Genomic DNA, 144,179 nt, shown 5'->3' with positions numbered 1-144,179 from the left:
TTCAGTTAAAATTGATAAGCGTAAGTTGCTGCAACTCTGGAAGGAAACCCAAGGAAGTGAAATTGAAAAAGTTCGAAAAATGAGTCAAGAAGTGTATAAAGCGTACAACATTGACGAGTCCGATTTAAATAGAGATGATGTGGAGAAGGCTCTGTTACCGATTGGCAAATATTTTAAAAAGCTTTATCGCAAGTTCCACCGATCCGAGACAAAAATGATCAAATGCAATATCCGCTACTTCGAAAAACCCTTCAATCTTCCCACTCTCTTGCTCTCTGAACTTCCTTCCACAAGCCGAGGTAGAACAACGATACCTTTCCGAGATAGTTCTGATGCTGTAAAACCGAAAGACTGCGTATCTAAGACGGGGTCATTCCGTTAGCAACTTGACTTACGCTACTCAAATGAAGTTGCGTGAAGGTGGATCCGTAGATGCGGCAAAAGTAGTGAAGGAAGCAACAATGACAACCCCTACCCGAGCATCAAAGATACTTGTTTCGTGGAGAAATTCTCAGGAGAAGCAGCCCTTACAATATTCTGACCTGGAAGCACCAGCAATGATCATAGATGCCAACTTGACCAAGTCACAATACCTCAAAATCCAAGGAGAAGCAAAACTGAGAAACGTGAATATTTACCCGTCGTACAACAAAATTGTCAATGCCAAGAAACAGTGCTATCCGGAAGATAAATTTATTATGGTTGATGAAAAAAATGCCGAAGTAAATCTTCAAAAGCTTTTGAACCATACCTCAAGTAGGATTGTTTTGGCAAACAAGGAGCATCTTGAAGATTTTTTAGATGACGAGCTCAAGCAGGTTGTACCTTTTTTATTTTCATTATAGAGACTTTGAACCAATAATTTATTTTCCTCAGGTTGTACTTTTGGTAAAATGGGGATTCGATGGCAGCAGCGGACATGCGGAATACAAACAAAAATTTGAGAATGACGACGGAGAATCTAGTGATTCAAATATGTTTATTACTTCCTTAGTTCCTATTAAGGCAGATGTAAACGGAAAAGTTTTGTTCCAAAATCCCCGACCATCATCAACCCGATTCTGTAGACCTGTGAGGATTCAGCTCGTGAGTGAAACTACGGAAGTATCAATCAACGAGAAGAAACATATAGAGAATCAGATTGACCAGCTTGTTCCAACAGTAATTACGGTAGAAGGCCGTACCATTATTGTGCGCTATGAGATGGTTTTGACAATGGTAGACGGAAAGGTCTGCAATGCTGTTACGGGCAACAAATCGTCACAAACTTGCTATATTTGTAATGCAACCCCGAAATTGATGAACAATCTTGATTCAGTAACTGAACGCGTGGAGAACAGCGATGCTTTCCAGTTTGGGCTTTCAACTTTGCATGCCTGGATCCGGTGAGATTTATTAAAATTAAGTGTTTAGTATTATGGTTTGATACAATATCAATATTTTATAGCTTTATGGAATACTTTCTTCACTTGTCTTACCGACTTGAAATTAAAAAATGGCAGGTAAGAGGACAGAATGTTCAAGCCATGAAGATTAGAAAGAATCAAATCCAAAAACGGTTCAAAGTGGAAACTGGCCTGATTGTTGACAAGCCTAAGCCTGGAGGATCTGGAACGTCCAACGACGGCAATACTGCCCGACGTTTCTTTTCCGATCCCAAGAAAACAGCTGCAATAACTGGACTGGATGTGACAGCACTGGAACGATGTGGTACCATATTACAGGTAATAAAATGGAATACTGAAAAACCAGATGCACATACAAACAATACAATATTCTTAGGTATTAGCGTCAGGGCACAAAATCAACACGGAACGGTTTTCTAGTTATTGCATTGAAACAGCAAAGTATCTAGTGGACCTATACCCCTGGTACTACATGCCAGCTTCAGTGCATAAAATCCTGATTCATGGTGCCCAGGTCATCAATCATTTCACGGTTCCTATCGGACAGCTTTCCGAAGAAGCACAGGAATCGAGGAATAAAGACCTCAAACGATACCGCCGAGACCACACTAGAAAATGTTCCAGAACGATCTTGAATCTTGATTTGATTCGCCGTTTGCTAGTGTCTTCAGATCCACTAATCTCAAGCATGCGGAAAAGCCCCAAAAAGGAGACAAAAAATTTGTCTCAAGACGCAAAGTTCTTGTTGAGCTTAGATGATGGAGAAGAAATGGATTCGGAGGATGAACATGATGTTTCAGATGATTTTGAAGTTTAATTTGTTTATCAGAAATTTTTAATTGTTACTTTGGTTTTATGTTTGGATTAGTTTAACATGTTATTTTACTTTTAAGTTACTTTAGAATAATAAAAAACAAACTAGAAATTAAACAAAAAAAAATCGAGACCATTGTTAGATAGCAAAATATCGTTTTTACTTGAATAGCCCCATACAAAAATCTTAAATCTTTGTTTACTAAAATCCACCACAGTTTCCAGGATACTAACGGATACTAATGATCTCCACAACATTTCAAGTACAAATTCTGAGCTTTCAAATGAAACTTGTTGCAAGTGCGGCAATTTGCGGCCAGCTTAGTTATAGCTTTTTGAAAAAGGGTGATTTTTTGCTTAAAAATCACTGTATCTCCCGCCAATCAAATCATAGCACTTTAGTGTCTTGAGAAAAGTTGTGTGTTTAAATATTATCTAAAACTTTGCAGAAAACACCAAAGAGATACAACGTGAATAAGACATAGAAAAACTCAAACAACTGATTTTAAGGTGCAACTGGCAAATAATCTCTTATATCTTCATACAATGAAGTCATGGCAACTTGATGTCTTGAGCAAAGTTTCTGGAAATTGAAAGCCCTACAAGTTTGTACAAGACATCATCTCGATATCTGTTAATATAAAAAAGTTAGTTTTTTGAAGTGCAGTTGCACCTTAAGAAAAATTAAGGTGACCATTCCAAAAGGTGCGGAATCCAGAACTATGAAAATCTTCTGAAGACACCTTAATGCTAAAACGTACGTACATCTCAGAAAACAATTAAGTTCACGAATTTGCACTTTTAAACCACTGTGGAGTGGTGGAAAAAAGGAGACTTCAACTCCTCCTGGATTCCGCAGAACTGACTATACCCAGGATTTTCCACCTCTTCCGGGGACATCCAAAACCCCTGATGCCCCAATTTTAAGAACAGAACCCCTTCTTCATCTGGACTGTTCTCATTTGATGACATTGTGGACGGTATTCTCAAATACCTCAACATTTCTGATCCTCTGAAAACCATTGTCCTCACATTGCTTCCGACTGTGAAATACTTCTTGAAGCAATTGACTTCAAAATGTCCCCTTCTTGCAGCTATCATCTCCTTCGATGGATAATTTTCCAAACGAGGTCGGGGATTTGATCACTGTTCTACAGTGGAATTGTCGAAGTCTTATTCCGAAATTAAATTCGTTCAAGTATTTAGTCCATAACAATAATTGTGATGCATTTGCCCTCTGTGAAACATGGCTCTCTTCAGAAATTGATCTCCCTTTTTATGATTTTAACATCATTAGATTGGATCGTGAGGATTCACGTGGAGGAGGGGTACTTTTGGGGATCAAAAAGTGCCATTCCTTCTATAGAGTGAATCTTCCCGAATCCCCCGGTATTGAAGTTGTCGCATGTCAGGCTACCATTAAAGGTAAGAGCCTTTGTATTGCTTCTGTATATATTGCTCCTAGAGTCTCTGTTAATCGCAAACAACTTTTCGACATATGTGCGGTACTTCCCACTCCATGGTTGATCATGGGAGATTTTAACTTCCACGGTACAGGCTGGGGGGAGCTGTACGATGATAACCGTTCTACTTTGATTTATGATCTCTGCGACAACTTCAACATGACAATACTTAACAATGGAGAAGTAACACGTTTGGCTGGTCCATCCTCGAATGGTAGCAGATTAGACCTCACCTTTTGCTCCAATTCACTATCGTTGGATTGCACTTGGCATTTAATCCAGGATCCGCACGGTAGTGATCATTTGCCGATCAAAATTTCGATTGCCAGTGGGTTCAACTCGTCAGAATCCGTTAACGTCGCGTATGATCTAACCCGTAACATCGATTGGACTAAGTTCCAATCCGCGATAGACGATACAGTATCGTCAGTGGAAGAGCTTCCGCCGTTGGAGGAATATAATTTCCTCTCTAATCTCATCGTCGACAGCGCACTTCAAGCTCAAACACGACCGGTGCCGCGATCGTCAATCCGTAAGAAAACACCATCGCTCTGGTGGGATCAACAATGCACGGAGGTTTACCGTAAAAAGTCCGACGCGTTTAAACTTTTTCGGAAACGCGGAACACGCGAGCATTTCGACGCATACACATCTCTTGAACGCGAACTCAAGAGCCTCATCAAGGCCAAAAAACGGGGTTACTGGCGGCAGTTTGTAGACGGATTGTCGCGCGAAACGTCTATGAATACGCTTTGGAGTACGGCGCGAAGAATGCGTAACCGGTCTACTAACAACGAAAGCGAGGAATGCTCGGATCAATGGATTCTTAAATTCGCGCGAAAAGTGTGTCCGGAATCCTTGCCGTCGCAGTTGATTCCTCGAGAAACCGCGAATTCGGTAGACGAAATCAGTCAGCCTTTTTCAATGGTCGAACTTTCACTCGCTCTCCTTTCGTGTGGCAATTCTGCCCCGGAATCAAGTTCAACTTGCTGAAAAACCTCCCAGACGTCGCTAAGAGGCGCATGTTGAACTTGTACAATCAGTTCTTGGAGCTCAATATTGTTCCCGACGATTGGAGACGAGTAAGGGTGATAGCCATTAAAAAGCCTGATAAACCCGCGTCGGATCACAATTCGTATCGGCCCATCGCGATGCTGTCGTGTATTCGGAAATTGATGGAGAAAATGATCCTTTTTCGCCTCGACAAATGGGTTGAGACGAACCACCTTCTTTCAGATACTCAATTTGGTTTCCGTAGGGGTAAGGGAACGAACGACTGTCTCGCGTTGCTTTCCTCGGAAATTCAGTTAGCTTTTGCTAAGAAAGAGCAAATGGCTTCTGTGTTCTTGGATATCAAGGGGGCTTTTGATTCAGTATCCGTTGAAGTTCTTTCAGAGAAACTCCACGCTTGTGGATTGTCTCCATTAATGAATAATTTTTTGTACAATTTGCTGTCAGAAAAACATATGAGCTTTTCTCATGGAAACTCTACAGCTTTTCGATTTAGCTACATGGGTCTCCCCCAAGGCTCATGTTTAAGCCCCCTTTTGTACAATTTCTACGTTAGAGAAATTGACAATTGTCTTAGTGACAATTGCACGTTGAGACAACTTGCAGATGATGGCGTAGTGTCTATCACAGGGCCAAAAGAGGTTGACCTGCAAGGACCCTTACAGGATACCTTAGACAATTTGTCTACTTGGGCTATCCAGCTAGGTATCGAATTCTCCACGGAGAAAACTGAGTTGGTCGTTTTTTCTAGGAAGCATAGCCCAGCACAACCGAAGCTTCAACTTTTGGGTAAACCGATCACTCATTCCATGTCTTTTAAATATCTCGGGGTCTGGTTCGATTCCAAATGCACCTGGAGATCCCACATTGAGTATCTGAGACGAAAATGCCAACTAAGGATCAATTTTCTTCGATCAATTACCGGAACGTGGTGGGGAGCCCATCCACAAGATCTTCTGACGTTGTACCGGACAACGATTTTATCGGTTCTAGAATATGGTAGTTTTTGTTTCCAGTCGGCAGCTAAAACGCACATCATCAAGCTGGAACGGATCCAGTATCGTTGTCTTCGTATCGCGTTAGGATGCATGCACTCGACTCATACAATGAGTCTCAAAGTGCTGGCGGGCATGTTGCCACTATCCGTCCGTTTTTCAGAGTTATCTCTGAGGCTCCTCACCCGTTGCGAAGTAATGAACCCACTGGTGATCGAAAACTTTGAGAAGCTTCTGGAGCTAAATCCTCAAACATTTTTTTTTTTTTTTTTTTTAACTCTTTATTTGTTCCAAATTCAAAATAAATTACATTTCATTTTTAACCTAGGTGCTCCAGTTACTACAGTAACTTACCAGCCTTAATTGTTATGATATATATCTAAGTGTTTTTACATTGTTCCTGTCTTGGCAATTCAGTATTTTAAACAGGTTTTTTAAACCTGCATGACAGTATAACAATTGATAGCTTAAAACTAAATAACTAAAACTAAATCTTATCTAAGTATAAAGGGAATTAATCGTTGCAATTGAGGATTGTAACGATTTTTGCCGGAAATTATTAATTATTTTGTTGGACATTTGTGCTAAAGTCTCAACATTCGAAATTCTATGTACTTCGGTAGTACTGTACCAGGGAGGCAACTTCAAAATCATCTTCAGAATTTTGTTCTGAATCCTTTGAAGTGCTTTTTTCATGGTAGTGCAACAACAAGACCATATTGGCACAGCGTAAAGCATGGCCGGTCTAAAAACTTGTTTAAATATTAGAAGTTTATTCGTCAGGCAAAGTTTGGATTTCCTGTTTATAAGAGGATACAAACATTTTATATATTTGTTACATTTGGCTTGAATGCCCTCAATGTGATCTTTAAAAGTTAATTTTTGGTCAAGTATTAATCCAAGATATTTCACTTGGTTTGACCAGGAAATTGGAACTCCGTTCATAGTGACTATGTGACTACTACTAGGTTTCAAAAAGGAAGCTCTGGGCTTATGTGGAAATAGTATAAGTTGAGTTTTGGAAGCGTTGGGAGAAATCTTCCATTTTTGTAAATAAGAAGAGAAAATATCTAAACTTTTCTGAAGTCTGCTGCAAATAACACGAAGACTTCTTCCTTTAGCGGAAATGCCTGTGTCATCAGCGAACAAAGATTTGTGGCAACCCTGAGGCAAATCAGGGAGGTCCGAAGTGAAAATGTTATACAATATAGGCCCAAGAATGCTACCCTGAGGAACTCCTGCTCTAACAGGTAGTCGATTAGATTTGGAATTTTGATAATTTACCTGCAGAGTTCTGTCAGTTAAATAATTTTGAACTAATTTCATAATGTAAAGTGGAAAATTAAACTTTTTCAATTTAGCAATCAAACCTTCATGCCAAACACTGTCGAATGCTTTTTCTATGTCTAGAAGAGCAACTCCAGTTGAGTGGCCTTCCGATTTGTTTGAACGAATTAAATTGGTAACTCTTAAGAGTTGATGAGTAGTTGAATGCCCATGGCGAAATCCAAACTGCTCATCTGCAAAAATTGAGTTCGTATTGATGTGAAGCATCATTCTATTCAAAATTATTTTTTCAAAAAGTTTACTTATTGAAGAAAGCAAACTTATTGGACGGTAGCTAGAAGCTTCAGCTGGATTTTTATCCGGCTTCAAAATTGGAACAACTTTTGCATTTTTCCATTTATCAGGAAAGTATGCCAAATGGAAACATCTGTTAAATAATTTTACCAGGAAAGACAAGGTACTCTCTGGGAGTTTTTTGATGAGGATATAGAAAATTCCATCATCACCTGGAACTTTTTAGTTATAGACCTTACTTCGTCCAAATCATTCCCCCAGGAATCATCAAAAATATTTTCCCGTGAGAAAATATTCAGAAAATCCCCAGCAACCTGATTCTCAATAGGACTAGTAAGACCCAAGCTGAAATTATGGGAACTCTCGAATTGCTTAGCAAGTTTCTGAGCTTTTTCAAAATTTTTGTGAGTTTCCAAAAGGGTTTGGAACTCGGGTCTAATTTAGAAATATTATTTTCAAAAGCTTTGTTCCTCAGGGCAGAGAATCGCTTTTTAATTTGTTTTTGCAAATCCCGCCAGATAACTTTCATGGCAGGATCGCGTGTTCTTTGATATTGTCTCCTACGGACATTTTTAAGACGGATCAAGAGCTGAAGATCGTCGTCTATTATAATTGAATCGAATTTAACCTCGCATTTTGGTACTGAGGCAGCTCTTGCTTCAACTATAGAAGTAGTCAGAGATTCAAGAGCATAATTAATTTCATCTTTGGTTTGCAAAGGAATGTTTGGATCGAAGTTATATTCCATAAATGTTCGATATTGCTCCCAATCAGCCCTATGGTAATTGAAAGTAAAGCTGTTGGGATTAGAAATTATTTCTTGGGATATTTCAAAAGTTACTGGAAGGTGATCAGAACCGAAGTCAGCATGGGTAACCAATTGGCTACAAAGTTGACATGAATCAGTTAAGACCAAATCAATAGTGGAGGGATTTCTTGCAGAAGAAAAGCATGTTGGGCTGTTTGGATATTGAATAGTGTAATAACCTGCAGAACAATCATCAAACAGAATATTACCATTGGAATTGCTTTGAGCATTATTCCATGAGCGGTGTTTTGCATTAAAATCACCAATAATGAAGAATTTAGACCTATGACGGGTAAGCTTCTGAAGGTCACCCTTGAGAAAATTCTTTTGCTGGCCTACGCATTGGAATGGCAAATAGGCAGCTATAAACGTAAGTTGTCCAAATTTTGTTTCAACAGAAACTCCCAAAGTTTCAAAAACTTTGGTTTCAAATGAAGAAAGTATTTTGTGTTTGATTCGTCTATGAATAATGATGGCAACGCCACCACAGGGTCCATCAAGACGATCATTTCTATAAATTAAATAATTTGAGTCCTTCTTAACCTTATGGCCAGGTTTAAGGAACGTTTCAGTTATAACGGCAATATGCACGTTATGAACTCTCAAAAAATTAAATAGCTCGTCTTCATTATCTTTAAGAGATCGAGCATTCCAATTTAAAATGTTTAATGCTTTAAAATCCATTACTGAATTTTAAAGTCATGACAATATTATTAGCAAATTTTACTCCAGTTTGAATAGCATCAAACATGGAGTTAGATTTAAGCATATCAGAAATCATGTCAATTAATGAATTCTGTAAAAATTCCATTTTAGGAGCAGTAATGCTTCCTAAGTCAAAATTGTCAAAATTTCCGTTAGAACGTTGGTTAGTATTTTGATTTCTACCCGCTGCAATAGCAGCATAGGTAGCTCCATTAACTCGCTGAACATTGTTAGCAGCGAGGGGAGTAGGTACAGATGAAACATTTGAAGCAGGGGTGATATTTGTACCTACGGGTACGAATGTAGAATTTGTTCCTCGCTGACCGTTGTTAACAGCAGAGGAATTTGTACCTGGTCGGAAACGTGGAGCGTTTCTTACCTGTCGGTTAGAACGAGATTGTAGGATCGCTTTGCGAGTCTTACATTCCCAAAAATTGGATTTGTGGTTTTCACCACAATTTGAACATTTAAATTTCTTAGGATCTTCCTTCACAGGACAGTCGTCCTTTGCGTGAGAGGAATCACCACAATTCATGCATTTAGCTGGCATGTAGCAATTTTTAGTTCCGTGACCCCATCCCTGGCACTTACGGCACTGAGTGAGGTTTTGGAAATTTCCTCCAGTCTTCCTGAAGTGTTCCCACTTCACTCGGACATGGAGCATAAGGCTAGCTTTGTCTAAGGCCTTAAGGTTGTTTAGTTCACTAGACTTGAAGTGAACTAAATAAAAATCATTAGAAATCCCGTTGCGCGAATCGCCAGGACGGGATTTCATTTTCATTTTGATTACTTGGAGTGGCACAACTCCAAGTAATTTTGCCAGTTCATCTTTGATCTGATCCAGGGATTCACCACTGGGCAGTCCTTTCATGACAACCTTGAACACACGTTCAGTTTTGGTGTCGTAAGTAAAAAATTTGTGCTTCTTCTCAGTAAGATACTTGAGAAGACATTTAAATCCGTCCAAGGTTTCAGCCAATACACGGCATTCACCCCGACGTCCAATTTGTAGTGAAAACTTAACTTTCACGAAATTCAAAAGTTCCATGCGAAGAGCATGGAAATCGGTAGTGGTTATCACAATAGGGGGAATCTTTTCCTTCTTGGCATTAAGCCGGGAAAGTTTACTAGAATTTTTCTTGTATGATGGATCATTCTCATCATCCGTGAGCAAATCAAATTGATTACTCAAATTAATTTCATCAGAAGGGGGGTCAAGAGTTTGCCCCTTTCTTTTGCGTTTAGGCGCCATGGCGGCAGTAAATTTTTATCCAAATCGACTTCCAAGCAGATTACTATAAGAATCTGAAGGATCGAAGAGGAATTTTCCAAATCGATATCCAAGAAGGATTACCTCGGGTAGGGTCCAAACAAGGATCAAAGAGGACTAAGAGGAGTTGAACAAGGTAGAAAATGTTTACAGGTTGAGCACTGAAAAGTGCTGTTTAAATTTGTTGTAGCTTTAGGTAGTAGTAACACTTCCTTAAGCAAAAAGCAAATAGATCCGCACGGCAAGAGAGCACGATGCGGACTGAAATCCTCAAACATGTTTTATGACTTTGTACTACCTATATTTAACACAGGATGTCAGCCCTTCAAGAAATATTCCCAATCGTGTAATCTTCTCCGATTTCGGCAATTCAGTGAATTTTGATTTATCTATGACGCAGGAAATCCGTGGAATTCCAGAGCATCATCGTCCTATGATTGCTCCGTCATTATACGCTGCAAAGTTTGGCCATGTTGATTCTGCAAGAACGTTTTTCACAGATGGATCTCTAATAGAGGAGTCCGCTGGTTTTGGTGTATTTAATGAATTTCATAGCGCCTCTCGAAAACTTGAAGCTCCTTGTTCTGTGTATGTGGCTGAACTGGCAGCAATTCACTACACTTTGGAAACTATTACTTCACTTCTTCCAGACCACTACTTTATTTTTACGGATAGTCTCAGTTCTGTCGAGGCTATCCGTTCCATTAGGCCGGTAAAGCACTTCTCGTATTTTCTCTTGAAAATACGAGAACTGCTTAGTACTTTATCCGTGCGCTCTTTCATCATCACCTTCGCGTGGGTCCCTTCGCATTGCTCAATTTTGGGCAATGAGAAGGCGGATCACTTGCGAAGGTGGGCGCTATGGAAGGCGACATTTATGATCGACAGATCGCCTATAGTGAATTTTTCTCTATTTATCGTCACCAGTCGCTCGTTAGCTGGCAACATCAATGGAGTGAAGGGAGCTTGGGACGATGGCTACATTCAATTATCCCTAAGGTGTCGAAGTTTGCATGGTTCAAAGGGTTGGACTTGAGTCGAGACTTCATACGCGTGATGTCTCGTCTCATGTCCAATCACTATTGTCTAAACGCTCACTTGTTCCGTGTGGGGTTGGGAGACAGCAATCTCTGTGAATGTGGACAAGGTAACCAGGACGCTGATCACATCCTTTGGTCTTGTGCGGAGTATCGTGGAGTCAGATCACATTTTTATGATTCCCTTCGGGCTCGAGGTAGACAACCTAATGTTCCAGTTCGGGATATTTTGGCTAGACGCGATCTGGAGTTTATGAAACTCATATATGTTTACTTTAAGGATATTAACCTTAGATTGTAAGTTTGATTAACCTTGTGTTTAGTTTGTATTTTGTACGTGTGGGTTTTTTTTTTCAATTTTTGTTTTCAAGATGAATAGAAATAATTTCATGCTTTAGGATTAATTAAATAGTTGTATCGTAAACCACATTTCAAACCTCCTTCTTCCCTTTTCCCATCCAAAAAATTGTAAATCTCCACTAACCTCGAGACAACCGCGAGTACTCGGTCCAGTTCCTTTAACTTTTAATTTAAGACAGTAATAATGTATAACGCAAAGGATAACTCGGCTCTGTAAAGTTTATTCGATTGAGCCTGTACAAATAAAGTAATTATATAAAAAAAAATTAATATTTTTCTTATTTTCCTGACTTTTCAACTACTGTTGGCGTTAATAACATTTCGCTTCATGATATTTGGAATGGCTTACGAGATTTGGACGCCACTAAAGGTTCAGGACCAGATGGAATCTCACCTTTTTTATGAAAAACTTAGCAACTGAACTCACAACCCCTTTATTCTGGCTGTTTAAGATGTCGCTTGAATCCGGTATATTCCCGAAGGAATGGAAAAAATCTTACTTAATACCCATATAGGTAAAAAATCCGATATTCGAAATTTTCGTGGGATTGCTATCATTTCGTTCATTCCAAAACTCTTCGAATCAATTAAAAAAAAACATTTTTGGCCAAATAAAACAAAGAATAACTAGTGCACAACACGGTTTTTTTAAAGGCCGTTCAACCACCACAAACCTTTTGGAATTTGTGGACTTTGTATTTAATGCAATGGACAGAGGTAACCAAGTAGAAGCTCTATATACAGACTTCAGCAAAGCGTTTGACAAAATTGATATCTCAATGCTGATTTTTAAATTAGAAAAAAAAGGGAATTGAGATGGAGCTCCTCACCTGGATTAAATCGTATTTAGTTGATCGCCAGCAAATTGTAAGATTCAACGAGAAAACATCTAAGCCAATTCATGTCACGTCAGGGGTTCCCCAGGGCTCGCATTTAGGTCCCCTTCTTTTTATTTTGTACATTAATGACGTCTCTCTTATTTTAAAAAAATATCAGGGTGCTTATATACGCTGATGACATGAAGCTATTTTTAGGAATAGGAAGCGATAACGATATGAATGTGTTTCAGAATGAAATACATGTTTTTTACAGATGGTGTAGTAAAAGTTTATTGAAACTAAATATCAATCTTTGTATTACATTAGGTAATGAAAATGTTCAAAAATGTGAAAATGTAAGAGATTTAGGTGTTATTCTAGATTCTAAATTGACATTTGTGGACCATTATAACACAATAATACATAGAGCAGGCAATATGCTTAATTTTATAAAACGTTTCGGTCTCCACTTTAAAGATCCTTATACAATTAAATCACTTTACGTTGCTTATGTGTGGTCAATTTTAGAATATTGTAGCGTTGTTTGGTCACCCTATATGAAAAAGCATGAAGAACGAATAGAGTCAATCCAAAAGCAATTTTTATTATATGCACTACGTAAGGTAGGTTGGACGGCTTTTCCTCTCCCGTCATATGAAGCACGTTGTTTGCTGATCAGCATTCAAACATTGAAAGAACGTCGGTATTACGCAAAGATTTCTTTATTAAACAATATCATTTAGCAACGCATTGACTCAGCTGAGCTATTGTCAAGGTTAAATTTGTATGCACCTTCCCGACAATTACGCAATCGACAGTTGTTCGCAGTAGATCGCCATCGGACCAATTACGCTAAATTTGGACCGGTAAATCAGATGATGACTGTTTATAATCATCATTGTGAAATGATTGACCTAAATATGCCCTCAACAGAATTAAAAATATATTTCAGAACCCTGCGAAGTCATAGAACATAAGTCCTAATGTTAATATGTAGTCTACGATTTGATTGATTGACGAATAAATAGATAAATAAATAAATAAATAGAGCTACTATGCTGACTGTATTCACCTTTATTCAGCAATATTGTAAAGCAATGCAATGAATTCGTTTAAATCTTATAAAGGAGCTATAGAACATTTATTAGACGTCTAATAAAGCATGTTATTAAATCAATTGAAAACAGTCGAATTAAAGTGTCAATGTATGTACAAATTACACTTATTCAGTTTGTTATTAGATCGAACTTCTGGCGTTGAATTGGAAAGATATTTAACACTTTTGCAGCTTTTAATAATTAAATTAATCAGATCCGAGCAAACAGTGGAATAAATGTGCATCTATCGATCTCAATGAGCTTTTTCAGCACATAATTCGACAACTCTTTTTATTCAGCATTATACACTGTTATACAGCATTTATTCAATATATATGCTTATTTGTGACTTTGAATTGTTTGTTGGGTAGTATAAGAGCTATTTTGCTGAGTGAATTCATCTTTATACAGCAATATTGTATGAAATCTAATAATGGAGCTAGAAAACATTTATAAGACGTTTAATAAAGCATTTTATCCAATCAATTGAAAACAGTCGAATAAAAGCAACAATGTTTGTGCAAATTATTCATTTTGTTATTAGATCAAACTTCTGGTTCTGAATAAGAAAGACAGTCAACGTTTATAAAGCTTTCAATAAGGAAATTAATCATATCAGAGCAAATGGCGGAATAAAGGCGCATCTTTCGATCTCAATGAGCTTTTTTCAGCACATAATTCGACATCCTGTTTTATTCAGCATTGTACACTGTTATACAGCATTTATTCAATGCGTATGCTTATTTGTGACTTTGAATTGTTTGTTGGGGAATGCAAATAAAAAAAAACTGTTTTGGTCCTCAAATTGGCTAGAATACACTTAAGTATAATGTTTTTTTTTTTTTTTTTATATAAAATCGGGCTTAACTTTTCCGAGGAATGCAATTCCGTGACCAGAATTTATATATAAAACGTTTTAAAAAGTTTAGTATAAGCATTTAAGTGAAAATAAGAGGTACGTTAAAAATGAATGACAGATTCGTAAAGCACGCATTTGGTACGTCACATTTCCGTAGAAATCTGGTCGATCGACTCGGTCATTGCTGAAATCGTATGTCTATCCAGCGGGACACGGGTTTTCCGGGAAGCTTTGAGGTACGTTCAAAATCCTTGAAGGTACGCTATGGTACGCTATTGGTACATTCCGAAACACGTATCAACTTTGAAATTCGTTAAGTTTGTCCCGCTGAATAGATTGACGTCGATGCACCTACTACCCAAGCAACACCATTTGTTTCTCAGCGAATAACAACAACCTTTGTGTGACTAAAAGACGGTCTAAATTATGGACTACGCACCGCATATAAAACTTCATTGTACCTAGGCCCTTATTGTTAAGATCAATCAAGCGCTTTGGAATTACGAGTACTGCATATAAATGGTTTGAAAGCTATTTGTCTGACAGAACTCAACGGACTGTTTTTAATGATTCTGTTTCCAGTCCCGTGGGGAATAACCTTGGAGTGCCCCAGGGAAGTGTATTAGGGCCCCTGTTATTTATTATGTATATTAATGACTTGCGACGTGTTTTACGATTTTGCGACATTAATCTTTTTGCAGATGATACTGTGTTATTCATTGCAGCTAAGGATTTAGATGATGCCGTTTTACACTTGAATGAAGATTTGCGTTCTCTAAGTAGATGGTTGAAGTATAAGCAGTTAAAATTGAATACAAGTAAAACTAAATTTATGGTAATTTCGCGAAATCGAGTAAATGAGAACGTCTCTGTTGTAATTGATGATGAGACTATTGATCGCGTTCGGGAGATTAAATATCTTGGCGTGATTATTGATGACACACTTAAGTTCAACTCTCACATTGACAATGTCATCAAGAAAATTGCCAAGAAGTATGGAATTCTATGTCGACTGAAAAACGATTTAACTATTGCCAGTAAAATACAGCTATACAAATCAATCATCTCTCCTCATCTTGACTTTTGCCCTTCCATTTTATTTCTGGCCAATGCAACACAAATATCGAGATTACAGCGCTTGCAGAATAAAATAATGCGTTTGATTTTGAGATGTAATAGATTCACTTCCTCAACTTTGATGTTAGACGCCTTACAATGGTTGTCGGTGAAGCAAAGAATTGTATATTTGACTATGGTGTTCATTTTTAAAGTAGTTAACGGTTTGCTGCCTCGATATTTGTGTGATCGAATTGAAAGAGGAAGTGACTTTCATAGATATAATACTAGAAACGCGGTTGAAATAAGAACACCACATTTCTTGACTTGTGCTTCACAAAATTCATTATATTATAAAGGAATAAATGTTTTCAATTCGATGCCTAGACATATCAAACGTTTAGCAACACTTACAGAATTTAAAAGACACTGCATTTCACACGTTAAAACTGTCTTTTGAACAGTTATCCAGTGATTTTTTTATGAATTGACAAATTATGTATCTTGACGAAGTTATCTCTAACGGATTATTTTATATGGATAGCTGTCATAACGACTTTTTAATAATTATTGTAGCACTGCAAAAACTATTTCTGTTCGCCACGAGGGTGATGATGGATTTTTAATATATGATTTTATAGTAGATTAATTTAAAAAAAAAAGTAGTCTACAAAGGTTTGAGCCTCGCGCGCGTATTACGGATATAGAGGACTGAATTTAACATTTGATAAAAAAAATGCAATTTTGAAGCTTATTTGGAAGATACTTTGAGTTAGTAGTAAGTTTTCTGGCAAATGTTGGGGGTTCGTGAGCATTCCTGACATTGCTGAAAATTATGATAGCATCAAATTGCGGGGTTACTAGTGTAATAGGATGCTTTGTTGATTGTTCATTAACTCTTGATTGCTTGTAATACTTATGAATATTTTAGGTGGACAAAAAGGCGAACTAAGAGGTGGACGCCTGAGCTTTTCCACATTTATATCGCTGTGAAGCAACTGTAAACTTTAGAGGGAATCTATATCTGTAACTGAAACCAGTTCGATTTTGTTTGCCAACCTGGTTAAAATGTCATATTCAATTATCTTAAAGATAAATCGTCCAGCTCAAACCTTTGTAGGGGTAAGAGGTGGGACCATCATCATCATCATCATCATCATCATCACCTTAAAAAGCGCAGAAGGTGGAGTCTCTTTGCAACTTATGTTTGTGGCATAAGGTGTTGCAAATAAGGTGCATGTAACATGATATTTGAATGACACAAGTTGTAAATGAGTTTTTAACTGACTTAACTGCAATGTTTCACTGAAATTTTTAAAACAGTACTGTGCTGTTTTCGAATACATGTAAATGACATTCAAGTTAACCACGTAAATGTATTGGATTTTTTTGTGAGGTGATGCGGAAAAAGCATAAACTGCTGTTTTTATATAGACTGCAAAATCAGAGATTGTCATCGTAGAAAAAGTCATAAAATAAATTGAAAAATAAGTTTATTATGTTTATTTCTGGTGGATCACATATGGCTGCCAGTCTTACCAACAGCATTCTAATTGTGTACATTGCGGGTCAACATGTTCAGTACAACCATATTTACTTGTATGTGCGGTTGTGTTTGCGAATGTGATTATTTTTTGGTTTCATTCTAACCGAATTAAATTAGCATGATGATGAGTTCTTAAAACTCAAAATTATGTTTAAAAAGTAATAATCAATGGGATGGTCAGTGGCAAGGCAGCGCTCTGTAGGGAGCCAATTATCGACAAGATATTCTGACAAGCTGGTAGATTCCACACTCCGTCACATCAGTGGGCAACTAAAACACACCTACCCGACCCCTATTTCATGAAGTGTCCAACCCGTAGCCGCAAACCTAAATTCTAATCAGCATAGTTGATTTAAAATAAATACTTTACAAATTACAATCAATCAAGTCCTAATAAGTGATCAGCTTTTTTAAACCAAATAAGCGTTTTTGATGCAGTACCGATAGATCCTATTAATTTTAATTTTTTAGCTGACAGAAAGTTTATTGAACGCCAAAATGCTTAAAAACTAATTTGAGGAAGTATTTTATGCATATATTTAAACTTAAACATATTTTTCAAATAAAATAAATGGTATAAATTTTTATCAATTTCAAAAATCAATCAATCAATAAGTAAATAAACAAGTGAAATAAAAACAAATTTAAATAGCCGCAAACCCCCACTGTCTATTACTAAAAAAATGATAAAACTTTCGTAAATTTCGTAATTTTTGAACAGAATATTTGTATCTATCCATTGCAATAGAACTGCAAACTTCTCAAGTTTTGATGAGCATTGCAGTATTCAAAAAAATCTTTTGATTCTGAAAATATTATGAACTGAAATAGTGTAAATTTTTGATAGTGGGGGTTTGAAATCGATTTCTTTTTCGGTGCGATTTGATTTTTCTAATAGGAAGCCATCCACAAATTATGTTAGGGTTTTTGAATGATTATTAAATCACCCTCCCGTCCTTGTAAAATTCTGGGGCTTATTACGGATGCCACTTCACGGTGAAAAGTTGTCACTTGTCGTCACCGTGAAGTGATTCCCATTTGATTTGTACGGTAATCACGTAATAATTGCTTATCACCGTGTAGTGACACCCGTAATAAGGCCCTCTGTAAAATTTGCAGTTCGCAACCCTTCTCCCGAAAGTCTTTCTATGATTTTAAAATGTTCAGAAGATCGTTAGATATCGATTTAGGTAAATTTTTACATGCATTTGCGGATTTAATGTATTTGGAGGTGTTTTGGCATTAAATCGCTTGAGATAAAAGTATGTGTTTTCACCTACTAAATTTTATGAAAGAAAATGTCAACCCCCTCTCCCCCCATTCCGTTACTAAATGTGTGAATGATTCCAAATGTTGTAAAAGATATAAATAATCCAGAAAAAAACATCATTTTTTCCAAAGATTTCATAGAAAATTAGCATGTAACAATACGCTTTCAATCTCATCGAAGAAAGTTGGACTCCCAACAAAACCGAAAGGTTGATTTTCTGCGGCTTGAGTCCATCTTTGTGCGATGATGTCTGAAAAAAAATGTATTTACCCGTTAATATTCTCTAAAAAAAAAATGAGCGGTTACGGATTCCGAAGACGGTCGTTGGAGATCAGTTGTGGGACTCGTATGGCACCCGGAAACAAGAAACAAAAATTCAACTTCAAATAAATATACCAGTATCATCAATTTCTGGTCAATACATAAATCCTTGCTTTTTGACCCCTTGGTCGATCATAATATTACTATCCAATAATTAGTTTATAGGATCGATAATTCAACGCTTAGGGTTCATACATCAAACCCTAAGGATTCAAACTCCCAGTTTATTGGGCGAGAATTAAAGCGATTTCACTACGTCGATTACGCAAACCGTTAGACTTCTTTTCAAAATCATTTAGTCATCATTCACTGATCTTTTAAAAAATAGCTTATAATTATAAAGCAAAAATTTCTGTCGAAATATGGACAAGATACAAATCAAAGCCTTCACCTGAACAACATTGCACCATAAGAAAATAGAGTCAACCAAAACGAAGAACTTAATATAGTTCTTTAATGTCCTGCACCGATAACACATCAAAACGTCTCATAGACATCAACAAGTGTAAAATTCTGAATTGATTTAATTTTTTAATGTTTGGAATATTTGTGAACATTCTCCATTATAGCAACGTAATTTCGGCTGGTAGTGTACGGTTCATCCATATATAATCCAGCTCACTGAGCTGTTGCAAACATGTTAAATAGTACGTTACAATAATGCAGCTATTTTTCAAGACATCATGAAAAGTTTACAACAAGTATTTTTTACGTTGCAGATGAGTGGATATTAAAATTAATGATTCATATTGAACTGCAACTACACCGCAGCGATTTGTCAACATAACTGCACCATTACGTATTATCGATGGTATCCATGTTCCAGTTATGTCGAAAATAAGTAGCAAATGCGTAGTTTGAACAATCATAGAATTGGTTGAGTATGTGCGTGCTTTAAACGTCACTTGTCAGTAGCAATGTGACATCGAGTGGTAGCTACATCGGTGCAGCTCCTCCGCCAGCAGTAATCAGGTTTCGGCATTATAAGACACTAGTTCTGGCAATCCACCCGCTATTTGGTGCCGTTTCCAGTTCGCCAGCAGCTCCGGCAAATACGAGGTCCGTCTCTAAAGGATCCTCAACGGCCACATCTCCGTTCGGCGGTATCATCATATTTGCTACCCGCAGTTCATGCAACAACCAATCCATCGTTACCTCAGGCTTATCACCGTTCTATTTAGCCCGTTGGAACACCCGGTTGGTTGAGAGACAACGGCCACGCCAGCCGCTGTTGGCATCATCTTTAGTCACCATCGTTCCCCGCCATCCGTAATCCTATCGTCCTCGTCGTGGTCTTCCATTTCTTATGCAGATGTTAGCACATGCATTACGATGCATGCCAATGTTGTCCAAAAATATTTTACAACATTAAAGTGACAAGACATATTTGAGCCATGGTAGATACTATATGGTTACAACAAACCTTTACAGTGATAACTTGATTCAGTTGGTTGCAAAACGAAGTTTGAAAACTTATAGATTCATACGCTTAATTGGAACAATATTGCAAATAGGTTCTTCAACACATCTTGGTTCGTCAACTTTTTAGTAACGTTTCGAAACAGTTACTCAATAGGTACAAAAACATATAGTTCACACTCTGTTGCACCAAAGTATTAAGAAACTTAATGTTTTATGGAACTCTCATTCAACAAACACAACACAAGTTAGATTTGTTGCTCAAGTGTTTCATAAAATATCACGTAGCATATAACTTCATACCAATTTGAGTGTAACATGTTTGCTCTTCCCATTTGAGGCATGATTTGACAGGTCATCCAAGCAGTACATTGAAACAGTTGAGTTTCATTATTGTGACCTAAAGTAAATGAAGCAACAAAGATGCAACTTTGTCGTATCTAGATGTATTTCCAGTACCATTGAAGGGATTCTGGGCAACTTAAATAAAAAATAAAAGAATTGATATGTTTTTTTTTGCGTGCGTCAAACATCACTAATCTTTATAATTAATCAAAATATTATCATATAGATTAATCAAAATATTATCATATAGATTTATGGTTCAAAGCCGGCGCTGGTGGTGTAGTGGTAAGCGTGACTGCTTTCTAACACCCCAATGGGTCTGGGTTCAATCGGCTGGGATTTTTCTGAGGCATAAAAATCTCTGGTCACGTCTTCCTTCGGAAGGGAAGTAAACCCGTTGGTCCCGGCCCATGTATGTTGTGAATGGGTGCGATATCCTACGCAGGTGTGGAAGCCTGTGGCAATCGATTTCCGTCGGTGATTGGCACTAGATTGCGGAACAGATACCGACGTTAAATAAAGGAATAAATAGATTTATGGTTCGTTTTTGAATACATCCCGTTTCGTTGAACTAAGTTTTCTGCGCTTTTCTATAGTGTTGCTACTAAAGATAATGTTCCCACAAATACCTTCGACAATTTGTATGTTTTCACGTTGAAAAAAAAATAATGATTGACCATTTTCGTTTTTTTGCTGAATATTCTGGGAAAGTTCCGAGATTTTAACAGAGAAAACTATGGAAAGCCGAGGAAAACCATGAATTTCGTAATGAAAATTCACTGTCCACCCTAACGGCCAATTTAGTAAACTGCCTGTAACGCAGTTTCCACTAAAACTTTCCACCGTAAAATTCCGCTGCATCATCATAACTCATCATATCCTTCGGGTTTACCAAACATTTGCCGTCAGCGAAAGCAAGATCAAATTGTGTACACATACCTACCTACTTCCCGCCGAGTGGTTCCACAGTATGTTTATTTCCTAAAAGCAGCCATGCCTGGTTGTGTCGCGATTTCTTTGATGGCACTAATCGCGCATTTACGATCGCGCAATAACAATAATAATTATTTCGAATTACTATTGCGGTCGCATTTTATTAGCACAGGCTGTTGAGTCGAGAATTCCTTCAACCAACTTGCAAATAGTAAATAGATACCTAGGACGGATACCACTTTCGATGTGAGTGGCTTCAATGGCCGTCATTAAGCGCACGGCTGCTTTTATGAACCCTTAAAAAATCCGGTGCTCGATACTTCCCGATACATTAGTGATTAAATTATGAAATATTAGCTTTTTCAGATCTAAGCTACAAACATTAATGGGGTTATGTACCTATGTATGTCAGTGTACTTGCATGACGTGCATCAATATCAAGAAAATGTATTTATCTGCATCGTGTACAATTTTGCGTTATCACAGGCTCGTGGAGGGCGGCTCGTCGTTTAATGGCTTATCTAGTCTTTGATGACAAATATACCTTCGTTTCTTCTTTTTTGGTACAACCGTTCTACCACTGACTGTAGATGTGATGCCGGATTGACACCTAAATATATAACGATTTTTTGGTGCAAAGAAACAATTCTATTGGCAATGCTTTGACACGTATGCCGCACTTGGCGGTATATTGTCTGAGGTGGAAGTTTAGCACCCTTCGGTGCCTGTTTGTAGTTCGTACGTAGCCATGCGTCTAGTCGATGATCGTAAAAGTCGTCATTGACAAGATAACGGTTTCCTGCAAAAATGTTGGAATTGCGAATAATAAAATAGAAGACTCCTGTCAAGGTATGCCATCTCAAGACATGCGTCAACCATGGTAATAAACAGGTTTACAGTTTACGAGTAGGGCCACTAGAGGATAATTTTCAATATTCGTTTTTTTCCCATTATGATTTTCGGTTGGGCCATAAAATTGGACAATGATGAACATAATTGATGCTTACGCAGTTTCTCGTAGGTATGTATTTAAGAGATTTTAGAAGAATAGAAATGCGTTTGTAACTAACGTGACTTTGGTCGCCGGTAAGCTTGATATGGGTAATTTGAAAACAAATTCAAGATCAAAAATGGCCGAAATACGAAATTTTAGATTAGGCTATTAAATGATAATGCACAGATTAGGCGAAATGTGTATTATTAGATTAGAATTAAGGAGGTGCACGCTTGATTATCTGATATTTTTTTTTTCAGAACAATTTCCAATAATGCGATCCAAAACCGAAAAATTACCGAAATAAATTAAATCAATTCTATAGGATTGAAGTTTGAGGTCCAACAGACGCTTGTTGGCCTATCTTTAAGTGGGCTACGTTTTAGTTGGGTTCCCGTTAGCTGGGTTGTAGTCCACCTAAAACAAAGGCAAACATCATTTCTGAAAGTGCTGCTTCCTTTTCGAGGGGCTCATATTTAGATGAACAATTTGGATAGTTGCTAAACGATTGTGATGATAATAAATAATCCTTCAACCATTTTTCAGCTTTGACAGCTCAGCACAACAAACGAAAGCCTTTCCCTAAGGCTGTGAACCATTTGCTGAGTTAAATTTAACTCGTGGTTAAAACTGACATTTCGAAAGTTACTTTCTATGTCCGAAAATCCTCGTGCTGTCGATCGACCAGTTTTCGAGCCACGGTTGTCAAAATTTAACTTCTTGTCTGTCATAAATAACAATGCTCGGATAGCAGAGTTAATCGATAACTTCCCATCTGTCAAATTTGAACCAAAAGTTTAAAAAATCACCACGATAGGTGAAGTTAAGGATGCTATCCGACAGCTTAAGAAGAACAAAGCAGCTGGGAAAGATGGTATCGGAACGGAACTTATCAAAATGGGCCCGGATAAGTTGGTCACTTGTCTGCACCGACTGATAGTCAGGATCTGGGATACAGAACAGCTACCGGAGGAGTGGAAAGAGGGAGTAATATGCCCAGTATATAAAAAAGGCGACAAACTAGAATGTGGGAACTACCGAGCGATCACTATTCTTAACGCGGCCTATAAAGTGCTTTCCCAGATCATCTCTCGCCGTTTATCGCCGCTAGCAATCAGATTTGTGGGAAGTTATCAAGCCGGTTTTGTGGACGGGCGATCGACAACGGATCAAATCTTTACGTTGCGGCAGATCCTCCAAAAGTGTCGTGAATATCAAGTCCCTACGCACCACCTATTCATCGATTCCAAGGCCACTTATGATACTATTGACCGTGAAGAGCTATGGAAGATTATGGACGAGAACGGTTTTCCCGGGAAGCTGACCAGACTGAAGATATATGCGTGAAGATATCGGGTGCGTTATCGGACTCGTTTGAAACTCGCAAAGGACTTCGACAAGGCGATGGTGTTTCCTGCCTCCTTTTTTTTATATCTTTATTAAGGAGACTTTCAGCCGTTGGCTGGCTCGTCTCCGTTCCTGCCTCCTGTTCAACATTGCGATAGAAGGTGTTATGAATCGTGCTGGCTTTAACATGCGGGGCACGATCTTCAATAAGTCCAGCCAGTTCATCTGCTTCGCTAACGACGTGGACATTGTCGGAATAACGTTTCAGGCCGTGGCGGAGCAGTACACCAGGCTGGAACGTGACGCAGAGAAGGTTGGATTAAAGGTGAATACGTCGAAGACAAAGTATCTATTAGCTGGAGGAACCGAGCGAGATAGGGCTCGCATAGGCAGAAGCGTGACAATCGACGGAGATGAGTTCGAGGTGGTGGATGAATTTGTGTACCTCGGATCGTTGGTGACGACGGATTACAACTGCAGCAGAGAAATTCGTCAATGTATTATTGCCGGAAGTCGTGCTTTTTTTTTTCTCTGTTCGGGACGTAACACCACTGCGACCAGTAATTTGATCTATTGTAGTGCTTACTGCGGACTCCACAAGACCCTGTGGTCGGGTAAACTTCACCTCCGATGCTCAAGGAGGACCTGCAAGCACTGGGTGTTTTCGAACGACGAGTGATTAGGACCATCTTTGGCGGGGTATGTGAGAACGGTGTATGGAGGCGAAGGACGAACCACAAGCTGGCGCAACTCTATGGCGAACCCTGTATCCAGAAAGTTGCGAAAGCTGGACGGGTACGATGGGCGGGACACGTTTTAAGAATGCCGAACAACAATCCCGCAAAAATGGTGTTTGCCTCGCATCCGTTCGGTACAAGACGAAGAGGAGCACAGCGAGCAAGGTGGTTAGACCAAGTGGAGCAGGATCTTGGAAGTGTGGGACGGTCAAGAATTTGGAGACAAGCAGCCACGGACCGAGTGAATTGGCGTAACATTGTGATGCAGGTGCAATCCTGAGGGATATCGGACCAGGATAAGTAAGTAAGTTAAAAAATCGCCAAATTGTTCAGAGCCTAAGTTGTGGGTTTAGCCCAACTAACGAAAGTTGAGTTTGCTTTTATCACAGACAAACCGACGTATCTCTTTCTACCAAAACTTCCAATACGAATATCATTAGTTTCGCGAACCAGTTTGACGATTGCTTACATTCTATTGCAACATTGTTTGAGACTTTGGCAAGCAAGCTTATTTCCGCGAATAGCTCGCGAGATGTCGGTAGCGAGCTCCGTGACCATATTTTAAAGAAAAATGTATTTGAAGGATTACGTCTGTTTGTCAGTGCTGTCGAAAAAACTAAAATTTCATACAACAAAATTGATAAATGCTCAATAAAAGAGGACTTTGCCGGAGGAAGACATTGGTTGCTAACTGGACCAAGATACAGTATCCCCCGCTAATCCGGCTCTCGTTAATCCGACGACTCGATAATCCGACATCACGGTCTCTTATGCAGCGTGTTTTGTAAACAATTCAGGTTGGTAATATTGATTTGTATGCTTTTAAGGGGAAGTTTACCGGCCCGAAAATAAAAATTTAGTTCTGGCACGTTTTTATTTTTGTAAAAATATTAGACAAATTTTCAAAAATACAAGAAAATCTTTCTTCCTAAGATTCTAGACAAAAATTACATGTAAACATATTTTTTTCAATCTCGTCACGAAAAAAATGGACTCTCAGCAAAACCGAAACGTCGATGTTTTGTGGTTTTTTGAGTCCATGATGATTTACAAAATCATTTTTTGCACGTGAATTTTCTTTAGAAAATTAGAAAAAATGTGATATTTTTAGATTTCTGATATCTTTTTTCGAATATTTTTAGAAAAATCGAAACGTAATTATTTTTTTCGGAGCGGTAATCTTCCTCTACGTACGAGTACATGATGCTGGAGATTAGCCCTTCTTCATTCAATTCCTCTCGTGTTTGCCTCCAAGACTTTTATAGTTCCTCTATATATTTTGATCTGACCATGTTGCAAGAAATCCGTGGAATACCAGATCACCATCGGTCGATGGTTGTTCCCTTATTTTTTGCAAACAAGTAACACCATGTCAGTAACAATAAGAGTTTTTTCACAGATGAGTCAACTATAAACGCTTCCACTGGATTTGGAGTATTCAACGAATTTCATAGCGCCTCATATCAACTGCAAAAACCCTGTTCCGTATACGTTGCGGAACTAGCAGCCATATTCTACGCAGTAGAGCAAATTGCTTCACTACCATATGATCACTATTTTATTTTTACAGATAGCCTTAGCTCGTTGGAGGCTATTCGATCAATGAGGCCGATGAAGCACTCCTCGTATTTCCTGACCGAAATCCGAGCTAAATTGAGTACTTTATCTAACTGCTCCTATACTATCACCTTAGTTTGGGTCCCATCTCATTGCTCAATTCCGGGTAATGAGAAAGCGGACTCGCTAGCTAAGGTGGGCGCTGTGGAAGGCGATATTTTTGATCGACAAATCGCCTTTGCGGAATTTTTTTCAATTACCCGTCACCACGTACTCACCAACTGGTAACAAAAATGGAATGAGAGTGATCTGGGAAGATGGTTACATTCTATTCTCCCACAGGTATCGAACAAGCCATGGTTCAAAAGATTGGACATAAGCCGTGACTTTATACGTGTCGTGTCAAGGCTCATGTCTAATCACTACTCGTTAGACTCGCATTTCTTCCGAATCGGGCTCGCAGGCAGCAATTTGTGCGCTTGTGGTAGTGGCTATCACGATATCAAACACGTGCTTTGGTCATGCCCTGTGTTGCTAGATCCGAGTTATCCGCATCCCTCAGGGCCCGAGGAAAACAACCTATGCGGCCCGTTAGAGGCATCTTGGCGAGCCGAGATCTCGAATATTTTAATTTAATTTATGTGTTTTTAAAACGGACCGATCTGAGGATCTAGTAGTTAGTGTCATCTTGTGTTCTCTCAAGTTGGTTCTCTCAAGCAAGTCGATGTACCCCCATGTTTGTCTTTTTTTTTCCAGTATGTCGCTTAGTTCTTGATCAAGAGCACATTGCATTAAAAAACCTTGTGTTCTCAATCCCTACCCTGCCACCCTTTTGTTACAATTTGTTACCCCTAACCTTGAGATAGCCGCGAGTAATCGGCCCCCGCTTTACTAACATTAGTTTTAAGTAATTTTGTAACCCAAACGATGAATATCGGCTCCGCAAAGCTACGGAAAATGAGCCTGGAAAAATAAAAGCATTAAAAAAAAATTAAAATTTTGATAAATATATATGGGACATCCTTGTATGTATGTGTGTGCGTGTTTAACGAAATCTACAACAACTGAACCGAATTGTACGCAACAACCGACAACTGTTTTCGGAGATATGGCTGGAACATGTTCCGGTGAGTATGGGTTACGAGAGTGCAAATCCATGATGCGACACGTCAAATCATATGAGAATTTTAAAACAAGTTTCACCAAACCTAGAGCCCAGGGCCATATCACATCCGGAAATATTTCGGGAACCACCGGGAAGTAGCCACTTCCTGACTAAAATAAAAATTCATCATGCGGCACATCAAATTACATCAGAATTGAAAAACAAGATAAATTACAGCGAAATCGAGTGGCCTGGACCACATTGGTTACATTCGGGAATGTTCCGTGTACCTCCAAGGAAGTCGCCAGATCCTGAATAGCACCAAAACCCATCATGCGACTCAATAAATCACACCATAATTTAAAAACATGATCAATGACTGCCAAATCGAGTGCCCAGGACTACATTGACCTCATCCGCCCATGCTCTGGGTATCCCTGAGGAAGTAATTAGCTTTTGGATACACCGTTTGTAAAAAAATCATGTAAAATTCCGCGATATCTAGCGCATCAAGCGGTAACCAAGCGTTAGATATATTTCAAGGTGGGAACGGTAAAAGCGAAATATGAGTTCGACGAAATTAAAATCACTCGAGTCAGACTGAAGAAAAAACTCGCTATATCTACTTGTATGATTTTTTTTTTTTTTTTTTTTCGGGTCATAAAACTACTGCGACCAGTAATTTGATCTTTTGTAGTATATCCCGTGTCCTTAGTTTAGTGCATGTCGTATTACTTCATCACTATTGAAAAATGATGAAGTATTCGGTTTTGATACAGTTGTCATTCTTGCCTTCATCGTAAGGAATCGATTTTAATTGAAAGGTTCCGCTATTTATACCCTTCGGAGTGTTGGAAAACCCTCCAAAGGCGCGCTCCTTTGTCAGTCAAAATTGGATTCCTTAGCAACAAAATTAAGGAATGACACCGATAGTGACCATGCATCAGAACCCTAGTCTTAACCACTTCAAACTAGGGAACAACGAATAGAAGATTAGGAATCACATAGATGAAGACTAACTAACTCATTTTTCCTTGTTTCAAGATCATCCTCGGTCCAGGCAACCCGAGGACTTATCACTATCAACAAGGCATAAAAAGTAACAAGGACTAAGATGTGTTCCTTTGATTAATGAAAAATCCTGTTCCCCTAGTTTGAAGTAGTCAAGACTAGGAATCGGTGGTAGATCTTACATCCCGTAACGTACCACGAAAAGGTGATCCACCTACGTTACGGGGCTACTTGTATGATTGATTTCTTGGAACATATGATTGAGAAGGATATCTAGCGTTCAGAATCATTAGGGCCTAACTGCAATGATCGATTTTCTTCATCGATCAGCCGAGTTATGCTGGATTAACATTTCTCTGTGCGTTTTATGTTGCATTTGCAAGCTAATACCACAAACGAAGTGACAGACGACTAACTGGCGAAGAAATCAATTAAAATAATGCGGTTCGCTGTACTAGAATTTTCTTAGAAGCTTGTGCCATCAGCCACCAGATGGGCTAGTATTTTTGTTTTGATTTGAAAAAAGTTGATTTTGTGTGCAATGATCTTTGACAGTGCACAGTGGTCCAGAATGCTGATTTAGGTGGAATGATTTGTTTTGAACCTAAAATTGAAACTTTAGACTAAAAGTCTCTTCTGCAAAGTTGTTCCTTATAGTTAGGCCCTTATTTTTATGACAATGAATTCTAGGGTGGTTCTTATTACCATTAAAATCGAAAATCTATCTTTTTTGTTTGAATAAATTAAGGTATACATTTTTCGGCAAAGTTATAGTTGTGCTAATTTCAAGCAACTCTGTTGAAAACAACTTTTTTGTATCACTTACCAATTTAGAGCTACTTTCTGGGATTGAGTTAGGGTGGCTCTAAAAAAAAGTTATTTTGTTGTAGTTTTCTTATTTAAAATTTCTCAGCAAAAGCGTCTTCAAATAACTTTTAGATCTTTAGAAGGTGCAAATTTTTGCTTGTCAATATCTTTCGCCGATCAAGAGTTATTGACGTTTTTATACTAAAAATATGCACTTTACAAATTTGAATACATTCATATTTCTTACTATATTTGGTTATATCTTTTTTATTAGAAGAGATATAGGCAACAAATTTCGCTTGAAATATTTGTCTTAAAGAGTTTTAAAAGTCTCTACTAGATAACTTTCATGAGAAATTTCATATAAAAAAGTTATTGGCAAAAGATGGATTTCATAGGACCACTCTAACGACAAATTTAAATAAAATGTACTGGTACATTTGTTTCAATATTTGGACATTTAGTGTCTAGGAAGAAGTTTTTGTTCTTAAAAATTCCCTTCTTTTGATGATTGCAAACGTCAGGGTGGTCCTCAAATTAGGGAATTTTAAAAAACTAACTTTTTTGTTTTACACAATAAAAACATGTGTTGTTTGAAAAAGTTGTAGCTAAGTTGGTTGCAAGCAACTTCGTCGAAGAAATTTTTTTTTCTATTTCTTAACGTTCTCATTTTATAGTAATTTTTCGGAGTTGACTTAGGGTGTTCCTGGAAAAAAATAATTTTTTAGCACTAACTTTTTTATTTCAAAATTTCTCATGAAAGTCATCCTCTAGAAACTTTTAAAACTCTTTAAGGCGAATGTTTTATAGTGAAATTTGTGTCTGTATCTCTTGTAATAAAAAAGATATATGAACAAATATAGTTAAAAATATGAATAAATTCAAATTGATTTTATACGAGTTTAAAAAATAACGTACCTCCAATTTTTTCATATTATTCAGAATAACATACATCCTTTCAAATGCCGTAAAAGAACTTTTTTTTTTGTTTGCCCCAACCAGAGATATTAACATTTGAAAAGTGCATATTTTTAGTATAAAAACGTCAATAACTCTTGATCGGCGAAAGATATTTACAAGCTTTGCGCCTTCTAAAGATCTAAAAGTTATTTGAAGACACCTTTGCTGAGAAATTTGAAATAAGAAAACTAGAGCAAACAACTGTTTTTTTTAGAGCCACCCTAGCTCAATTCAAGAAAATAGCTTTAAATCGGCCAATTTAAGAGATACAAAAAAGTTGTTTCCAACAAAGTTGCTTGAAATTAGCTCAGCTATAACTTTGCCGATGAATATATATCTTAATTTATTCAAACAAAAAAGTTAGATTTTTGATTTTAATGATAATATGAACCACCCTAGAATTCATTGTCATAAAAATGAGGGCTTAACTATAAGGAACAACTTTGTACATGAAACTTTTAGTCTAAAGTTTCAATTTCAGGATCAAAACATATCATTCCCCCTTCATCTGCATTCTGGACTACTGTGCACACCACAGAGTGTATCATTTTGTCATTTTTTCATGTATTTCTGTTTTGTGGAGAGTGAAAGAGATAGAACCAAAACATTCTAGTACATTTGGTGAAAATCCTAGTACAATCAACCGGTGGAAACTAACGATCTTAAATTGGCTCACTACTTGACTAGCCTCTTGGTCCCAAGTAAATCATTTAACCCCATTCTAGTCGAAATTCTAGTATTACTCTATTTTTGTTTTGATTCGCTATGAAAGGTTGACCGATAAAATGAGGGGTTCGTGGATTTTCCTATGTTTCGAGGGGGGCATCGATTAGCTTGGGACCGAAGATAGTACCAGAGCTGAGCCAAAAAATTGAGCACGTTTCTTCGAGACCTTCTGTTCTTAGAGTTACCTCTATGGTACAATCCAGTAACAGTGTTGCCATGTGGTACACTGAAAAAGTTTTCACACCAAAGTTATCGTTTGTGCTAATACAACCTTTCACTACACTCTGTATTGCAATAGTTTCGGAACAGTTTTTCACTGAACTGTGATTATGCGGTGAGAAAATCGATGAAGAGAATCGATCATCGCGGCCCTTATGATTCTGAACGGTAGATATGATTTATGTTTCTGAGCAGGGGCCTCCCTCCAGATTGAGTGCCCTGGCTTTAGCCCACCATCGCCCTACCATTAATAGGGCACTGTTTGAAAACGATGTTCGCGCGTAAAACCAATCTTTAAATATTTGAAACCCATCGAATTTAGATCTGAAAACACTGCCATTCAGTGCAAAACGCGTGACCCAAAAGAAAATGTATCGTAGTGTATTCATTTATTATTCATACTGCAAAACCTAACAAAATAATAGGTGATGTAATTTTCTTATACAAATAAAGAATTTCACTGAAAATAACAGCCTACTCAAAGCATGCATTCTTACCTGCGGTGGGACGTTGCGGTAGCCGCGAATGGGAAAATTGTCAGAAGATCTGCAATAGCTTATATGCAATTGTATGCTTCTGCAGCCAGCGTTTCCGGCTCTAAACTTAATATTCTAGATATACTTCCACGCTATTAATTTAGAACTTTCCATGCCAACCAATGCATGCATTTGTATATTGTGTATAAAATAGTCGATCAATTTCCAACCCAACGGCAACCGGTTTGGATTCAACCGTGCCTTTACCGACTAATCTATCTATCTGAGACCCCTTGTACTAATACGAATGGAATTAAAACAAAAATACTAATGCTTCAAATTTAACGCCACATTTGCAGAGATCTTAGTTAAAAAAAATCTAAAACTGTAGGTAATAAGGCAACGACAAATAAATGCCACGATGATGTGCGTCGTATGCACTTTATATTTGAAAACGGACCCTCTTACCCTACATCTATGTAGATACCTCGGCAACCTGGACCGAGAATATTTTCCACAGTGCAAACCCGGCACGTAACAACATTATTTCAGTTGATCCCATTTAAGGATCACACCATTCTACGCTTCATTATCCCAGGCAAAACGTTGTTAATCTACCCCGCCCACCGACAGTCGACAGGTCGGCAAAGTTCCGAAACCAAATTGCTCGGTAATAAAATTTTAATTGACAGACAATGCATTAGGAGCTAAAATTCACTTTTGTTTTGCTTACCCGTTTCGTCGGAACAAAAGAATTGTCACAGGCAGAAAAAAACCCCAAACCCAAGAAACTTCGGGGACTTCAATGCTGTGGAACCTTTTCTCCCGTAACATGGGCGTGGTTTTACGAAACGTCCTCAGCTCACAGTATTTGCAAACTTGGATGATCTTATTTGTTTTTCTGTGTAATTGCACCCCTCCGTGGAGGAGGATTTTGCCAAGGATCAATGTTTGTTAGCTACCTGCTGGAACTGATGAATATTCTGCTGCAATAAGTGTAACTAATCGGATCGTAGCGATGACGAACGGATTTTCGGAACATTGCTACAGCCTGATCGTCTTTCATCGTAACACTCCTCCGCTAACAGCACTGCAGATGAAGGTGTTTTAAAAATTAGAGTACAAACATGCAAACACTATAAAAAGGCATTTTATGGTTTTAGAGCTTGCGCTGTGTACATATTTGCTCGCAATCAAAGCGTGGAAAGTTCAACTTTTCCACCGGGTCGGATCGCGTGTGGGTTTTCGTTCTAGTGGTCTGACTCTTGGCATTCGGTTCTGCTGGCTTATCAAATTTGACTTTCTGGAACGCTAGAAAGTAAAACAAAAAATGCCACGTAGCATAGCATAGCTTTGCTTTTGCATTAAATGCGCATTATGGCATAGTCAATGTGCCTGCTTATGGCCGAGATAAAGTAAAGCAAATAAAAAACAATCAAAACCTCGAATCATGTGGCGTTGGGTGTGTGCTATGGCTAGATCCTTACAATGCAAATATTGAAACAGTCATAAATAAAAAAGGCACACGAAAAGATTTCAACATCGCAGTTTGGGTAGGGTTTAGTGACCCAATAGTTGAAGAACTGACTTGTTTTGATTTTATTAAATCAAATAAGCATTCCTCCTAGCATACCAGCAGTCCAACTAGTTAAATACTTCTGTTCTCTAGTTTACGGGAAAAATGTTCATTTTGCAATAGAACTTACCATTTCACATATAAATGCTACTGATACAGCTTTGTCACTATATAGGCGAGGAGACACATTAAAACACCTATATGTAGTCACCTTGCGTGATCCAATTGATACTTCTTGTTCCTATAGTTGCGGTACCGACTGTTTAATGTCAGACCGCGGAAATGAACCTTTCAAAATTAAACATTGTACTTGAAAGATGGCAGCACAACTGTTAACTGCGCCAAATGCGCTCTATATTTTGGCCACAGACAGATATCGCAACTATAGGTACACAGCCACAACTACACACTTAGAAATAATTAATTTGACATGTGACGGAATCCATCTTTCATATAAAGGATGAGACGTAAACAAACATGTCATGTCATGCTCTGAGACTGAAAAGTTCATTACAGGCGTAACATTTGATAACGGCACAAAAGCATTTGTAAACAAACTTTCTAAGGCCCTTTATACGATAACCAAAGTACGCCCACGCAAACCAATACCACTTTCGGAAAGGTGAGCGTTGCCCCTATCCGATGATGTTGTTGGTTTGCGTGAGTGTACTTCGCTTCGCGTGTAAAGGGCCTTAAAAAGTTTGTTTACAAAAGCTTTTGTGCTGTTATCAAATGTTACGCCTGATTAGTACGTTTAATTGAGCTGAAGTTTGCGTCTATTATGACTCAATTTTATGTCAAAATTGACGCTCGTATATGTCAGTCTCAGAGCACCTAAATTTACATGATTTTTTTCTAAGTGTGTAAGCAACAAAATTTTAAGGAAATCTTTATCTCTATATTATTATGCTATTTTAACTAATTTAACGATTAAAATGTGTTGTATGTCGTAACATAAAATGATAAGAAAACGATCACAAAAAGCTGATTACACCTTTCATATAAGCAATCAGCATTAATCCCAGTTCCGTAACCATAGGGACACCACAACTATACGATCGGTTACCCTAGTTGGATAACCTTTATTTTCATTTCACGAAATGAGAGATACGTTGCACAGAACGCTCAGATTGCGACAAACTTTTCGCGCGATTCTAGTTCCTTACTAGACCATTAGGTTATTGCTTAGCCGATTGTTTATGACGCTGCCAACCTTCTGCCGAAAATCAAAACAAACCGTAAACATTGGCCATTTTATAGATACACATTAAATTATTAGCTTTTACTCCACAGTCATATTGGGAATAATAACAACAAATTATATGAGCATCATCAACGTTTTGCTGAATGGCTAATCGTTCCTATAAATGGGCTTCCGGGTAGGTGCTTGTGTGTTGGTGGCAAAAGGAGGAGCAGAAACAGAACACCCTATTTTGGCGGACGTTGAACTGGTGGCAGCTATAGTCAATCGAACGGGTAGAAAGATTTCATCATTAGTAGCCTTAAGTGTTTACATCTGTGCGGATTTGCTACCGCTAGTTTACTAGCCAACAAGCCCGAATTTCAGTTCTGAAATCTCATGCTGGTATACGCAGATGCCCTGTTTACATTATGCTGGTGAGCTTTTTGTGCTAGCAGCTGGCTCATTAGCGCTAGTGAAATAGCATAAGTGTAAACATCCCATCAGCAAGTGAGCATGCAAAGGGACAGCTTTACATAAAAATATGCAACTGAATGTAGTTATAACGGCGAGATCACCCTGATGTACGAAAGTTTACATATTTACTATTGTCGAAAAGATGGTTTTATTGAGATTCCTTAACTTTCCGGCTAGACTAAAGTCCTCTAAGTAAAAATATGGAGGTATGTAGAAAGTTGCTCCAATTGAACCGTCAAAATGCACTGTTTTGCTCGATTGGAACAAGTTTTTTTTTCAGTTATGTGGTGACAGTCGTCCATACTTTTACTACACGGAGATGAAAAACTACCCAAAATTAAGTACTTTTCCCTCAATTCTGGGGTTCAGCCCAATAACCCAAATTTGAGTAAATCGCATATAGTAGTTTCCATTTAACACCAGCAAAAAAATTACCTGCTCTTAAGTATATTCTACCCAAAATTAAGTTTAATTCACGTAAATTTGAGAATATGCAATTTACTCAAAAGTAACTTATTGGGCTGAACTATATCGTTGGGTCGAATCTCTCGTTCCTTTTTTGACAACAAGAACGAGTGCAAGTGAGAGGCTGAAGTCAATATTAAGTAAAAAGAACTCAAATTTTGGGTAGTATTTTTCCTCCGTGTAGAGTGCTTTAGGCAAAATGTCTCTCACCAAAATGGTTGTGTGTTCATTTTTAAGCCGTTCAGCATTTTTTCTCAATTATTTTATTCGTTAAATGATTGATTTCATCTCTGATTCCTATTGTGTAAATTAACGAGCTTTAGTCATAACCTGTCATCAGGGTTGCTTCCACTCACTTGCTATAAAAAAAAAGTTTTTCGGAATTATTCAATCATTAGAAGTAATCGTGATATGTTGTACTTGTAAGTTTCAAGAAAAGATTGTAATGTATGTGTTTGACACATACAACCTGTCAATTTCGCTTTCAGAGCGTTTCTATCAGCAATTTTATGATTCGTGAGCGTTCACTCAGAGTGAGCGCTCACGAGTAGTAAAATCGCTGATTGTGGCGTTCTGAATGCAACATTGTTAGGTTTTATGTGCCAAACATATACTTCACACCCTCTTCTAGTATATTACAAGTTGTAATTATCATTATAACACCGAATGAATTCATTATTCTGAAAAAAAAACATTTTTTATAGCAAGTGAGTGGAAGCAACCCTGCCTGTCATAACCTAAAAGCAAAATATATTCAATTTTTCTACGCTTATTAATTACAGCAATTGGGATACTTTTTGATCGAGGACGTCTAATAATTTTCCAAGGTTTGTTTTTGAAGTTTAACGTTTTGTTCGGATGAATTTATCTTTTAAAACTGAATTTGTAACCACGCGGTACCGTTAAACGCGGTCAAATTGATCGGCGGGATGTAATTGATCACTGAGGTTTCTTTTTGTTTTTGTTCAGCTATAGTCCTTGATGAAATGTTGTTGAAATAGGATGCATTTTTACGCACTGAACCAACAAAAGTGTTGCACTTTTAGAAAAATAATGAGATATATCAGTGATAAAATGGTCAGAATTGACCCCGTTTTACGGACTCACCTAGATGCTGAAAGTCTCGATTTAATGCAAAACCAACTAACTAAATTCTTCTTATTTGGTTTTGATCGAGCCTTCAGGTAAATTTAAACTATAGTGGTGAAACCCAGTGGGCAGACGACACGGCCATGCTTAACGGACGATTGCTGAATAAGGCGTGCATGGCCGCAGCAAAATGGTGACACAGAGTCACGGGGTGATGGGCTGAAGGGTATTGCAATATTCATCGTTCGACCATCGTTCACTTTTAAGCGTGTAGACCATAAGTGATTTGCTAGAGGAGTAGAATTAATAGGGGAAATGGATGTAATATCGATCTAAATGCTCCTATTGTGGGCCCATACATAAATTCAGCAATCGACTAAATTTTCAATAGCGGCCAAAAATATCCATTAGTATCGTCCCAATGACGCGTTCATCTAGATAAAATTGACAAATAGCAGATTTTTAGCGATGGGCCCAATCTTAGATCCATAGGCCAACATTAGAGCCATTTCCCTATCTAGAAAATCTAGTGTAAGTAGTGAATCGTAGTGACCCGTTGAACACCGACTTCTCCGATTCAGGACCTTTTCTAAACGAGTCTCGGACCGCCATTGGACGCTACGGTAGAAGTGACTTTCTAGTCAAGGTATATTTATAGAGAATTCGTTTATTATTCAGTTCCAACCTGGATCGGGTATCAAGATTCGGTCTGCTTTTTTTCTGACAAACGTCAGTTATCTCGTTTGTTTTTAAAGCCTAGCTCAGGTTGATGTTAGCACTGACATAAAGTTCGGTTTCGCACGATAATAAACGAATTCGCAATTAATTCCCAAGGACCATTGTTCATCATGAAGGAGGACGTCCCTAATTGCTAAAGACAGATTCCCTTCTCGGTTCGACAGAGGGTGCCGGTGTATCGGGACCAGCTCCACAATCCGTCATACCAGACCACCACCAAAACACCATGCGCTATCGCACGGCATCCAACGAACGGTAGACGCGCTAGTCAGACCGCCATCGCTGTAGTCGCCGGTTGACCAGGCTGGGTATCGCCATGACAAGGCCGGCCTTCGATAGTCCGCTGGTATCGTTCCGGAATTTCAGCGACATATATAAATATGTAACTGAATGTAGCTATAACGGCAAAGTCACGCTGACGTAAGAAAGTTTACATATTTACTATACGCAGCAAAAAATAAATTTTAATATTACACCCAAGAGGATGCAATTCAATCATGTCGAAAATCTCATGTAATTTTTATGGCCACAACAATAAACAAATGCAGTAAAAGCAGCAATTCATGCACTGTATTAATGATAATTTTGTCCTCTTTGGCAAGTAATATTACATCATATTTTCGAAACGATTGAAGTGCATCCACTTTGATGTGATATTAAAATTATTATTTTTTTACTATTCTTTAACTTGCCGGTTTGAAGCTTAACGGTAATTAAGAATAGGTCTGTTTCCGTACTTGCTTTTCAGTAAGATTCAGTACAACAAAAAGCAAAAGTATGTTCCCGTACTTTCTGCACCATACACGCTAACTCGGAAGTACCCATTAAATGAGTATCTTGTACTCATTTTTTGAAGTTATTCAAATCTGTCAAAAAGGGTATTTTCAAAAAACAAAAAGCGGGTACTTTTTCCCCATGTGAGTAAATGTCTTCTGCAAAAAAGAATGGGTAAAAACATGCTTTCAATCAACGTCAACACATCTCTGACAAAGTGTTTAATTTTTTGTCGTTATAGGGATTTGGAACAGGTTGTTAAGAGGGAAGAATTAGAAGCAACAACCAATACGAACACAGCAAAAAATTAGTTTTGATATCACATCAAAGTGGATGCACTTCAATGGTGTCAAAAATATGGTGTAATATTACTTGCCAAAAAGGACAAAATTATCATTAATACAGTGCATGCACAAACATTACGATGCTTTTACTGCATTTGTTTATTTTTGTGGCCATAAAATCACATGAAATTTTCGACATGATTGAAGATCATTCTCTTGGATGTAATATTAAAATTTATTTTTTGCTGTGAAGCTATCGATTTGAAATTGGCTCACTACTTGACTAGCCTATTGGTCCCAAGCAAAAGATTAACGTATCCCATTCTACTATAAATTCCAGTACTACACTATGTTTGTTTTGATTCGCTATGAAAGTTTGACAGATAAAATGAGGGGTTCGTGGATTTTCCTAGCTTTCGAGGGGTGCATCAATTAGCTTGGGACCGAAGATAGTACCAGAGCTGCGCCAAAAAGTTGAGCTCGTTTCTTTGGGACCTTCTGGTCTTAGAGTTACCTCTATGTTAGAAGTGCATGATGAAAACTAAGACACGTATTTTGAAAATGTGTTCCGTTTCAGGCTAGCGAAGAAAAGGGGAAAAGCGGACCTGTGCGATGAGCAGCATCTCTCGCGGACCGACCAGCAGTGAACTGGATCGAGTTCTAAAAGTGTTATTTTGCAAGGACAACTTGATGCCTCGGAACTCGGATATATGGTAATTATTGTGATTATATGCAATAAAGAGGATGACGTGTTTAATTTATTTAGGATTTTTTTTATAGGATTTAATTTGTTTATTGCCTGGTAGTCCCATGAAGGAAAACACAAATCAACAAAACGGGTACTTTTTACTCATCTACAGAAACAAAAAGGGTAAATTTTTTGACGTATTCATCGAATACTCATTAATGAGTAAAGTCTGTTTTACTCATTTCATGAGTTAAGCCATTTTTCTTCAAAATTGGTCTTTTTTTTATTCTTTAATGGGTACTTTTAAGTTAGCGTGTATTATTTTCTTACAGCAACTAATAACAAAGGCATATAGTGGTGCTGGTGGTGTAGTGGTAAGCGTAATTACCTCTCACCCCAGCAGGCCTGGGTTCAATCCCAGTCGGCGCCGCACAGTGGTCTAGAACTGTGAAAAGACGATCAAAAGTCATTATCTCATGAATCTTGTAATTTAGACTAATGATGTCTTCAGGAAAGTTTCTAGATATTAAAAGGTACTTCTTTTGACAATGACAAATTTATTTATTTATTATTATTACAGTCCATCTGACTTGATAGTCTCAATGAAACACTTAAATCTAAATGTAGTCACTCATTAAAAATTAAAAATTGGCCGACAGCAAACGATGACGAGACCTGGAGGCATTGATGTCAAAGTCAAATAGGTCAGAGGCTTCGTTCAATTGATGAATCATGGCGGCAAAGGAACTGTTTGCAGCATAGTTTGTTGCATGTACTACTTCATGTAGCAAGGTTCTCGGACGGAGTGTTCGGGCAGGAGAATACAGATTAATTTTGGCCAGTAACTCAGGAAAATCATATTCTGCGAGCAAAACTTTAGCAATGATGACGACCTGCGATATGTTTCGTCGCTTAGCAAGAGTATCCAAACCAGAGCTGGTAAATATCACGGCCGTCATGCGACAATGAGAAAACAGGTCCTCTCACTATCACGAGACGAAACGAACAATCATTAGCTTTTTTGTCATTTTCCAATGATCAAGCACTCATGAGAATAATTTTTATGCAGTTTTGACATCAACATTTCTAACTGATTTAGATGAATTTAAGCAAGTAACCGTATGTTTTCGGTAGGGTGAATATATTTTTAAGATTTCTTTGAAACAAGTAACTTTAATAGCAATACATAAGCTTATAATCTCGATGATCACAGCACTGTCACGTTCTGTCATGACAAAAAAATCGATGAGATTTTGAAGAAAATCTCTGTCATCGTTTTCTCAGCCGATTAAAGTGACAGAAGTATGACTGTAAATATCGCGTGAGATCTTTCATTGAAAATAAAAATTGCCTGATCCAAACCCAGTAAACGACAGCGGTCAACATACGGTGGTAAATTCAGCGGATCACTCTATGTAAGATAGCGCAGTGCGTATCTGACGAATTTGCGTTGAACAGCTTCGAATCGTCCACTCCATACTGCGTGGTAGAGATTCCAGACAACACTCGCGTATTCCAGTAGTTAGCGTACCAATGAACAGTAAAGGGCTTTAAAACACAGAGGATCACGAAATTCCTTAGATATCTTGAACATGAAACCATGCTGACGATTAGCTTTGTCGATCGTGGTTGAGAAGTGGCGAGTTTATGTGAGCTTTTCATTCAACATGAAACCTAGGTCTTTAACGTGATCGACACGTTGAACTGCAGTCCCCGCAACGTTATAATCAAACAAAACCGCAGTTCGACGGAAACTAATTACGCAGCACTTTGAGACGCACAGGACCATAAAATTACGTTCACACCAATCATTAAAGATTTCAAGAAGGTTTTGTAGTGCTAAACAGTCGGCATAGCCTCGAACGACTAGATAAATCTTCAAGTCATCGGCAAAAAACAATTTACCTCCACGTGGTAGAATAAACGTTACATCGTTCACAAATAAAGAGAAGAGCAGTGGTCCCAAAGTGCTACCCTGTGGAACTCCTGATTTGTTTGAGAAACAGTACGATGAGTAGTTTCCAATGCATACAGTAACTTCACGTTGCACGAACCAGTAGAAGTTTAAAGAAATTAATTATTAAGTAGAAACTTTTATTAATAGGTTTTCCACTTATAACGTTTCATATTTCAATGAGATGAAGAAATAGCCACCAAGCGTCTTCAGCAAACTTTCTTGTTATAATATTTTCTAAAACTTTGCCTAAGACACCGATCATGAATATAGAGTTTTTGGAAAAATAAATTTTGAATCTCACTTCTAGGAGGATTAATCATTGATTTGTCATTGTTAAATCCAGAAACTTTCCTCAAGACACCATTAGTCTAAATTGCAAGATTCATGAGATAATGACTTTTGACCGTCTTTTCACAGTTCTAGACCACTGTGCGTCGGTAGCATTGGTGCACTCGAAAATATTATTAAACACAGAATGTATAAAATTTATACATTTTTCGATTAGAGGCTGTGTATAAAAAGTAATCTAATGTAGATTTTCATTTTATACTAAATATTAATACTAGAAGAGGAATCTTTTCTGTGCTTTGCTGAATTGCCGGAGACCATCAGCATTCCAAACAAGGAAGAAAATGTTCTGGACTATTGGAACACAGCAAAAAAATAATTTTGATATCACGTCAAAGTGGATGCACTACAATCATGTCGAAAATTTCATGTAATTTTTATGACCACGTAAATAAACAAATGCAGTAAAAGCAGCGTAATGTCAGTTCATGCATTGTATTAATGATAATTTTGTCCTTTTTAGCAAGTAATATTACACCATATTTTCGACATGATTGTAGTGCATCCACTTTGACGTGATATCAAAATTATTTTTTTGCTGTGAAATAAAAAAAAATGTCTTTTAGACCTTCTGAATCAATCCAAAGAAGTTAAGGTGAGTAGATTTAAGCTTTTAGCTAAATTTCTGGATGCAACTCTCGATTTTACAATTGTGCAATTTATAATCCATTAAATGGAAATTTTCTATTTTCGAAATAGATAAACCAGATGTAATCCGATATGACCACCAGCAAAGGCACCATGTGTAGCGCCGGTTCGGTTGGGATTGTCATGGGCTGCAAACCAATAAGAACGTTATGGCCTACGCTGAAAATCTGCAGCCCGGATGTACATCAATGCGTACAACGCGTACCGGAAGATTGTGATGCGATATGTTAACAAATGGGAAGAGATTGTTGGCATAATGAGACAATAAATTGATTTCACGACTAAATCCTTCACTGCAACGTGTTCCGGAAATGTTTGGTTCGTGGATTTCTTAGCAGATCTCCTGTTGTAATATTGTTTTGTTTTTTAAACATGTAATAAAGATAACTGGTTGAAGTGCGATATTTTAAAAACAAACAAAAACACTCAAAATCAATGTCGTCCCCATTCAGATTAAACAGCGTAAGCATAAATGCAAACTATACAAATTACACATAACAGGGATTTATACTTGCCTTCGTATAAAGCATTTTTATACTAAGTGTGTTTTCTCTCTCTTTATACCGAGCTATGCGTCGGTCAGGAAGTTGCAATTTAGCGTAACTTTTAATCTATTTAGATTTGAAAATATTGTGAGTGTGCTCAGCACGGAAAACAAAATCGACGGAAAACAAATCAAGGAAAAAACCAAAGGGATAACAGCACACGGCGAATGAGAACGACCCAAATTTGAGTTTAGTTCACTCATAACCGCCAAAAGTGCAGGAACTCAGCGATGAGTAAAATTTGTCTCATGGTTTCCTGTGGAAAACCTAAAAAGTCTGCCGGAAAATGTGGAAATTGACGAAAATTTTATTCAGTCTCGGAGTAGTACCAATAGACTGAGTGAATCAAATCTTTACTTTTCTCAAATTCGGGAATTTTTCCCTGGAAAATCCTGGAAAAACCTGGGAAAACATGAGGCAAATTTACTCATCGCTGAGTTCCTGCACTTTTAGCGATTATGAGTGAACTCAACTCAAATTTGGGTTGTTCTCATTCGCCGTGCAACTACGGGAACAGACCTAATATGTGTCTCACGTAAATGGTTGTGGGGGTTGTAGGAAGAAGGTCGAAGGGCATAAGATCGAAGGAAAAAAGATCGAATTAATCATATTGTCGAGCAGTTTTGAGACGACCTTCTACCAGCGATTTTACGGAAATGAAACAATAAATTCCAGATTTTTCAAGCATATTACAAATAAGACCCTATTTTCTCGAGGTTGTAGAAGAAAAAATATCAAAATATTGTTCCACGTTAAAGTTCGAGTGGTAGGAAACGTCATTTTAAACTGCTCGAATGATATGATCCATTGAACTTAGAGGGACAAAAGGTCGAAATGGACAAAAAGTCAAATTGAACTTAGATGGACAAAAGTTGTGGTGGAGTAGTGGTTACCGTTTCCGCGTTCCAAGTAGAAGGTCGCGAGTTCAACCCCAGCTCAACCCTTTTTTATTTGTGTTCTAAATCTTAATCATCGATCACATCACTGACGACAACACATTCGTTGATTTAGTTTAATAAATAACCCAGCATCCTTTCCTTGGAAATTGGAGAGGTGAAGAGGTAGAATTGGTCTGATGTAAACAACGATGATTGAATTAATGATTCCCACTGGACCTTGGGACGATCTTAAGCCTAAAAATTTGCCAAAGTTTGATTTTGAGGTTTTACGTTACCTATTAAAACTGAATTAGTACACGCATACCAAAAATGTATTACAATGTTAGTTGCATTTTCTATCATCCTCCACAGCGAATACCCAACCGATGGAAACTAACGGTTTAACATTGGCTCACTACTTTTTTAGCCTATTGGTCCCAAGTACATCTATAAGCGATTTATGTTTGTTGATTTAATGTATGAAGTGGGACAAAACGCCGACAGACAGATACAACATCAAAGGTCGCTATGGGAAAAATGAGCCTAGTGAATTTGCTTAAATTTGTTAGAACTCCTTCTTATTGCTAGTTAAAATAAATGCAAATTTGCTTACCTTACTTAAAATTAGTGCATCAAATGCATATTGGATAAAAAGTGAACTAAAACTGATAGCACGATAAAATAGTACGGTTGTAAGCGTAGATTAATTAGTGCGTTGATGTTGCAGAAAATAAATTCTTAAAACTATTTAAACCTAGAATCACTTATTATGTAGCTGCTGCCCGGGGACATTCACAAATACCTGAAACTTTACAAAAAACCTAACCTATTTTTTTTAATAGTTATGCGTAGCCTAACATAAGAATCTAATTTACAGCAACCCCCATCATCGATTGAACAACTAAACACAAAAAGGGACGCTAAACGTCTCCTTATACATAAACCATTAAACTTCTAGTAAACTTACCTAGATGCTGGACGAATTTATGCTGTTGCTGTTTACGAATAGTCTAAAATTACTATGAACAAAAAGAAAACAGAAACTACTATACACTTCAATTTTCGTTCGTCATGGATTTTTTACGTTATCACTGGAAATATAACGTTTCGTTGCAATCGCAACAGGTAGTTTAAAAAAAAACTCCTGAAAGAAATCAGAAGCAATCGAACACTTTATAACTATAGCTTGAAATACCTATACACATATAAGATATAAACATTACAAATATATCACGCTTGTTTCTTTAGTCAGCCCATGGTTTTACAATCACTATGTATAGGTATCATCCCATTCAGGGAACACTGCTGGCGAAAATATTGACTCAATTCCAACATTCTTTAAAAAATAAAGTGTCCGAAGTATGAATCACCATTTTTCGCTGTGAAAAATATTATTAATTTTTTCAGACAAAACAGTTTTATTAATTGATTTAATAATTCCATTTCAATAAAACATGAATTCAAATAAACAAATAAAACGTACTTATAATAAACGAATAAAATAAGATTATACAGTGATTTCTATATTACGTAGCTTCGAAAACCCTATGCAAAATTGGTTGTTCGAACGTTTGAATCTTGGTAGCCCCTAGGAGTGTCTAGTATAAGAGAGGAGCGGACTGGCTGGTTTTGAGCCAAACGAACTGTCAAAGCCCAAACCAATCGAACAGCGTCTATCTTGATTGCATTGGCAGTGTTGCTAGAAATCACCTAGGCATAAGTTGCTAAGGCAGTTTGTTTTGAATCCGCTCCTCTCTTATGCTAGACCCTCTCTAGTAGCCCCTAGTTAAGGTTCTACAAAGGGTAAATAATTAGTCTACTTCTTCTTTTTGAAATATTTTTCCATCACGAACCCCTCATTTCTAAATGTATTGGTAAAATTCATTGGAAGTGCATGTCAACACGCCAAAACTGTCCATGTTTCATAAATATCAACTGGTATCGTGAGGAAAGTTTAACCGTCTCTTTTCTTCCTTTTTTCACTTAAATTTGACGCTTCGTAAATAAATTATAATGTTCGAAAAGCCCACTGTTGGATCATTTTCAAGAAAGTTTCCGTCGAAATTGATTCCTTATCTGTCAGAAATAAGTCTGCTGGAATAGTAGGTTTATTTGAAAATTTTCCATCTGTCAAATTTAAGTGAAAATTCACCAAATGGAACACAACCTTAATACCAATATATATATACGGATATAAGGCTGTCCACGAGACAGTTGCGATCAGCTGAGTTTTTTGTTTACTAAGAACTTTTGACCGATCACAGTAGAACCATAGAGGTAACTCTAATACTAGTAGGTCTCGAAGAAACGTGCTCAACTTTTTGGCTCAGCTCTGGTACTATCTTCGGTCACAAGCTAATCGATGCACCCCTCGAAACATTGACTAGAATGGGGTACGTTAATCGATTTGCTTGGGACCAATAGGCTAGTCAAGTAGTGAGCCAATCTAAAAACGTTAGTTTCCACCGGTTGGTAGAACTGAACATTGCATTAGGTCCTAAGTAACATTGATCGATTCTCTTCGTGGACGTTTTCTTTCGTGTAATGTAATTCTTGGATGTAATAATAAAATTTATTTTTTGCCGTAAGTTTCCGTCGTACTAGATGCTAGATAAAAACTTCTTTTATCGATCTGTGTGCTGAAAATACCTGGGAATGTCTTTACATGGCCGTGACCGTCAATATTACTTAGGACCTAATGCAATGTTCAGCTTGAATGAATTTCTGCTTTGTTTATGTTTACATTCTGCACCATTAAAACCAGATTACTCACACATTCTAGATTTATAGCTGTCAGTGGAACTGAGAAACGTCTCTTGGATCAACTTATATATAGCTTATATCTCGCGTAAAATTTGAAAAGGGCCTATCCTCGTTGATCGATTCTCTTCATCAACTTTCTCTTTGGTTTACCACGGCAACATAAACGAATTTCTCGCTAAGCTCGCAGCACAGTTCGGCAGAAGATGATGTTGGCTTGCGCCTGAAACAACACAGTGAATGGGAAATTCATTTGCAGTCGGGTTATTCGCGAAAGAGAAAATCGATGAAGAGAATTGATCAACAATGATAGGCACTTTTCTCGTGTTGCGCGAGATATTATCCTGCGGTACACACTTTGATTTTTTGCTGAGATTGGGACCGCCGAGCAGACCCTACTTGACTTTAAATGATCTTTATATCTTGTATTTGTTTGGTTAACATGTATGGATTATCAAGTGACACAGATACGTCTTTTCAACTTTAGTACATTTGAGATTTTAATTATTAATTACAGTTCCTAGTCCTATCAGGCCTGTTTTAGAGAATGACCACCTTGGTAGGATTGGTTTGTTTTGAATTCGAAAAGAAGACTACTTATAACTACTATTTACAACTACAACTAACCTGTAACTACTGTATAAATCTTATCTACTATATACAAATTGCTTATCAAAGCATGTTCTGGTGTATTGCATTTCTGCACAAACCTAGTCTTAATGTCATCAATTTTGAAATCTAATTTTGGAACGTTCACCTCTTGATGGAGGTCTAACATTCTTGTGCCAAAGGGACGATCGAGGATCATCCTCAGCACTCTGTTCTGAGCGACCTGGATTTTGTTCCTGTGAGTCTGTGCACATGATTCCCACACCGGAGATGCATAGAGCATCGCAGGTGCTATGATTTGTTTGTAGACAGCCAGTTTGTTCACCTTGAGAGGCGAGATCTGCGGCAAATCAGTGGATACAGACACCTAAACAAGGTGGAACACTTGACTACGATTTTCCACATGCGAGCGGAATAGGAGCATTTCGTCAAACAACATCCCGAGATAGGTTACTTCGGCGGACCACTCAACCCTTGTGCCATCCATGATTACAGTACAAGAGGGAGCTGGTTTTAGTTGAACAGGCCCTGCATTTATTTTTACTGAGATCTTGGCAAAATTCCCGTTTGCTAGCTGAATCTCGACAAGTTTTTTTTACTGAGATCCAGCAATATAAAATGTCAAGCTTATCGGTGGTGCCCATCTCGGCAAAAAAATCTAAGTGTATGTTTACTACAATGACCTAAATACAAAAAGAAATTTCCATTTCAATATCTTCACAATTCGAAGGTAAATAGTTTTCCCTGCATTTTGATACAACTACAGAGTTTATTTTGTCGTGGGATATTGAACATACATTATTTATCGATATTAGTCATACAAAATGATTGATTAATATTCCGTACATGTGGAAAGTGTAAAAGTCAACTCACATATTTAGTGCAAAAAGACAATTTAATATTAGCCTCAAGCCTCAAGGGGGATGGGTTTGGACCAGTGAATGGAAATAAAAGTTGTTTTACTATTATTAGCTGAACGTCAGATCTTCACCAATACAACTGCCTGGAATCAGTATTTATAATGAACTACTCATTCATTAGGAATCCCCGCGCCCAAAACCACAAGTAAAATCCATCAAAAATAATTGAATAGGCGAACAACAACGTCGGGACGCCTTTTTATGGCTGATTAGTTCCAAATAAACCGCCGCGCCCCATCTACCACAGTCTCTCTCTCTCCGTAACAGCTTCCCCGAATTGGAACAACTTTTATGCGGGTACGTTATATTCATTAGCAGCCCTTAATGTCAGCCGATGCTCTTTCCTCACCCCCATCAATCCATCCATCCATGTCATTAGGAAAGACAATCCTGCCAAGTTCCGGACCAAGTTCGGAGAACACGCCTCGGCAGCACGCGGCACTGCGACGGGATGGTCGGAGTGAAATAAATATGGTTTTTATGGCATTAATCAAACATCATTATCGCGCGTATCTGCTTCTTTCCCGTTTCGTGCTGCAAGTGGTGTTTTTCGCAGTTCTTCCACCAGTGCGCCGTGTTCCGAATCGGATCCCGAGGCCTTGGGTCTATGGATAACACCCAACGCCTTTGGATGGCGAAACGTCGCGGTTTGCGTGTTATCACAAATGGCGTACGTGAGATGCGACCACTCTGCAGCGGTTAACGGCAAGAGACGACACGAGTGCAGATTACAGACATCAGTCTGTTTCATTCACTCCATTGACGCAGTATGCGGAATGAGCGGAAAGCGCGCATGCGATTGGCTAGCAGGTACAGAAATGTCTGCCGGGGTTCGTTGATTGGTCGAACAATGGCACCGGTACCGCCCCCAGTCGAGTGCAAAGTAAACATGGGTAATAATCTTACCCGTCAGTCGGAGACCGTAATTCGTTGAGTAAAGTTGTGCCTCGTTTCTGCTCCGGGTTTGGAATTTTGAATCATAGTGACATTCTGTTGAAGGTGCCTCAGCTCAGGGCTACGAGCACCCGGAGAGCACCACGGATTATGAGAGTGAAAACTTATTTATTGCCCAATTGTTACGTTTAATAATTTGATTGACAGTAAAGTGTACTTACGGGAGCGATTTGGACCAAAGTGTCACTTGAAGATTACTCGCTGATGATATGTTGTGATTTATGGGTGAACCTGAAAACTGGAAAACAACTCGTCAGTACACAATGGTGGTGAAGATGAATAGTGTATTGTAAGAGCATTACGAAACGTTACAACGATTTGGATTAATCTGTAGTGGAAAATAGTTGGTGATAATAGTGTAGAAACCGCAACCTTGAAAATGGTGTCCTATTACAATCATTTTGCTATGTACCCGAAGAACCACAGCGGCAACCTGCCGTATTCGGCGTCTTCCGGGTGGTATCCGGGAAACTACCAGCATCAGCCGCCGCATCCGCAGTTCATCGGTGATGGAGAATCCTCACCCCAACCGATGTACTATCCGCATCCGCATGTATTCCATCAGTCCAGCCCGGACTGGACGGGGCATGAGAATTTTTCTACGCCACCACAAGCGACACTGCTACCGCATGGACCAAGTCCTGGTGGGCTGCACCTCGGACAGACTACGCCGGGCGCCAATAACAATAACAATGCCAGCGAACATTGCCCGGATGGACTGCACAGTATACCGTCGCCGCCGATTACCGTCTCCGGCAGCGATATGTCCAGTCCGGGAGCGCCGAATGGATCCTCGTCGCCGCAGATAGCTTCCCGTCCGACGCCGGTCAAAAGCCCCTTCGAGTGGATGAAGAAGCAATCCTACCAATCGCAACCGAATCCAGGTGAGTTTTCAGCTTGGTTGAGTTGTAGTTATACGGCATGCAGATTTTTTCTGATTTTGGTGTGTATGCTTGGGAGGGGTGAAATGCATGTTTTTTTTTAAGATCTTCTATTTTGTTGACATCTATTTCAACTGCTTTACAAGTTCAGGAAGATTTACAAACCGCTTAAAATGACGCGGAACAGATTTGATGGAGGTGCAAGTAATCGTGCATTTGGATAGAAGCATGCGCGTCAACTATCATGCGTTTCCTTTGTTCATTTCCCCATACAAATAATTTGCTTCAGAAGGATTTTACACAGAAGATAGGTAGCTTTGTGTTGGGATGATAATTTTGCTCTTTGACAATGACGAGCTAAGGGATGTGTTGTGGTAATTACCTATTTTGCCTGTGCGGCATAAAAGTCCACTTAGCATTTTTATCGAAAATGAGTTATACTTTGGAATCTATTGACAAGTACCATCACTGTACGATAAGTTTCCTACTTTGTTCAGAAGAAGTCGCGAAAAATACCAAAACTATGCTGTTTTATCCATAAGAGCGCATGGAGAAAAAATCATCCACTTTTCTCAGCTTGCTATTTTAACGAATGGGACAAGTATGCTGAAAAGGGCAGTATTTTGCTTAACAATACATGAAAATTGTAGATCAATCTGTAAAAAGTAGGTCAAATTTGGATACTACCCTCTGCCACAATAAGCGTGCAAGGAGCATTCATTTTCTACTCGCTCTTAGAGCAATCCACCCTTGAATGCAAACAATGCGTTCTATAATGCAATCATATAATTGCATTCGGCATAGGAAAAGTGCGTGATGTGGGGGTCTATAAACTCAGTTTTTTTTGCGTTACATAATATTTGAACCGGCCCTAATCAATCTTCTTCATACACTGAAAAAAAAAAACCACCAGTCTTATCGAAATGTTTAAACACTTGATTTTATTAAATTTGCTATCACATTTATTTAAAGTGTATTTCACCTTTATTCAATGTGTTATACACGTTGATTTCTAGTGTTTCAAACTTTGAAATGTTGAAAAATTTTCACTATCAGTTCAAGTGTATTGCGCATTGAATCACACTACTGTTCAAAACAGATGAATTTAAAGTGTTTTGCATTTCAATGCGATGTGAATTGCCAGCCCCCTATATGAAAACAACTGTGGTCCAGTGAGATCGAACGAAGACAACGGTAGCAGCACACACGAACAGTTCTCAGGATCGAATTCCAAATCTGATGCATTAAAAAGGCATGTGTATAAGCACACACACTCAAACAACACTAATTTAACGGCCACAGTACAAAAAAGTAATGGCAATTTTGTCCATAAAACATTATTAGGGTTAACGCACCAATAGTTGAGGTACGTTCCGTGCAATGTATTCCTATAGTGGCTTATGGAGACCCCACAAGCCACTAAAGGAACATATTACTCTAACGTACCTCCACTATTGATGCATTTACCCTACCAAATGATTACCGTATTGCTCTCGCACCACTAATCAAAAGTCACGTGTGAGTTGCAATGCGAAGTTACACTTTCGAAGCAATAGAAGAAGTGCTGCCAGCCTAAACTTTGCATCGGATTTCAGTTGAATGGACAATACTCGAGGGGTTCTTACCAACATTGATTACCGGTGAGTGCCTATGAAATTACCATGAATTACTGTGATTATTATACAACTAATGAAAAGTACTTTGTAGCTTTTGGTTCTCGAATGAAATTTTTCTATAAGTAGAAGTTAATGCGTGTTTTCTACTGTAAAAACTTTCAGCTTGATGGGGTGTGCCATTGAGTTTAAAAAAAATCACGAATTAAAATCATTCCACAACAAAGGTAAACCCGGGAAATCGCTCTATCTCTAACAGCAAACGTCAGATTGGTATGATTTTGTTTCTATAAGTAGAAGTTAATGCGGGCTTTCTACTAAAAAATCTTCAGCTAGATGGAGTGTGCCATTGATTTAAAAAAATATAGGAATTAAAATTATTCCAAAACAAAGGGGAATGACAACAACACACGCTATGGCTTCATCATTGCGTCAAATAAAAAAAAAACGTTCAAAGAAAAACCGAAATTAGAAAGTTTCACTGTCAATCGTTTATTCTCGTTATACTGGGATTCGAGTGTAGTTTTTGTTTTGAACCATCAAATTGTGATTCTTTATGTAACAAAAGTAATCTAAGGTAATAAAAGTAATCTAAAAGTAACGACATAATGTTCATAATTGCATAATAACCCAAGTTTCATGGTCATTTGATAAACACTCATCGGGTAATCAGTGATGATAGAAGCCCCTAAAAATACTTTAGTATGAACTGCTGGACGAACTGTACATTTTTGAACTTAAATATTCACGGAGTTACTTTTGGATTATTTTCATGATTATCGAATGATTTGCGAAACAGCATAAGTTACTGAAGTTATTCATACATTATTAATGATTATTTTGATTACTTTTTGATTACCCAGTAATTCAAAATTAAATGATAATTTCGAAAAAAAATAGTAATTTTTGATTACCGATCATCATCCATGCTTGGTCAAAACCCCTCGACAAAACTGTAATGGGTAGCGTGGCGGTGCTGTCTATATCAACTTATTGAAATTAATCATTTTGTCAAGCTTCTGCATTCATGTTCCATCAGATGTCACAGCTGTTGTTTGCGTTGACATCTATCGGAAACTAGACACAATCTGTTTTCTTATAATTGTTCACAGAGGACACTGCAGTGCAAAACATGTCTGGTACCTCTATATATGCATTTAGATTATTATTCGAAGTCCCTCCTTTTTTACACATTCTGCACGCAAAATAGCTCACCCCTCACAGAATTTCCCGCCGAATTTTATGTATGGGGCGGGGCATAAAGTATCTTTTGCGCAGAATATGTAAAAAAGGAGGGACTTCAAATGTTAAAGCAAATGCATATATAGAGGAACCAGACTTGTTTTGTAGTGTCAGGTACTCTATTTTGTAATCTGTGAAAGGGAAATCACAATTCGAGTGTCAACAAAATACATGGCATGTTGAGAGATTGAGCTCGTGAAAGAGAATTTCTCTCTCAAATTTGAATTTTTTTGGCTCTCTGGGGACTGGTAGTAAAGCAGGTAAAATTGTATGGGGAAAAATCATTTTTATTTAATTGTAGCTTGCATAACAATAATTTCCGGGAAAAAACTGAACGACAAAGTCCCTGATTAATTTCTTTAGGTTGTCGTTCACTTTTTTTGACCTGAATATGCACCGAAAGCGAATTATTCCCACTTCTCTCCATTTCTTTATGGGGATTTTTACCACTTCCTACCAGCGGAACAGCGCCATCTCTGTGGAAAATGGTCGAACAAAATGATTAATTATTATATTAAAATAAATCATTAAATACAAGAAACAATGCACATAATTACGAATGCGACGTCTGTTTGTCTGTGTTTCAAATTGTGTATGGGAATGACCACCTTAACAGTTTTTAATTATTTTTTTAATGATTCATTTATTAATTAAGGCTCAGTTACGTAAGCTTTGTGGAGCCGTAATTCAATGTACATTAACAAAGTCTTTCTTCTTCTTAAGCTTGATTATTTGAAGCAAAACACAAGTTAACGGCAGACGGCAGTTAAAATCACATCCCAAGTAACATTGTAAGTTTTATCAAGGTTTTAAAGTATGCTACAAGTCTAAATCACGGTCTTCAGAACCCTTATAAAACCAAAATTGTTACTTGGGATGTTATATTCAAAACTATTTTCCCAAGCAACACAAAATCATATAATTATGTTGAGTAAACTGCTATACAGCCAAATTCAGTCATATAAAGGTAACATAAACTGTTATAGAACAGGCGTGTTGCTTGGATAGTAGTGTACTGGCTTCAATTGGGTTCTTTAATTTTGAAAAATGTATCGTTTTTTATACATCATCTGAAAGAGCTTCGTTTTCTGAGCACAGCGATATTTTTTTCGAATCCACACACTTTCATCTCGATTTTTAAATTATGATTTAAGGCAAAATAACAACTTCACTGTTTGACACTAAACTAATAAACTGACAGCTCGCTCCCATACAAAGTGACACCGAGGGGCGCTAATAAAGAGATTTTTGCAAATGTAATAGTACTTATTTAAAATAGTTTCAGTGTACCAAAATTGATGAAATGTTGGGTTTGGGTTCCATTTTTTATACAGATTACGAATATGCATTTACCTCAATATCCTTAAAGAACCCAATTGCTGGTTGAACGTGTGAATTCCTAAAAAAAAGAACACAATATGCAGAAGAAGGCAGCGGCAAGATTAACAGTTGTCGAAAATATCGACAATACCGTATGAAAAATTTATGTAAATTTCTGCGATATACAGCGCACACAAAATTAACGCTATATTTGGCGTAATTTTACACGACATTTCATGTAAATTTAAGCTAAATATCGCATAGATCAGCTATGTTGCAAAGAAGCTTGTATACAATTTCGTCCTTTATGCAAATATTAAACGAGGGGAGATTTTACGCGGTGGTTAAAGTTCAGAACTTTTTTCTGAGAAGGTGTTGTCTGCCTGGTGTCGATTTGATCGTAGACATAGCATCAAGAAGACTGGAAACTTTGCCAGACTCAAAGAGACAGATACAGTAGCGTTGCGCTTGAACAAAGATGGAAGCAACACATAGAAAAATGAGTAAATTCGCAAACCTCTCTCCTGAGGTTGCAATCGAGGGGCAGGCAAAAGCCTTTTACTCTGACGCAGTCAAGAGCTGTAATTGATTAATTACATTAATTGCAGCAATAACTACTTGAACTACACCTTGCGAACCGTTACTACTTTTTAACTGAGTACTGCGGACTCACTAAAGGTGCTTGTCACTTGGGAGCCAGTGTGAACTGTCAAGCGGGAGCCAAACATTCAGAAGCAGCAAATGCAGTTACTGTTCTTATCTACCGTCAAGCATTGTAATCTCATAAAAATGTTCTATACTTTTTCATAACACATTCTTAATTTTAAGCTCAAAGATAAAAACCAACAGGCTTAGTGATGAAAGTATAAAAACCAGCATAGTTTTTATGAGGCAGCTGAGTTTTCAATTACAGTAAAATATACTTTGGCGAAACACGTATGTAAACAAACTTTGATAGAGTCATGGGGGCTCGAGCACTCTTGGCTCAGAGTTTTTGGCGGGAATCAACTGAGAAAGAGCAAACCAGTTTTAAACTTGAGAAATTTTTCAAGCAGTTTTCCATTGGCTTGCAAAATAAAATTGGTCGACTCCGCAGTACCCAGCTTTTTAAGTCCATTAATTACAGTCGTAATTTCGTTATTAAAGTCCATTAGCCACATCAGGGAATTTGATTCCCTCCCCTTGGCTAGTTTTTTAACCTGGACGTTGGTGGGCGGGCCTAATCTTATGCTTCATAGTGGAGCGTTGGAGACGGTTGGTTTAGGTCCGGCATCGTTGGCTCATGCCGTGACAGAATAGCGTCATGAGCATGCGATGAGGATTACTGAGCTTCCCCTCTCTGATGAACCATTGCATAAGAGAACCAAAGTTCTAGCCTGGAGTGATAGTATCACACTTGTTACTCCTTTATTTGAAAGCCGCGTTGTAGTACGCTTACATATAGGCACTGACGTTGGGTGCGATACTGGCGGGTTTTGCCGCAAATCACTCTTATTTTATTTATTTTTACGCAGATAGATTTATTTGGGTTTGCAAGGGAATTATACTATTAAAATATTTCAGAAAGTGCCCAACGGTGCTCCTTCTACTTGCGTGACAAGCTTTCGTTGTTGTTTTCATTGAGGTATTACTCAGGGAACAATGTATGTAATTTTTGTACATTGTATTGCAACCTTATATGTGCTTCATTTTGATTTGGGATAAGTGTTTGAACTATGGCTCGGGATTTCCACTGTGCCGTGCTTCTATTGTGACATAACCATACGTATTTTTGTGGTGCGACATAGTGGAAACGTGTGAGCGTAGTTGAAGCATATACCCTATGTAATTTAAAAATCAGCTAGGAAACTAACTTCAAAGTGAAGCATTTTAGTCACTTGAAGCTGTCACCTGGGACGAACTAATAAATATTAAATATAGGTCAAAGTTAAAAACAACTTGAAACACGTTAAATTTTAGATTACATTCACAAGTTCAGGTACTTAATAAAGCATGGTAGGTAGATTAGAGATTTCAATTATTTATTAAATTAGACTAGAGATATCATAATCATCAAACGAACTTAAATAAGAAAATTTAGACAGCCTAGTAGCATTAAGTGGATTAACAGAAGAGTTAGGATGCGGAGGGTCCGCTTAGGGAGGCAACTAGCCTTTAAAGCAACTGGCAACTAGACTTTTCATGTATTGTCTGTTTATTTTGATTATTGCTTTAAAATATCAATTTGGTATATATGTGAAAGGATGAATCAGTGGGAGATGGATTTTTGGTTTCTTTACATTTAGCATCACTATGTGTCATTTCCTCAAAACCCCCCAATAACCGGCCTCTTCAATCCCTTCCTTTTCCCATGGCGTTCAAGTGGTCCGCATAGACTATTCAGCCATTACCCGTCCTTTATCCTCGGCTTTGGATTGACTTGCGCTCCCATTGCCCCACCAAACGCTGCAAAATGAAAATGAAAATTAGCCACATCAGGGAATTTGATTGCACTCTCAAAATATATTTGCGTAAATTTTTATTGAATTGTGTTAATTTGTTAACTAAGGACTGCTAACTAAGTTTAAAACAAAATGTTCCTTCCGTAAATATTTTTAATTAAAAAAATAATGTTATTATGTGTGTCCTTCATTAAATCTCGACAAAGAAAAACAAACCAAAACATATTCTTTAAGGGTCTCATGTTAGATTTAGTTACATTACGCATCGCTACAGTATATTTTTAACTATTTCAATGTTTTCTTCTTCTTCTTCTTCTTCGCATTTCAAGCTTATTGCGTATCGCATATTAGCTTATTGCGTGCTCTTAGTGTTCTAGATGCACTTCCACAGTTATTAATTGAGAGCTTTCTATGCCTGTACCATTTTTGCATTGGCATAATTGTGTGGCAAGTCCAATCATACTTCTATGCCCAAGGAAGTCGATAAATTTTCCAATCCGAAAAATTCCTAGACCGGACCGGGAATTGAACCCAGCCACCTCCACTATGGTCTTGCTTTGTAGCTGCGATTGGTTCAAGGTTTTAGAACTCTTAATATCCTTTTGAAGATGCTCTTTACATTTGCATCAGCAGTAGTAGCAGCAGTAGGCTAAAACAATTCAAAATTTGTTGTACTTTCCTCATAGTCTTTTCCATGTATGCTAAAGCTAGTACAATCATGAAACAACTTCAAAAAATATTGTACGATGTGTACAAAAGTTTCGAAAAACCCTGTTTTGTCACACTGTCCAAAATTATAAGAGGACCAACATCTAAGATAATAAAGTACCTAAAAGCATAGTTTTTTATTTGTTTTTCTGAAGATAACTTCATGACATGACAGAAATAATTGATGAACCTTTTTTTCATTTTTAAATATTTGTTATGGCTTTGGAAAGAAACATTTGTTTACAACTTATTTTCGTATTTTCTTCCTCTTGTTTATGTACTTCGCTCTACCAGTGTATGTAAACTGACTTGTGCACTTCAAAACATCGCTTATCGATTTCTTCCCTTAGGAAATGTTGTTAAGAACCAACAATTTTTCAAAAAGACGACGATGTATACTTTTTCCCGATTTTTCATCGAAATTCTTTTGTTTTTCCCGGTGACTTCGAATTCCCTGCTTTTTCCTGGTTTTTACAATGTTCCGGTTCGCTGGTTACCCTGCCATAACCGCATAACCGTCCCATAAAAATAGGAAATCAAGCAAAGATTTGTCTGTTATGCATTTATGGGCAGAATTTGAAATTGAAAACTCACATCAAAATGTTTAAATCGTCAACGGGCTACATGTCATGTCAGTGATGCTTGAGTACTTGGCACTGAGAAAGTCTTCAAGAAGAGGCGAAATACGCGTATCTTTCAAAAGATAAGCATTTTATAACCAGAGTGACCAGTAAACCGGGTAACAGGGAAAAGGTGGGAATTCTAAATCATCGGAACAATACCGGGAAAAGCCAGGGAATTTGGATGACTAATCGGGGCAAAATATCTTCCATACTATCCGCGAATTTCTCGAGGTACCTTTGGAAATGATTATGAAAGAATGGTGGGTAAATTTCTGATGATAATTCGTTTAATTAATTGGCATTCGTCTCTAATACGAATTAGCATTGGAATCGAATTTTGCGGGAACAATTTCAACAGGATTCTAAGTGACTAGAGTTTCAAGGAAATTCCAAAACAATTCCAGGATAATTTTTTCGTGAATTCTGAAGAAATTCCACGGAAATATTGAAAAGAGTTCCAAATGTTTCTTTTTTTTTCGAAAGAGAAGAAGAAGCAGAAGTAGAAAAGCGGTACCCATGGTGTAGCAGTAAGTGTGATTGCCTCTCACTCCAAAAGGCCTGGGTTGGTTACAATTATTTAGTTTGTTTTTTACAATCTTCGATTTTCAATCTAAGTTAAGTTAAGTTTTCTTTATTAAGGAGGCTTTCAGCCTGGGGCTGGTTCGCCTCCATAGATTTTCAATCTATATTTCCTTAACGTTATTTTGGTCGATTTAGCAAGGATCAAACATTTAAAATGCGATAATCGTAAACAAATAATCTCGGCTAATTATAATGATCGATCGGAAGTATTTTTTTTTTCTTAATGGAAAATAATTAGTTTTCCGAGGAACGGCTCATTTTTTCAATGTTTTCACGTATATTTCACAAAAGATTTAATATGAGACCTAAAACTAAAGACTGTGATCGAAAAAAAAAATGCAACAGGCGAAAATGATTACCAAAACTTCATTTTAAGTCGGATATCTTTGAAACTCTCAGGGAATAAATAGACACATATTAGCTATGTTTTTGCAAAGTTGGTTTATCCAACCTCCTCTCCTAGGCAAATGCCCGCACCTTGGACTTAATGCTACCCATCAGATCCTATGCAACATCTTTCTTACACACTTTCATCCACTCTTTCTTGTCTTTTTTAAAGACCTTCCCTGTTTTCCGGAGCTTGCCTTGCCAAAATTTTGCTATTGGGCGAAGTTTTGGCGAATTTGGTGGATTTGCCTCCTTCGGTACAAAAACAACATCGTTGGCTTCGTCCCACTCCATCACCGGTTTCGCGTAATGGCACGATGCCAGATCCGGCCAAAACAGAGTGTCACCTTCGTGGGACCGGAGGAAGGACAGCAGGCGCTTCTGGAGAAGAATGCCTTCTTTATATATTTGGCCGTTGATGGGGCCGGTTATTATGTACGACTTGCTGAATTTGCCGCAATCACAGATCGCCTGCCACACTAAGTACTTGTTGGCAAATTTGTCGACCTTCTTCTTCCGGAACATCCAGGCGGGACTTGTCGACGAAAAACTCCAGGCCGGGCATCTGCTTGGTGTCCGCTTTAATGTACGTCTCGTTGTCCATTTCGATGCATTTCGGCTGCACCAACCACTCGCGGTACAGCTTCTTGGCACGGGATTTGGCCACCGTATTCTGTTTATCGGTTCGATTAGGCGCCTTCCTTACCTTGAAGACATTAAGTCCGGCCCGCTTTATTGTCTGCTGGACGAACCAGACGGAAGAATTGACCTTCTTTTCCACGTCCCGTATTGAAAGGTTCGGAATGCGCTTGAAATAATCATTCCTTGCGTTCACGGGGTCGGTCGTCTTTGCTTTTCTTCCGCTGCCAGCTCGCCGCTGGGTCGTCTGGGTTTCCTTGAACGATTTTACCACACGAAACATGGTCGAATTGTCGGTTCCAAACTGTTTCGCGATCCACGTTTGGGACTGGCCTGGATTTTCCACGTCCGCCCCCATATTTTTTTGTCGAAGCACTTCTTGCTTGGTTAAAGAGATGAACTAGCCTAAGGCTAACAATCTCTAAAATAAAGATTAAAAAAAAAAAAACTTCTTACTTGGAAGCCATCTCAATAACCACTTGACATATTGTGACGAGATTTTACACATTGCAATCTAAACTAGTTTTACCCAAAATTTCATCAATTTTACCCATGTAATAAATAGTTATATACAAAAGAAAGCGTTGGATTTTTTTTTAGAGTACAATCTTTAGGCCACTTTATGTGAACTATTTTAATAATTTTGGAAATTCAAACGGATTTTTATGTGATCAGTTTTTATTTTATTTATTTTGCATCATTTTCTAACTTGATCGATGCTTTTCTAGTGGATTTAGCAAGCGGCTTTGGGAAATAGCTAAAAAAAAGACTTATATTAATGAAGTTTTTATTGTTGCTTAAATAGGTTATAAATGCGTTCGTCATACAACCTTTTTGTAGTAAATCAATCTTGAAGAGCTTCGAGAATACACCCTTCAGAACCTACTCCAGGATGGGCCAACTAGACAAATTCAAGTCTTAATAAGGTTTTGGTGGATGCATCAATGGCAAAACAGCCTTAAACAGGGTTTTATGAATCTTGCTAGTATATCAAGATCAACAATTGACTCCAAATTCGCAAACCTAACACACAATCGGGTAGAGGAGAGTTTCCCCTATTGTTCATTTTGTTGGTTTGCGTTGGCGACCTTTGGTTCGCGAGAAAATGGCCTTGCAATTTTTGTTTACAAAATGGAGTTGAGGCCATTCCAATTGTTGGTCTTGATATCATAAAACTTAAAATGGTCTCATCAAATTCTGCTTCGTTGGATTCTGTCTCAAGACATTAAAGTGACAATCGTCTACCTCCTCTTGCTCATATATGCTTCTTTTACAGCAGCAACTGTTCACAATCTTCCATGCACATATTACTTATTAATCCTGGACTATCATTTGAAGGTCCATTCAAAACAAAGGCACTAATTTTCTTTTGTATAGTTATATTCAAAACTATTTACCCAAGCCGCAGGGGGTGACACATCTAAATCTCAATTTAAGATGCTCGAAAAATCTCACACTAGCGAATCAGTCTTCGAAAAATCTTCTTGCATTTCTCGCATCACAATAAACACTTTATCTTCCGCTGTCCAATAAGCCTCCTCCATCAGAACGGGATCCGCTACCAGTGGTTTCATTGTATGGCAGTATCGCCAACGAGGGGTAGAGCGCTTCCATTGCAGCAATGAACGCAAAACGTGGTCATCACTCACACACTCATCACGCAATGGTTGCTTTGGACAGCGCTTTATGCCTTGTTCAGACTACAGAGTTATAACATGCTATGGCGCCATCTTGATGGTGATTTCTGTGTTGCAATTATTTGACAACCGTTATAACATGTTATAACTCGGTAGTCTGAACGTACTATTAGTGTAGACCATAGATTCCCAAACTGTGGGTCACGAAAAAATATCACGTTCTGTATGTTTCGCCTCTATTTTAGAAATTTTTCTCAAATTTGAAAACCCTTCCGTGTATCTTCTTCTACCAAAGAAGAATTCATTTCATAAACGGATCAATGAAAAACTCTTTAAAATAACCGTGCACCTGAGTTAGAACAGACTGTTTGTAACATTTAATTGTCTTTCTCTAGCAAAGTGTGTACGAAACAGTGGAGTTGTGACGATAATTTTGAAACTACATCCAGAGACGCTTCTTGGAGTCACTGCAGCTTGCACCGGGAGGCATGCTGGCCAAAACTCACTGCTATGATTAAAAAACGTGTTGACTCCCAGGGTAAAAATTGTGATCTTTGTTAAAACCAAACCCCTCCAATTTCACTTATTCGAGAAGCTCTGTGAAGACATGGATAGTAACTTCACTTCACTGCTGTTACACACGGAAGTTCGATGGTTGTCGAGAGGTAAAGTTCTAACAAGAGTTGTTGAATTACGTGAATAGTTGGTGCCTTTTTTTTGGAAAGAAATAGAACCTATCTTCAAAGATCAACGACGATGGATATATTTTACGTTCGTGACAAAATCAAAGGATTTGTGTGAAAGGTGGATTTGTAGTTTCTTACTTTAAAAAAACAGAAATTATGATTGTTTTGAGTCGCTCGAAACTCTGATTGTTGATCGATCGAAGGAATGCGCTCATGTGTGGCAAAAGCGTGCCCACATCTATTCGAAGAAGTAGTAACATTTCTCCTGCCACTTACAACTTCGTACCCATGTGAGGCTGACTTACCTTACCAATCAGGCTAAAGCCTTGTTGTCCTCTGCTGTCCGAAGAAGTCGTTTCCACTCCACTTTTCTAGTTGGGGCGCTTTCGAGAACCATTTTCACTGGGTCGTCGTGAGGCATTCTTACGACGTGCCCAGTCCATCGTAGTCGCCCATTTTTTGAAATGTGGACGATGGATGGTTCTCCCACCAGCTGGCGAAGCCAAGAAGCTGGATGGACTTCCTGAAGATCGTGTCACTCGTGCCTATCCCAGCTCTTCTGATCACACTTTCTAACGCGATGTTGAATAGCAGACACGAAAGTACACACCCTTGCCGTAACCCCCTTCGAGATTCAAAGGGACTCGAGAGTGTCCCGATCTCGAACAACGTACATCAGTCGATCCACACTCGCTTCAATACAAACATTTGTATTTAAATCATAATTAATAAAATATAGTTTAAAATCCCCCCGAAAAGTACGTAAATCGTTTTGGTGGGTCACGCATTCAAAAAATTTGGGATCCTCCGGTGTAGACTACAGAGTGTTCGAACCAGTTATTCTCCTTAGAATTACCCAGGCATTCACTTTGAAGTCCTTTTCACTAATCCCTTAGGATCCTGAATTTCATAGGACTAATTCTCAGAATAATTTTGGGTTTTTGATTTTAATCAAAACTCCGTTGAATAGTTTTCCAAGGTTTTATCTTAATTTTAAAGAAATAAATCTGCATGTCATTCGAATTTTCAAAATTATTGATCATATGTTGAGTAAAATTGACTTAATAAAAAATAAACATATTTAACGAACTTTCTCAACAATCTATTGAAAAAACTAATTTTCTTAGATTTTTTATAGATTTTTTCCAATAATTGAAAAAATACCCCACCCCCTGTTCCTATGCTTCGACAATGTATTCCTCTGACCTCGGGTAAGCCACGAGTATTCGGCCCAACTCCTACTAGACATAGAATTAAGTGAATTTTGTTACAAACAAAGAAAAATGAATTATCGGCTCCGTAAAGCTAAAGCGATTGAGCTTTCCAAATAAACGAATTAGATAAAATAAAATTCAGACAATTCAAATCGCGGCAGCGAAAAAAAAATATTTGTGCGTTGAGCTTCCCGTTAAGTAATCGTGACGTGAGTGGCTTAATTAATGAACAACAATTTGTTGAAATCAGGCATCGAACAAATAGGACCAAATTTAGTTGCTTCAATTTGTTGAAAATTATTAATTCAAATTTCTATTGAAAAAAGAATATACACATTGCTTTATAATTTCCTGGCCCACAAACGTTTACAGGTATACCTCGATATAACGTAACTGTCAGTTTTCATTTTTATCGTCGATTTCTCACAATCAACAATTCAATCACGCAAAGTAACAATACTATCGGACAGGTGAGACAACCTCCTATGTATCTAATCGTAATGTTGATTTGTGTGATCGATTTGTTGTTTGCGAGAAATCGACGATGAAATTCAAAAGTGACAGTTACGTTATATCGAGGTATACCTGTATTTGACGAATATGAATTCAAGTGAGATAGATAAAAAAACTTACAAAGGTTTCAATAGCCAAAAGCGCATAAAGATCTCTGTCAAACAGAAATTATTCACCCCAAATCACCGAGCCTAAGTCCTTGTCGCGGGATACACTTTAAAATCACCATAAAATGACAACAAATCCTGATGCAGCATGAAGATTACGCTCCCAACCACGAAACGCTTTCCACTTTGTCGGAGAAACCCTATAACCTGAAAACTCGCCAACGACAGAAAACAAAAAACTTTCAACATAAATCAACTCTTTGTTATAGTTTTTTTATGTACACGTCACATCATTCCACCCAGTGTTTGCTGGTGATCCTTGCCGAGTGCTATGTTTTCATCAAACACTTGAGCCATCCACACATAAAACAGGATTTTCGTTTCCGCTTCAAAGAGCTCTGGACATAAACTTTGCCATGTTATTGGATTTGTTTTCTTCACTTTTCGTAAACCGGTTCCCTTGAGTGATTTATTTTCGAAAGTGTTGCACAAACACCGACTGACGTTCATGCGCCCGCCATTTTGTTTTTTTTTAACGGTCCACTGCAGCAGTGCTGGTCGCTATGGCTACACGTTTTCTCAAGAAACAGCTTTAAAAAACATAAAATGAACGCTTTATCAACCATTCCCGATGATAGCGGGAAAAAGAACTCTGGCATGGGTCAACGTTGCCATGGTGCTTGAAATGCGCTTCCTTTTTGTTTTAAAGCTGTTAAATAAATCGGATTTGCAAACGGGAAGCGACCACAATTGGCGCGGAGCCATCCATTCTCGCACAGTCAAACGTTTCCGAAGCATGACTTTTTATTATATCAAATTATATCTATAGGTTTTAATTGCCAGTGTCAACTAACGACGTGTTTATGTGTGCTTGGTTTTCGCTTTCGTTTTGGTCTGCGCTGCGCTTTGTTTTGATCACTTTTTACTGCAATTTTAGTATCTCGCGGTAGGTGTAAATTAACGACCATTATACATACAGTGACGCGTGCGCTCGTTAAAAAAATGGAAATATGCCGCGTGTCTGGCTGGGATTACCCATAATGCTTGTTGTCGTATGTATGTACTGAATTCTTGCTCCAAATTACCCAGTTTTGTTCTGCATGACGCGTAGTTTCCGTTTAAATTTTTCGATACATATTAAATGTCCCACAGCCAATTAACAATCCCCGTTTTTCCACGTAGGCCTGATCAACATCTGCTCGGCGCCATCGCTACAAGATTTCACCCCCATCGAACCCGGTGGTATGTGACATAACCTCACTTCACGTGTTTTTGGCCAATTTGGTTCGCATGCCGTTGTTGTGAGTTGACACACGGGTTTCATTCTAGTTGCTTCCGTGTGGTGCATGAAGTTTCTCAGTTCGGTTAGTGCGACTTCGCATGATACGTCAACGTTTCGTTTCGTTTCGATTCCCACTCCTTTTTTAAAATATAAGCTTCTTTTGGTTTCTTCTTTTGATGGGCCTTCTTCGTCATTTCTTGAGGGGTTTGAAATTTTTATGTGTTTTCAGTCGACGCCGCGGTTGCTACGATTCGTTGCCCTGGTGACGGATGCCATTCTCCCGAGTTTCTGGCCAAGTTGGCTGTGAACCAATCGCATTGTTCCAAGCTGCCGTTGTTGCTCAAAATTTATTCATGATATTGAAGTTTTTTTTCGCTCTTCCTTTTATGTGTGCGTAAAGCCAAGAAGGCTTTTCGAAACGTGAGTTGGTTAATTTATGCGATTCAAACTTTTATGGCTTTTGATATTTACGACAGACGGGCTTTTCGGTTGCCGAGTTTCGGACTGCGGAGAGGGTGCACAAAAGAGTGATCGATTGTAAAATAAAAATGAAGAAACGGAACGATGGAAACAAATTTAATCGCATTGTTTTCGTGAGCTCGTTAGAGCGATTGCTTCGTTCCGTTAGGAAACTGCTTGGTAGCAGTTTAGGAAAGTGACCTTAATTCGAACGACTTTCGAACAGGAACCAGCTCAGGTGGATTCCAAGGATTGTCGAACAGCCTTATTGGAAAGTTATCGTCACATAAACAACCATGGCAAAAGGATAAACAGCGCTGACCAGCTCGCGTCATACGGCATGGTTTATTTGAATAGGTATTCCGATTGTCCAACAAGCCACCGCCGCCACCGGTGTTTAGCGTTAGATGAGCCGAACCCCGGAACAGTGTGAAAAGGGTTCTCGCAGGAACGCGTTAATGGATTTATTTCATTCCATCACGGTGGAGGCAGGTGCCGGAGGGAAGAGTCAGTTAGCACATTTGATGGATCAATTTAAGACCAAAGATGCCGCACTAGCTTCTGGGCGTGTGAAGCTTTCAGAACGGGAGCACGCTTTCCGGAGGATTTTCGGGAACGGTTCTGGCTAATTTTCTCCACTCACACGTTTGCTATTCCTACCTAATTTCCTACCTCTTTTGACATTGCTTTTGGGAAAAGAAAAATGCTAATCAGTTTCTTTCCGATCGATTGCATTTTCTTTGCAGGAAAATGTAAGTCTTGAATCCGGCCGCCCATCGGTTAAGAGTCCGAAATTGATACCCTGAAATTTACAGGTAAATTGTCTGCTCCGATTGTTTTGTGTTGAGATACCTACTTGTATCAAGATGAATTCACTTGCTGTTTTGAGCAATGCTATTTTAATAAGGTTCGATATTAGGCTGGGTAAGTGCTTCAGTTGTGGTTCCACAATAGTGATTTGGTTTTGCGTACACCCGTTTCAAAATACCAATTAACCAATACTCACTCCTAATGTACTACAGTATCACCCCGATAATCCGGCCCTCGCTAATCGACGACTCGATAATCCGGTCTCTTATGGGGATTGTTTTTACATTGTTAGGTTCTTCTTCTTCTATTTTATGCTTCGGATTTCAAGCTTATTGCTTATCGCATATTAGCTTATTGCAAGCTCTCAACTTAGTGTTCTAGATGCATTTCCACAGTTTTTAATTAAGAGCTTTCGATACCTGTATCATTTTTGCCTAAGTATAACTGTGTGGCAATTACAATCATACTCTATGCCCAGGGAAGTCGAGAAATGTTCCAAACCGAAAAACTCCTATGTGTTCCAGCATGGTCTTGCTTTGTAGTTGCGTCTTTACCGACTGAGGTAAGGGAGACCCCATTGTTAGGTTGGTAACATTAATTTGCATGGATTTGACAGTCGCATTATCGGACCAACTCCGCTAATCGGAGTTTATCCACTCGGAAGCAAATGGCATGTACATTAAATGTAAATGTGAATTTCTTACATCCTTTGTCCAAGGTATTGAAAATTTTTGAAGTTCCAGAATTCCAGAATTAAAAGAATGAAGTTTAAGATATTTAATTAATTTCATGATCAAGTTATTGAACACATTTCAAAGTTCGACATTTCAATCTTTTTACTAGTTTTGGAAATTGAAAACATTTTATGCTCCCTAATCTTGTAAATTTCTCCATGTCCGGAATATTTAGTCTTTTTTTCCCCTGTTCGGGACCTAACACTACTGCGACCAGTAAATTGATCTATTGTAGTATATCCCGTGTCATTAGTTTAGTGTCGCATTACTCCATCACTATTGAGAAATGATGAAGTATTCGATTTTGTTTTACAGTTGCCACTCTGGCATTTATCGCAAGGATCCGACTCTAATTGAAAGGTCCCGCTATTTATACCCTTCGGAGTGTTGAAACACCCTTCAAAGGCGCGCCCGTTTGTCAGTCAAAATTGGATTCCTTAGTAACAAAATTAAGGTATGACACCGATAATGACCATGCATCAGAACCCTAGTCTTAACCACTTCAAACTAGGGAACAACGAATAGAAGATTAGGAATCACATAGATGAAGACAACTAACTCATTTTTTGCCTGGTTTCAAGATCATCCTCGGTAGACAAAGCCGAGTCTTGTCACTATCAACAAGGCATAAAAAGTAACAAGGACTAAGATGTGTTCCTTGGATTACTGAAAAATCCTGTTCCCCTAGTTTGAAGTAGTCAGGACTTGGGGCAAGACAGCGTTTGATCATGAGTAAAATCGGAGTTAATTTTGAGTAACTCTGAGTAACTCGCGTTGCTCGACATAAAATACACATAGTAACCAATACTGTCAAGCAAAGCAAAGCAACAACATTTTAAACGGTGCGCTTGCAATGCTTTACTAGGAAGATCTTTCAGCAATGAAAAGGCAATTGCACGTGTATGAAAGGAACTACAAGCTGTCCCCTCAAAATCAATGGCAGATTTTTATGGTGACCTTACGGAACAGTCAGAGCTGTATTGCTTTACTGCCACGCCGATGACGTTCTATTACAGGGGGATTTTGTACAATCTCTAGGAGGGTTCCAGTCAATCGCAAAGGAGATTTTTGACAGTCTCAGTAGATATTCCGAACAAGCCTAGGGGGAATGTCAGACAATCCCAGTTCGGTTTCCCAACAATATCAAAGGTAACTTCGGAAAATCCAAAGAATGAATATGAACTATCCCAGGGAGGATTCCGGACAATCACAGGAAGAATTTCACTCAATATTGAGGGGGATTCATGACTGTCCAGGGGGGATTCCATATAATCCCCAGTCAATCCAAAGGTAGATTCTGGACAATCCCAGTATTACAAAATAGTACGTGATGGTTCCTACATCCTTTCGACTATCGCTCATTGACAAGCTTTATATAAGTTTCAGAATAGAATCAACTATGAAGTTAGCCAGAACGAACCTATTTGGACCCAGGATGAACAATTAAATGAAAGACTGCATTCAACAATGCTCCTTTTGTGTTAAATATCGATCAACACAACAACACCAGACGATGAAAATTCAACCTGTTCCTGTTCAACCTTTTTCAACTCGTGTCTATTGATGTCTTTTTGCAGGAGTATCAGGGAAAACAACGAACGCTTCTGGAGAGAGTTGACCCTAACTCTGACATTTTTTAGCTAAATATTCTCAGAGATTTAAACCCCTCTTCCTTAATGAATGCTGGTAAATAAAATGTTACTTATCACGAAAGACCGTAGTTAATAATAATAATTATTAATTATGAGTTTCCTCATTTCAGGCATGTAGTGCAACAAAATATGAAACGTCTTCGACAGATTCTGTGAGATTGAGTTTTAATTTTCATGAGCTAAATTAATCTTCTGAAAACATTTGGCCAAATTCTTACTTCCTCAGTCTTGAAATCACACCATCTAGTGTTTCCTTCCCGGGCAATTTACCAGAATTATAATTTTCCGATTCCCAGAAAACTAGTTTGACTTCCCTAGAAGCAGTTTTTTTGTACGAAAACCATGTTAAACATATGTTATATTAAAAATGACCACACAACTTTTGGGGTTATTGATAGAAATTTCCGGAAAAAGTTTGATGAATCTTTAGTGCGAAGTCAGGAAAGCTTCCTGACGAAGAATTTTTCCAATGCAACCGGTAGGCGCTTCTGACACAATCTGTGAGAAACTCCCGGGCGAAGTTAGAAGAGACTTCCATGCAAATTTAGGCAGCCGCATGCAACTTTCAGAATAATTCAGAAAAGTGGGAAGTCCGGATGAAATGTGAAATAGTTTCCTTTTCCAGCGGTAGGACTTCTTATTGTAATCTAGGACTTCTGATTGTCATCTGATACTGTTGGAATGAAAAGATGATGAAATTTCCGTTGAACAATGGACGAAATTTGCGGAAAAAGGTGGAAGATTCTTCCAGGGCAAGTTTAAAAAAAAAAAACTTCCAGGAGATGTTGGAAGAAACTTTTGTGCAAAGTCAGACGAAACCTCCCAGAGAAATCATAAGAATCCTTCCAAAGAAGCTGGTGGAAATCTTCAAGGGGAAGTTGGAAGAAACTTCCAGAAATTGTCAGAAAAATCTTCCGGGAGAAATCCTGACGAAGTTCAAGTTTTAATAAATAACTACCGACAATATTTCCCGATTTCCGGGAAGAGTCCCGGATAATTATAAATGGCTGGGATATGGAAACACTGACACCACCACATCACCAAAAACTTCAAAGACATGACACTTTAGCCATCCATCCTAGAAAACAAACGAGACCTAAACATCCCTTGGCTTGGACAAGAGCCATCTAACTTGGATCTTTTAATGAATGAAAACTAAATCTTGAAATCAAAACACTCTGTCAGACGGGGATTGTTTGAATATTATTTGATGACAAATATTAGACTACTTTGTTTTTTTTTGAGTAAATATTGAGTAACTCAAATTTACTCACTGCAAATATATTAACTCTAAGTACAGTTGTCTTACCCCTAGAGTCAGGACTAGGAATCGGTGGTAGATCTTACATCCCGTAACGTACCACGAAAAGGTGATCTACCCACGTTACGGGGCATAGTCTTAAATAAACCTCTCTGATTCTCGAAGATTTTTCTAAATTCAGAATTATACAATTTTCCATTTTTTTCACAAACTTTTAATTGTGATTTTTTTCTGTGGCACGGATCTCGAATGTTTTTATGAAAAAATTGAATCCTCTTATATTTTGCTTGATGATACACTTAAAATCTTCAGTATAACATTCACTGAATTCACTCAGCAACGTTCTTTATATTATTAATCATTCTTGCAGTGCATTACATAGCAATTTCATGAAAAATACTCCTGAAAAAAAAACAGTTGGTGTTCTTTTCAGCCTTCACTTAGTATTCTTCTGAAATTCCCATGGAATTACCATAGGAATTCCATTTTAGTTCTGCTCAGAATTCTCATTAATTCTTTGAAATGCTCCTCATAATTTCCTTAGAACTCTCTTTTGAATTTTCTAAAAATTATCACCGGAATATCCTTAGAACACTCCTCGGAATTCCATTGAAATTTTCCACACAAAACTATCCTCAGAATTCGAAATTTAATTCTCTTGGCATATCCTAAACATTTTTCTTAGATGTCCTCTGGAATACTCCTAAGAAATCTATTGGAATTAATTTCAGAATTTTCGTTGATTTTCTCCTAAAAATTCACTTTTTTTAGATTCGTCCTCAAAATTTGTATGACAGTCAAGTCAAAACTCTCTTGGAATTCCTATGAAATTCTTCTGCAGATGTGATCAGATTTGATTGTAATCCTTCTTTCAGCATACCCCTAAGTATTCTCAGAAGATGCCTATAGAATTATGCTTTGGACTATTTTTCTACTTGAAATTATCATCAGAATTCCCACAGATTACTCCTTTGAATTGCTTTGAAGATCTCTCTAGAATTATCGTGCAATAACCCTCAGAACTCACTTCCAAAATTTCCCAGAATTCCTTAGAAATTAACTTTGGTAATTCCTATGATTTTTCGATACAGTATCTTTGAATCCTTTCAAGGAATTCTTCTCAAAAATACGTTGGTATTCTACTTAGTTTTCACATGGAATCTGGGGTTGCTTAAAACTAACTTGAAAGCAGATTTCACTTGAGGTTTTTCTCACGTTCTTCCCACAACTGCCTTGGAATGAGTTCCTTAGGAATTCGAATCAAATTCCATGAACCATGGATAATTTTCTTTATTGGTTGATTTTTGTTTTCAAATCTGTGATCTGTGATGGGAAATATGCAATGCACAACATTATGAATATTTATATTCATTAAAGATTCTTCAAAATGTTTTAAAAATATATTTATTTTTAACATTATTTAAGTAAAAACCTGTTAATAATATCCACGGAAGATGTGACACGTAAAGCCCGATAGTTCGCATGTGGAAAATCGGAAGCCTAATCAGATAATTTCCTGTATTTTGTAGTAATTGCACTTCAAAAGGAAATAAAGTTTGATAATTTATACAATAACATAATCAGTGTGCACTTAATCATGATTGACGAATTTATGACCGTTCCACCATTTAATGATAACATTCTCTGAGACTGAATAAAATTTGTGCTACATTAATGACCCGATGGTTAACCCGCTTTTTGAACATATTTTTAATGTTCTAAGAAACCCATGCACTTTCGGGGTGGTCTTATTGCACCAAAATATACCTTTAACATCCATCTTGAAGATGAATTATAATGATTGGGAATTACTGTTATGTGATAATATTGTGAGATAAAAGTCTGATACATGGAGGGGCTAACAAAATCGGGTTCTTACTGTATATTATGCTTAGAATATTTTTGATATGTTCAATGTGTGATGTTTGATAAACAAATTATAATTCTGTCCTTAAGAAGTTTCAGTAAGATTCTGATGCTTGCAAAGTTTTTAAAGTAGAGTATGTGCACCAGTTTTGGCCAGAGTTTCCTATATTCCCATACATCAGAAAAACTTTTAAATCACAATATTCGTGCGTTTTGTTGGCGATATGTGTATGTACCCTAGAGATGGTTGGGTATAGAAATGGTAATACCCGAACCCGACCCGTACCCGACTCATAACATTTTCAAGAACCCGTACCCGACCCGAACCCAATCTATCAAATTTTCAAAACCCGTACCCGACCAACTTTTCCGGACTTCTCTACACGGCGAATGAGAACAACCCAAATTTGAGTTTAGTCAACTCATAAATCACATAAAGTGCAGGAACTCAGCGATGAGTAAATTTGCCTCATGTTTTCTCAGGCTTTTCCAGGATTTTCCAGGGAAAAATACCCGAATTTGAGAAAAGTAAAGATTGGATTTACTCTGTCTATTGGTACTACTCCGAGACTTAATAAAATTTTCGTCAATTTCCCCATTTTCCGGCAGATTTTTTAGGTTTTCCACAGGAAACCATGAGACAAATTTACTCATCACTGAGTTCCTGCACTTTTGGCGATTATGAGTGAACTAAACTCAAATTTGGGTCGTTCTCATTCGCCGTGTATTCCACGATGTTCTTCAGCAGCCCTTTAACTGCTGTCTGTTGTCCTCCGCCAGACGCTTCGTATTCATCACACAGCACAGCTCGCAACGAACGCCGTACACGGATCTTCGTTCTCTTCTGTTTTCTTCTTACCGCGTTTGCCAATCAGCACTAACTGTAGTTCAACCCGAGGGGGACGACTCTATCTACGATGCAAAAAAGATTGTGTTTTGCTGTAGATAGAAAGAAGATTGATGACGATTCTGAAGATTTCCTGCAAAAAAATGATGAGCGATGCAAGTAGATGCGACAAATGAAAGAAGATTGTTCGAAGATTGATTCACTAGTGTGAGATTTGTTGACCATCTAAACTTGAGATTTAGATGTGTCGCCCCCCTCGGTTCAACCCACTCTTCTCATGTGAACCAAAAAATCACTTCGCGGCTTGCAAAACGCCCGGAAGGATCAAGGAATTTGTCGTCGTAATGTTTTCAAAGATCACACTTTTCATACCGGCCAAAAGGAAAATGTTCGTTTGAATTTTATGCAAAAGATTGACAGCGCAAGCTAAACAATCTTATTACAACTTAAGATATAAAAACACACACAAATTTTGAACATTTTTGAAGTTTTCCCAGAATTTAAATAAACATACGAAATCGTGATAATAATCGTTCAAATGTCCCCAATGCTTTCAAGTCGTTTCGGTTGTAGCTGAAACCCCCTCAAATTTCGGAAACTTCTCACCTGTACACCTCTTAAGCTCTCTGGTATCCCTTCAAGTTCACCTCAACAGCCTTGAAGTTTGCGAAAACTCTCTGATGCTATCCAAACTGTTCAAAGTTTGTAAAACCCCTCAAATGCACGCTTACGAAGTTTACTGAGTCTCGGTCAAAGTTTGCTGAAATGCTTCTTCGTTATGGCTACTCCCTCTTATCAGAAGGACTTCCTAGAATTTCAGAGAATTTCAACCAAATTCAAAGTAGTTCTGAATCAGTCAATGCAATTTAGGAAACCATTCAAATACATTGGCATAGCTAGTGAAAGTGCCTAGGGGTCAGGTCCCACCGGAATGATCTCGGGCCTGCTCCCTTAGCACCCCCTCTCCCCATTAGCTACACCGAAAGACTCAGAAATTTTGGAAAGCTTCAAAGAAGTGTCGAAGAACCTAAGAAAAAACTCATCTGAGACGTCCAAAATGCGCTCAGTGAAGCTCAAGGCAATTTTAGAGTCGCACAAAGGGAACTTTGTGTACATTTAAAGAACTATGAAAAAGTTTGGAGGCAGTAACAAAAGTTTGCGAAAGCACAGAAGCGTTCGAAACGTTAAATATAATTATGAAACTTCAGTTCAGTGCAGTTCAGAGACGTGTAGAAAGTATTTTAAACGTTCAATAAACCATAGATAAGCTTTGGAAACAAAATTAATGGTAAGGAAATTTCAGGGCACTTCAGAAACTGTCAGAACTGCGAAAACTCTCTGATGCTTTCAATCCACATCAGCAACAAAATAGTTGGGCAAAGAAGAATTGCATTATAACACACCATCGACTGGAAATGCTTTCGGCAACGTGGGGCTTTAGGTAGTGATGAAACGTCGCAGACAGTAATGAGCAAAGGCAGACGCACACTTTTTGCCTGTAGATTTGAAGACATACTTCAAATCTCCGCGTACATTGTAAGGGTTAGGCAAAAGGTGTGCGTTTGACTTTGTACTGTCGCATTAATGGCCCTTCGCTCATTTTTAACTTCTATTCAATTTTCATACTGCTGTACTCTAACGGAACTATCTACCTACTACCCTCTTCTAAAGACCATTCTCTAGCTAATAAATTATCACACTAAAGCTTCATGTTAGATAGCATTTCCAACCAACTCTTTGATGCTATTTAAAACTGTTCAAAGTTTGTAAAATCTCTCAAAAGCTCGTTTAAGATCTTTAAAATTTACAGAGTCTCAGTCGAAGTTTTCTGAAAAGATTTTTCGTTACGGCTACTCCCTTCTGTCAGAAGTTCAGGATTTTAGAGATATTCCTAGAATTTCATAGAAGCCGAAATCGGAATCGTGAAATCGGAGTCGGACGCATTTTCTAGCATTAAGAGTCGGAGTCCGAACTTTAAAAAAAGTACCAACTCCGACTTTAATGAAACAGAATTATAAACTAGATCGTCCCAAAAGTTGATCAATGAGCAACTTTTTGGCTCATGATTTTGATTTTGATTTGATTTAATGTTAATGCCTATAACAGGGCTGGTAGTGGGTATGTGATGTAAAAGTAGTGACTTTAGTGACTAAAATTACGAAAATAGTGACCAAATAGTGACTTTTAAACAGAAATAAAGTGACCAATAGTGACTTTTATTGATCGGAAAGATAGGGTTCCAATCATCCGATATTACGGTATTTTTCGTACTTTTTTTTTTAAATAAAACAAATGATTTAAGGATCACATAAATTTGTTATCGAAACATAAATATGAATTGAATAAGCAAGAGCACGTTCCAATTCTAACCTCCTTTTCTTAACTCTGCAGATCACGAATTTGTTATTAATAGATCGTGAAATAGAGGCACAGAGAAAAATATTCAAAGTGCCGATTTTAGAAAGCAATTTTTTGAAGCGATGCATTTAGTAACATGAAGAACTGCCGTCTAGAATTAAATGTACTTAGATCTAAGTTAGCCATGAGTATATTAATGAAAGATCCTTCTCTTCTTTGTAATCGCTATAACGAACTGGTCGTCTTTTTACTTTGCTCCATTCCTCCCAAGAATAGAATCTTCTGTAACACGTAGAAAAGAATCATAACTCTGGGACAACTTTTCTAGATCGCAGTTAAAAAAAAATCATTATTATGGCATGAGGAAAATTTTCCCAGATGGAATGATCACGGACATAAGAACACAATTGAATGCGTCTAGGACTTAAAATCCCGATCGTGAAAAATTAGAGATTTAGGAATACAATTTAGATTTTTTTTTTAATTCTAAGACCTGGACCTGGAATTCTTGTTTTTGTATTACCGAAATATTAGTATGGAAAAAATACAATACCATTTAATGGACTTAAAAAGGAACTCAAAGATCTGTGACATGATTTTTTTTCTCGATGTTTGGACGGATATTAAAGCTATCGAGGGTCAAAGATCATTCAATTTTCTGGCCTTTGAACAAATGTTGAGAGCTTGAAAATTTTCCTAGATCATTTTTAGACATTATACATTGAACCAACAAGAAAGGTAATTTTTACTAGAAAATTCTGGTAACCTCTTCAAAATAGGACTTCAATGACATGATAATGAATTCCACTGGATTCACTGGTCCAGTCCACATGTCATGCTGGTGAAGGTTAAGTGAAATTCACTGAAGTTTTTCGTGATTTCATGGTATGAACATTTTCTCGTCGTATTCGTAATTCAAAAATGACGATGGAAGAAAGTGCGCATTCGTCGTTGTTGAACGAGTTGGAATTCCCATGCTTCACACGTGCTTGCGTATGTTTTATAATTTTTAAAAATTAACACTCATTTATAAATAAAAAATAAAATTGCAGAATATGAGTAAATTTAAATTTTCTAGAATGCAATCATTTAATGACTCAAATAAATCGAAATATATATTTACAGTCTATCACCAATTCACTTTATCATTACTACAAAATCCAGTAACATCTACTTGCTGATTCCCGTAACTTTTAAGTGATGCCAATTTGAAGATTATCGGAGAGTCCGATCAAATTTTCGTGAAAATCAATTGATTTCTATGTGAATCACTCAAATGTAATCTCTCCCCCAAAACACGAAATATTCACCTGAAAAGATGTACGTGCCTATTCAGGAGAATTTTAGGTAACTTTTTGTTGCAGTGTAGGCTTGGATGACTTTCAAGATCTCAATGTAAAACAACCAGAATATTGGGTCTAGAGCTTTTTAAGAAATCTCTGAAAATTTATGATAGGTCTATGACAATTTCAACATAAAAATACATAAAATATTAGATTTCGGGAACAGTAAACGTTTCCATATGTTCGCAACTCGTCTTGTCAGACTTTACTCTGAGCTTTTAAAGTCAAATCATTGGTCGTAAAAAACTAAATTTTAAGGAATAGTGACTTTAGTGACTTTTTGATGACAAAAGTGACTTTTTAGTGACCGACTTGAAAATAGTGACCTGCTACCAGCCCTGCTATAATGAAAAACCCAGATTTTTTGTTGATTTCGATATAACAAACCTCCTCATATTACAGACTAAAACTTTTAATTGTGTTTTTAGTATTCTCGTCAATCTAGGTAGCGTTCGCGCTTCTATTAGCATTTCCTTAGCATCACGCACACATATAACGTGTTTCTTTGTTTACAACGCTCCAAACTTTTCAGGTGAGTGTGGCTGACTATTGTCGGCAACCAAGCAATTAAAAATTTTATGAAAGTTTCAAAATTTTGGAAAAAGACTTTGATAAACCATTTAAAGTACCAAAATTGCTTTTGCAAATGTTATTAAATTTGTTAGAAATTTTGTATGTATTTCATTATAAGCTCTTGAATTTTGTTCAAAACTGTGACGAATTTCAATTTATAAATCCATTTTCTTTGCAAAAGTTTGTATGCAGTTGCACTAGAAGTGGTGGATGATTAAGTTAAAGATTCAAAAACCATACAGAACATACTTTGTAAATTTAAATGTGGCACATTGATGAATTTTCTGGCCTTAGTTGAAAATACAGTCCAAACAGTAAGTATTTACTAATACATTCATTTACATTGAATTTTACATGCATGTGTGTGTTTTACATTGAAGTCTAAAGTTCAATTGAAATCGATTTAATGTCGATATAAATTTACATGCACGTGTTAATTTCAGCTTTAATTAATTGAATTTCAGATCGTTAAACGTATAATTTATGTTCAAAAACCTGCTCCAGTTGGTAGTTGAAAATAGCAAAATATTTATATTTGGGCACTTTAGTTTAAAGTTATTCATATAGTTTGAAGTTGTGGTATTTTTCTTTGAAGTTGTGTCATTTTTTTTTTAAATTATCAATGTTATTAGAGGCTGTTTATAAATTATGTTGACCTTTTTTGAGAGGATTCAGATCCTCCCCCAACCCCCTCTCTAGTAGCACCCTTGTTATAAATATGTCTTGGAAACTTGTATACGACTTATTTCAGTAATAAACAAGTTGCTGCAACTTATTGAGACAGAATTGTGCTACTTGGACTACGTAGACAATCGTCCATACATTTTTTTTATTTGTTCGGACTGTAGATACTTGCCAATCCTCTTCTCGGCCGCCACTGCTTCAAGCACCTCAATCGTTTACTCTATTTCCTTATTGCTGCTGTCCAACGATGCATCTTCTGTCACTACACCAGCGTACGTACTGCTATCGCTCTGTTCTTTGATCCGTAGTTGCTTTTCTTCTTCTCGTTGTTGCTTTTCTGGATACTTCCAGACCTTTTGCTTGGGGTAGGAATTCATCAGGGACACCTTCATCATGTATAAGAAGCACATGTTTTGATCCCTTCATAAAATATATTCCTCTTTCGATTGAGTACATGCTGCGTCCTTTTATACACCTTGAACTCCTGTGTACATGTTGAAACCTCCGGTAAAAAATCGTACACACGCAAATATTGCACGAAATCCCCTGCATAGAACATGCATACCTCCACTGCCTTTCCACTCACATGGACAATAAAATCTTCCGAGTTAAACGTCAATGCTTACAATATCAACTCTTCATACTTGAACTTTATAAAAAATGCTTTCTCCTCAGCAGTCTGGTAAGTTGTTTCTATCTGAGTGGAATTCACATCCAGGCTTTCACGAAATTAAAAATTTCAGCCATGCTGACTTTCGCACTTCCAATTGGAAAGCTGATTATGATCGTATTGTTAGCTTCACAAACGCCAGGCGGCGACGACGATAAAAGCGACCGATATGCTGGCATTGAACAAAGCGCACCTAAAAAATGGCTTGTATCGAGTCGATAGCGTGGTCGAACTTTGAGAGTGAACTGAGCGTTTGTCAAATGAAGATGATCCATGTTTTCATCAATGCACGGAACAGATCGAAATCATCCATTCCAATTAGATCATTTTGACAGTGAATCGTTACTGTTCTCAGTGTCGTCTAATATTTTCAATAGAATTTGAGAATTAGCAGCATTGCTTGCGACAATAATTTTCATTGAAATACTGGCAAATCTTCCTCTAGTGCCAACTTAGTAATAACTCCAGAAAAAAACAAACATTTAGTTTTTATACATTCATACACAAATTATACCAAACTTTAAAACGGACCATTTCATTTCTTTACGCTGTTTCCAAGGTGGCCATTATCTGCAACATGTTACAACGATATTCAACAATCGCCTGGCATCGGCCAGCAGCGGCGGCGGCGGCGGCGAATATGACAATTATCGCTACTCGCCAGTGAGCCGGGCTCACGGCGGCCAAAGTGATCGGGGTTCGCCAGCAGCCATGCATCAGTCATTCAGCCGGAGAGCTGCTGATGGGTGCACGGAAAATTCTAGACCAGGTGATCTGGCCGGCAACATGATACGAGGTGAATATCGTTGTAACATTATCTTCTTTTTCTTATTTTTTTTTATTCTGGTTTATGGATACGTGGATGCGTCCCTGCAGGGCTTGCATACGCTCAAATCTTGGTGCATGATTACCCAAAAATGGCAGTGTACACTTTTGGAACATTCATCTCTATTCAATAGAGGATAATGGGTCGAATTTCGGTTAGATGAAATCGCTCCATTGAAGTTTGAATCCGTTTCCTGTATGATATAACGTTTCGTGATTTGAAAGAACTTTTCGGTGGTAATGCGTTTAGAAGGATTTTCGAAAATAAATGCACCACCACATTTGAATCCAGCTGGAACTTTGAATCTGCTGGAGAACGTCTTTTAGCTGTGGAGATCAAAGGATACTAGTTTATATGAGATTTATCCAAACCAATAGATTACTGTTGTGCAGTTATTAAGAAAAGAAAAACGCTCAAACTTTCTCATGTAACTGTTGACGACATCCTAAAATGATATTAATGATTGAATGCATGGGCAAATTATGCAAAGATTGATGAAATGGAATGATATAACCGAATTATGTAAAGAAATGATTGATTTAAGGCATGTTATTTGACATCTAGAAGCAGAAATATTTCTTTTAAGTCGGATATATCAAGTTACTTGATTCCAGTGCAGTCAGTCATGTCGAAAAGAAACGGAATTGAAACAGACTTTGAAATTCCAGAGTTGGGAGGAAATACTCAACATGAAGCTTTAGTGCGATAATTTATTAGCTAGATAAAGTTCAGAAGAGGATAGATCGATAGTTTCGCGAGAGTACGGCAGTGTGAAAATTGAACAGAAGTTGAAATTGAACGAAAGGCCATTAAGGTGAAAGTTAATGCTTTTCCGTTGATACTGAATCCACACCCGTTCAAAGTACATCCAAATTCGGAATGCACCAATACCAACAAGCATTGCACATTAGAAAAATGGGAAGTATTGAAATTTTGAACATATTCGTAAACACAATATTATTGTATAATTATAATAATTCTACTACTGAAATGACAATTTCAATTCCAAGATTCCAAGTTCAGGATAGACCTACTAATGCTCAGGGAAGTCTTGCCGTAGTTCAGGGAAGGCCAGCCGAACTTCAGCGAAGTCCTGATGAAGTTCAGGGAAGTCCTTCCGAAGTTCAGGGAAGCCTTTCCGAAGTTCAGGGAAGTCTTGCTGAAGTTCAGGGAAGTTCTGCGGAAATTCAGAGAAGTTCTGTTGAAGTTCAGGGAAGTTCTGCCGATGTTCAGGGAAGTTTTTCCGAACTATAGGGAAGTCCTACCAATGTTCAGAGAACTCCTGCCTAAGTTCAGAGAAGTTCTACCGAAGTTCAGGGAAGTTCTGCCCAAGTTCAGGGAAGTTCTGCCGAAGTTCAGGGAAGTCCTTTCATTTCAATTATCGGAAATCAGGGAAGTCCTGATGAAGTTCAGGGAACTCATGCCGAAGTTCATGGAAAGCCTGCCGAACCTCAGGGAAGTCTTGCCGTAGTTCAGGGAAGGCCTGTCGAAGTACAGGGAACTCCTACCGAAGTTCAGAGAAGTTCTGCCGAAGTTCAGGGAAGTTCTGCCAAAGTTCAGGGAAGTTATGCTGAAGTTCGTGGAATTATCTAATTATCTTTAAAAATACCAAGACATATCAGAATACCTTCATCAAAAAGCCTGAATTTTTTTCAAAATATACTCAAATACATGTGATACAACTTGATGAATTTGAAGATCAAATTGGTTTAAAAAATATTTTATTGATCAATGGCAAGGATGGATGATTTCTACAATATTTGAAGATATAGTTCAATTTATCTAATTATCTTTAAAAATACCAAGATATAACAGAATACCTTCATCAAATAGGCTGAAATTTTCGCAGAATATCCTCAAATACTTGTGAAACAACATGTGAAAATTGAGGAACCTTTTGATTTGAAAAATATTTCATTTAGCAATGGCAAAGGTGGGTGATTTCTAAAATAGTTCCATTTATCTTTAAAAATATCCAGATATATACGAAAAAATTCAATGAAAAAGGCTGAAACATTCATAGAGTATCCACAGACAAACAGACGTAACACTTCATTGTGTACCTTCGTTCACGCATTTAACGGTTGATTTGAATATTATCAGTTCTGCGAACTAATCGCCGCAGCGCTGGCATCGGAACACTTTGACGTTTCCATACATTCTATAGAACTTTTATGCAATATTGTTTGCGAGTTGGCGAGCAAGCTTGTTTTCCGCGAGAAGCCCGAGAGATGTCGTTACTGAGGTCCTATGTTTTGAGATACTATGTTTTCAAGTAAAACTTTTTCAAAGAGTTACGTCTGTTTGTCTGTTGAGTATCCTTCAATTAGCTTGCACATACACACACTTTAATTGTTTTTATTATTTCACAAATGCACGCGTTTCCAACACGACTTATAAATACTCTCAATTTAGAAATATTTTTACTATTTATTTTCAAGCCCTTTCATAATGGAGTTCTTGCGATAACGCATAGATGACATTCCCGAATAGCATCCGTTTTCAACTATCGATAATTTTCGCAAAATATTTCGAATTGAAATACCAAAAGATAATTCAGGCATAACATTTGATTACGGCACAAAAGCAGTTGTAAACAAACTTTCTAAGGTCCTTTACACGCGAACCAAAGTACGCCCACGCAAACCAATACTACATTCGGAAAGGTGATAGTTGCCCCTATCCGAATGTAGTATTGGTTTGCGTAGGCATACTTTGGTTCGCGTGTAAAGGGCCTTAGAAAGTTTGTTTACAAATGCTTTCGTGCCGTTATCAAATGTTATGTCTGATATCTTACAATATGCATCAATTATTGCGAATGAAAAATGTCACGCGCGAACTTGATTCTGCTGACGGTGCTGATGGTTTTTCTTGCTAATTCATTCATGGATCGGCCCGGCGTGTGGCTTTTTTTTCGCTTCTCTATTCTGTGCTAAGGTTCCAAATCACATTGTTCTTCAACCTGGAGCATGCTTACGCACAGATTCATGCAAAAGCAAGTTGATTGCTTAGGAAAACAAAATCTAATGCTTGGAATTGCGCTACAAAAAAAAAATGGTTTGCATTGAAATAATGCATTTTACAGGTATGTTGTCTTGGGAGGAAGTGTTCTTAACAATATTTTGAAACGATCTACGGGAGGAAGTATGACCTTTCATACGAAATACTTGTATAATTGATGAGAGTTAGCGACCACTATGATTGTGGTCCAAAAATTGAACTTAGAAAACGGTTTACAGAAAATTTAATCAATAAATCAATCTTGTAAAAATTGCTAGAGATAGCAATTTTAGTTCTTTAATTTTGCACGGAAGGGCGTTGAGCGAATGAGCGCTGCGTTATTTTGTTAAAAATCGATGAAGTGAGTCATTCTAAACCGATCCACTTCCACCTTAATGCGACAATTGCGAGCGACTTTTATCCTTTTTAAATATGCCAATTTATTCATCTTTAAAAATGTCTTATGCTTGACACTCTTTCGCTAATATTTCCATTTCCTCACCGTTTTTGGCTACCTAAGAATCGAGAAACAGCTAATCCGGTAATTCCTAGGCATCGAGAAATACCTTTATGTTTTATGTGACCATAAAGGTCCATCAGAATGTTAATTTTTTAACATTCTGACGTTGTTTTAACCTTCCTTTAGAAGTTTCTTCCTAAATTCCCTCGATATTTCTTCCACCTTACCCCGTGAGTTATTTACCAATTCGTATCGGAAAGTTATTTCGACGTCCCTTTGAAGTTTCTTCTGGCTTCGCTCGAAAGGTTCTGTCGTCTCTCCCCCCAGTTTTTTTCCTACTATCCTGGAATATTGTGCTAACTTTCCCTAAAAGCTGCTACCGAAAGTTTCTTTCGACATTCCTCGAAAACCCTCAGGCTTCCGCCGGAAGAAGCTTTCGGTTTTCTCCAGAAGTTTCATCCAAACTACCTCAGGAAGTTTCTTCCAGCGCCTCCAGAAAGTTTCATTCGTCTTCTACAGGAAGTTCCTTTAAACTTCCGAAACTTACCGAAAGTATCTATCAAATTCTCCCAGTAGTTGCTTTCGTGTTTCTCTCAGTTTCTTCATGGGCTTCTTCCGGAGGTTTTTACCGAATTCTATTGAAATGTTTTTCCGAGGCCAGCAAACCGGAAAACAGGGAACACTGGGAAATATCCGGGAATTTAAAAAGTAACCGGGAAAAACCCAGAAATTCGACGAGAGGACCGGGAAAAACAAATTAACCATACCATAGGAACAAATGTTTACACCAGAATTTCAGAATAAACCATTGAGACAGAGTGAATTGCCAAATGAATGTCTTGCTCTATTTGCTGCATAATTTTCATCAGTTTCCCATCTTATGGTTTTTAGAATTGAATCACTCAGCAATATTTCAAATTGATTTTGTCGTTTCAATTTCAGATGTAAAGTGCATGGGCCTTTAAAGAAAATATTTTAAGATGCTGGACTTTGGAAACAAATATTTGTAAAAACAGAAACTGAACTATTATTTTCCAGGGTTTTGATTTTCCGTTGTTCAAAATTCTCATGATGTGAATTTCAGTATTAAGTTGGAATTTTTCTGAAATTTAATTAATAATGACTGTTAATTCTTCTTGAAATTTATTTGAAACCCCTTCTAAAAATTTGATTTGAATCCTTCTTTGAATTCCTTTGAATCTAATTTCGGAGACTTTGATTCCTTTTAAATTCTTTAAAAAATCTTTTAACTCTATTCAAAACAGCAGAAATCTTTCGAAATTTTATTTTAAAACCCCTTGGAATATTTTTAAGAATTTATTTCTAATTATCAACATTTTTTTTTTGCAATCAATGTTGCTGGAGCTCTGTGATGAATCTTTCGCACTAGAGTTGAAATTATTGCCAGAAACTCTTAGAACTCTGTTTCTTGTTGAACTCTTATCATAATTCTCTTGGAGTTCTTCTAAAAATTCATCTGTCATTTTCCTCACGATCTCCATACAAATCTCCTCAGAATAACTTAGGAATTTTCCTCAAAGTTTCACACACACAACTCCTTTTGAAATCTTCTAAAATTACCTAAGAATTCAATTTAGAACATGCATCCTTCTCCATAGAAATCCCTCCTAGTTTATCAAAGAATTTCTAAGGACTTCATGCCAGAATATTTTTGGAATTCTTTCCAAACTTCTCCTTCGAAAACTATGTGGAATCTTCTTCAATATTTGTTTGAAATTAACACTTTGTCTTCTTCTTCTTCTTCTTCTTCTTCTTCTTCTTATTCGCATTTCAAGCTTACTGCATAGTGCATATTAGCTTATTGCGTGCTCTCAACTTAGTGTTCTAGATGCACTTTCACAGTTATTAATTGAGAGCTTTCGATGCCTGTACCATTTTTGCATTGGTATAATTGTGTGGCAAGTCCAATCATACATCTATGCCCAGGGAAGTCGAGAAATTTTCCATACGAAAAATTCCTAGACCGGACCGGGAATTGAACCCAGCCACCTCCAGCATGGTCTTGCTTTGTAGCTGCGTCTCTATCGACTGAGCTAAGGGAGGCCCCAATTAACACTTTGAATTCTTTTAAATTTTACTAAAAATTCCAGGGCTTGTCCGCAAGATTCTATAGATTGTTCTGTAATTTGTTATAACCCTTAAAATGCTTCCAAATCTCAGAGCCTTGACAAATATGACTCCACGGCTCATAAGTATGATATTTTTTTTTAAATTTTCAAAATCTCACATTTTAATTATTTTTCTCTAAATCTTGCATCACGAGGATTGTTATTAATCACAAATTTTGAAGAAAAGTTCTAGTTTCAGACTCAACACAAATTTCAAAACCTCAAAATTTTGGGAATCTTCTTTAAATCAATTTTTATCCTTTCTGTAGGTAACCTTACAGTAATATTCTTCAAGTATTGGTCTGTTGGACGTGGGTATTACATTTCATGAACCATGTTTAGTTTCACGTTGAGCGAGTTCCAACGTCAGTAGGTTTTATATTTTTTTTTTCGTGTTTAACTTTGTACATCGGTGTGAGTACTGAAAGGTTAATATTTATGTTAGTACAGATAATAGAGTGAAGATACATTTTCTTTATCCGATATCCTTAAGAATTTTCTCTAATTCTCAGTTTTTCTGAATTTATTTTAAAATTAAATCTTTTAATTTTCACAATTTTGTCCAACAACCTATTCATCCAGATAGCATTTGGCTTAGTGACCTTAATCTCTGTTACTCAAGAAATTCTAGGGCTTTGCATCTGTAAAATGTATCGAGCTTTATAAGCTTGAAGCTTTCAGCTTTAAAGAACGTTCTGAAAATTGGCTTTTATTTTTCCCACAAATAACCTCCGAAAATTTACAGTTGGCCACGTTTTTTTTTTAAATGCGTATAATTTTTTTTTTTTGTTGAATATAATAACAACCGGGAAAGATTTGAACAGGGAAAACCGGGAAACCCTGGCCACCCTGCTTCTAGCTTCCTCTGGAAATGGCTATTCCTGGAACTTTCTTCAGATTTCCAAAACTTGTCTGGCTTTCTTTGGATGTGCCATCCGCATTTTCCAAAAGTTTCTTAAAATTTTTCCAGAAGTTTCTCGACATTTCTTAAAATTTTCCCAGAAGTTTCTCGACATCTTGAACATTCTCCGGAAATGTTTTCAATCTTTCATGGAAGACCTTTTCATGTCCAAATGTTTTTTGTTTGTTTATAGCCAAAAACGGCAAAATTATAAAATTTATTAAAACAGAAATACCGATAAATACCGATTTTTTTAAAGCATTGATTACCCCATTTCCGGCCTATTAAGCACAATCCGCACTTAGTCTTTCTTAATCTAGTGCAGTTTAGCATCAAACGGAATGTTATTATTACTGATGGCTTCCAAATTCATTTACCTTTCCGTATGTACCGTAAGATTTGATAAAGAGAAATCAATCGTTGAGATATTGTCAAAAATCTAACACTGCTTCTTGACGCCAAACTCGGCCTTCGAATTCTGAACTCGGCTTAACGCATTGAAACGCAATTGAAACGCCAATGAATTCACTTCGGCCTATCGGATGAAGATAAAAATTGATTCGGTCGGAGCGCTTCTTTTGTTTTTGGCAATAATGGGTATGAAGGTATGACGCGTTATCATTGACTTCGTTCGGTAGCTTATTAACCAAAGTATCGTACCAAACGCATAATTGACTTGTTAACTCTGAAATCATGGATTTATTTGAAGTTTTCTCGATAGGCCCAAAATGGGCGATTAGGTCGTAGTTCTCTACCCTACTGATACGTTTAAAATAAATCTGGCAACGCTGCTACCTAAAGTCCCAAGTTGCCGATTGTATTTTCAGGCGATGGTATGTAGTAATGCTAACTCTTCTTTACCCAACTCAGTTTTTGTATATAATGGTTTTAGCCGTCGATTTCTCGCGAATAAAAGCTCACACATGAAAATTAATGGCACCAACAATTAAAGGAATGTTTCCTCTACCAGTTTTTTTCCTTGGTTTGTTTTTTCCGTCGATCTTGTTTTCCTTGCTGAGCACCAATGCTACCTACGTGCCAGGAAGGCAGCTCCCACACCTGGACCCTACCTATCGACCCATCAACTCATGAACCGGGGACCAATGGCTTTACTTCCCATCCGAAGGAAGGCGTGATCAGAGATGTTATGCCTCAGAACATCCCGGCGGCGCCGACTGGGATTGAACCCAGGCCTGCTGGGGTGAGAGGTAATCACGCTTACCACTACACCACCGGCGCCGTTCACCTCTACCAGTTAGCATTGTTAATTTGGAGCGGCGAGCTTATTTGCAAGAAACCAACGGCTAAAGCCATTGTTGACAAAAGAAATTACGCCCCTTTGAAATGTTGACACTGAACTATTGTTTTGCTTTTCTAGTCCTAAGAGAAGAGGAGACAATACGGGGGCAAACGAACCACTTTTCTGTCAAACGCCGATTTGAAGTGCGTAAGATAGAGATAGATATAGATAGGGATAGAGATAGAGATAAAATAGTAAGAAGCCAGTTGTCTTCTCTTCCTCTTAGCTCTAGTCATGATCAACGTAATCATCTCAGAGCGAAGCAGTAGTATGATGTTGCGTGCTATACCATCATCAGCATTGTTGACGGTTAGATACACCCGTCTTGTTGTATTAGATACATTCAATCAAAGTGTTCTGTTACTTCATGCCTGTGGATTTGAGGACATACCTCAAATCCCCTCATCCGTCAATCTATGAGCTACGCAAGGGATTACGCGTTTGATTCTGTTAAATTTTCACTCTGCCGTACTCTAGCGGAACTATCAATCATCCTCTTCAGAACTTTCTCTAGCTAATAAATCATCGCACTAAAGCTTCATGATGAGCATTTTATCTCAACTCTGAAAATTGTAAACTTCACGTATTAAGTAACAAAACTTTTTGATTGAATACATTGAAAACTGTATAACAACTTAGTTAGCCAAAAAGTAACTTATTCTGCTGACATGTTTGTTGAGAATTGCCTTGTCAATCTAAGTTTAGATAGTATTTTATGAACACTATCAATGCGAACAAGATAGGCGTTACTCGATTTGCTCGACACCATTCAATCGGCTACTCTCTGATGCTTGGCCTTCTCTAATATGAACGTAAACATTGGAACCGAATGCATTACGTGTTAATAACATTAGTTTAACGGCCGCCGAAATGAATCTCTAATAAACGCGCCTAAAATAATGCGATAAACTCCATCCATCCGACTATCCATTTCATCAGATTAGACAATAAAATTTACATTTTATAATGAGAAGTATTCCAAATTATACAGACCCGCGACCACAACAGTTGTTTTCGATCGATTTCCTCATAAAGAAAATAATCCCATAAAAGACCCTCCCTCCAGACATCTCATCCTACGCAAAGCAGCTGCATACATATGAAGTTGTTTATTCATGATCCCTACAGCAACTTGTTCACCCACCACCTCCACACGCTGACGGTTATTAAAAATCAATTTCAACTTCGAACATAAATCTTGTTCAAACCCACCCAGACCTTGAAGGCGTATGGCAACCTCCCAATCTTTGGTACAGAGCAGGCTCCCCGCTAACCTTTGAGTAGGCACCCATACCACTTGGAAAAACGTGCATCTTGGTTGAATGGGGTCCCTAGCCACTTACACTCAGTTCAAGCATCCACGCGGGTGTGAGTGTAGTTTATGCACAATATATTTAGTTGTTTTATTTACTATAAAACAAACTATAAAACGCCGATAAAGTAAACCCCGAGAAGCCAATGGCAGTAAACGGCCAAACGTTTCTTCTGGCTGTTCTTCTTGATCGTCGTTGTCGTCGTCATCATCGTTCCCGGGTCGGAAAATGACTCACGAAACAATCGTAAAGGGGGAATTGTTTATGTGTTTTATTTTCCTATTATCTCGTGTGAGATCCCACTGGGTTCCGTTTGCACCAACATTGTCCATTTTAAGGGAACGAATCGTATGGGTACCACCACTATTTATAGATAGAAGTGTCCTTCTCCCTCCGAGCATGGACGCCGCCGCCGTTCGAAACAGAAATAGGAGGAATGCCAGAAAAACCAGAGCGGTTAGCTCTTAAGGACCTCTTTATTTATATTCGGCTTGTTCCCTAATGTTTACGACCTTCGGGCAACGAAATGGCTGCTGCGCGTTGGATGTGTTTGTGTTATAAAAGAATAAAAACTTAAGTCGCCAAATCTATTAGAGAAACTGGATGGGCTGGCCGCACCCATGGTAACCTAATGCTTTCGATCTGAGTTGGCGTTGAAACGGCCAAATGTGCCGTTGCTATCGTCGAGTCGTGATTCGTGATGCACTCACTCACCAACCAGCTTAGGATAATCGCAGGGACAACTAGATTGCTCCGCTTTTTTTTCCCTTCCTTACAAAACAAAGTGGAACAGATTTCATTAAAAACCACACTGAATAAAACAATTCAACTAACGAAAGACATTATCGTTACAAAACACCCCTCTCGCAACACTCGGCACGATCTCGTTTTCACGAAGCGCTCCGCACATTTATCAAGTCGCTCCCTTGATAAAACATAATAATAATCATAACCGCATGTTGTGTGCGTTTTGCTCTCGTCTAGTAAATATTTCGAGCAAAAATGGGGGGGAGGTGAAGGCACTGACAGGCAAGTGCTAATTTTTGAAATTTCACCCTGGAGACAACTTTTGCCCGCGCTAACAAATTGGCGTGTAATTTGCTTCGCACTTGAGAGCTCCGTTTGCGTTGTTCAGATTTCCATCGAAAATAATTAGATTATCAGCGTTCGACCGACATCGGTATTTCGGTCCATCGTAAAAATCGCAACACAGTTGCATTTCCCACAGTCACTTTTCCCGAGCAGCAATTTTATGCATGTTTAAAAACGTGCAAATTGCCTTAGGATATCATAAAACCCCTTGGTCGACCTTACAGGGGTCCTCCAGCAACGCCAGCTTGGGATGATGGGAAGGTCAGAGGCGGCAAATGGCGGACCCTTTTGCCGATTCATCGTGATTTTGCTTGAACTTTCACGACTCGGAAGCGGCCTCCGAGATGGTCCAATTAAGTTGTAAAATATTGATTTTTCTGTAAAATACCCATTTTCTGTGTTGTTTGCCGATGCCGCCAATCTCGTACCTCGAAGGTACGGAGAGCAGCAATAAAATTAGCATATTTGCTTGTTTACCTAAAAGAAAAGGTTCCGGCAGAGGTCGATCTTAACAAGAATACAGGTATGCACAATATGCAGAAAGCATCAGGGAAGGGCTAATCGGTTCAAGACAAGCTAAGCAAGCAAACAGCAACGATTTTCGTGATTGATTACTGCTTGGATGCTAGTCTGCGCGCAATCAATCAAACCGAATTCGGACAGTTCTATGGCGTTTATTGATAAGGCTTCGGTGGTTGGTAAATCGCGATATGATTAGCACCAATACTATTACTTGGCTAGAAATTGTTGTACCAAGCAATTCGTGCTAATCGATACTGGAAGCTCCGCCTTTTGTTATGACAGTTTTCTGCGGCTATCATGTTTCATTCGGTGCGATTTATTGTTCTTATTTCCTCTTGAAATAAGCATGAAAAACATTTCAAATATTGCGCATTTTTCACCAAAGTAGACTCCTGCGCTGAAAATAATCCCTCCGAAATTGTATCACTCGAGTCAAAAACAATAAAAATGATATATTACAAGGCTGGTAGCGATCACTGCTGTCAAAATAGTGATTTTAGTGACCATGTTGAAGAAATACGTGACTAAATAGTGACTTAAAATTGTTAAAAAAAAGTGACTAAAAAGTGACTTAAGAGAAGAAAAGTAGTCGTTATAATGGCACACCATATAAATGTTTGATGTTTTAGACTTATTCAATTAGAATCTCAAAAACACTTATGTACGATATAAACCTTTAAAGCGATAGATTCAATAGCAGGGTTGCTTCCACTCACTTGCTATAAAAACACATTTTTTTTAATTCTGCAATCATTAGATGATATAATGATATGTAGTACTTGTAAGTATCGAGAAGAGGGTGTAAAGTATGTGTTTGACTCATAAAACCTGTCAATTTCGATTTCAGAGCGTCACAATAAGCGATCTTATGATTCGTGAGCGTTTACTCAGAGTGAGCGCTCACGAATCATAAAATTGCTGATTGTGGCGCACTGAAAGCAATATTGACAGATTTTGTGTGTCAAACACATACTTCACAACCTCTTATTGTAGCTTACAAGTTCTAATTATCACTATACCATCACATGATTTCATAATAACATTTTTTTTTTTATAGCAAGTGAGTGGAAAACCCTGTTCAATAGAAAGTTTATGGCTTAACCCACGGTATTAGTCTGGGTGTCTACTAACTGCAAAAACCTTGAAAACCGGGAATCCTCAGGAAATTTATTTTTTTCTTAAAATACCTGGAAGTCTCAGAGAATTTAATAATTTTCTTACTAAGAAATTCTTTAAAGAAAATAATGGATTTTAAAATTCATGCATTTAATTTTTCTCGTTATTATCATTCACACTTTGAGCTTTATAGATCCACAGTGGATTAATCTTTAATAACAAATAAATTTAAAAAAACAGGGGCTTGAAATGTTCTTGATTTTTTTTGTGACATGCATATTTCCTAGAATTTTAAATTTGAACTAGTTCTGGACTTTAAAACCATAAAACTTCAAGAAATTTTCAACAATCTTAAGTCAAATTCCATGCACAGTTTTAAAGGCTCCTAAGGATCTCATTCCAAGGGAGTTCTGGGAAAAAATCTTTCAGAAAAACATCAAATGTAATCTGCTTTCAAGGTAGTTCTGAGGAATTTTAGATTTCACGTAAAGACTGATAGTTTTAAATAGAATTTCAAGAAACCCTGAACTGAATTAAAAGTAAATTTTAATGAAAACTCTTAGGAATTTCTGAGGAGCACAACTCCTGTGAACTGCAAAGGAAAATTCCAAGGGCATTCTGAGGATTGTCATCACCTTTGCATGGGTCCCATCTCATTGCTCGATTCCGGGCAATGAGAAGGCGGACTCACTTGCTAAGGTGGGCGCTATGCAAGGCGATATATACGATCGACAAATCGCCTACGATGAATTTTTCTTCATTTATCGTCAACAGTCACTCATCAGCTGGCAGAATAAATGGAGCGAAGGGAGTTTGGGACGATGGCTATATTCGATCATCCCTAAAGTGTCGAAGAGTCCTTGGTTCATGTGGGTCGAGACTTCATTCGTATGATGTCTCGCCTCATGTCCAATCACTACTCGTTAAACGCTCACTTGTTCCGTTTTGGGCTGGGGGACAGCAATCTCTGTGAATGTGGACAAAGTTACCAGGACGCAGATCACATTATTTGGTATTGTGCTGAGCATCGCGGAGTCAGATCCGAGTTGTATGATTCGCTTCGGGCTCGCGGTAGACAACCTAATGTTCCAGTTCGGGATATTTTGGGTAGACGCGATCTGGAGTTTATGAAACTTATATATGTTTTCTTAAAGAATATTAACCTTAGATTGTAAGTTTGAAGAACCTTGTGTTTAGTTTTTGTTTTAACCGTGTGTTTTTTTTTTAAATAATTGTATAATTACTCTGCGGATACCAAATTGAATAGGAATAAGTTCATGTTTTAGGAATAATGAAATATTTGTATCGTAAATCATAACTCAAACCTCCTTCTCCCTCTCCCCATCCATAAAACTGTATATCTCTACTAACCTCGAGACGACCGCGAGTAATCGGTTCAATTTCTTTAACTCAAGCTTTAAGACATCTTTTATGTATAACGCAAATGATAACTTTTTTTTTTTTTTTTTTTTTTATTATAGTCACTTTAGCACTCTTGGGTTATTCGTGACTTGTCCGGGGGTGAGATTTGAACTCGTGACTTTGGCGTGAGAGGTAAGGATGTTAACCACTACGCCGGGGTCGCTAACTTGGCTCTGTAGAGTGTTCACTCGACTGTCGACAAAAGCAGGCCACTCTCGATGTGTGCTACGCGATCGTCTGTTTTCTCGGCAGCAACCATTGTGTGGTCCTCCTCATTGTTCTTCATCAACAGTTCTTTCGGTCGATGCGTCGTCGACTTTGGAAAGCAACGGTTTCGTGATGAGTGTGTGAGTGCTGCCCAACAAACAATTTTAGCTGCAGATTAGCTTATACTGCCAAAATTTGCCTTATGCAGCTAATTTTTGCCTGTATAAGCTGAGTTGCAGCTAAAATTGTTAGTTGGGTGACCACGTTTTGCGTCCATTGCTGCAATGGACGCGCTCTGACCCTCGTTGGCGTACAACAATTTGCCATACAATGAAACTACTGGAAGCGGCTCCAGTTCTGATTGAGGAGGCTTTTTGGATAGCGGAAGATAAAGTGTTTCTTGTGTTGTACCTTTTGACTATAGTTTTAAGATGTATTGTATAGTGACCAAGAATCCTCGGCTCTGTAAAGTTAATTCGGTTGAGCCTTATCAAATAAATCAATAAACAAAAAAAAAAAAACTTGGCTCTGTAAAGTTTATTAGATTGAGCCTGTACAAATAAATTAATACAAAAAAAAATTAAATCTGAGAATAACTCCAGGACATCTTCAAAGGAATTCGGAAAATGAATTCAGGAGAGATCTTCAAAACTACTTGAAAATTCCCATTTTTTTTCCAGAAATTAATGAAACTGCCTTGAAGTTCTTTTTTAGTTTGAGAAACTAACCTGATGTTCACAATACTACTCATCAATTTCTTAAGCTTCCGTGAACTTTATATGACTTCCTAAAGTTTCCTTAATTTTTCCACCGATCATGGATCTACTCTAAAGGTTTAACAATTCACTGAAGTTCTCCGAACTTCTTTAAAATTAATGTGACTTCTCTAATGTTAACGGAACTGCTCTAAGGTTTCTGTTCTTTCCAGGAATTCTCAAAACTGCTCTAATGTTTTTGCATTTCTCATGAAGCTTGTTGTACTGCGCTGAATTTAATTGAACCGTCCTAAAAATGTTCAAGCTTCAGCGAACTTCTTTCAATCTGGGAACCACTTATTTTCTGAAACTAATGGAACTGACCTCTCCCTGTAATTCCTCCACTAAACTTCTTACTAAACTTCTTTCAAACGCTCCCGCATTTTGCTAATATTCATAAAAAATCCTAACGTTTATGAAGAGATGAACTAGCCTATGGCTAAAAATCTCTTTAATGAAGAAAAAAAAAAACTAACGTTTACGGATCTCCCCTGAAGCTCCATAGATTTCTATGAAGTTCTCAACATTTTTCTTAAGACCACTTTCCTTCTGTGAAGTTTTCGAAGTTTTTCTAAATTTTTGGAACTTTTGTGCTTCCGTAATTTTCATGGAATTCGAACGAAATAATTAATATAGTTCTATGATTTACTAACATAGAGATTCCTGGTGTTATTAAAACTGCTGAAACGATTACCGAATTTCTTTCAAGTTCTGTAGACTGCCCTGAATTGATAAGTATATTTTAAGAACCCACAACTTTACTGAAATTAATTGATTTGCCTTGAAGTTTCGATAATTTTCCTTAAGTATTCTAACCATTATAAACGCTCACTTATTTTCCCTAAACTTATCTATGCTTACCAGAAGTTCTCTAAATTTGTTTAATAATCCGACAAATTTTCTGATATATATATTCAAAATTCCCTGACTATTTTGTATCAATCATATAATTCTTGGAATACTCCATAATTCCACGGAATTCCTCGTAAGTCGCTGCAAATTTGCTGAAATTAATGGGATTATTCTGAAGCAATCTGATCGTCCTCGAAATGTCATGAAACTATCAACATTTATTAAAAGATCTCTAGAATTCCTTGAAAATATCGCATTTTTTTTAATTAATTCTCTAATGAACTTAGCTAAATTTTAGCATTTTTAAAAGTTTTTGAAACCTTCATGATATAACATCCTTAAAATACTCTTAGGTTTTCGGGATGTTCATATAATTTTTATGTTTCCGGAACTTTCTTAAGGTTTCTACAACTTCCTTAAAATTATTTGAACTGTCTTTTGATTGATTCTCTGATCTGTCTTGATGTTCTCGAAGCTTCCCTAAAGCTCTCAGTTCTATTGAAGATAAATTTCCCCAAAATTCTCTGGACTTCTGTGAAGTTCCTGAAATATTTCTGAAGTTTTCATAAATTCTCTGGTGGTCTCTGTACTTCCCTGGAATTCTCGGAACGTCTTAAGAGTTCTCAATTTTTCTAAAATTACGATTATAGTTAAAGATCTGCTCCAAAAGTCTGAACTAAAGTCATGGGAACTGCTCTTAAGACCTAAAAATTCCCCAAAGATCTCTAGATCTAACTTTTCTGAGGTGCTTAGAGCTTCTTAAAAATTTGCACAATACCCCTCAAGTTTTCTATATTTCTCAAGTTCGCTTAACACCTATGATGTGCTCTGAAATTCTAGGAACTTCATAAAAGTTCCTGAAAATTTTCGGATGTTAAAAGAACCGATTTGAGGATCTTAAAGCTTCCAGTAAGTTCCTCATATTTTCATTGCGTTAACTTCCCTTATGTTCCCGCAGCTTGTTTATGGATCTTCACTAAAATTCTCAGCATTTCCTTTCATTCCTCAGAACTGTTTCGAAGTTCCTACAATGTGTTAGGACTGCAATGAAGATCTCTAATATTTCATAAAATTAATTACGAACTTGAAATAAATCATTTATTTGTTTTCCTTAATTCAGGCACTTTGAAATTAAATATCTTGAACTTGTACATGGAATACGAAACTTCAACACATTGAATATTTTTAGATCTTAGACATACTCAAATTAAGTACGTTTTTTAACTTTATTAAAGTGAGCAATTAAGTAAGTGCTAAACTTCAACATTCAATGGATTTTATTGTAAAGCTGTTTCTTTAAAACTAATTGCCATGTCTTAACAACGTTTGGGTTAATTACTGTTGTTTTTGATCTTCCAAAAAAGCATATTTTGAACGCATTTTAAAAATAGCTATCTTATTATAAGCCTAGAATATTATCATATAACTATCATATGACATGTGTGATTTCGCTCTAATTCCTCAATTTGGTGTAAATGTTATTACTAGGACAACGTTGCTTGCTATTTTCATAATTCACACAAGCACAACATCAGCAACTATTATTGTGAGAAAATCTAAAATGTATGCGTGATAATGTTTGCACCATTAAGCAATGTCAAAATTTAAAAAATTCTCAAAAATTTCGTTTTCTAGTTTTTTTTATTTATTCAAAGGGGGGTGTTTCTCAGAGTCTTAAACTATGTTAATCATCGATCGAGTTTCCACTTGCTGCAATTACGGCATCCACATGTTTCCGGAATGCACGGCAGGCTCTAATAATGTAGTCTAGATCCATTTCTCTCCAGGTACGGGTCAATGTTTGTCTGAGGCTTGCTGTACTCGGGTGGCGTTTAGAACAGGCCTTGGCCTTCATGACGCGCCATATTGAGTAATCCAGTGGATTAAGATCGGGGCTGGATGGCGTCCACATATCCTTCGCCCATAATGGAAGATGTTCCTGCAACCACTTCTGAGTGCGGTTCGAGGTGTGACACGGAGCCCCATCTTGTTGAAATACAACATTTGGCTTCGGACCGTACTGTTCTTTGATCCACGGAAGAACATACTTACTTAAAATCCCGATGTAGACCTCCGTGTTGACCTTGTCGCCTTCTGGAATGAACACCGGGTCCATTTTTTACCGGAAGAGAACTAATTTACCGGTCGGTTCAGGAATTTGATACGGGATCGGCGGTAAACATGCTCTCGTCGGTGAACAGGATTACCGGATTTTTTCGCTTAAGGAAGTTCAAGATTTTCTTGCATCGTTCGACTCGTAGCTCCCGACTGTGGTTGGTAATCATGTAGGTTTTTTCCGTGCCCTCGACTTCGCCCCACAATCTTCCTTTATGATCTTCCGTGCCGTAAAGTCACTGATCCCGTGTTCCTTTACTATTTTCCTTATTGAACGCACTGGATTCACCCGAATCTTCTTTTTGGTAGAACCGATAACCCCCGGAACCCGAGCTGACCTCGAACGACCTGTGGCCACCTTCGCGGATAGTTGTCCTTTCTTTTCTCGGTCTAAATCCCTTTTGACGGTCCACCGGGACACTCCCACGGCGATTGAAATGTCTTAGCGACATTTGCGCGTGGGACAAATCACGAATACGCTGCCACTTCGTGTTTGTACGATGGTGCAAACATTATCACGCATACGGTACATACATTCGGAACGGTCTTCGGCGGCAGTGTACTGTACTGGTACTGGTACTGGTACTGTAATTTGATAGCTTGTTTTGCAAGTGTCGGAAGCAAAGACAGTCGATTATTACAGAAAATGTGTCCACTACGGTGACCGCTTACAAGACTGCTTGCAGTGCTATATGTAGCGTGAGTAAATATGGGAAAGAGAGAGAGAGAAACAAAGATAATGGTAAAGAAGAGAGAGATAGAGAGAAAACGAGAAAAGAGAAGTGAAAAGGTACTCTCTGTAAATAGATATTCAAGCGAACAACGAGTTAGAAAATAATTTTGAGTTTGTTAGTTAGGTAGTAAATGTGCTTGGGAAATGTGGTCGAATTAGCCTTGATACCCTCCAAGGGAGAAGGAGAGTTGACTGTTCAAATATGTGATCTGATTTGAACGTTGAGTATTAGGAATGCTTATCAACAATTGTTCTTTTCTTCATGTTGGGAAGATTTTGAAGATTTACATTAACAACTAGGTTTTGAAAAATTATCCTTGTTTTGACTAACTGTTATGACGACCATTGCCATTTTCAATCATCATGATGTCTCTTTCAGCGTGATCGTTTACGACCTTCTAATTAATTATTAACTTTGTTGTTTCCATGAATATAGGGTTCATGACCCAGGAACAAGAAAAGCTGCAATTTATAACCAGTTTATAAAATCAATGTTCCTTGTTGTTGATATTGAGGGGCTCATCATATCTCTGAGTGATGCAACCCGCTTTCTCCCTGTTAACTCTAGCCAAATTATAAAACCAAATCTAAACGACTGTTTTCCTACAAGCGTTCATACAAAAAACGCTTATTTACAATTTCCCCAATGAAACCGCTGGTCTAAAACATGGAGAGTGGAGGTGACTTTATCGTCTCATATAGGAAAGGTGTTCATTGATATTGTCAAGACTAATTAGTACTTCACGTAGACACTACCTGTGTGATGTGTGCTTTTATCTAAAACCTTGGAGTTTAAACAAAAATTGTTTAAATAATTTTGAAAAATATATCGTTTTTAATATATCATCTGAAAGAGCTTCGTTTTCTGAGCAGAGCGATATTTTTTTCGAACCCACACACTTTCATCTCGATTTTTAAATCAAGATTTAAAGCAAAATAATAACTTAACTGTTTGACATTAAACTGACACACTGACACCTCGCTCCCATACAAAGTGACACCGAGGGGCGCTAATAAGGTGATTTTTTGCAAATGTAATCGTACTTATTTAAAATAGTTCCAGTGTACCAAAATTGATGAAATTTTGGGTTTGGTTCTATTTTTAATGCAGATTACGAATATGCATTTACCTCAATACCCTTAAAGAACCCAATTCTAGAGATCTCCTGATGTTCCCATTCAGACGGCAAAACTTAATGATTACAATGGTAGCATAAGTCGAAACAAGAATAATTAACAATACAGTGTATACATATATATTCGAAAACAAGCAGCGTGAGCAGTTAGTAAGCGCACATTTCAAATACAATCAAGTCTCATTCTCTTTAACATGATATTCTCCCTAACTCGGTGGAAATCCAGGCCACTTCAACCATATTTCCCATAAAAAATTCCAAAATTTACCACCGTTACTCGATTTTTTTCTTAACTCATTGATCGCAAATATCTATTTAGAACGAGGGGATAGAGGAAGATGACAAGAGAGCGAAATAAAGGTAAAACTTATCACTATAAAGATAAGTTTTACCATTATTTCGCTCTCTTGTCATCTTCCTCTATCCCTTTCTCTCTTATTCTCTCTCATTGTCATATTTACTGACGCTGCACACGGAAAACAAGATCGACGGAAAAAACAAACCAAAGGGAAAAAAAAGAGATTTGGGCGTAATTGCTTTTGTAAACAAACACATCAATCGCCGATTTCTCGTCAACAAAAGCTCAATCTCGTAAACAAACTATACCAAATGATAGAGGAATCATTCCTCTACCTCATAGTGTTGTTAGTTTTCGAAATTGAGATTTTATTCGCGAGAAATCGGTGATTGACGTGTTTGTTTACGATTGCAATTACACCCAAATCTCAAATCACTCCGGAACTCTATTAATTACAGTTGAAATTTCGTAATTAAAGTACATTAATTACATTTAAAATACTTTTAATTACTTTAATTACGAATAAATAATTTTAATTACCGTCAGTACTACTTCAAAACTCATTAATTACTTTAAGTACTTTTGATGGCATTTTAACTTCAACGCACCGGTTCTTTGTAATGCGTGTCCCTCGAGAAGTTCTCGTGGATTAAATTCGTAAAAACGTTTCGGATCCCGAAATCGTTTTTGTTGATCTGGGAACAAATCAAGTTCCGTGGAAACCGAAAGGAGAAGATCGAAAGCGAATAGAACTTTTCTAAGTGGGGCGTTATGAGTGTACGCGGAAGCCCACGACGCCATTTTTTTCTGTTCACCCGTTCACAGAAAAGTGAGGTTATCCAAGCAAAATTGATCAAATAGCACTGCTATTGGAAAATCAGAACAGCAGCGAGTGCAGCTCGGTGAGGAAGTTGCAGCAATAGACAAAAATGCTTACGATGACTGACATCTCGAAGGCAGTGGATTGGTCAGAGGCGTTGCGTGCCTCATTTGTTATCATATGCACCAAGCTTTGTTGGTTATAGTATTCCACCACATATTAGATTTTGTTTTATTTTTCAATGCTCCATGAATTCAAGGGACATATTCTCCATTACTATATTACCCAAGTAACAATTTTGGTTTTATGAGGGCTCTGTAGACTACGATTTAGGTTCGTAGAATGCTATAAAACCTCTTTAAAGTTTGCAATGTTACTTGGGTAATCACTACCTAACGTAACATTTGAAGGGCCTATCATCTTGTATGAACAAAACTTGTATGGCCCTTTTCGCTCTAACCGAAGTAGGAGGAATTGCAAAACTTAACTAATTCCAGCTGAACATTGCATTAAGTTCTAAGTAATATTGATCGATTTTCTTCGTCGACTTTCTATTTCGTTAATAACTTGAGCACATAACCATTTCTTGTTGTGTTTGTCGTATTAGATGCTACATAAAAGCTTCTTTTATCGGTTGGTGTGCTGAAAATACCTGGGAATGTCTTTACATGGCCGTGGAGATACAAAGAGAAAGTCGACGAAGATAATCTGTCAATGTTACTTAGGACCTAATGCAATGTTCAGCATGAATTCTCGTTTTTATCACAAGGCTAACTCTTTCGACTGAAGTGTAATAAAGAATATCCGTCAAACAGTTCCGAAAACATTTTTTGATACAAAATAGTGTCAAAATCTAGAGAAAATTCATAGTCCAGCAAACTGGGTAGCAAACTTGAATTAATCAATTCTTTATTCATCAGAACAACACTATCAGAATAAACCAGGGGAAGCATATTAGTTTTGACAGGCGCACCGGCGCAACTATCGGTAATTGAGAGATTCACAACTGACAAGAGAGTGAGAGCGGCTTTTGCGCTCTCTTTCTCCATTACTCTCTTTGTCTGCAATAAGATATCCAAGTGCACAGCGAGAAATGCACACTTTGGGCACCCATGCATCACAAATGTTCTTGTAATTTAAACTCACACATTCAAACCGGTCTGCAAGTATGATACACGTCCAAAGCGTACCAGACTGCTGTTTCCGTGTTGCTCCCGTTTGACGCGTAACTGCTGAAAGCTTCAATCAACGATGCCAGATATACAGACTTTTGTACACGATAAAGGTGGACACTATCTTTTTTGAACTCTTGTAACTTTAATTATAATAACGATTTTTCTAATCTCATTAGATATAAAAATAGTTACAAATATTAACTAGTTATTGCATTAATTCTAGCTTCAGGAAATACTTCATTTGATATTTTTTGGATACAATTAAAAAAGGGTGACAACTTTTTTCGTGTACAGAAGTCGGTATATCTGGCATCGTTGGCTTGAATTACAACCAGTGGTGCAATGTATTGTGGAAAATTTGTGGTATGTTTCAAGAGGTGATAGAAGGTCTTGGCTTACATCAGGCATTTGACCATACACAAACTTGCCACCCGCCACCCAAAAAAGCTCGCTTTTAGGTGCACTATTTAACGAGTTTTATCATGGTAGTGTTATCGACACGCTTAGAAATCAATGCATTAGGGATTAGGCAGACCATCCGAACTGAATTTAACACTTTTTGAAGCAAACCAAGGTCGAAGATTGAATTGAACCACACTATAAAATAGTGTATTCATGGTCACTTGTGGTCTGGAGTAAAGAAGTACAGCTATAATGTGACCATTAAAATCTATAAAAATCTACACGCATTTTTTAAAATTATTTACACCTGTGTCGTGCACAGGTTGCACATGTGGACGCGACGCCACTGGGATTGGTTCAGAATGGAGAAGATTACGACGAAAAACTCACAGGCACTATCACTGGAGCCACGAGCGGAAGTAAACAAACTCAAGGTATCCAAGTCACGCAAGTGTAAATTTTGCGGTGTCTGGCACGTTTTCAAGAAAGGATCCTGTCCAGTGCTGGGAAGGAAAAATCATCGAGACGAAGCTCACGAAGGATCAAGGAAGTGAAGAACGAGGATTGGACTCCAAGGAAGGCGAAAATGTGCTAGCGGAGATTCAGCTGAATGTCTACGACAAGTGAATCAAGATCAAGTGCGAATTCGATACAGGAGCTAATACCAGTCTCATTGGTCACGACTGATTGTGCAAGCTTTCAGGCAACCCCAACCCCAAGCTTCTTCCATCGCCTTTCAAACTCCAAGCCTTCGGTGGAAGTCCTATCAAACTTCAAGTGGAAGTTTTGCAACACGGTTGCTGTAGTTCCTGTTCCACTGCCACAGTCGGAAACCGTACAAGACATGCTGAAAGTGTACCGTATCAGGGCCGAGGAGATCGTCGAGAGAAACAGCGACATTTTCAACGGCTACGGGAAAATGCCCGGCAAGGTCAGCCTGGAAATCGACAAAAACGTTACACCGACGTGTGGCTATAGCACTTCGATCCCCCTTGAAGATGGAGGTGGACAACCTCGAGAAAGATAACATCATAACCAAGGAATACAACCACACCGGTTCTGAGTCCCTTCGAATATGCTTGGATCCAATTCCACTGAATAAGGCTTTAAAGCGTCCGAACTTTCAGTTTGTGACGCTGAACGAGATTGTGCCAAAGTTGGGCCAGGCGCAAATATTTTCTACTGTCGACGCACGGAAGGGATTTTGGCACGTGGAGTTGGACGAACGCAGTAGTTAGTAAATTGACATATCATTCTGGACCCCATTCGGACGGTATCGGTGGAGTTCCGGAAGGTGAATATCTTTAAAGTGTTCCGGGAATTGGAAGATTGGAATCTGAGCAGTTATTTGAGAGTGTCGGACAACTGTTTGGAAACCATCATCGAAGCGACTGCTGAAGATCCTGCTCTCGTGAAGGTCATCGATTATATTTGTAACGGCTGGCTAAACTTGATCGAACGTGTTCCAGCAGTGGTGAAAACGTTTATTAAGTACAGGAGCGAGCTTTCAACCCAAAATGGTCTAGTGTTTAGGAGCGATAGTTCTCTCCAGCGACCCATGGTAGACAAGTTGCACACTAGTCATAACGGGATTGAATCGACATTGAGACTAGCAAGGGAGAATTTATTTTGGCCTAGTATGAGCTCACAAAGAGTGGATGTGGTTAAAGAATGCGCCGTGTGTGCTAAGTTCACCATCAGCCAAGCAAAGCCTCCTCTGTTCCCGTGTATCCATTCCAGATTGTGTCGATTGACGTATTTTTCGCGAAGTAGGGTTTTTGATCTAATTTCCGTCCTACTAAGCACAACCTGCACTTTACCTCTCTTTTCTGAACGAGTTTAAACAAAAAAAGGAATATTTCTGTCAAAGATGACTTCTAAATTTATTCACCTTTCCCTACGTAGCGTTGGATTTGATAAAGAGTCACAAATTGTTGAGATATTGCTTAAAATCTAAAACTATTTCTTGATTCTAAATTTGTTCTACGAGTTTCAATTCCGTCCAAACGCATTGAAACGCCATTAGATTTTCTTCGTCCTACGGATAAACGTAGAAAAAGGGGCTTCGCTAGGAGCGCTTCTTTTGTTTTGAGAACAATAAGCGTAAATAATCATACAATGCGCTCTAACAGGGTTTATGTTGTAGCTAATGAACTTACGCATCGGAACAAACCTATTATTGATTTGTGCACGGTGAAATCATTGATATTATTGATCTTTTCTGATTGATAGAACGGAAATGGGCGATTACGACGAAGTAGCGCTCTACCCTACGCGGGAAAACGCAGAAACTTTCTTGTTACGGTCGATCATTATTCCGACTACATCGAGGTTGACATACTGCAGGACTTATCAACCTGTTGCCTTGTGAAGACCTGTCAGAATAACTTCGCACGCCATGGAGTTCTCCTGCTAGTCATATCAGACAGCGGAACCAATTTTGTTAACCAAGAAATGGAAGAAATGGCCAAATCGTGGAAATTCTTCCGCTCCAAATCACCAGCAAACCATCGGAAACGCTGAGGCCGATATTGTTACTCTCTGGGTACAAGGTTGTTATACATTCGGGGAAAGCAAGATTAATGTGAACAGGGTGATACAAAAGTAATAATAACTCAACTTACAGAATATTCTTGATTAATAATATAACAGTTTCAACCCGAACAATTCCTAGACCAGACAGGGAATGGAACCCAGCAGCCTCCAGCATGGTATTGCTTTGTTGCTGTGCCTTTGCCGACTGAGCGAAGGGAGGCCGCTAAACCCAGCATTTAAAAACGTGTCGAGATTTATTTTACTCATCACAACAACTGCCCAAAGACGGTGATTTCAACACATGTGCTCTTTTCGTAAAATGACCAAATATTTAATCAACTTCCATCATTCAAGCGTACTAGGAATCTAACAAAAAACTGTACCAAATCCAAACAAGAGCAGCGTAACACCTCGTTGATAAGCGTTTCGCCTTTTTCATTTATTTAAACAACATGAACGAGAGCTGATTACACCGGTGTCCTACCATTTGGGACCGTGCTGCGCGCTCATTGGCGTAGTTACGAGCCATAAACAGGTGAGGGGCAAAATAAAAGGACAAGACGGGGATCAAACAAATCAAACATTGACAGAGCGCGTCAAATTGTTTGATGCCGAGTGAGAGTGGCTCGTTGGTTTTCGAGCGCACCGACTGAGATCTCAGACGACTCAGAGAATCGGTAAAGAGTCCCGAATAGGGTTATCTATCCGTGAACTTCGCAGCAGTTTGCCCCGGCGGAGTATTATTATCAGATAAATATTTGCACCGGTGTTATTTCGTGTTTGTGTTCTTCCCCGTCGTTCCACGGTGAGTCTGAAACTGTGAAACACGAAAACATGATGTAAACAAATATGGATAACAAGATACTTGAGGCGATACAGAGGAATGCTTTCCGTGCTGTCTGGAACGGGGTTTTGGTTCCACGTGATGGCACGGGATGATTCTTAGGTATATAGAGCTTAGTTTTTCAAAGTGTCACGTCCTATCACTGTCATAGCGAAGCATACGTGACAGCAGGCTTCGAGACGGTTTTGTATATCTAGTGACTGACAGACGGATATTCTGGCGCAATTGGGACTTGGCCTAGATAAGGTTTTTTTTTGTGTGTGCATTCATGATGGCAAAACTGGCCCACAAAAGCGTTAATTTTTGTTGTTTTGCAAATGACGTGTTGAATGTGCCATCTTGTTTGAACACTGCTCAAAAGCTCGTTCATCAATCAGCTGTGGGAAGGCGATAATTGATAGCGCGCTCTAGAACTGCCACATGCTCGGTTTATACCTTCGATAGGGGCATAACAACAAACCATCAAAAGAACCGCCTCAGGGGGCCGTTAATCCAGATACGTGTGCTATAACCCTTTATATTTAATTTTTTATTTTACTTTGCCGCACTGGTTCTCGCAAACACTCACACATTTACATGCGCTCGTTGCTGTAGATAAACTTTATCAGTCTGTAATGGTCGTCTATGACGATATATTTGTACGTACATTGTGGCGATTGTATCGTTCGTCAGACATCGCGATAACACATGGTGCGGCGTGTGTTGGGTTTCGATTATTTTTTCTTCAAAACCGAATCATCCATCGATACATTGCTAGTCGAGCCAGTTACAGAAAAGAAAAAATATGACGCCAATTAATTAACGAGGATGAGCTTTATGAGGTGCAATCAGGTCGTAACCTCAGACCACTGAGTTACGCCATTAGACATCAGAAAAAAAATGGTATTGCCCTGCCATAATTAGTCAATAAAATCGAAACCGATTTTTATTGTCCTCCCAAAATTTATGACCAACTACATTCCAGTGCGTGGACATCGCTGACGTGATCAGTACTTTTCCTGGTCCCAACGAGCACATCTTGACGGCGATAAGGCAGGAATAGCATTATCTTACGACATTAGGGTTATTTGCTTGGAAACGCGATGAGATAACGGATTATCGTATTCCAGCCGATCTTCGCTGTCACTCAAAACGTGCAATATGGATTAGTAACAAATGCTTTATTCGTGGTGTAAAAATCTGAGCGCACCAGGGGATTATCCTAATTGCCACTATTAATTACTTAGTATTTTGATTTGCCAAATGATTCCATAAGTCATACTTAAGTGGCGCTACATGCCATTGAAATATAATGTTTACGTTGGAAATACAACGTTTATTTAGTATACGAACATGAAACGCGAAAGAGTAAATATACCGAAGAATTACCGAAAATGCGCAAACATCCGGGTACTTAGGAGCAAGAAATCACCCAAATCTACCCCAAGATTAGCCTTTGGCAGAAAATACCCCGTCCGTAAGTGCAACCGCACGCTAGGTCGAGATACTTCTGGGAAATCCCTCCCTCCCAAAGGTGCCGACAAACGGTTTTGAAATGCGCTGATTGAGTGTATCAATTGACAAATGGATTACCGCTGCAAACACCTTCCGACAAACGGACTGCCTGATCCACCTAATACCACCCCGAGTCAGATTCCGTCCCGTCTGCGGATCGTGCGCCTTCCTTTACATACTTATCGAAATCCAACATCAAACGAACTCCCAAAACTCTCCCAGATATCGGCGATCAGTGCGGCCCCCGGAAAGCTGAACATTTGTTTACTTTTACCGACTCACAACAAAATTTGTTCAAAAAGACCGCCGACGGACAGATCACGACTGACAACGGAATAAGACCAATAGGCTTAATTAGGCTCGCGTTATCTATCGTTGTGACCGAAGACATCCGCATGCGCTCGGTTGGGCTTGGTATCAGTTCCCATGAGGGCGCTGGTATGGGTCAGCTTCATTCTCCCATACACAATCTCGCAAGCAGTGACTGCTCGCGCGAAAGTGCGCATCGTAAATAATTTGTCGTAATCTACCCGCAATAAAAAGGATTAATACTTTTATGATAATATCAATATAATAATGGTATTGATTTTTATTTTGGCCATATATTTCTGCCACGTTCAAGAGCAGGATTTCTCCCTCCTCTGCCAGACGGCACGGCTCCACTTCGCTCAGTTATCACTTTCACCTTAATAGAAACATCAACCCGAAGAATAAATGTCAAATTTATTCACCGGAAAACTGGTCTGAAACAATTTGTTTACCTCCTTCCATCGGAACCCCTGTCATCATCGTTGCAACCACATGTCATAATGAAGTTCAAATTTCGTTCCTGCCGTTCATGTCGTCCCTGGGGTCCGTTTATCATACCACCATGTCGACACCAGCAGCGATGATGGTGACAGTAGCAGGAAGAAAGAACATCCCTCCTCTCCCTGGGATCTCTTCTCGTTTGTCACTTAATAAATATTCATCGTTGATTGTTCTGAGATTTCACTTTCCATCCCCTGGTGCAGCATGGTTGGTTTTTTTTTCTATTCCTGAACCGTGAAAGAACGTGACCTTGCTAAATTATTTTTTTGCGGCCACATTGGCAAAAGTGAGAGTAACCAATTTGGCACTTCCTGGCTCGGCAAAACATGCTGTGCGTTCCTTCTCTTTATTTTTGGACAAGGACAAGCAGCAGTGATCAACCGTGACGCCATGATGGCCAAAGCGAAACTAAAGCGGCCGGTGGTGAAAATTTTGGTAACTTTATTAAAAGTTACATAACAAACCCGCAACCGAAGGTAAGGTTGGCAAGTCAGGGGAAAAAAAACAATGTACTCGGAAAGATTTACGACTTCGGGCGGTGGAGGGTGGTCTGGTCGATTGGGTGGTTTGCTGACACAGGGGACTTTGTTATTTTTGTTGTTGCGTGCATTGTGTGGATGTTGGGAAAACATTGTCACGTTGAGATGTTCAAGGAAAATAACTCCGGTGTCGACGTTGTTTGATAGAATTGACCAATTTTAGTCCATGATAACGACATTTAATTACAATTGAGCATAAGTTAATAATCAAAAATTAAAATGCGTTGAAACAGGTTTCACATTAAAAAAGGAATATCTATTTTTTTTTAAATAATATTTCTTTCAAGTCGAAATTCGGTGTTTTTAGCCTTTTGGGTGTTTTTAACTCTTTATTTGTTCCAAATTTAATATAAACTACATTTAATTTAAACCTAGGTGCTCCTGCTACTACAGTAACTTATCAGTCCTACTTGCTATGATATATATCTAAGTGTTTTTACATTGTTCCTGTCTTGGCAATTAATCATTTTGATCGACCATTTTCCACAGAGATGGCGCTGTTCCGCTGGTAGGAAGTGATAAAAATCCCCATATAGAAATTGAGAGAAGTGGGAATAATTCGCTTTCGGTGCATATTCAGGTCAAAAAAAGTGAACTACAACCTAAAGAAATTAATCAGGGACTTTGTAGTTCAGTTTTTCCCGGAAATTATTGTTAAACAAGCTACAATTAAATAAAAAGGATTTTTCCCCATACAGTTTTACCTGCTTTACTACCAGTTCCCAGAGAGCCAAAAAATTCAAATTTGAGAGAGAAAATTTTCTCTCACGACCTGAATCTCTCACCATGCCATGTATTTTGTTGACACTCGATTTGTGATTTCCCTTTCACAGATTACAAAATAAAGTACCTGACACTACAAAACATGCCTGGTACCTCTATATTAGGGTGTCCCAAAATTGCACTATGTCTGGAAATCTGGGGGCTCAACCTCCAAATGATAGCTAAGGGTGTTACAAACAAACTTTTTATGGCGGCAACTCTGGGAAATGTAGTTTAGAGGTCGCCCCGACTAGATTTTTGAAAAAAGTCAATTTTTCATAGCTATTATCCAATAAATATTTTTAGTTCTTTAAATTTCAGTGAAATGTCACCATTTTATATTTTTCGCAGATTCCCAAGGGTCAAAACTATAAGAGAAAAAAATTGCTACGGCATGTTCTGTGTCCAATTTGTTAGTTACAATTTTTCAAATTCTCTAAAATTATGTTTTTTGTTGTACATCACTGCATTTAATCATGAAAAGTGGGTATCAAACATAGCGTTATTATCAATCAAATGCAATTTTATAAGCAAAAACTTTTCCGAAGACACTTTAATCTCATTTTTAACCGTTAAAAAGTTATTCATGATTTACTGTGGAAAGAAAAATTTAGAATTTCAATACTTGCAGTATGTCCACTAGGGTGCTTCATTCTGAAAAAAGTGATGAATTTCTGATGGGCCACCCTCCAGTTCGATTCATAGCCCCAAAATATGAACCTGTGCAAAAATTGGTAAAGATTGATGAAGGTTTAGAGGTCGCGCCAATGATTTGAAATTTGTATGGGAATTACTATGGAAGAATTTAAAAAATCGCTTATATCGCTATAACTTTGCTTCTACTTGTCCAAATGTCGAAAAAATTTAGTATGTTATTGCTATGGCAATAAACAAAAAGCCTACAGTTGCTACGCTCAGTTTTGCAGCGTATCAAGAATTATAAAAATGTGAAAAAATGGCAAAATAGGGTAAATTGACAGATGAATATGTACAAGGCAACAACGCCAATTTCATCGCAACAACAACAGGCTTGTTGATCATTGTCATGACAACCACATATTTTTTTTTTTCAACGTTTGGACAACTACAACCAAAGTTAGAGCAATGTAAATGAAAATCAATAATTTCCCATACTAATTCACCAAAATCTCCATACAAAATCCAAATCATTGGCGCGACCTCTAAACCTTCATCAATCTTTACCATTTTTTGCACAGGTTCATATTTTGGGGCTATGAATCGAACTGGAGGGTGGCCTATCAAAAATTCATCACTTTTTTCAAAATGAAACACCCTAATGTCCACCAGCAAATCAAACTATCATTGAAATCGATAAATACAAATCACCTACTTTGTTGCAAATCACTTGATAACATTTGTTTCGAAGTTTCTAGAATTCAATAGGAGGATATATGAGCGGAAAGGGATCACACAATTTATTAGTTTCCATTTGATTGCCGTAGCAAGCAGAACCAAAAAAGAAAATCATGTCACCAAAAACCAAGCTCAAGTCGGATCCCATCACCGGTATTGCGAGGAAGCATTTGCCCAGAAACCGTTTGTCGTCGGAGTTGGACATCATCAGGTACTTTCGATTCAAGCATGAAACCCAACAACTTTCAATCGGACAAAGCATGATGACTGCCAATTCCGACGGCAAACGGTTTCTGGGCAAATGCTTCCTCGCAATACCGGTGATGGGATCCGACTTGAGCTTGGTTTTTGGTGACATGATTTTCTTTTTTGGTTCTGCTTGCTACGGCAATCAAATGGAAACTAATAAATTGTGTGATCCCTCTCCGCTCATAAATCCTCCTATTGAATTCTAGAAACTTCGAAACAAATGTTATCAAGTGATTTGCAACAAAGTAGGTGATTTGTATTTATCGATTTCAATGATAGTTTGATTTGCTGGTGGACATACTGCAAGTATTGAAACTCTAAATTTTTCTTTCCACAGTAAATCATGAATAACTTTTTAACGGTTAAAAATGAGATTAAAGTGTCTTCGGAAAAGTTTTTGCTTATAAAATTTTCCATATTTTTTCTTCATTTGATTGATAATAGCGCTATGTTTGATACCCACTTTTGAAGATAGAATGCAGTGGTGTACAACAAAAAACATCATTTTAGAGAATTTGAAAAATTGTAACTAACAAATTGGACACAGCACATGCCGTAGCAATTTTTTTCTCTTACAGTTTTGACCCTTGGGAATCTGCGAAAAATATAAAAGGGTGAGATTTAACTGAAATTTAAAGAACTAAAAATATTTATTGAATAAAAGCTATGAAAAATGGACTTTTTTCAAAAATCTCGTCGGGGTGACCTCTAAACAATATTTCCCAGAGTTGCCGCCATACAAAAGTTTGTTTGTAACACCCTTAGCTATCATTTGAAGGTTGAGCCCCCAGATTTCCAGACATAGTACAATTTTGGGACACCCTACTCTATATATGCATTTACTTTAACATTTGAAATCCCTCCTTTTTTACATATTATGCGCAAAAGATACTTTATGCCCCGCCGCATACATACGGCGGGAAATTCTGTGAGGGGTGAGCTATTTTGTGTGCAGAATGTGTAAAAAAGGAGGGACTTCGAATAATAATCTAAATGCATATATAGAGGTACCAGACATGTTTTGCACTGCAGTGTCCTCTGTGAACAATTATAGGAAAACAGATTGTGCGTAGTTTCCGATAGATGTCACCGCAAACAACAGCAGGGACATCTGATGAAACATGAATGCAGAAGCTTGACAAAATGATTAATTCAGTATTTTAAACATGTCAGTATAACAATTGGCATCTTAAAACTAAAACTAAATCTTATAACAAAGGAAATTAATAGTTAAAATTGAGGATTGAGGATTTTTGCCTGAAATTGTTAATTATGTTGTTAGAAATGTGTTGCACCAATGCTACCGACGCCAGGAAGGCAGCTCCCACCTTCAGGGACCTTCTTCTTCCGGAACTTCTCCGGAACATCCAGGCCGGGGATGTGCTTGGCGTCCGCTTTAATGGACGTCTCGTCGTCCATTACGATGCATTTTGGCTACACCAACCACTCGCGGTACAGCTTCCTGGCGCGGGATTCGTATTCTGTTTATCGGTTCGGTGAGGCGCCTTCCTTACCATGAAGACTTGAAGTCCGGTCCGCTTCATTGTCTGCTGGACGCACCAGACGGAAGAATTGAACTTCTTGGCCACGTCCCGAATTGAAAGGTTTGGATTGCACTTGAAGTAATCCCTCACCTTCCTTGCGTTCACGGGGTCTGTCGTTTTCACTTTTCTTCCGCTCTTTGAACGATTTTACTACACGGAACACGGTTGAATTGTCGATTCCAAACTGTTTCGCGATCCACTTTTGGGACTAGCCAGGATTTTCCACGAACGCTCTCATAAATTTTTGTCGAAGCACTTTTTGCTTGGAAGCCATCTCAATAGAGATTGTGACGAGATTTTACACATGTAAACATTACACACTAAACTAGTTTGACTCAAAATTTCAACAATTTTTATCCATGTAATAAAACGTTATACACAAATCAAAGTGTTGCATTGTTTTGGCAATTGTAATCTTACATTAAAGATAAGTATTCCAAATTGATTACGGTTGAACTGAAGAAGTCACTAAGTTAAATGGGTCATTACACATTTTTTTTTCCTAGATCTTGAAATTATTTCTGCGTCAGAAATCTTCATGTCTGTCTTGAATACATTGATAATTCTCTCATTACTTACTACAGGATTTCTTAGTATCATTCCCCTTAAGCTTGAGATTTTATCAGAAACTTCCTTGAAAATTTCTGTATAACTCCAGAAATACTCCACAAAATTCTTGGAATACACCATAATAGTACGTTCAGACTACAGAGTTATAACATGTTATAGTGCTATCTTGCTGGTGGTTTCTATGTTGCAATTATTTGACAAACATTATAACTATCCAAATCTGGCCAGCGTTTAAGATTGTCTTTCAATATTAATGATTGTCGCAAGCGTTCACTAAAGATTTCTTCTTCTATGAAATTAATCTCAGAAACGTCTTAAAATTATGCTCAGAATCATGTTCCACTTCACTTTTGAATTTTAGTAAAAAACCAATTGGAATTCCCCTAAAAATTCCCATTGAATTTCCTCAGCATTTTCGGCAAATCATGTTAAAATTGCCCTCAGAATCAATTTTATTTTCATTATTATAAACGCTTTTAGCCACTGGCTGGTTACCTCATTCCTTAGATACCTTTTGAATTTAATCTTTCGAATTCGATTCCATTGACATTTGTCTCGGAATTCCCAACGAACTTTAAGAATTGTCTTCGTGGTGACCACCAAATCCCTATTAGCACTTTCCTGGTTTTTTTGTCTGATATTTCGCTGAATTTAAGTAATTTTCCCGGTCATGTGTTATACATTTAAATCAAGCATTGAACCGGATTCAATGGAGCAATATGTTGAAAGGGTCATTACTAAGACAACACATTTTTTCCTGGATCTTGAAATCTCAGAGTATAAGTAGGTACAGGATTTCATTCTAATGTTCTTTTCAGAAATCCACTAAAATAAATTTGAGATTCTCTCTGGTTCCTTGAACATATCATTATAGCCATAAATTCTCTGCAGAAAACTCCCAAAAGTGCATGGAATTTATCCTAAGCTTCTCTTCGAAATGTTCCCTTCAATAGTTCTACATATTTAAAATTCGCTTGAATTATCTCATAAAATGTCCATGCAACTCAGAATTGTCTTCAAATTCTGCTATGAATTATCCTAGAGCCTCCTTTAAAAACTTCTGAAAATTCACCTGGAATTCATCTAAGGATTATCTAGAAAATCTTCTCAAAATACACTTGGAAGTATCCTCGGAATTCCCATAAAACTTTTCTCAGAATTACACCCAAACAATTATAAACCCTTGAGATTTTTCACGGATTTCTCTTGAGGGTTTCTTTAAAATTCATTTGAAATTATCTTTATAATTTCCTCAGAATTCAATACGGTCGGAAATTTATTTGGATTTCTTTAAAGAACTCTCTTCACAATCTTCTAAGAACTTATTTAGAATATTCATTAGAAATGGACCTGTAATCCCTTTTATAAACTTCATGGATTGGAGGCGAACCAGCCCAAGGCTGAAAGCCTCCCTAATAAGGATAAATAATAATAATAATAACTTCATGGATTTTCTCACAGAACCACCTAAAAATCTACTTTGAACTCACACAATTGACATAGCGTTTTAGTCAAAACTAGAGAGGGTCTAGTATAAAAGAGGAGCGGATTCAAAACACATAGTCTTGGCAAACTATGCCTAGTTGGTTTCTAGCAACACTGCCAATGCAATCAAGATAGGCGCTGCTCGATTGGCTCTGGCTTTGACAGTTCGTTTGGCTCAAAACCAGCCAGTCCGCTCCTCTCTTATACTAGACCCTCTCTAGTCAAAACTATCTAAAACGCTGTACAGACTTGATAGTTATAACATGTTATAACGGTTGTCAAATAATTGCAACACAGAAACCACCATCAAGCTAGCGCTATAATATGTTATAACTCTGTAGTCTGAACGTGCTATAAGAGCTCTTCCAAAAACTTCTGTGGAATTTTTCTCTGACATAGGGAAAACGAAGTAGGCTGCGCTTGAAAATAGAAGTTTAAATTTTTCCTGCATATTTTTTCTTCCTCTAACTTAAAGTTTTCCATAAAATTGCTTTTCATTGTGTTTTAATGCTGAGTTTCAAAGTGTGCACGGAACGAGCTACTGCAAATTGGGTACCGTAGCAGAGATAACTTTTCAAAGGAGATCAAGCCAGCTACAAACAGTGCCTGAGAATGCACAAATGACTCAATTTAGGACGTTTCGTTGAGCTCCGCTAAGTTTTCCGAAATGTGCAGCCACTTGGAATCCTTGAAAGCCTGGAGTATGGTGATTTGAAAGGTTCGAGGGATATATCATTTGATGTTCTGTTTATAGTCCTTTATAGTGTGTACCTATTATAAATCGCTGCAATCAACATCAGTTTGCCAAAACGATCCCTGTTGTACACCTTTCCCCACATCCAAAAACCCAGTGATTTTTCGTGGAAGCGCAGAGGACTTCTCGCTTTCCTTCACAGCGAGTATCACGTCAACACAATAGCAATAGCAGCATAGGTAGCTCCATTAACTCGCTGAACATTGTTAGCAGCGAGGGGAGCAGGTATAGATGAAGAATTTGAAGCAGGGGTGAACGGGTACGAATGCAGAATTTGTTCCTCGCTGACCATTGTTAACAGCAGAGGAATTTGTACCTGATCAGGAACGTCGAGCGTTTCCTACCTGTCGTTTAGAACGAGATTGTAGGATCGCTTTGCGAGTCTTCCATTACCAACAATTGAACTTGTGGTTTTCTCCACAATTTGGACATTTGAATTTATTATGATCTTCCTTCATAGAAATCGGGCTAGCTTTTTCTAAGGCCTTAAGGTTATTTAATTCACTAGACTTTATGTCAACTAAATAAAAAAAAATCATTAGAAATCCCGTTGCGCGAATCGCCAGGACGGGATTAAATTTTCATTTTGATTACTTGCACTGACTCAACTCCAAGTAAATTTGTCAATTCATCTTTGATCTGACCCAGGGATCGATGGCCAATTTGAAGTGAACACTTGAATTAAACTAAGTTCAAAAGTTCTGTGCGAAGAGCATGGAAATCGGAAGTGGTTACCACAATATGAGGGACCTTTTCCTTTTTGGCATTAAGCCGGGAATGGTTAGTGTAATTAAGCACATCAAATTGATTCGTCAAATAAATGTCATCAAAAGGGGATCAAGAGATTGCCCTTTTCTTTTACGTTTAGGCGTCATGGCGGCAGAAAAGCGTTTCTCTAAATCGACTTCGAAGCAGATTACTATAAGAATCCGAAGGATTGATCGAAGAGGATTTTTGTTAAATCCATGTCCAAGTAGGATTATCTCGGGTAGGGTCCAAACAAGGATCGAAGAGAAATAAAAATAGAACATTACAGGTAATATTTAGCACTGAAAAGTGCAAAAAGCAAATAGATCCGCACGGCAAGAGAGAACGATGCGGACTGTTCCTTCTGACTTCTGACTTGTACTGGAAATTTCTTTCTCGGAATTTTTGTTCTGACTTCTCTTGGTAGATTATTCTAACTTCTCTCGGAAGTTTTTGTTACACCTTACAGATATTACTGCGGACTTCCCCCGGAAGTTTCTCTAATTTTTTCTGTTCTTCAAATTCTGCCGGGAGCTAAGTCCGATTGACATCGGAAGTTTAATCGAAAAGTCTTTTTGATTTTTGCCGGAAACTTCAACTTTCTCCGTGAGTCCCTTTTGAATTCCTCTGTATTTCAACTTATCCTGGAAGTTTCTACCAACTTCCAGTGGGAAATCCTTCCATCTTCTCCCGGTAAATTCATCTGACATCTCCCAGAAATCCTTCTGGCTTCCCCTGGGTTTTTCATTTAACTGTCTTTTTCCTCCTTTCGAAAGGTTCTTCCGACTTGAGTGTTTGGGCTTTGCTCTTGTCTTATTGGAATGAATGATCTAATTATTGCGCAACATTGGAATTGACTAGAGAAAAATATGCGTGAAAGTTTCTAGAATTCACACCCCGATATCGATTATGGATTGAACAAGCCCACGACAGAAAGTCTCTTTAATAAATAAATCTAATCTAAACCTCGATCGCAGGTGATGTATTTCTTGGTTTGGTACGTGATTGTTGTCACAGAGGTTCGGATGAAGTTTGTTTTCGACCAACAATATGTTTGAGATCTTAGACTTACACTTAATTCATGACTTCTAGATCTAGACTTCTTTTCCATTGAAATATTAGCAATTCATTTTAAATTTTACACTCCTTTATTTTGAAACCTGTCTACGCCCATGGTTGCACATTTTTGTATTTAACTCAAACTGTTGCCATCACGAATACGTAGCACATGAAAAACATAATACACAAGTAGTAGTTGAGAAATTATAACCTAAAAATTTGATTATCTCTCTAAAGCTCAAAATTACATCGGAGAGATTTTACGCGACGATTAACCGTTATGTGGGTGACGGGGTACTCGGTTACCCAGCTCTGAATTACACGGCGTAGAAAAAACCAAGAATCTTCATGCACATATTCATCATTGTCATCTGTTTTATGAATGTTTTGACCTTATTTTCCTACATATCATAACATCATAGCACTTGTGAAAGCACCGCTTGATATGCCTAGCTACTTTGCAGTTACCAATTTCAACAATACGCATTAAAGGTAATCATTTTTCTCTTTCTCCCTTTCTGGTTTCATAGGGAAAACCCGCACCAAGGACAAGTACCGCGTCGTCTACACCGACCAGCAGCGGCTAGAGCTGGAGAAGGAATTCCACTACACCCGATACATCACAATCCGACGGAAGTCCGAGCTGGCCCAAACGTTGCAGCTTTCGGAAAGACAGGTCAAGATCTGGTTCCAAAACCGACGCGCCAAGGACCGCAAGCAGAAGAAGAAGGCCGAAATTGGTCCCGGTTGCCTGAACGGCCAATCGCTGGTCGTGGCTCATTCCCAACACAACGGTGTCCAGTCCATGTCCAGTCTGCTGGTGGACACCAAGCCGAAACTCGAACCATCGTTGCATCTGTCCCACTTGCACCAGATGAGCGCCATGAGCATGGGAATGAGCTCGATGGGACTGCACCACGCCCACCATCCACTGCATCCGCACCTCGGGGTGCCAACGTCTCAGCATCTGAATCAGGGCCCCGGCCCGCAGGTTCCGCCGGGCTCCTTAAGCATAATGTGATGTGGTTCGTTTGATTAACTTATTTCTTTGGTTTATACATTCTAGCGTGTAAAATGTCTCGTAAATTATCGATCGTGTAGTCTCAGCTTAACAATTTACTAGTAGAAAAGCGATTTTGCCTAGGCAATTGTAGCTAGGAACGGGTCCCTTTCAGCAGTAACGGGAAGGCAAACAAATGAGCATTTTAAATTTTTCATTTTTCCAACCACCAAACTGAAAGGCCACGCACAGAATGGATGAAAATGCCTTATTAGAGTCAAAATCGCTCAACCATCTTGTTGTGTCACAGCGCGCCGTTTCAACAACCTAGTAAAATTCCATTCACGGAATTCACCCCCACGCGATACCGCGAGGAGCACCATTTGCGTTATGAATAATTTATGAAGCAAACCGAAACACATAATGTGAACCCCGTCCTAGATTGCGTTTCTGTACCTCAAAAGCCTCCCGATAGCTAACCCTTGATAAAAAAAACATCATTCATGGAAATCCTGAGCGCCGTCGTAGCGAGGCAGGACCATTTCGATTTGAGATTGATTCCAAACCAAATTATGAAGGAAAACTGTTTAAATTTGGAACCTTAATTAAACAGACAAGATGGAAGAATAACAACAACTAAGTGCAATGTAAAAAATGATATATAATTTTAATAAACATAATTTTAGCCTGTAAGACCTGTTAGTTTTTTTTTCTCCATAAATGCAACGATTTTAGAGTCTAAGGAACGTGCAAAGATAGAAATCCTGTGTACGAAAACGAGAGAAAATAATGTAAAAATGCAGCACTTGCTAGCTTTCACTGCGCTACTTAATTAGTTTGATTGCCTGCTAAGTATTAAAGAACAACCTATACCGTTAGGAGAAAACAAAATACATAGTAACAACAACAAAAAAAAAACAATTCTATATAGAGATACAAACACACAAACACAATTGTAAAAAAAATCTAAAACCGAAAATAAAGACGACATTCTTAACACGGATATAACATACAAACCCTTTTCACAATGTTTTCTGTAAATAGTAACGTCTTCTCTGTTCCGTTCACCACCCCATGATTGCATTCAAATCAGTATTATGTTTTGCTTTCTTTTTTTGCGGTGGGATTGGTAAGCCTTTTCGGTGTGCCTGTGTATGTGTGGAGTAGTTAGTGTTTGTGATCGACCCGCCGAAGCAGATGAAGGTGCTAATTGTTTCGCACGGTCGTCGGACGGGTCATCTGCTTGCTAAATTGGCTGCGAGATTAATTGGCAAGCAGGAGGAAAAGAAAACAATTTGAACGATTCATTGGAGATGACGAAGAGAACCGTATTTTTTTTTGTTTCATTCGTTGTGTTGTGGACAATAAACGGGATTTCCCACGGTTATTATTAAGTTGACGATTTGTTTGGTCGAAGGAAAAAGTGCTAAATCGAGATTACGCTACGATAAGAATTGTTTTTTTTTTTCATTTCAAGTAATTTGATTAAATTGCTCAGTTATGGCTTCATGAAGTGGATCTTTACAAGTATTTTCTTGGTAGCATACTATTTAGTTAATTTTCGAAATTTTGTTAATCTAGAGAAAACACTTAATTATTGTAAGTGACACAGAAATAAAGGAATAATGCTTAACAAATATTGTTGTTTGAATATGCTGCACGGAAACAGTCCCTTTTATGTTTAGAGCGGTGAAGATGGAAAAATCTCGAAACGAAAACAAACAAAGACAAACAAAGGTAAGCGATACCGAGGTAAGAAAATTATAGGTAAGGGTATTTTTGACATATGACTAAGATGACAACGACAAATGCCATAATTATCCATGGAGAGTTTCTTCTTTCTTCTAGGCTTTTTTGCGCATCTAAGGCGAGCGTTTTTCCTGCACTCAACTTAGTGTTTTCGAAGCACGTGGACCAGTCTTGTAAGCGGTCACGGTAGTCGACACATTTTCTGTGATAATTGACTGCCTTTGCCTCCGACACTTGCAAAACAAGCTTTCATAGTACAGTACCAAACTAAAATGTCATATGACAGGCTCTGTCATACGACACTGTCGCCGAAGACCGTCACGAATGTATGTATTTTAGTTTTTATCATAATAAGAGCTGCTAATGGTGTACTTGTGTGAATTCTGAAAATAGCAAGCAATGATGTCCTAGTAATAATATTTCTGATCAGAAATGGTTTGATTTACACCAAATGGAGGAATAACAACGAAATCACACATGTCATATGATAGCTATTTTGATAATTTTCTTTTAGCTCGAATGTTATTTTACCGCTCGTGTTGTGTGAGAGAGACGACGGTAGAGCATGAGTGTTCGAATACAAACAGACTGTCGCGCACGACAACGAAGCGAGTGTAGTAAAAAACGTCGACTATTTCAACCCCTGACGTGGACACCATTTCAAATCCAATTTTTCAATTCCAGGTTATTAAAAAAAAACAATAAAAACATCAACCTAGCCTTAAACACAAAAGGCGTTGAAAAATAATACCGTTTAGAGATGATCATATAATTTTTTCAGCAGAATTGCTCTACAATACGTTTACCTTGAAAAAAAAAATTAGATGAGATTTACATTAACATGTTGATGATCAAGATATTCAAAATCAAGAATCAAAAAGTTTCCTGCACAAAATTAGCCTAACTGTTGTTATGGGAAATGTCTGAAAAAGCATGTATTAATGCAAGAAACCTGAGCAGAAGAAACACAGTAGGGTAGAGAACTACTTCGGCCTAAGTGCCAATTTTTGGTCTATCAAGCAGAAAACATCAAATAAATCAATGATTTCGGAAGCAACTTGGAGCCGCTGTTATTCGCGTTGTTCGTCAATGATGTATCCCACGTTCTTCTGAATTGCTGCCTAATGTTCTACGCAGACGATTTGAAAATCTACCTGGTTGTTAGCAGCACCAATGATTGCCGTCAATTGCAACAACAGCTAGATTTGTTTGTAAGTTGGTGTGCACTGAATCATCTAGCAGTCAGTGTGTCCAAATGCTGTATCATATCCTTTCAAAGAACGAGCAATCCTAAATATCCTACTTGACTATACTATCAATGGTACTGTACTGAATCGGGTTGATCATGTTAAAGACTTGGGTGTGGTACTGGATTATCAACTCACATTCAAAATGCACTATTCGGAAATAGTTGATAAAGCAAATCGTCAACTTGGATTTATTCTCAAGATAGCGAACGAATTCGATGACCCTCTGTGTTTGCGATCTCTGTATTGCTCGCTAGTTAGATCAATTCTTGAATTTTCTTCTGCCGTCTGGTCTCCGTACGATGCTGTGTGGATTTCACGAATCGAATCAGTGTAGCGGAAATTTGTGAGATGTGCTCTACGAGGCTTGCCATGGACCGACTCATTACGACTACCACCCTACGAGCACCGCTGTGCGCTGCTTGGTATTGAACCGCTAGTGGATAGACGCAGGTTCAGCCAAGCTATCTTAGGAGCCAAAATTTTACGCTCTGAAATTTATTTATTTATTTATTTTTTATTTACTGCATTGCTGAGTCAGCTCAACATCTACGCCTCTCATTGTGCTGCGATCTAGACAGCTATTGCGCCAGCCAACGAGACGAACACAGTACGGATCCAGCAATCCCAATGATTCTATAAGTCGAAGACTCCAAGACAATTACAGCTTGTTTGACTTCAATATCTCTACCATTCTTTCTTCTTCTTCGCATTTCAAGCCTAATGCATATCGCATATTAGCTTATTGCGTGCTCTCAACTTAGTGTTCTAGATGCACTTCCACAGTTATTAATTGAGAGCTTTCGATGCCTGTACCATTTTTGCATTGGTATAATTGTGTGGCAACAAGTACAATCATAACTCTATGCCCAGGAAAGTTGAGAAATTTTCCAACCCGAAAAATTCCTAGACCGCACCGGGAATCGAACCCATCCACCTCCAGCATGGTCTTGCTTTGTAGCTGCGCCTTTACCGACTGAGCTAAGGGAGGCCCCTACCAACGTCTTTCGAAACCGCCTACGGAATCGACCAGAATGATTTTGTTTTTTTCTGTACAACGTGTTGAAGCTTTTTTTAGTTAAGTTTTATTCATTAAGACCAAGACCACGATGTCAGATGGATTTATACAATAAATACAAATAACATCTTAAGATTTCAAAAACAATTCCGAAAAACATTTTTTTATAGCAAGTGAGTGGAAGCAACACTGTCTAAAACTCTCTTATGTTAACATACGCAGCTATTTTTTTATTTATAAATTTATTTCACCCCAATTACAATACTTTTCATCTCAATGAAAAATCCTTTGAATATTTCTAATGAAAATGCTGGTTAGGCTTACATTTTGACAGTTCTGCGAATCTCTATATATATAGGATTGCTATTCACTCCTAAACATCCGGAAGAAACTGAGCGTGAAGCGAACACAAAATCCAGCATCAAAATCATTTTTGATGCTGGATTTTGTGGTTGCTACAAGAATTACAATCAATTAAGTTTTAAGTGTAGAAAAGCACTGAAATTCGAACATCTTTCAGCAGGAATTATTTCTCTCGAACAACTGGAACTGCTCGATGTATCCGTGAACCAGCGATGCCACAAATACAGATTTTTGTAAACGATTAAAGTTGGGACCTCCTTTTTTATATATAATTGATTCTAAATTTATTATTCAGAAATTTTAAAATAGGAAATGGATAAGGAGAATAAATAGCAAGAGGAAACAGGAATTCTGGAGTTCTTTTGAATGGGTTATATGTCCATTAGACTGATGCAAAATTTCAAATTTTCGCTCCACAGTGCTTCAAATCAGGTCCTGATTAGCCTCCCAACATTTAAACTCATTTGGTAAGAAACTGATTTGACACAAACTATTCCAAGTTTATATAGAAATTACTATGGGAAAACCAAACTTTTTTGTTCATTGACGCAATATCGTTTTTCAGCCAAATGCCAAATTAAATTGTTATTAATTGTTTAAGAGATTGATAATCTTCTGGCATGATCAAGCAGTTGTTCTGTGGGAAACACTGTATTCTGCAGTGCAACATAGTAGCCATGATTTTTGTGCTCTATTCTACGCGCTAGAAACACCAATGTTGCCTGCTGAACAGTTGAATGAGCATAATCATAAGACATCAGTGATTTAAATCATTAATAACTTTTGTTCCTTACATTTGATTGAAAACAAAGTTGTAGCTGACAAATTTGCTAGAAGCACTGCAATCATTTTTAAAAGCATAGTGATGTGGTGAATTGCTAGATAGATATGAACAAAAACATAAGTTTTCCTATAGTAATTCCCATATAAACTTGAAATGGTTTGTGCCAAGTCAGTTTCTTACTAAACTAGTTCAAATTTTTGGAGGCTAAGCAGGACCCAATTTGGAACCGTTTAAGCACTGTGGAGCGAAAATTTCAAATTTTGCATCAGTCTAATGTCCATTTGTCGATCAAAAAATTGATTAACTTGATTCGCTTTGCAATATTTGTAAACAATCAAAAGTTCAAAGATTAAATTAAAAATTGTACCCATCATTAAGCGGCCTCCCTGCCGGAGGAGGCTAGCTTCGATTCTCGGTCCGGTATAGCAATTTATCGGGTTTAAAATGTTTTCGCCGGTAATTCCTAGAAATTATTTTATCTTTTATGTGTCCAAAAAGGTCCATCAGAATGTTCAGTTCTGTAACTTTCTTAAGTTTATTTAAGCTTCCCTTGGAAGTTTCTTCCAAATATCCCGCCTTACGTCGTAAGTTATTTTCCGATTCCTCCCGCAAAGGTATTTCGACTTCCCTCGGCAGCTTCTTCTGGCTTCGCTCGAAAAGTTCTTCCGTCTTCTCCTGCCAGTCTTTTCCAACTTCCCCCGGAATGTTGAACTAATTTTTCCTATAAGATTCTACCGATTTCCAGCGGAAATTTCTTTCGACGTCGTCCAGGAATCTTTTTCTTACGGAATTTTTTTTTCAACTTCTACAAGAAGGTTCTTACCACTCTCTCGAAAACTTATCGAGAAGAAGCTTCCGACTCTTTTGAGAAATGTCTTCCTAGCTACCTCAGGATGTTTCTTTTAGTACCTCCAGGAAGTTCCTTTAAACTTCTACCGGAAGTATCTATCGAATCCTCTAAGAATTTTCTTTCATCTTCCTCATCTTAAGCTTATTTCCTAGATTGCAAATTGCTACGAGAATACCTACTTCTGGAATTTTCTTCCGATTTCATAAACCTTTTTGGCTTCCTCTGGACGTCACGATTTTTTCCGATAGGTTATTTAAATTTTCCCCAGAAGTTTCACAATATTTGTCTTGGAACTTTCTTCAAATTTCCTCCAGAAGAGCTACTTTCTTCTTTTTCTGGAAGTTTTTTCGGCTTGCTAAGAAACTAATTCAAAAATTCCCAGGAAATTTCTTCCAACTTTCCTGGGAAGGCTTTTCTTAGTACAAAAGTTAAAATTTTAGTCTTTAAAACGGCAAAAATATAAAAATAATAAAATAATAATTATCGATTAATACTGATTGTTTAAAAACTTTTTTTTTCTTGATTTGTTTTCGGTCGATCTTGTTTTCCGTGCTGAGCACCTATCAGGAAGGCAGCTCCCACAACTGGACCCTACCTATCGACCCATCAACTCATGAGCCGGGTACCAACGGCTTTACTTCCCTTCCGAAGGAAGACGTGATTAGAGATGTTATGTCTCGGAACATCCCGGCGGCGCCGACTGGGATTGAACCCAGGCCTGCTGGGGTGAGAGGCAATCACGCTTACCACTACACCACCGGCGCCGCTGTTTAAAACATTTGATACCGATAAGATTGAAAACAAATTCGCTATCGAACATTAGCTTGAAATAATTGTCTCTTGTCGTTATAATTCCCCATATAATCTTCTAAGGGCCAGTGTAGTAAAGTGTAAATGATGAGGTTAGCCATCTCACCCAGCTCTCTTTAGATACCGCGGCAAGTTGCACAATGCAAACAAATTCAATGTTGGAGCTTGAAATACTCGATGAGGTGAAGGCGCTGTCTGCCAACATAGCACACCATACTGCATGGCTACCATCTTCTCCCGACTTACACCCCAGTTTGGAGGTAGAATTGAACAAGGAAAAGGACGCTGATAGCTCTGGGTGGCGTCTTATAGGTACGAGGAGAGTATGGAAGGCCGATTGGTCTGAATACGATGCGCGGAAATTAAGACGTTCGAATCAGCAAAAACAGGCTGATAATGCAAAAAGACGACGCAAGCGACAAAGCAGAAGGTATCAAAACATCAACAACTTTAGCTTGCTAAATCACCGCAACAATCACAACAACAATAACACCAGCAATAACAACAACAATCGGAGGACAATTTTCGGCTTCAACAATAACCACGGCGACAATAATTACAATAGATCCAATTTGCTCCCCACTGATCGAGAGCTTCTAACTGTGGCAAAGGATCGCTTCTCCAAACCTCCGGTTAACTATACACCGTCGATGCGATTTGAAAAAGGTGAAATATTAAACCCTTACCCGGTCAGCGGTACTGCGAATTCACATTGGCTGGCTAACCCCTCTACATCGACCGAAGCGTGTCTATGTAGACATTCGTGTTTTCGTCGAAATTGACGCTCTCTCCAGAGGAAGTAGATGACAACAGTTTTGAAAGCAAGGAGCTACTCGTCTATTGCCAAAATTTTAACAGAATGTGCTTTCAAAGTGAACGAAATTTATAAACAAGTATCAGCATGCAATTTTCATGCAATTTTAGCAACGGAAACCAGCTGGGATGCTGGAGTAAAGAACGAAGAAGTTTTCGGTGATCGATTCAATGTTTTTAGGGATGATCGTGATAAAACGTTATCCAACAAAAAAAGTGGTGGTGGTGTCATAGTAGCAGTTAGTGTTGACTATGAATCTGAACAAATATCATCTTGTAAGTGTAAGGAGTTTGATCACGTTTGGGTCAAATGTTTCATTGGAGATCAAGTTCATATTTTTGCGACAGTATATTTTCCTCCAGAATATGCAAAGCAAGATTCATACGAAAAAAAATTTAAACTAGCTGAAAATATTATTTCGAAATGTGAGGCGGAAGCAAATGTTCACATATACGGAGATTTTAACCAACGCTCAGTGAATTTTATTGTTGATGACGACAACGAATCTTTGTTGATACCGATTATAGGAGAAAATGAAACACTTCGTACTCTGTTCGACAAAAGTGCAGAAATTGGACTCAACCAAATAAATCACATAAAAAATCAAAATAACTGCTACTTAGATTTGTTATTCACTAATATGACTGATGATTTCTGGGTATCAGAGTCACCCACCCCTCTTTGGAAAAACGAAGTGTTCCACACTGCTATTGAATACTCCATATTCATACATGAAAAAACGGTAACGTTGGATAACAATTTATCTGAAACATACTTCGACTTTCATAAAGCAAACTATGTACTTCTCAAAGAAAAATTAGCCTGTATTGACTGGCAAACTACAATACGTAATCTTGACATAGAACAGGCAGTGGACACATTTTATCAAATTATTTATAAAATTCTGCAACAGACGGTACCCTTGAAGCAGAGGAAACCCACAAAGTCCAAGACACCAGTTTGGTACAATAAAAAGGTTATCAATCTTAAAAATAGGAAACAGAAAGCACATAAGATTTATAAAAGAAATCATAGTGAAGAAAATCTTACATTTTATCTAGAAGTCTGCGATCAACTGAATGAAGAAATGAAAAATGCATATGAAGAACATAATACCAAGGTAGAAAATAATATTAAAACAGATCCAAAATCATTTATTAACTATGTTAAAGAGAGACAAAAATCGAAGAACTTTCCTTCTAAAATGCAGTTAGATAACAGAACCGGGAACACATCTGGTGAGATCAGTAATTTATTTGCGGACTTTTTTCGACTTTGTCGTTCATGTAACATCTGGTGTGCCACAAGGGGTCGCATCTTGGTCCACTACTATTCATCTTATTTGTCAATGATATAGAATACATTTTGAAGCTGCTTCATGTTTCAATATATGCAGACGACATGAAACTTTTCATGGAAATATCTAAAGCATCTGATATGCAGCTATTTCAGCAAGAAGTTGACATTTTTTACACTTGGTGTAAGAAGAATTTGTTAGAGATTAACGTTAGTAAATGTAATTCTATATCGTTTACAAGAAAGCATGCCATAGTAAATGACACAATTTCCCTTGGTGAGAAAACAGTTGAAAGGTGTAATCAAGTAAGGGACTTAGGCATTATTCTCGACTCTAAGTTGTCATTTGTTGATCACTACAATAACATTATATATAAAGCAAGTAACATGCTAGGGTTTATCAAAAGATTTAGTCTGCACTTCAATGATCCTTACACTATTAAAACATTGTATGTGGCCTATGTGAGACCTCTTCTTGAATACTGTAGCGTAGTGTGGGCTCCGTATCAGGATACATATATAAACCGCATTGAGTCTGTTCAAAAACAGTTTTTGTTGTTTGCCCTTCGAAAATTAGGTTGGACGAGATTACCACTTCCATCTTATGAATCGCGATGTTTGTTAATAAGTTTAGATGGACTGAAAAAACGAAGAGACTTTGCCATGGTAACATTTATAAACGATGTTATTGCTCAAAGAGTTAATGTTCCGGAAATTTTAGAAAATATAAATTTATATGCTCCCACTCGCTCTCTGAGGATTAGGAATTTGTTTTACATTAACAATCAAAGAAAAAAATATGCTAAAAATGGGCCTTTGAATAGAATTATGACCTGCTATAACGCATATTCCCAATCAATTGATGTAACAATGAATAAAATAACACTAAAAAAAGCATTCTTTTCAAGGTTAGCCAGGCAATAATATTTAAGACATAGTTAATAAGCATTCATTGTAATTGGTCTACGATTGATTGACGACATAAATAAATAAATAAATAATGGCTAACTAAAAGTTAATTGGTACGCCCCTCGCGTGCCGCTAGCACGCCTCTAGTGTTGGGAATCAAAAATCTTAGACATTGGTTTGTTTACACTTCTATAGAGTACAACTGGTGTAAGTTAGATCAAAGTAGTCGATCGCGTTCAGAAATAACGTCAAATGGAACTCGAAAGAAGAAAAAATATTGTGCACAAACACCTGGAAAATCCGGAGTGGTCCGGTTCCAAGCTGGCTAAAGTGCTAGAGATGTTGAGGTGCGTTAAAGCCAACCCCGGTCTTTCGATCCGAGATGTGGCCAGAAGGTACAACGCCAACTTTCAAACGGTGCGGAACATCCTTGCCAGGGAAGGATACAAGTCGTACAAAGCCAGCAAACATCCGAACCGGCACATGAAGCAGAATTCCGTGGCCACAAAGCGTGCAAGGCTCTTGTACGACCGTGTTTTGACGAAACACAAGGGCTGCACTTTGATCGGTAACGAAACATACGTCAAACTCGATTTTAAGCAGCTTCCCGGTCAAAAGTTTTACATCGCGACTGGACGTTAAGATGTGCCGGGAGGATTCAAGTTCGTGTTTGCCGACAAGTTCGCGATGAAGGCTATGATTTGGCAAGCGATTTGCAGTTGTGGCCTGAAAATGGAACCATCTGTCACATCCTCGACGAAGACATCCCACGTTTACATCGAAGAATGCCTGAAAATGCGAGTATTGCCGTTCATCCGCAAGCATAGGGGAAAAGTAATCTGCCATCACTCCAATGTGGTTCTGGAGTGGTATGATGCCAACAAGATCGATTTTATCCTCAATCTAATGAATCCTCCAAATTGCCCGGAATTTCGACCAATCGAATTATGCTGGGCAATTTCAAAGCAGCGACTTCGACGAAGCGTTAGAACTTGAGAAATGTAACCATCTAATGCTGTAACTTTGAAGTTTTAATAAAAGTTCTGTAAAGTAATCATTAAAGGACTTTTGAAACATATTGAATCACGAATTACAGGCGAACCAATTTGCTTTTAGTCAGCTTTTATGAGATCACAATCAAAGTGGATGGAGCTAAATTAATATTTTGGACCATCTTATAGTCACTGTTGAATATCCATTTCTCGATGTAGGTATTTGTTTGAAAGTCCGTACTATCCCTCGACCAACAAAAAAACAATCAATAGCAAAAAAATCATTATCCATTAAAGTGCAAAAGCAACTACCAACAACAATGGCATGGCACTACAACTCCATAAAAAATAATTACGATCAAACACGCCGCCATTGCATCCCTCAGTGGTGTAACTGGCAAGCCGAGACTACTTGGCTCCTCAAAGACTGCACTGTAATGGAAAACCGGTTGGGTCTACCTGTATTCGGATTGGTTGCAGCTTTTACAACCTTGCTGTCGCCACCAGTATAATCATGGAGGATAGTCCTTTTGCCACTTTTTTGCTTTGCACTACTGATCATGTTACGACACTACTTGTGTAAAAGACTTTCATACGTCGAGAGGTGCAATGTTGAAATCGATAAATTTGGGTTTACAAGAGGTTTCTAGGTTGGGTGATATTATGGAAATAGTAGCAACATATATAATTTCACGGGAAGATATAGTGCTAATATGCTTATGTTAATAAATATCGGTTATTTTGAACAATTTGGTTTAATCTATATTTAGTACCGCGCAAGGTTGCTTCTACTCAATTCGCTATAAAAATGTTTTTCAGAATTATGAAATCATTAGATGTCAAAATGAACAGGCACAACTGTAAGTTACAAGAAGAGGTTGAAAGGTATGCCGGCGCCGGTGGTGTAGTGGTAACCGTGACTGCGTTCTAACCCCAATGGGTCAGGGATCAATCCCAGCCCAGGTCGGTGGGATTTTTCTTAGGCATAAAAATCCGTGGCCACGTCTTCCTTCGGAAGAGAAGTAAAGCCGTTGGTCCCGGCCCATGTGTGTTTGAATGGGTGCGATATCCTACGTTGGTGTGGATGCTGCCTTCCTGCCCATTCGATTGCCGTCAATGGATGGCAATCGATGTCCGTCGGTAGTTGGCACTAGATTGCGGAACAGAGACCGACGTTAAATAAAGGGAAGAAGAAGGTTGTAAGGTATGCGTTTGACACATAAAACATGGCAATTGTCACGAAAATTTAGTTTTTCAGCCCACAGTTGCAAATCGCCTGCTAAACCAAGTATTGCTTCGGGAACTTTGACAACTTTTTCTGCTTATACTTATCTTGAACCATTCCTTTTCCGGTAGCCGTGTAAAACTCTTGACCTGGAAGCTGCTTGAAGTTCGCCTTGATGTATGTTTCATTGTCCATCATGACGCAATCAAACTTCTGACGCAATCAATTTGCATGGGAATAATTTTTGATTTTGCTTATGCGCGAGCAAAATTTTGATACGCTGTTCCTCATGCTTCGACGCCATTTTAACAACTGAATGGAAAATGACAAAAACCAAATAGAGGCAACATTCCGAACGCACAGACCTACAAAATGAGGGGTGTTTTTAAAATGCACGATTAAACACAAATACCCTAAATTTAAGTCGATCAATTTTTTATCGTTCCACCCTTTACAATAACAAAATATCATGATAACATCTAATGTTTTCATAACTCCGAAAATTATGTTTTACAACGAATTGAGTGGAAGCAACCCTGGTACCCGGAAATGTTTTCCAATCTCCTGCGCTTGAATGAGTTTTGATACTCAACATCATACCAATTCTGTTCGCTGTGGCAGCAATAAATACGTCGGAAATAAACGAATTTTTGCACATTTATTTAGACTGCACTTCAGCAATGCCATTCAAGTAATTTATATGCAACATTTTTATGCATTCAACAAACAGCATATATTGTTATTCCGTTCGGAATACACCGCTAGCCGGTCTGCATTCTTTCGATGGAACCAGGTCAGTCATAAAAATAGTCTTCCCATCGAGCTTTAATAAATCATCGTCTAAAAAGGATCTGCTTTTATCATCCGCTGCTGGCTGTGTGGTTGCCATGCAACGAAACTCGGTCTACGTCTACCGTTTCAAAACAGATATTATCCAAAAACAAACTTCTCTCGTACCTCGTCGTAGGCAACGTGGCATATCGCTCTTGAGTTAGAGACACACTTTGTTGGCCCGTTCTCCCGCTTGGCACTCTCTGGAGGGTTGTCAGATTTTATGGCACATTTGGGATGTGGCATCAGTTCTGAACTTGTCGAAAGTTGCCCGCCGAGTCGTCCCGGAATGAAATGAATAATCGTCACCCGATCGAAGAGGGCCGCCCGGCCAGATGAGGGTGAAACGATGGCAACGGAGAATAAGATGCGGTCGAGGCGTTGAAGAGCAAGAACATAGTTTTGATGAATCTCGCGATGATACATCATCAAAATAACTGAATTGTATGAGTGTAGGTACAGTCAACTTTCGCTCGTTGGGCTAAGTCCGTAGCCCACTTAGTGAAAGACTTTCGTTAGTTGGGCTAAGCTGTCAAGCTGAAAATTTGTTAAGGGATACACCGATTGTTTATTATTATCACAATCCTTTATCAACTTTCCAAATTAATCATGCACGAACCCCTCGAAAATGAATCAGCACTGTCAAAAATTACGCGTTTGGCTTCGATTTAGGTTGGCTACAGCCCAACTAACGGGAGCCCAACTAGCGGGAGCCCAACTAAAACGTAGCCCACTTAAACATAGTCCAACGAGCGAAATTTGACTGTACACCACTTAGTGACTGCTAAGCGTAATCATGAATCTATTACCGTGTGCCTTAACAAAAATAAAAAAAAACCTTAAAAATAAGTATATGGGTTCATTGGACTGTAGATGATCAGGAACGATTTTGTTTACTCAAAACTCAACCCAACCTGACGAGTTCGGGTCGGGTACGGGTATTCTGAAAACTAAATTTTCGGGTTCTGATTGGGTACGGGTGACTGTAACGTATCTTGATGGCGATATGTTTTGCAAATACACCGCCGTGTTCAATGCTTCCACCCAATAAACACTGATGCAATCCAGAATCAAACAGCAGGCACCTACCCATTTCGATGAGATAACGGTTTTGCTGCGGACTGTACGCCACCTGCCTTGATGCCTTCTTGACGGTAGAACGAACGCAGTTTCTCGCTGCTATATTCTCCTCCTTGATCGGACCGCACGACAATAGTCACCTCACTGTCACGTGACTTTTCTCACTCGATTCCGACAGTCGACTCGAGTGACGGGAGAGGTTCATTTCACGGTGAGCGGCAAAGTGACCCGGGGTTCATTCGACGAACTGTCAGTTTACCTTGTTGATTGCAAAGGGCGTAAGCACCTTTTGATAATTCATTACTAATTAGATTTACAACTATGAATATTAATTACTACCTCGACTACTACAAGCGATTTTTAACATGTTAAGCCCGGAAATAAAGCTGACTAAATTTTATTTATTTTTTATCAACAGTTTATAGCTTAAATTATCCGAGGGGGGCGACACATCTAAATCGTAAGTTTAGATGCTCAACAAATCTCACACTAGCGAATCAATCTTCGAAAAATATTCTTTCATTTGTCGCATCTACTTGCATCGTGCATCATCTTTTTGCAGGAAATCTTCAGAATCGTCATCAATCTTCTTACTATCTACTCAGCGTGCGTGCAGCTAGCCACAGCAAAACACAATCTTTTTTGCATCGTAGATAGAGTCGTCCCCCTCGAAATTATCTCTTGCCATGGCGTTAAGTGTGAACGAAATAAATGTAAAATATATTGACTAGCATAGGCCCATAATTTTTATATTGTTTGCGTTTTTCAAAAGAAGATTATTAAAAGTATTTTACGATAACAGCTTTATTTTTTGCTTATTTCACCGGCACATCAATCTAATTCTCATTTTGCAATTACTTTCGAACACTGCTTTGACCAAGGAATCCATTAAGGTAAGATACATGTATATTTATGAGTGATTTGAGCTGCAAATGTTTGTGATTCGTTCTAGACTATGAGCAGCTTTGCGTTTTGGTTGGACGATGACGATATTTACGAAGAGGATGCATCAGTCGTACGTCTGGAACGCCGGATGATCAGAGATCGTTCGAATCTCCTGTAGATGCCTGCTCATATGTAAATTAATTGTTATTGAGCTGTTCATATCGAACATTTTAATGATTTTTTTCTGTAGGTTTGTAAGGTATTTTCGAGTGTCGAAGGACTTGTTTTGCCACCTTCTGAATATCGTTGAAGTTCAACTTGGAGCGACTATACACAGCAAAAAAAAATGTAATATCGATCAACGTAATTCAAGCTGATGTATGAAATAATGATGTAATGGCAAAAAGCAGATACAATATTACATCAATGGACGTAATTTTGTTTGCAAAATCGATGTACATCGTACAACGTAATATTACATAACCGTCGGAATGATCTCTGTGCAGCTGTTTGGATGTAATATTCAACAACTTTTTTTCTGTGTAGGATCAACAACTGTTCTTCCGGTTATCAAGCTCGCTGCCACCATAAGGTTCCTGGCTGAAGGAAGCTATCAAAAGGGTGTCGGAAACGATCTTTTTGTGGGTATTGCACAACCTACCATTTCTAAGGCACTGACACAAGTGATTGAGATAATGGAGACTTACGTATGCCCAGATGCAATTAAGTTTCCTACAGAGGAAGCAGAGAAAAATGCAATAAAATTGGGATTTTATCAGAAGTCCGGATTTCCTGGCGTCATTGGGTGCGTGGATGGGACGCATATTAAGATTTTCCCTCCACCATCTGATATTGAGCACTTATATTATAACCAAAAGAGGTATCACAGCCTCAATGCATTGATTGTAAGCATGATTACTAGCAAAACTTGTCTTGTATTAAAGTTTGTTGTTCAGGTTTGTAATCATCAGCTAACTATCCGGGATCTAGCCATGATTCATTTATTTGGAATGCAAGTCCGTTAAATGAGCACTTAAAAACTAATTATCAACGTGGGGAACGGAACACTTGGCTTCTAGGTAGGTTTATTATGCAGTGTATAAATAACTATCTGTAATATGTTATTCTAATATTGTTGGTGATGCCGGGTATCCTTCTACTTCTCAAAATAAAATAAAGTTTAATGAAATACTATCGAACACCAGAATAACCGTAGAGAGGTCAATTGGAGTGCTCAAAAATGTGGTTCGGTGCGTATTAGGTGCAAGACAATTGCACTATAAACCACAGAAGGCGGCAGTCTGTTGTGCGCTCCACAACTTGCGTATAAAATTTAACATGCCTCTTAAGATCGAAGAATTGTTTGAACCAGAAAATAATGCAGAAGATTTCAACGTAAATGATGATGATGATGATGATGATGATGATGATGATGATGATGATGATGATGATGATGATGATGATGATGATGATGATGATGATGATGATGATGATGATGATGATGATGCCAATGGAATAAGGGAAGAAATAATGTTTTCTGTTCTATGACAAAACTTGCAATAAATCATGAAATTCACAATTCTAATGCTCACCTTGATTACTCTCAAATACAAATAAGAAAAAATCCATTACTACAACAATGTTAACAAACACATTTTTATACACTTTAAGTGCAGATTGGAGATTTTTGGGTAAGTTATTTTTTTTTAATTCCCGTATTACCACTTTCTCCGGAAATTTTAAAAAAAATTGGTGAGTGGATTTCTGGGTGATAGTCAGTAAGGTCCATGAATGGTTTTGTAAATATATCGCGAATAGGTTACCTGTGAATTAATGATTACTAATTCGCGATATATTCCACGTAAAGTTGACTGACAATACAAAACCATCCATGGACCTTACTGACTATCACAACCATTACCATTAAAGTTCTCAAACCATAAGTAAAAGGTTCAAATATAGTTTTCTTTTCGAAAATGTATGGAGAAAACAAGAATTTTGAATGGTAATGGTTCTTAACAACCCATTATTTGTAAGGTTCACTTTCAAAAAACATTATTACATATGGTTAAAAATTTATCACACAAACGTCCATGTGAAGTTCCATAACAATTTTAGTTTAAGTTTAGCAAGGATTATAAACAATTTTCAACCATTTTCGGTAAGGTCAAGTTATGGTTCGCGTTTATGCGGGAATACCGGAGTAAATAATAAAATTATTGAGGGGAATTCTAAAATGAACTCTCAAGCTAAAGATAACCAGATCAAATCTCCTCGGACATGTCACGAATGACCTAAAACGAAATAAACTGAAAACTACCTAAGGTACACCCGAAACATGTCATGGGAACTGGAAAGTCATTCAAAATCCAAAATCGATGAATATGGAGTTCTTCAGTATATTTAGGCATCTAGGTTGATAGTATGAGAATTATTAAAAGAAATAATAGACATTAACTGTCGTTTTTCAAAGAAAAAAAAACATATTTTTGCAGTTTTGATTTTGAAAAATTTACTTATTGGACGCTTCCATCAAATCCAGCTTTCGTTTCTTATACTCAAGAGTAGCGAGGTGGTATTCTAACTTTTGCTGTTTTCTTGTCTCTTCTCTAAGGAGATATTCCTTCTTTTACCGAAACTTATCTTCTTCCAGATGAAACTGCTTGGCACATTGCTCCGAATTAGCAGTAATCTGCTTTAGGTATTCGGTCTGCTGTTGAAGTAACTCCGTTGATTCGATAAGCTTCCTCTTTTTGAAGTTGTTTCGAGGTGAGATCCGTGGAGTGCTGGTGCCCGCTGGATGAACTTTCTCGATATTTTCAATATCATCTTCGATAAGCGCAGCATGCTCCAAATTTGTTCTCGATTAATTTTTCTTTTGGTTTTCAATTTAAAATCCGCCCAGACCTGTAATAATAAACAATACAGATTAACGGTGGAAAATAAATTGAAATTTGCGTTCATACTTTCTGCTATTCCGAAGGATTTCTGGATGGTGGCCCAAGACTGTTAAGTGCGGCTGTAGTGTCCACCCACGTTGATGTAAAAATCGGCTTTGAAATAGTTGATGCCTCAGCAAATTTGAGGCCCTTTCCTCCATCCGGCGCACCAATTCCTCGAACTGCTTCCGGTTCGTCACGCATAGCCTAAAGATGCAATAAAGAATATTAAAAAAAAAAAAACCTTAAATGACATCTAAAAATGAAAAACACGAGTCGTTGCCATGGCGACTGTTTGTTGACACTGCATCACCCGGCAACCGTTGATGTCGAAAATAATAGTTGCGTGATATTGCGCTAGCGACGGAACAGACATATAGCGCTTTGCTCAGCTTCATCTCGGTTTGCTTACTCTTGTCATCGTAGCACTGGATCACTCCGGGACCTTCTCCTTTGACGATTGCTCGCTTCCCGTCAGCAAGTGTAACGTGTTTCACGTCGCTTTCGTGCAGCTCCGAGGTATGATTGCTCGCACCCGAGTCCACAATCCAAGGCTTGTCTTCATCTCCATTTTCATCCTCGCGTCTTCCGGCCAGAAACGCAAACGATACGAAATTTCTATCGTTTTTCGGTGAAGGCTTTCACTGCTCTCCTGGCTTCGTTTCCTTCTCGGTGTCCCGGATGAATTGTTGACACTCCCTCTGCATGTGGCCTGCCTTTTTGCAATAGTGGCAAACCAGCGTTGTTTTCTTCTTCCTGTTGCCCTGTCCAACCTTGATCGCCAAATTCGTCCCGGAGCCTTACCGTTTCGCAGTTTTATCCAGGAGTTTCCGCTTGACAAGTTCCAGAGTCAGGTCCTCGTCCGAGCAGCTCTCCAAAGCGGTAGTCAGGGTGTCGAACGTGCTTGGCAGGCTTCTCAGGGTCATGGCGACCATGAGGTTTTCCTCCAATTGCTGAACAGTTCCTCCATAGCGAAAACGTGTTCGGCCATGTCCTCTCCTTCCGTATAATGCTTGTCGCAGATTCACTGCAGCTACGAGACCTTTGACGCGAGGCTCACCTTCTGATGATGGTTCTGGAGTGACATCCATGCTTCCTTCGCTGTCTTCGACAAAAGGATCAACGCGTGCTGGTTGTCCTCGATGAGCGCCCTGGTGTTGGCATCTCCAGCGTTCCAGACGGCAACTGCTTCAGCCTCCGGTTTTTCACCTCGTACCACGTAACGCCACAGGTCTTCCCGAACCAAGAGAAGTTCCAGCTTAAAGCGCCAGCTTGAATAGTTGGAATTGTTCAGCTTTTGCAGATTGAATCGGCTTCCGTCCATTCCTCAAGAAGTTTCAGCTTGTGTAAAATTATTCGCGCAGGCCCATAACCTGTTGTAAGCCTCAAATAAGAGAAAACCCAACTGGTTTGATGGAGTAATGGACGACGACTAAAAATAATTAGCCGGCGCCAGTGGTGCAGTGGTAAGCGTGACTGCTTTCTCACCCAAATGGGTCTGGGTTCAATCCCAGTCGAGGTCGGTGGGATTTTTCTGATGCATAAAAATCTCTGGTCACGTCGTAAAACGGAAGTAAAGCCGTTGGTCCCGGCCTATGATGTGTGTTGTAGAATGGGTGCGATATCCTACGCGGGTGTGGAAGCTGCCTTCCTGCACTTTCGATTGCCGTCAATGGATGGCAATCGATGTCCGTCGGTGATTGGCAGTAGATTGCGGAACTGAGACCGACGTTAAATAAAGGAATGACTAAAGATAATTTATTTCTGGTGATTATAATGCTTGCTCTGATTGAATGGATACTTCAAGACCAACAATTGAAATGGCCTTAACTCCATTTTGTAAACAAACCTTGTAAGGCCATTTTCTCGCGAACCAAAGTCCGCAAAGGCAATCCAACATAATGAACAGGTAGGAGAAATTCTCCTCTACTCGATTGTGGTTTAGGTTTGCAAATGTAGGTTTCGGTTCGCGAGAAAATGAGCTTACAAGGTTTGTTTACAAAATGGAGTTAAGGCAATTTCAATTGTTGGTCTTGACTTGTTCTAGGTTGCTTCGTTGTATGCAGTTTTTGAATCTGCACTTAACCAGGGGTTGAAACAGTCGACGTTTTTTACTACACTCGCTTCGTTGTCGTGCGCGACAGTCTGTTTATATTCGAACACTCATGCTCTACCGTCGTCTCTCTCACACAACACGAGCGGTAAAATAACATTCGAGCTAAAAGAAAATTATCAAAATAGCTATCATATGACATGTGTGATTTCATTGTAATTCCTCAATTTGGTGTAAATCAAACCATTTCTGATCAGCAATATTATTACTAGGACATCACTGCCTGCTATTTTCAGAATTCACACAAGCACACCATCAGCAGCTCTTATTATGATAAAAACTAAAGTACATACATTCGTGACGGTCTTCGGCGACAGTGTCGTATGACAGAACCTGTCATATGACATTTTAGTTTGGTACTGTACTATGAAAGCTTGTTTTGCAAGTGTCGGAGGCAAAGGCAGTCAATTATCACAGAAAATGTGTCGACTACGGTGACCGCTTACAAGACTGCACTTAACATGATCAACTTCACCCCAGAATTTAAAATTTGCATTTTTAATCTAATTTAAATTCGAAAAAATAAACCAAACATGCAATTTAAAAACTAAATGAGTATATGAGAAAGGCATTTGCTAGTACAGATTTGAAAGCTATTTGTTTGGGTGCCAATCATAAGGTTTAAAAAATATTCAGGTTTATCGGTAAAAATGGTTTAACTTGTCCCCGTTTTACGGACCTGACTTATACTGTTTATACGTGGTATCCGTGGGATCGCATATCTCGTCTAAATTGACATATCATAAGGAACGTAAAATTAAAGGAGGTATACGATCCCGCGAATACAACATATATTCGATATGTGGGCAGTAGACTGATGCAAAATTTGAAATTGTTACACCACAGTGCTCAAACGGTTCCAAATTGTGCCCTGATTAGCCTCCCAAAATTTTAACTCATTTAGTGAGAAACTGACTTGGCACAAACCATTTGAAGTTTATATGGGAATTACTATGGAGAAACCATAATTTCGGTTCATATTTATCTCAAAATTCACTAGTTCACTCTACTTTAAAAAATAATAGCTGCGCTTGTTGAAAATTTCCTCTGCTACAACTTTGTTGTAGACCAATTTTCGGTCAAATGTAAGGAACAAAAATTATTAATGATTCAAGTCACTGATGTCCTATGATTATGCTCAATCAACTGTTCAGCAGGCAACATTGGTGTTTATGGCGCGTAGAATAGAGGACACAAATCATGGCTACTATGTCACACTGCAGAATACAGTGTTGCCTTCAATACAGTTGCTTAATCTTGCCATAAGATTATCAATCTCTTTAGTTTGACGCTTGGCTGAAAAACGATTTTCTGCAAAGTTGTAGCTGATAAAAATTCCCATAAGAATAGCAATTGAATTTGTTAACAGTACAATATTTAAAAAGGCTAGAAGACAATAAACCAAAAGTTTGGTTTTCCTATAGTAAATTCCATATAAACTTCAAATGGTTTGTGCCAAATCAGCTTCTTATCAAATGAGTTTAAACTTTCGGAGGCTAATCAGGGTCCAATTTAGAACAGTTTGAGCACTGTGGAGCGAAAATTTCAAATTTTGCATCAGTCTAGTGAGCAGTTTGACAGTCTTTCACAAATGAGCTAACGAAGCGTTTCGATCCTGATTCAGAATCTGCCTCAGGGAAAGAAAAAATTTCGTTGCGTTTTTGTTTAGCTTGTGTTTTATAATAGAACGCTGGCATTGATGTATTTCGATGTTTTAGTTGTAATTTTGATAGCATTTAATGTTCGTAACACAACTTTTAATTGATTTTCTTATAGACGCTGGTATCAAGGCCCACGCAGATTGCATCCGTTGGTGATCCGTTGCGGCAAATCTGACAGACAATAGATTTGGATGTCACGTATCACCAATGGATGAAATCTGCGTGGGCCTTGATTCTTAAGATTGCTGTACAGTATTAAATATTCAAACCAACATTTACATGCATGGATGTTAAGGACCTTAACACAAATATTCGTATCTTCAGGGCTGGTAGTGCTGATGCGATATAGTAGTAGTGACTTTAGTGACTAAAATTACGGAAATAGTGGCCAAACAGTGACTTTTAAATACTCAATAAGTAACCATTTATATGGTAACTTAGAAATTCAAATACGGTTTGATATTGAAATAAACATTTTATGTCATGGAACTTAAAATCAAATTTCATAAGTTCCTCTAATTTAATCGAATCTCATAACGGAATCCTGTGAAGAGCATTTGAAGTGATTCGTATAATTTACTTTTGCTTACGGTATACATGATGACTAGCAAATAGTTATTTCCATTTTTTTATGATCTTGGATTTGATTCTGCGTTCGAAAGCTTTAAAATTTGGATATATCTAGGTAGAAAACTTTGATAATTAGCTAAGAACTTTTCACAGAATTTCTTCAGAATGATCACAAGAACTTTTTTAGAATAATTCCCATTCTCTTAAGGGGAGGTTTACTTGGATTTTTTCAACAAAAACTTTAAACGCGTTTTTCACGAAACCATATTTTTTATAACAACTTAGAGCATAGGGCTTGAACAAATGATCCGATTTACAATCGGAAAATTGCGCTTTGAAGGATACTATTTTTTGTATGGCTTATACCTAAAATGAAAAAAAATTGTTAGTTACTATTTTTTAAGCAAGGTCAAAGTGAGAAAAAAAGGGGTAAAAAAAGCACTAAATTTTCAAATGTCCATAATTTGGTCAATTTTTGTCGGATTTCGTTCTAGTTAGGTATAAGCCATAGGGAATATTATCAACTTTAACCACAATAAAAAAATTTCATTTCAGTTCACCACCAGAGGGTGTGCACTCGAAGTTCTGTACAAAACCTGACTGACACTCCTCCACGCGAGCCGCCATTTTGAGCCGCCATTTTGTTTTTTTACCTTCAAAAAATTTCCAAGTATTCAGGAATAGTGGACAAATATAATTATCGAAACCGGAAGTTCGTATGTCTTTTCATTCTCCTGAAAAAAATTCCGAAGTTCAACTGTTTTTCAGCCAAATCCAAGTAAACCTCCCCTTAAGCTTTGAGGCATATAAGCTTTTACAAAAATAATATTGCATACTTGAAATTCTCTGCAGAACAATCAACAAAACTCTTGGAAATAGATTATTTTGATAGTTGGAAATGCTTAACATCAAATATCAGAATAAAAGTGGACATTTTATACGACAGATGCGGAGATGAAAGTAAAGAGTTGATAGTTCCGTTATAATACAGCAGTGTGAAATTTGTATATAGAAAGTAGAAAGTGGACAAAGGACTATTTTGAAGGAGGTACGACTGGGTTGAGCATCTCCTTTACCAAGCTTATCTGTTAATTAGGGATGGTGAGGGGTGTTTCCCCCTGCCACTGGTAAAAGGAATGATCGCCGATTTGCTCATGTACCTCCGATGTGCGGAAACAGCTCTATCAATTGTTTCACATGCAAGTTTCCATCTGACGTAAACAACTACCCGATTCGTACCTTCCTTTCTACTTTGTATATACAATTTTCACACTGCCGTACTATAACGGAACTATCAACTCTATAATTTAATCTCCTCATTGTAGAGTTGATAACCACTTGATAGTGACTTGGATACACCCCTGTTTACTATACTAGTGTGAGTGTTCTATGATTGCGGATGAAGAATGGAACAGTGGTGATGGGAGTTCAGTTGAGAAGTAAACGTGTGACAGGGCGAACTGTTTCTATGGCGATATGATTCTACACTCATCTATCGTATAACATCTCTACTTTAAGTCCGATATTTGACGTTAAGCATCTCCGATTATGTAAATCGTTAAATTCACGCATGAAGTAAAAACACATGATTAGTTAAAGTAGATTATTGTCGATTTTTTATTGATTCATCTAGGAACTTCCTGAAGGCTCCTTCCATAAATCCATTTTCAATTTATTCGAATTATCCTTAGAATTTCCATGCAATTAACCTCAGAAATTTCTGCTGAGAATAATCTTGGACTCCTTCCCTGCATTTAATTGGACATTCAATTCGTATTATCCTTAGAATTCCCATAGTATTTCCTCGGAATTCTCAAAACAAAAATCCATCACAGAATAACTTTGAAACTCTTCTCAGAATTCCTTTGAGATTGAACCCTCAAAATTCAATTCTATTGGCATTCTTCTCGGAATTTATTTCGAAATCTATAGAATTCTCTTGGAAGTATCTTCAGAAATGACCCCAGAAATCTTTTAGAACTATTCGCAGAGACCATCTTTGGAGTTCACGGGATATTCATGGAATTTTCATCAGAGCTCAGAGCATACTTTCGGAACTAAGTTTGAATTCTTATTGGAATTTGACCTAGAATCCTCATCCAATCATCATAGAATTCTTCTCAGAACTCTCGTTAAAATGCACTCTCAATTATATTGGAATTATTTCCAAAATTGTTTCGGAGCTGAATTTTGCGTCTCTAATAATTTAAACAACAATCAAAAGCGATATCCGGAGATGAACCAGCCTGCGGCTGAAAATATCCTAAATAGAGATAATAATAATAACAATCAAAAGCGACGCTCGTATGTGTTAAGCCAAGTTTAATTATATAGGTAAACCTGGCTTAAGATTTAAACGGAGATGAAGAAATCGGTCCTCAGAGCACTTAATTTTACATGAGACTTTCGTAGTCCGTACTTTGATATTTTTCTCAGATATATGTTGATACTCTTAAAATTTACGTTGGATTTTTTAAAGTTCGTAATCATCCTTGAAAGACTTTTGAAAATCTATCACAGACAAATACCTTTGGAAAGTATACGAGATTTACAATTTATTTTCTGGGAAAGGAGGTATATTTTCTGCGATTTTTAATCGAAATTGAAGGCATTTCCCATTAGTTTTCGTGGTCTTCTAAAGTTTTACTGGTCACCCCGGTTAAAATTTTCAATTTTTTAACAAATATGTATATTTTGTAGATTGTAGACTGTAGACTTTCTTAGTGCCAAGCACTCAATTCAAAAATTTTGTTAATATTTTTAAATTTCACTAGTGAAAAAGTGACTTTAGTGACTTTTTAGGGAAATAGTGACTTTAGTGACTCTTTGGTGTAAAAAGAGACTTTTTAGTGACTGGCTTCAAAATAGTGACCAACTCACTAAAAAGTGACCTGCTACCAGCCCTGTATCTGGTCGTGCTGAGTAGATTGGCATACGACAACCTGATAATTAAACTGCTATGTTCGCATTTTTTACCAAATTAGTTATGTAGTAGACCACAACAAATACGATTACTGTTAAACCAAAACCTCATCAACAAATTAGTAGAAGACAGTACTTCCGCGTCATATAGCGCAAGCCATAAAGTGACAATAATAAATATTATCGCTAAACGAGATAAACTCTCTTGGCCGTACATAAATATTCCGGGCTCATCCGAGATTCGATGGCACCGGCAATAAAGTGTCGTATAAATATAAATGGTGTAAAAATCATACTCCATAGGGTAGGTGTGTGTATTATTTTCAATAAATCATTTTCTGCCATCCCGGGGCTTTGGTTTTCGGCGGCAGAACAATATTCGGTCGTAAAAGCACTACTGCCCCGCTCACTCTAGCCCCTTCAGGCCTCAGTCCGAAGGCACCATAATAGTAAATAGCAATAAGCAATAATAATAATTGAAAGGACCCCATTGTAAAGTGATTCGGATTTTTATCACCTTCTGCCATATTATATAACCGTTTTTGTGTGTGCGTATATAATACAGCTACAGTATGCACTTTGAGGCCGGGGCTATCGGCCAAGTGCAAACAAACCTTCAACCTTGGTTCGAAGGGAGATTCTGACCATGCGTGGAAATTCAATTTTGACTTTCTCCCGCAACGTCAGTCCCGTCCTCGCGTCGAAAGTCAACGCATCATCATCATCATCATCATCATCATCATCAACAATGACATCGCCATATCAGTTTGTCTACATTCTCCGATATATTACAGTCATTTGATAATTTGCCGACAGTCAGAGGGTCATAAACTGTAGGCCGTGTGAGTAGAAAAATACACAAACACACACACGAGCCGAAATGAAATGGTGGTTACCCTACTACGACGACCGTCGGTAGTAAACGAAGGGCGGAACTCCACGGGGTGCTATAAAAGGAAAGTATTGATGAAGAAAGAGGAGAAATGAACGAAATTGAATTGTCAAACCGAAATGTGTCACAATATTGCCATTTTTCTATGGGTAAGGCCCAGCGTGATAGTCATGATAGTAGAGTGGAAAAGCAGTATGAGTACAATGATGAGTTAATGTATTATCCCTAACAGTTCCGATTAGGTTAGGTCAACTTTATGGCTGTTACATGTTACATGCCTTCTAGGGGAGCGTTCATTAATTACATACTTGGATTTTTTTGCCGAGATGGGCACCACCGAGCAGCTCGGCATTTTATTTTGCTGGATCTCAGGGAAAAACCTGCCGAAATTCAGCTAACAAACGGGAATTTTGCCGAGATATCAGCTAACAAACATAAATTTTGCTGAATCCCGGCAAGTTTTTCACTGAGATCCAACAAAATAAAATGCCGAGCTGCTCGGTGGTGCCCATATCGGCAATGCTGCTAAATACTAAATCTAGGCCAAAACTTCTAAACTTCGAAATTCATGGTTTGGTAATGTTTTTGTCGAAATTCATCGCTACCCGCTTTAAACCCTTAGTTACTGGTGTAAGAATTGTCGAAGTACGCCTAAAATGATCCCTTGTTCTTTTATCGATTACTGCTTGAATTGTTTTCTCTTCATACCCATTAAGTCTAGCGATTTAAAAAAATGTGAGCTATTTCCTTTGATTTGCCTGTATCGCTAAGAGGAAGAGTTTGCATCCCGTGAACCATGTGGTGAAAACCGGCCATTTTGTGTTGATGGGAATGGTTTGAAGTGCTTGGTATTACCAACAATCAATTCGAAACTAACGATTTTTAATTGGCTCACTACTTGACTAGCCAATGGTATTACCATAGAGGTAACTCTAAGACTAGAAGGTCCCGAAGAAACGTGCTCAACTTTTTGGCTCAGCTCTGGTACACTCTTCGGTCCCAAGTTAATCGATTCATTCCTCGAAAAATAGGAAAATGCACTAACCCCTCATTTTATCAGTCAAAATTTTATAGCGAACCAAAACAAACATTGTGTAGTATTAGAATTTCGACTAGAATGGGGACCGTTAATCGTTTGCTTGGGACCAGTAGGCTAGTCAAGTAGTGAGCCAATTTAAAATCGTTAGTTTCGTATTGATTGTTGGTATTACTCTCTTTGTATTTGTTAATTTCCTATAAACTTCGAAATTGAATGAAGACGTTTCCCTGATGAGGAGAAGATCTAAAGTCGTTTTCGTTTTTGCGGTGTAGCTACACCGGTGCTACACTGCCGTACACCGAAATATTTTAGGGTGTAGAAATAGGATGCACCTTTGTTTACAAACAAATGATGTTGAGCTGTCAAAGACTCGCGCATATTCCTGCTTACACTACACCAGTGCTACACCGCAAAAACGAAAACGACATAAGAAAGGGAGTTTGCCGTCTCTCTCTTCTTCGTGAGTAAATTTGATGTCCTTGTGAACGTTGCTTATGGCCTCCAAAGTTTTTGATAAATCTTCCCTTTTGACAATGCTAAAAATGTCATCCACGTACCTATACCAACACTTGGGCAACAAATTTCTATCCTCCAGAGTATTTTCTAGGTTAGCCATGTACAATTCACATAAAAATGGAGAAAACGGATTGCCCATAGGAGCACCTTTAATTTGTTTATAAAAATTTCCTCTGAAAATGAAATAATTTTCCTCCATACAAAGACGAGTAAGGTTGAGATATGACCGAACTTTGTTTTTCCAAGTAGAATCCTCACGTTGCTTCAGAAACCAGTTCTTTAGAAGGCTGATGGCTTCCTTTACTGGTACACTCGTAAAAGTGCTGTGACATCAAATGAAACCATGACTTCATCTTCCCGAATCTCTCCTGATGCCTGAAGTTGATTTGCGAATTCCTGTGTGCTGTTAACTGAGCAAGTGGTACAGGGTTTAGGCATATTTTGAAATTCCTTTACTAGCCATTTGGCAAGCCTATGAGTGGGGGATCCTTCAGCCGAGATAATCTCCCTAATTTCGTTTCCTGGTTTGTGAATCTTTGGTAAACCTTTGATCCTAGGTAGAATAGGGTTTGAAACTGTCAATTAAATCGTAGTGTTGCCAATAAACGCCTTGCACTATTTCAACGTTTTATCCACATGTTTAACCATAGATGGGAGGGGGTCAATCCTCAACTGTCTGTATGGGCCATTAGTATTTTTTCCGTCATCCGATGGTCACAGTCCTCTTTGTCCAATATCACTACTGCATATCCTTTGTCCGCTTTTGTATAGAATACCGGCTTTGTTTTTAGTTCATTGAGAATTCGAATTTCCTCTTTTTCTGTGTGATTTCTGGTCTCTCTGATGCGTTGTGTAATTCAAATAGCATTGAAGTGACCTCAGTTTGTTGTTATGTAACTATTTTTTTTTTCTTTTTTCCTCGCAGTCCTCCAATACTTTTACTTTAGTCAAAAACAGTGGAAATTCAATTGTGAATTCTTTGGCCAATTTCAAATGCAAGGAATGACATTCCAATGCCTTTGTTTCCATCTTTGAGTAGAGACTCTGAATGCTCGCTTTTATAAATTCTGACTCCATCTTACGAACTACTTTTCAGGGAGTTGGTGTCTTAACCCTAATCTTGTGACTGATAGCTGTTAGATTTAATTTTCGGCATTTCTTAAGAAACGCTATGCCTTTCCTTAGTGATATGCGAGGTGATATGTACCTATTATGTTCTGAAAGCTTGGAAGCCATGATCAATCTTTTAAATTTGTCGAT

At 38.0% G+C, this 144,179-nt stretch overlaps 2 protein-coding genes and 1 pseudogene across 3 annotated transcripts; all 3 read left to right on the top strand.

Annotated features, from left to right (window-relative positions):
• Positions 1 to 809: 809 nt before the first annotated feature.
• LOC135713609 (uncharacterized) lies at positions 810 to 2,281 on the top strand. Its single transcript, XM_065236740.1, has 3 exons — positions 810 to 1,385; positions 1,448 to 1,724; positions 1,783 to 2,281. Exons 1-3 carry the CDS (start codon positions 976 to 978, stop codon positions 2,221 to 2,223), a joined length of 1,128 nt encoding a protein of 375 aa, XP_065092812.1. The 5' UTR covers positions 810 to 975; the 3' UTR covers positions 2,224 to 2,281.
• Positions 2,282 to 47,880: 45,599 nt separating this feature from the next.
• cad (caudal) lies at positions 47,881 to 116,107 on the top strand. Of its 2 annotated transcripts, XM_065236762.1 has the most exons (3): positions 47,881 to 48,826; positions 77,634 to 77,870; positions 114,945 to 116,107. In XM_065236762.1, exons 1-3 carry the CDS (start codon positions 48,322 to 48,324, stop codon positions 115,433 to 115,435), a joined length of 1,233 nt encoding a protein of 410 aa, XP_065092834.1. In that variant the 5' UTR covers positions 47,881 to 48,321; the 3' UTR covers positions 115,436 to 116,107. The 2 variants fall into 2 exon arrangements, with proteins under 2 accessions (XP_065092834.1, XP_065092835.1); XM_065236763.1 differs by lacking the exon at positions 77,634 to 77,870 and having other exon boundaries at positions 47,882 to 48,826.
• Positions 116,108 to 130,337: 14,230 nt separating this feature from the next.
• LOC135713627 (putative nuclease HARBI1) lies at positions 130,338 to 131,815 on the top strand (annotated as a pseudogene).
• The last annotated feature ends 12,364 nt before the right edge of the window (positions 131,816 to 144,179 follow it).

Source organism: Ochlerotatus camptorhynchus, unplaced genomic scaffold, assembly GCF_037179485.1.
Source record: "Ochlerotatus camptorhynchus isolate MF236.1 unplaced genomic scaffold, CSIRO-AGI_Acam_v1.1 ptg000574l, whole genome shotgun sequence".
NCBI classification, from domain to species: Eukaryota; Metazoa; Arthropoda; class Insecta; order Diptera; family Culicidae; genus Ochlerotatus; species Ochlerotatus camptorhynchus.
Note: the sequence above shows the minus strand (reverse complement) of the source record. Positions and strands in the feature narration are given on the sequence as shown.

Excerpts from the sequence above, each read along its gene's own strand:
- LOC135713609 (XM_065236740.1), top strand. The coding sequence starts at position 976 with ATGTTTATTACTTCCTTAGTTCCTATTAAGGCAGATGTAAACGGAAAA. Across the intron at positions 1,386-1,447 it reads ACTTTGCATGCCTGGATCCG|CTTTATGGAATACTTTCTTC; the intron begins GTGAGATTTATT and ends AATATTTTATAG. Across the intron at positions 1,725-1,782 it reads GATGTGGTACCATATTACAG|GTATTAGCGTCAGGGCACAA; the intron begins GTAATAAAATGG and ends CAATATTCTTAG.
- cad (XM_065236762.1), top strand. The coding sequence starts at position 48,322 with ATGGTGTCCTATTACAATCATTTTGCTATGTACCCGAAGAACCACAGC. Across the intron at positions 48,827-77,633 it reads CCAATCGCAACCGAATCCAG|GTGGCCATTATCTGCAACAT; the intron begins GTGAGTTTTCAG and ends GCTGTTTCCAAG. Across the intron at positions 77,871-114,944 it reads GGCCGGCAACATGATACGAG|GGAAAACCCGCACCAAGGAC; the intron begins GTGAATATCGTT and ends CTGGTTTCATAG.